Source organism: Balaenoptera musculus, chromosome 12 (genome assembly GCF_009873245.2).
Source record: "Balaenoptera musculus isolate JJ_BM4_2016_0621 chromosome 12, mBalMus1.pri.v3, whole genome shotgun sequence".
Taxonomy (NCBI): Eukaryota; Metazoa; Chordata; class Mammalia; order Artiodactyla; family Balaenopteridae; genus Balaenoptera; species Balaenoptera musculus.
This window is the reverse complement of record NC_045796.1, coordinates 9,175,089-9,288,362: the sequence shown is the minus strand read 5'-3', so window position 1 is coordinate 9,288,362 and position 113,274 is coordinate 9,175,089. Positions and strand designations below refer to the sequence as shown.

Sequence of the window (113,274 nt, the reverse complement as noted above, 5' to 3'; positions counted from 1 at the left end):
ATTTAGTGTTCGTTAATAGCAACTCATGAATATTAAGATACCTCAGTGAATCTCTAAAAACATTAGCCCAGTAAATAGCCAACCACATACAGAATCCACGCCTTTTTGAGGGGAGCAGTATGTTAACAAACATGAGAACCAGTTTTAAATTTGGTTTTACCTCATCCAACCAAAGGCACAGCTTTGAGTATAGCATACCCATTGAATGTATGCATATCCTAAGAAAAACCGGTACCAAGAAAGCAGGAAAATGTCAGAGCTCTCATGGCGGGATAGGTCAGAGGGTTTGCGGTGTTTTCATCCACGGCTGTTGCTTCCTCATCGAGTGCCCCACGAGGGCACGCGAAGACGTGTAATCATAGACGAAAGTCTGGAGACCCCGGGATCAAGCCGGCTCTGCCACAAAGCTGGAGGGTGACTGTGGGCCTCCATTTGTCTGTCTGTAAAAGAAAGGACGGCCTGGACAATTTTCTAAACTCTTGTCGACCAGCTCGAACGGCTTAAGGGCCTGAAATGTAACAGTTTCATCAATTCCATTTTACATACTTGGAAGGAAGGTTTCAAAACATTGCCCTTTGTAGAGAAAAAAATTTTTTTTTCCTGTATTAATGAGCTACCTACTGAATGTAAACCAGTGGCATTTAAAATAATATCTTTGGAAGGTTCACCTCTAGAAACGAATGCATTTGGAATCATGTTTGTTCTCGTAAAATTACACAAAAGCACCGATTCCAGGTAAGACAGAGAAGCCTCCCCATGAGTGTGCCCTGCTTGGTGGACACCTCATGGAACAGCCCTAAAGTAAGTCACCACTTTGCCCTGAAGAGTGAGTTGAAAAAAGAACAAAGGAGTATATGCCTAGGCGGCTTGAGTTCTTGAGTGTGCTGTGCAGTGTTGCACGAGCTTTGTGTTCAGAAGGTTTTTTCGAGAAGGAACCCGTTGTGTCCCCATGTTGGCCATCTATTGTTTGGCGAAGTCAGTGGTTGTGAGCAAAGTTAACGGAAACAAAATGTGTCCAAATGTTGTTTGAGCTCCTGGAATTTTGTCACAGCACACAACTCAAAACTCTTCACCTTTTGTGTATTTCCTTGTCTCTGGCTGATGGAGCTCTGAAGGGTTGTGGTTTTCATTTCTTTGGCTTTGTGCAATTTTCTTGTAACTTTACTTGTACCTCTATTTTCTGTTTATATGTTCTTTTAAAGGGGAGGGGGAGGGTTCTAAGATCTCGTTGTTTATTGTAGATAAAATTTTTTTCGTGTTGTAGAAAAGCATGGGTTATGCGTTTGACTGAAAAAGGCACTGTATTATTTACCAAAGGGGTATTGTTTTTGCATTTGTTTATAAATGCATTATTTTGGTACTGTAAATTTGGATATAATTTCTGAGTTTATTACTACTGGCATTTTCTTTTTCCTTTCTTCCCCCCCCCCAACTGTAAGTGTGCGATGCAGGTGCACAGGTCCCAGACCAAACCAGACCACCAGCATGTTCTTGTCCCCGCCTTGGGAGGGGCGCGCTGCCGTGTGTGCCTGATCCCTCTCACGTTGGTTTGTTTGTTTTTTAACTCAGCATCCTGCTTTGTTTTACTTTCCAAGCAAGATCTGTTGAGATTTCTGATTTGCATTCTAATGAGCTCACCCTTATTTCCTCTCTTCTTATGTATGTTGTGTATTAGATTGTGCAGGAGGTATTCTAGAAGGCATTAATGGTTTGCATTCAGAATGGCGTGGTTTGTCCAAAGTATTTTCTGTCTTTATTACTGAGATGGATTAATCTCCTTATTTTTTCCTGATGATTTGAAGTTGTAAGAATTGTCAGCTATTGCTTAATAAAATTTTACAGATCAAAAAAAAATCAGTTACTTGTGTGCAGAATTCAGATGCAGTCTTGAGTCCTTTGAGAAGAAATCACCGCTCTCCATTGGCATGACCCACCCTCTAGCTGCTTCTCCGATCCCTGGGTTACTGCCAGGGGTTGCTTTGACCCCTGAGATCTTTATCATCATTGCTCTTGCTGAGAGGTCAGAGGTTGTGCTGTTTTCCTGGTGAGTTGGTTTGAGTTTGTGTTTGTTTTTGTTTTATTTTTCCTTGCTTTTTCAAAGAGGACCCATCTGTGTCTCTATTTCTGCTAAGATCATCTATACCATTTTTTTAGATTCCACATATATGCGTTAATATACGGTATTTGTTTTTCTCTTTCTGACTTACTTCACTCTGTATGACAGTCTCTAGGTCCAGCCACGTCTCTCCAAATGACCCAATTTCGTTCCTTTTTATGGCTGAATGATATTCCATTATATATATGTACCACATCTTTTTTTCTTTCTTTTTTTGTTCCCTGCCTGTTGCATCTCCCTCCCTCCCTGCCTCCCTATCCCACCCCTCTAGGTGGTCACAAAGCACCCAGCTGATCTCCCTGTGTGTACCACATCTTCTTTATCCATTCATCTGGCGATGGACATTTAGGTTGCTTCCATGTCCTGGCTATTGTAAATAGTGCTGCAGCGAACACTGTCATGGTAGAAACATTAAACTTTGGTCCATATCATTCAGTGTATTCGGATTATGTAAATGTTCATGATCCATCCAAAAAAAAAAGAGGATCCGATTCACGGTGCTTCTGTCATAGCACCTACAAGATCTGAGGTGCTAGATACATTGACACCTTCTTTTTTAATTTGTAGCAAACATAATAAAACCGGGTTTTGAGCAATTCCACTACAAGTGCTAATATAACTGTTAATTGTTGTTGTTACTAATGAGTCTTAGTGCACCTCCTTGCTCCGCCCTAGAATTCCCTCTGACCGTGGGAGGGAGGCAGGGACTGGGGGTCATAGGAGGCGCATCTGTAAACACCGTAGTTCCCATGTGCATTTACAGAACCACCCATTTGTTTTTTTCAGAGATAAAAAATAGACATGTAGTCACTCAGGCTTTGGGAGAAAGAGAACCAAAAACTACTGTCATCTCTAACAAATTCTAATCATTAAGTTTTAATATAATCATAGGACTATAAATCTGTGCTTTAAATAGTAATAACCATACGAAGCTAACCCGAATTTTGTATGAGAATCAAAATATATCTCGTTTTATTGTGGACGTCTGTGAACTTCAAGTTAATATTCCTTGTATCTTCATCACTTAAATCAGGATCAGGAACAAGCCCCCTCCTCCCCTCCCCCCAAAATCAAGGGACCAAGACCCTAACAGCCAGGCTGTGTTGGTTGATGCTAAGGACCATGTATAGGAGTGGGGTTACCTTCTCCACCAGCCCAGACCCAAGGTCAGCTTTGGGGCCGTTCAGTGTGAGTTGGTGTCTCCAGAAGTGACTTATTTTTTAAGTAAGAAAACTTGGCAAATCCCTTTCCTTCTACAGACTTATTTTGAAAAGGATGTATTCTATTTTTATTCTGATGTTCAGTATTCTTTTCCTGGTAGTGTTAAGAGAAGAGGGAATCAATTTAGCTCTCACACCCTGGTCCCCAAAACTCACTGTAGAAGAGAAATGACTGCCTCGTGGAGATTGCATTGCAGTTTTTCAAGAATGCACAGGTAAATCTCCAAACTCCACTATAAAATGGTTACCTTTTGCCTTCCTTTCCTTTCCTTTCAGAAGAAAATTGAAGCATTGAGAGGTTGAAATGATTCCTGGATTCCATAGACAAAAAAATGATCCTGAAATAGAATTGAAGATTTCTAGGTCACATTAATGAATAGGCCTAGTTTATTCCCAGCTTCTCACTCTGGTGTTTCGTAATGATTTGCCTGTAATGAGCTCTGAGCCACTTACACTTAGTCATCTCCCTTGAAAAGAGGCAATGTAGGTGGGCCACCCTCGCCCATCAGCAGGTGAGCTCTCCCTGTCGACAGCTCGTTCCTGAGTTGTCAGAAGGTAGAACAGTTAACTCACCCAGGCATCCCAAAGGAGCAGGTCTGTGTGGATTTGTTTCTTTGCGTATCTTAGAAAGAGTTGCTCAATCCACTAAAGAAGGTGAAACCATCCACGTGAAGAATGGGCTCATTTCTTAAATCTGCTTGAAGTTCCTGTTAGAACGATAGCTTCAGATGATAACAGGTACATCAGCACAGAAGCAGGACCCCGGCAGGAAACTGAGTCAGGTGTGAAAATAGTTATACCTCATCCCTTCTGCCTTCCCTTTTCTTAGTTTCCTGCTTTCCACATCGCTTCCCTCTATAGGGAGTGTGTTCTCTGTGCTGTAGGTGACCTTAAAGCCACTCTCTTGAAGCTTCCCTTGCACAGGGATGGGAGCTTTCAGTGCAGTTTCAAGCCTTGTTCCTTGAAACCTTGCTGTTGAGGCAAAGTAAAAGCTCTGTGGGAAATTATAAAACTATAGCAGAGAACTTTATTGAGTTTATCTTAAGGACAAATAAGCCTGAGGAATTTCTTAAACCTCAGTCACCTTCAGGACAGCGTGCACACAATTTGCATACCATTTTTATCTTTGCTATGTGAAATATCTGTGCCTTTGGTTGATTAATCCGAAATTCCGGTAGCCCATGTGCTATTTAGCTCTTGCTCTGTTCCAGGCACTTTCTAAGTCCCATGATTATGCAGCATTTTCACTGCATGTGCTCCTTCCCTCCGCTGCCCGCCCCCCACCAAAAAAATGGGGGGAGCTTGGATATTAAAGGCTGGCCGCATAGCAGTATCTCAAGCTACTGATCAAGTTGCCTTCTCTTAGTCAAGCCGGTTACCTTAGTCGTTTACCCCATCTTCAGCCGTCAGGGTGCAGAGAGAACCTCATGAGTTCTCTTCCCCTCTTCTTCAAAGTAGGAAGAAGTGGCCAGTCCTGACACCATTCCCCGCTGTGTGTGCGGGGAACCAGGGGTCGCTGCGCGTTTTTTTAGCTGGGCCTCCAGCTTGTCCAGACGGTCTTGTGGTTTCTCCTTTCACGTGGATTAATTCGGTGTCGCCTGCCTCCCTCCCTAGGTGTCATCTTGAGGGCCCGCCATGAACTGCCTGTCACAGTGTTGCATCGACCCAGTAGTGGTGCAGTCCCTGCTGCAAGAGGAGAAATCCTTGCATCCTTGAATCCCGTTCTTTTCACGTCTGGTATCATGGAAACCTGGGCTTTACCAGTGTTACTTTTTCTTTCTCTCCTGGTAAGGTGAGTGACCCAGACACCACAGTGCTTGAGACACAAACGTGTGATGGATTCCCGCTGTAAGGAGCGGGATTGTCCTCGAGGGACTCATTTCTCTCTGTGCTGGAGCCCCACGGGGTCCTGTGGGTCCCGGTCACACGTTCCTCAAGAGCCTGCACTCACTACAGGAGGCTCTTAAGTCCCAGGATTATGGTTTCTTGCCAGTACTGAAGCTTGACTCCTTTGTTTTAAATCATAAGAGAAAACATTTCTCTGACAGGAAGAGATTGTCTCCACTCATTGCGTTAGAATAACCAGCCCCAGCCGAGGCTTGGTGTCCAGCAGTGTGGGAGAAGGTCCCGTCAACGCCAAAGGGTTCATTTGTTGACGCGGATCCCAAGCCACTGGGGGAGGCTAGTTGCTCTAAAAACTGCAGAACGTTGGATTTACTGAACCCTCAGGATTTCTGCCCCACCTTAGCCACGTGGAGTTGGCCTCCTTTCTGCTAGCCCTTCTGTTTCCTTCTGTTCCCACGAGCTCCACCCCAGTGGGTCTCACCCTTGCTTCAGGGCTCCCCTCCCATGGGATGAGTTCATAAGCATCCTCTTTTCCAACACCCATACCTCCTGGCAGGTGCTGAACTCCTGGGAGGCTGAGAGAGTGAGTGCGACCGACTTTGAGGGGATCAGCCAGGTGTCTCCGCCAGCGTCCCCAGGAAGCCCTGAGACTAGATCACACCCACCTCTTGAGAACGTCACAGTCCCCAGACCTGCTCGGTTCCTGGCGTGTAACTCACTGGGTGGATTCTGCCCGCCAGCGGCTAGAAGCAGTGACGGTGACACTCCTCCTTCTGATGGGGTCCCTGCAGCGACCTGCCCTACAGGGGGATTGCAGCACGGGGCACGCCAGCCTGTCTCTTAATGTTGTGTTTTCATGATGTTGGTCTCTCAAGTTCGTGCTTGAAAAATGTGATCTGTGTGGAAAGAAGAACTGGTAAACTTGTATTTGAAAACATAATAATTTTTTAAAACTAGCCAGATACAAGTGCATCCGTACCAAGAGACTTTTATTTGGAGCCTGGTACTTTTTTTTTTACCCTCAGTACACTATAGAGACTCAGCTAACTTTAAGTAGCTAAAGGTCTTCTGTCTAACTGGTACAACACAAGGCTGTCTGGCTGTATATTAGTATCCAAAACCAAAGCAAAGGTAAAAATGACACCAACAGGGCTTCCCTGGTGGTGCAGTGGTTGAGAATCTGCCTGCTAATGCAGGGGACACGGGTTCGAGCCCTGGTCTGGGAGAATCCCACATGCTGCGGAGCAACTAGGCCCGTGAGCCACAAATACTGAGCCTGCGCGTCTGGAGCCTGTGCTCCGCAACAAGAGAGCCCACGATAGTGAGAGGCCCGTGCACCACGATGAAGAGTGGCCCCCGCTTGCCGCAACTAGAGGAAGCCCTCGCACAGAAACGAAGACCCAACACAGCCAAATAAATAAATAAATTAATTAATTAATAATAATGTTAAAAAAATGACACCAACAATGCAACCCCATAAAAACAGCAAGTTTTGCAAACCACAGTGGGAAAGTATGCCCTTGTGGCATCATAAGTCCCTCTTCACAAGCCCTTTGTGGGGGGGGTTTGGTCCCAGTTTAGAGATGGGGAAATCAGGTAGAAATTCCTAAGTGACTTTGCTCCAAGCCAGGCAATGTTGAGAGAAAGCCAGGAGCAAATCTCAGAGCAGCCAAATCACCGCTCCTCTTTGAAAAGGGCTCCTGTGAAGCTTCGTAAATGACAGAGAACCACAGCACTGACACCTCCCCACCTCCCGCCACCGCCGCAAGCCCTGGCGAGTGGAAAGCCGCCCTCCCCGGGGAAGTGATGCCTGGACCCAGAGCCCAGGGCGAGGCTGAGAGCTGTACTCAACACTTGCCCTTCACTTACTTTCTCCTTGATGGTCAGCTTCCCAAGAGGGATGTGATGCTCCAAAGAGCCAGGTTCATCTTGTCCAGACCCCTGACCAGGACGTCTCAGAAGCGACAAGAAACTCTGAGTTAAAATTCAGAGAGAAGCCACTCTGCAGGACAGCTGGCTTTTCATCAGAGAGCCTGAGCTGCTAGCAGAAAGACCTGCCTGGGGGTGGGAGAAAGGGACGCTGCCCAAAGGGAAGAACCCGAAAGGACAGTGCGCCCAGAATTTTCCACACCAGCCACCCTCCGAAGGGGAGAAAAGAGTTGATCTTCAAACCTCTCACGTGGGCCAAAGAGCTGCATGAGGTACAAGAGGCAGGGGCCTGACCCAAACCTTCCTGCACAGAGGTCTCCTTTAGGCTGCTTTGTGCTATGAAGTGTTCCAGGCTTTGTTCCCTCTTGTCGCAGAAGCAGTGAAGTGCTCTCCCAGGGGCCTGGGCTCCTAAACGCTTCGGCCCTGCCCAGACCTGGTGCCTGGCCGGCTCCACTGGGAGAGGCTCCACGCTGTGCATCTTTGGAGCTCCAAGGTTACAGGTAAGGGATGGGGCAAATCAGCAGGATTCCAGCATTAAAACCCAGGCATTTTTCTTGGAAACAGTTCAGATTTCATTTACAACTTATAAAGTATTCATGTCCTTAACAAATGCCTATGTGCACCCTTGGATGGCAGAGTTATAATTGAGACCAGACTTGAATGGAAAGTCCTTGGTAAAGACTGGGTCACAGCACTCTTTCAATGAGTAGTGACAAGACTATTAACTGTGAACGGGTTCTAGATCAGTGAGAATACCAGGTTGGGTGTGTCACTGTCCCGGGCCTCGTGGAGAGGCAGCGTGGTGTAGGATGAGGAGCAAGCTGGGAGATGAAGGAGCTTATCCTGGATCTGTCACCAAAATTGTGTAACCTAACTAATAGATGAGGAGACAGGACTAAGTCAGTGTTCCCCAGGCGTGGGCCATACTTTCCCAGTAATTGTGCACACTGATGAAAGGAAAACACGTTCCTTTTCTGTAGGATTTTCTAGAAACATCAGTATGCTAATGTATTGTGCGTGGTGGGCCACCAAGAGGAGGAAACACCAAACTTTTTTGCCCTCAGAATCCTATTTTAAGGGAGCTTCTTGTAGGACCAATGGCCCAAGGAGTAGATAGGATTAGGGAAATTGGACTGGATGCTCTCCAAATTCTTCCCGAGTTCAGAATTCTGTGCTTTTGTGAATTTTACTGAAAACTTAAGGCAGGTTTCTTTTCTTCCTCTTCTGCTAGAATAAAAGATCTACTTTGCTTCTGCTCAAGTAGGCAAGAGACCCTTGTTCAAGTCTGAAGTGTGTTTGCTGAGCTGCACAGGTGTAGAGTGTTGTTTTGTTTCTACAGGGTACTTAACAAAGCAGAGCTGTTGGAAACAGAAATGAGCTCTTGCCCATTACAGCCCACCAAGATGTAAATATTTAGCTTGTTGAGTTTGCAGTTCTAACTCAGACAAATACAGTCTTTCCTAAGGTAACTGAGATTGAGGACGTCAGACTCATTCTGACCTACCTCATCTTCTGTTCCTAATTGGTATTTCCAGATTTCTGTTCTGCAGTTTCACTGGGGGCCCTAGACATCATCTTTCACTCAGTTTAGAGAAGAGAACCACTTAGGGTCAACCGAGCATTCATCTGGGTTGAAGCCAGTACATTACACCCTAAGGTCTGTGCTCTCCAGGGGTTGGGAGTTCATATCCAGAAATGCGGTCATAAATAGAACTTCAGCTGGCTGGGTAGGTGATTTACAAAAGTAAACGTCTCTTCTGAACTCTTGCAAAAAGACTTCTTGTCATTTCAATTGCCAAAAACAAGCCAAGGGCTGAGAATATTCATCTGATCTGAAAGTCAGAGGAAATCATGTCCCCTAGGGGCCCCTGAAGGCTGGCATCCACCTGGGCCCTGCCTAAATGGGAGGGGGACAGCTGGTGGCCACCTGGGGATGGCCTAAGTGGGAGGGGGTCTGGGCCTCACTGTGTGTTCCTGGGAGGGTCCCAAGCCCCTGGTGAGGACCTCCCTAGGGGAGGCCTGGTGCTGAGGGCCCCGAAAGGGCCACTAGAGAGATACTGAATTGTGCCCCTTGATTTCAGGGAGACAGCCCAGGAGTCAGGGTTGCCTCAAGATGATCTGGAAGTTCCTTGTTGTCTTACTTTTATGGAAGTAAAGACCGACCAAATGGTGACAAGCAAAGCCTACTTATTCAGAGCTTGCTGGAGCGAGGGAGCCAGCCACCATCGCGGAGATTGGCGGGGACGCAAAGGCAGGCAGAGGAGTGGGAAAGCTTCTTAGTGAAGAAAGGGACAGCTTCAAGTGCGTCCTGGTGGAGGCGGCTGACTAGAAGCCTGGGATCCGAGATTGGTTAGGGGTGCGTACTGGCTTTCTCTGGGTGCTCCTAAATTAGCAGCAGGGACAAAAATTAGGGGAACTGTCAGTTATTAACCAAGTTCTGACTGTTTGGGGCCAGTTGTCACAGGGGTTATGGTTGGGCTTCCGGGATTGTTGCTGGAGAGGGCAGTGTGACTTCCCGTAAGTCTGACTTCGGGCAGACAGGCTTCTGGGGTGGTTACTGCAGGTTGCAGGCAGGGCAGAGTGTTTGTATATGGTCTGGCCACTGTTGATTTGTCTATTCAGTCTCTCAGTTTAAGAAAGCAAATTTCCAATTTTCCTGAATTTTATCATAAGAATGAAATCAACCTACCCCCAATGGACAGTAAACTAACTGACATTAATAAAAATACCTTACAATTGCACAATTATATTTTTAAATACGTAAGAAATGCTGTCCAGAAAACACGCAAGATGCATCTTGCGCAGTTTCTAATTTGATCATGCAAGCATGGAAATGGCATGCTGACTATAGGCACATTCGGAAATAATCATAAGGGGATAAACGTCTTAGGAGCCACTGGAAGCTATGTGAGAAAGATAATTAGGAAATACTCTGCAGATCATAACCTAGTTACAGTCACATTTTATCACAAACCTCATTTTTATTTTATTGGCTTGATTCGCCCCCAAGGAACACAAAAACAGTCCCTGCGGTGCTCACGGTGAGTTCTTGAAAGCTTCGTGTTTTCTGTGGCAGAGGTGGGGCAGTGATTCTCTTCACTGATAGAGATTAGTTCAGGGGGACCGTGCTCTCCCGCAGCAGGGCTGTGCTGCTCATTACCAGGTCACCTAATTCTGAAATGTTTGACTAAGAATTCTCCCACCTCTAAATAGTAATACCACCCTGGGGAGGAAAATAGATTCTGAATCCCATGGGGGTGGCGGGGTGGGGGGGCGGTTGGAGAGGGGGGAGGCGTAGCAACTTCGAGAGAGCTCAGCAGCGCGTGAATATTAAAGCCAGCATGTTCTCAGAAATTCTTGGAGAATTTCACTACTGATTGACTCACTATCCCGGCAAGCCTCTCAGTAGAAGGGGTGGTACGTATCAACTGTCACTGACAGCTTTATCAGAACTCCGACTTTTCCATACTCCTTTTTAAATCATCCAGCCTGCCCGTGTCCTGCTGCTGGACGAACACGGTTATCTGCCCCTCTGCCCCTGCAGGTCCTCTGGTGCTTGGGCCTTGTCTCCTTCCAGATACCCTCTCTCAGAGAAGAGTACTTTCAGCTCAGGGTTGAGTGCCGTGACCTGCTGGCAAAGGTTTAACACAACAGGCACAACTCAGACACAAACAAAATCCTGAATGCATAAATATACCTACATAAGCATTATAAATTGCCATGATATAAAGAATGCATAGCACACAATTACAAATAATAAAATGTACAATGCTGTATTATAATTCCGTATAGCCATTTGGGTCTCATGGAATGCTTCTGTTGATTTTTGCCAAACACTTGTATCCATAGCCAACCTATGATTACAGCTGACAAACGAGTGTAGTTCTGACATGAATGTTGGTTGACACCTTCACTTACATTTATGAGCAAGACAAATGTGAAACAACAAAGATGTGTGTTCAGTGCATCGCCAGAACTTTACCGGGACATTAATGATGTGAGCAATTTCTGTGATAAATCAGATCATAATTTCTGAATACTGGAAGAAAATTTCCTCAATTTTTTGGTGCTACTCACAGTGTAATGGCTACTGACATGATACATTTTTCAAGTTAAACTGCATTATCAACATTGTCTCTATGACTTTCTTAAGTCTAGAGCTTACACTTGAAGCAATAAACAAAACCAAGTTAATTCCTGATTTATGGCTTTTTGCTGATTTTCATGATGTAAATATTCCCACCAGAGCCAATTTCAAGCAACCAACGTGTCATCGAATGTGGAGTTAGAAAGAAATGCGCAGTAAGTAGCAACTTAATGTTTAATAAGTGACTGGGTTTAACAATAAGGTCTCAAGATTCCTGAAAATAGAACCATCATGAGCCAGTACGAGCCGACTCCAGTATGTCACTTGTGTGCGTTGTTTTTCAGAATACAGAGCAAACCCGGCCTCAGATCGCATGGCAATGTAGGGGTTGTTGGATCTAAGGAGGCTAAGTGCTTCACCAGAAGTTATTCAGCTGGTGGGTTCAAGACATAGATTTTTTTTATTCTTCCATTAATTCAGCAAATATTAATGAAGTGCCTACTACATGCCAGTCACCATGATTCCTGTTGAGACAGGAAATCCCAGGGTGAATAAAATAAGCCCAGCCCTGCCTCACAGCGTGTATGGTCCCAGCGAGACTCTGCTGAATCCCTCCTCTCCCAGCTCAGCTCATCCTGTACGCTCAAGGCCTTAGTGTTCTGGAACCCAGTAGAAGGGCTCCCAGCTGTGCAGCCAGCCTGGTGCGCTCCTCTCCTCCTCCTCCCACGATGATACACCTCCAGGTCCCATCCACCTCTCCTTCCAGGGCTCTGGAGCCCTCCCACTACTCCACCTCTGCAACCTCGACCCTGTGGAAGCCCTCGTGACCTTCCACCTAGACTTCTGGAGCCTCCTAAATGGTCTTCTGGCTTCTTCCCCTGGACCACTCTCAACTCAGTAACCAGGGTGATTTTTTTTTTTTTAATCCGTGTTGTTATATCATTTCTCAGCTTAAGATCCCCTAACAGTGGTCAGGCGTGGTGGTGAGAGGCGTCACCTCTAGATCCAGCCTGCTTGGGTGTGTTGCCCACTAGCTGGATAACTTAGGGCAAGATTACACAGCAGCTCGGGATCTGTTTCCCCGCCTGCAGAAAGAGGATACTACAGTGCCCACTGGATAGGGTAGTTTTCAGGATTAAATGAGTTAGCAACGTGAAGTGCTTGGAACGCTGCGTCACCATCCTTATCATTAGGATGAAAACCAAACCCCTTACCTGCTTCTGACTACTCTTCCAGCCTCAGCTCTCAACACTCACCCCCCCCTGCTCTGTGTTCCAGAACCCAGTGCCTCTCCGCACGCTTCTTACCACGCTGGCCCTTGCCCAAGCTCATCTCACTGCCTGCCACACCTTCCCTTATCCGCCCAGCTTCATGTTTAACTCAGCTCACCCTTCAGAGCTCTTTCAAGACCATGTTTGCAGTGAAGCCTTCCCTTGCCCCATTCTAGATCAAGTATTTTGTTAAGTTCCTTCAGAGCACATGTCCCATTGTACTCACACGTGGGTTAGGATGAATATATAACAGTTCATGTCCTGTCTACACTGCGGACCCCATGAGAGTGCCCAGTGCCTTGTAAAGTACCTGGAACAGGGTGGGTGTTCAGTATACATAAAATCTCTATAATAAACAGGACTTAATCTGAGACCCATCTGTGAGACCACTCATCATAAGCAAAATTCTCATCCAGCAAAATTCCAGTGTAAATTGAAAAGTTTGGCTGCAAGCCTGATTTGCCTAAAGGTGGCATTTGAAAGAGTCAGCTCTTTCACCCTAATAATCCCGTTTCCCAAAACTGCCAAGAGCCCCGCTTAGCCTCTACCAAGTGCTCAGCATGACAGGAAAAGGACAAGGATAATATCAAGACTTTGGGGCCTTTCCAAAGTATGTTACCCTTGAGGATTGCTAGCTGTTGAGCAAGCCAGACTTCCCAAGACCATTCCTAAAGGTCTCAGTGGGTAGGTAGTTGCCACAAACACTTACTGAGCACCCACTGAATACAGGACATCACTGCAGCTCCCTCACCTTGACTCTGTTTACCGGGAAAGACTGAACTAGAGAAGGGGTCAGCTTCCCAAACGAAAACCTGAAAACCATGGAGGTTCAGCTCACTAAGGTCAAGCAGTTCTTTCCTTGTAGGTGCAACACACTTTGTTTATATGTTGTAAGTCCTTATGAGAGAAAAATACTGAAGTAAAAACGTATCAGGGATTTGCTTTAATATATCCCAACAGCAAAAATGGTAGGGAGATCAGATGAAACAAGAATGGCACTGGTAACTCAGGCTGGGCGAGAGATGATGGATACGTGGATGAGGAGTGAGTAAGGGAATTCATTAAACTAGACTCTTTTTGAGTATGTGTGAAAATTTCCATAATGAAGGTTTTTAAATAGCCTCAAAAATATATATAAAGCAAAAACTGATGGAACTACAGGGATTCATTGACAAATCCACCATTGTGGTGGGAGCTTACAACATAGTTCTTTTCATTGTAGATGGATCTAACACTCAAAAGCCTAAGCTCATGGACATAAGTAAAACTTGGCACCCAACAACTAGAGCATACAAAATCTTTTGAAACAGAAGTGGAACATTTATAAAAATTGATCACATAGGAGACCATAAAGCAAGTATCAACAAAATTCAAAGAATCAGTACCATATAGACTATGTTTCTGGAACACAATGCACTTAAGGTATAAATCAATATAAAGAGACAAAATGGTCCAGATATTTGAAATTTTGAAATGCATTCTAAGTAATCCAGAGACTAGAGAAGAACTGTATGGTAATGAATCGAAATAAAATGCCATGAAAACTGTACTTGGAGTTACATTTGTAGCCTTAAATGCTTATTTTTACATAAGAACAAAAACTGGAAATTAGCAAAATATACATCTTCAGACATTGGAAAAATTAAAAAAAAGAATACAAAGATAAGAACAGATTTTAATTAACATAAAAACCAAAAACATTCAAGAAATGTAACAACCGCTGTCCCTGTGACCTCTCAGTGCTGTCCTGGCTCAGCTACTGACCTTCCCTCTGAGCCAAAGCTAGTCCTGGGGCTGGATTTTATTCTTGTAAGTCATATTTACTCTCTACCATCAAGCATTCACTGACCTCAGAGGAAAAGTCTATGAGCAGTGTGTGCTGATGACTCTCTCTTTGCTCTCCTCCCCAGATCCTGTGCTTTCTCTGTCTAGTTCTGAGTCCCAGGAGACTGACACCGATGGACTGCATCACTCAGCAACCTTGATCCCGGGCTTCCTATCAGGTTTGTTTGGTCAGTGGGAGGCACTGGCATGAGATTGGCAGAGGAATATGCATGCATGATTATTACTATCACAACTGTAACAGGACTCTAAACATTTTAGCCTCACTTGTCCTTAAATATAGGGTGTATTTTCAGTGGGTTGTGTGATGATGCTATATGAAATCAGGGAAACAGAGCTGTTTCTTAATGGAGCTGTAGTAGCTCATTCTCCAAATACAACTGGTCTTCAGTGGGGTGCCTCAGTAGAGGCTGTACCACGTATTGAGTAAAAGTGAAGTCTCTGCAGTCAGATGCATCTGGGATCAAATACAGCTCCTGTTACTTGCTGTGGAATTAGGAGCAGATACTCAGTCCCTCTAAGCTTCGGTGACTTCAAAATGTCAATAATAATAGTAGCCACCTATGACGGTTAATTTTATGTGTCAAGTCGACTGGCCATCGGGTGCCCAGATCAAACATTATTTCTGAATGTGTCTATGAGAATGTTTCTGGATGAGATTAGCCCTTGAATTGGTGGACTCAGTAAAGTAAATTGCCCCCTTCCCAACGTGGGTGGGTATCATCCAACCCACTGAGGGCCTGAATAGGACAAAAGTCAGAGAAAGAAGGAATTGACCCACTTTTTATCTGCCTCACTGTTTGAGCTGGGACCTCTCATCTTTTGTGGTCCTCAGACTGGGACTTACACCATAGGCTTTCCTGGTTCTTAGGCCTTTGGACTTGGACTGGAATTACACCAGCAGCTTTCCCAGGTCTCCAGCTTGCAGAAGGCCATCGTGGGAGTTCTCAGCCTCCGTAATCACATGAGCCAATTCCTCATAATAAATACATATATTCTGTTGGTTCCTGTTGTTTCTATTTCTTTGGAGAACCTAATGCACCACCTCATAAAACTGTTGAGATAACTGAGTGAGACAGTGCCGTCACGTGCTTATCACAGTGTCTAGCACACAATATGAAATGGGTCTATTATGATAGTTGTTGGTAATAAAACTACCATTGGGGCTTCCCTGGTGGCGCAGTGGTTAAGAATCTACCTGCCAATGCAGGGGACACGGGTTTGAGCCCTGGTCCAGGAAGATCCCACATGCCGCGGAGCAACTAGGCCCGTGCACCACAACTACTGAGCCTGCGCTCTAGAGCCCGCGAGCCACAACTACTGAAGCCCACGTGCCACAACTACTGAGCCCGTGTGCCTAGAGCCCGTGCTCCGCAACAAGAGAAGCCACCGCAGTGAGAAGCCCGTGCACCGCGACAAAAAGTAGCCCCCGCTTACCGCAACTAGAGAAAGCCCACGCGCAGCAACGAAGACCCAACGCAGCCAAAAATAAATAATTCAAAAAAAAAAAAAAACTACCATTAACAGTGTATCCAGGGAATATCTCAACTCAGAGCCAGAAAAACAAGAAACTTACTGTGTGGTTTCTTTGAGGAGCAGAGAAAGAATTGCGTGTTGCTGTTTGTGACTGAGCAATAATAAATTACACCGGCCACATTTATAGTCCTCTGCATCGCATCTTCCAGTTAGATTTTCTTATGGCTCTCCTATTGTATTTCACTCAGAGGATGAAAATGATCTGAAGAGTAGTTTTGATTTGATGATTCTTTGCAGAGTCTCTTTATGTTCTCAGAAGAAACAATGCCCTTTAAAATCGAATCCACAAATAAACAAGCCAGTAACCATAAGGAACCCTGTATAAAATGCAGTTCACTCTGAGGTCTCATGATTTCATATTTCAAAAGACAGGGCTGCAAAGGATTAACTTTAAGGGGTATTTCTCCTCTTTTGCTACCAACACCTTTTAAAGAGGCATCAAAAACAGATTTACAAACTGTATATTCAGTCAAATTTCGTGTAAATGAACAATGTATTTCACTTAGAAAAGGTATAAAAAGTTGCTGGCTTCAAATCTTTTCAAAATGTCATTAACATCTTGATCTTTAAAAATTGAACATTGGGGGCCTTCCCTGGTGTCGCAGTGGTTGAGAATCTGCCTGCCAATGCAGGGGACACGGGTTCGAGCCCTGGTCTGGGAAGATCCCACATGCCGCGGAGCGACTAGGCCCGTGAGCCACAACTACTGAGCCTGCGCGTCTGGAGCCTGTGCTCCGCAACAAGAGAGGCCGCGACGGTGAGAGGCCCGCGCACCGCGATGAAGAGTGGCCCCCACTTGCCGCAACTAGAGAAAGCCCTCGCACAGAAACAATGACCCAACACAGCCATAAATAAATAAATAAATAAACCCAAAAAAAGTTAAACAACAACAACAAAATAATAATAATTGAACATTGGGGGAGTTCCCTGGTGGTCCAGTGGTGAGGACTCTGTGCTTTCACCGAGGGCCCAGGTCCGGGAACCAAGATCCCGCAAGCCGCATGGCTTGGCCAAAAAAAAAAAATTGAACATTGGGGCAATCACTAAAGGGACTTGGGCAGTAATTTAATGTATTACATGTATTGTAAGAGAAGTATTTTAAAATGTTTACAGTGATTGTCAGTGGTGAATATATGGATGATTTTCATTTTCTTAGCTAAGCTTCTGTGTGTTATATAAGTTTCTATAATGAGAAAGAATGGATATCAGTACTCTTGAGGGGAGGAAATATGTAAATGCTCCAGGGGAGTTAACCCATTAATGAGAATTTACTGTGGACCAGGCGTGTATTAAGTGCTCTACATAATCTTTCCCACAAACTCATGAGGCAGCCTGCATTATCATTCTTTTTGTACACATGAAAGGGACCAAAACTTAGAGATATTAAGTATTCAGCCCAAACTCACATTGCTAAAAAAGTGGTAGAGTCACTCATCTTTCTGATTAGAACCTGTGCTCTTAGCCGCCATTGAATGAACATTCTAGCTTTTTTGCAGTTGCATAAGAGCATCACAATAAGATAATGGTCCTTTTAACAAGTGAAAGTGTAGAAGGGATAATTTGAGGGCATTCAACAAACATGTATTAAGTACCTATCTGAGCTGAGCACCAGCATAATATCGTTAATAAGACATGGTCCAAAACATGAAGGTGGAGGACTGAACATACATTACTTTTGCTAAAAACCTCACAAAACCCCTGAAACTCCACTAAAACAACAGTAAAGGGATTTAAAAAAAAATTAATACACCCTCAAGGACAGGAAGAATGGGGGAGAAGATAATAACAACAAAATTTTGCAAATCATAAAGCAAATGAGCAGATATGGAAAGCCTTATATCCTTAGCCTGCAATGAGGAAAGCCAGAAAACAACACAATCTGCACCATAGATTCCTCAAGCATTTTGGGAACTAGCAGCAGAATCACCTTCTTTAGAAGTGAGAGTGAAGGGGCTTCCCTGGTGGCACAGTTGTTAAGAATCCGCCTGCCAATGCAGGGGACATGGGTTCGAGCCCTGGTCCAGGAAGATCCCACATGCCACGGAGCAACTAAGCCCTTGCGCCACAACTACTGAGCCTGCGCTCTAGAGCCCGTGAGCCACAACTGCTGAGCCTGCGCACCTAGAGCCCGTGCTCCGCAACAAGAGAAGCCACCGCAATGAGAAGCCCACGCACCGCAACGAAGAGTAGCCCCCTCTCGCGGCAACTAGAGAAAGCCCGCGCGCAGCAACGAAGACCCAACGCAGCCAAAAAAAAAAAAAGTGAGAGTGAAGATGGGGCAAAAATCATGATGGATCACTGCAGACCACTAGAATAGCTACAAGTAAAAATCTCGATGAAATCGAGAGTAGTAAGGACATGGTGCAACTGGAGCTCCTGCACCTTGTTGGTGGGAATGTAAAATGTCACAGTCACTTTGGAAAACAGTTTGACCATGTCTACTAAAGCCAAATATATGTGTAATCTATAACCCAGTGATTTCACTAGGTATAAACCCAAGTAAAATGAGTGCTTACGCCCCTCCCAAAAAGTGTACAAGAAAGTTCATAATCAGAATAACCAAAAACGGATAAATTATGCTGTATCTATATACTGGCATGCTATATAGCAAAAACAAAGAAACCAAAACCACAAAACACTGCATGAAACAACATTTAAAAATACAACATAATATTCAGCTTACAAAAGTCAAGCAGAAGAATGCATACTGTATGATTCTATATAATATTCAAAAATAGGCAAAATATATTTATAATGATAGAAGCCAGAATAGTGGTTACCACTGGAAGAAGAAGTGGCAGGGAAAAGACAAGACAGAGCCTTCTGGAGGGTTGGAAATGTCCTGTATCTTCATGTTCGTAGTGGTTACATGGATGAATATATATGTAAAAGTTGGATAATGTATACACTTAAAATTGCATAATGTTATGTATGTTATGCCTCACTTAAAAAAAACAACAACAGGAAGATAGATTGAATGTCTGATAAGCAGTTAAATTCCCAAATCTATCTCCACTCTGTGCCAGTAGGCAACTTCCATTCCCCGACATTGGTGGGAAACTAGAGGTTGATTCCCTAGAGACTATGAAATTGAGGGTATCTGGACTGGGACATACTGGGCAAAATCACAGGCAGGGAAACTGTGCTGAAAACAGGGGTATAGAAGCTAACCTTCAAAGATAGCCCCAAACAGTTCCCCTCCTCCCTATATGGGCATGAAGCAGCTCCCATCAAGAGGTTGAGTCCTGTTAATTCCATTAATCTGGGCTGGGTCTCTACTGCTTCAACCTGTAGGATACAGAGAAAGTGCTGTCCTGGGACTTACAAGCACTGGCATTAAGAAGGCCTGTCTGCCTACACTATCTCCTTCTGAGAACCTACTGCCATACTGTGAGGAAGCCCAAGCAGCTTCATGGAGAGGCCTATGTGGAAGAGAGTCAGGCCCTTTGCCAGCAGCTCAGCTGAGCTCCCAGCATCAGATGGCCAGCCATGTGAGTGAACCATCATGGAACTGGATCCTCCAGCTGGAGGAGCCACCCTGGCTGATGTCATATGGAACAAGCACAAACTGTCTTTGCTAAGCTTTGCTCAAATTGCAATATTGTGAGTAAATATATGACTTATTTTAAGCCACTAATTTTGCAGCACAGCAATTGATTGCCAAAACAAGGAGGATGAAGTAAATATGAACATTAAATGCATAAGGACCCTCCCCATCCTTCCTCCTCCATTCTGCTCCCAGAATACTGGCACCCAGACCTTCACCTTCCAGTAAGAAATGAAAGAATCCTTCTCTACAAGACGGGATTGATTGTGTTAGTTTTCTGTTGTGGCAAAATGAACTATCTCAAAACATCAACATATCATGATTTTGTCATGATTCTCTCTGGGCTTAGGTGGGCATTTCTTCTCCATATGTTGAGCATTGGTGTTACTCACGTGGCTGCCTTGAGTTGAGAGCTGGGCTGGGGCTGGAACGTTCAAGACGGCCTTGCTCACACGTCTGGCAGCTGGTGCTGGCTGTTAGCAGGAGCATCTCAGGTCTTCTCTCTGTAGTTCACATCTTCTAGGTCTCTCTCCACAGGTTCTCTCCAGCAGGAAAGCTCAGACTGGCGTACACAGGCTGGCTTTCAAGAGGCTGAAAACAGAAGGTACAACACTTCTTGAGCCTACAGCCAGAAGACATTCAGTGTAACTCCCAACTCATTTTACTTGTCCAAGCAAATTACAGAACCAGCCCAGATTCAAGGTGAGAGGAAATGGATTCTGTTCCTTGGTGGGAGAAGTTGTGCAGTCACAGTACAAAAGGGTGCCCTTCGGATTCCAATCTCAGAGGAAACCTAACCATATTGACATCAGGAGTGCGTCAAGGAAATACCTCAGCCATATTATGTACAGCAAAGCCCCCTCCCTCCATAAATACACACACACAGCTTCCAAACATGTTAGTGTTCCACTCTTAAATGGGAGCCTTAAACCAAATCACTGGACATCTGAAGAAAACTTCTAATATGAAAGATAGAGACACAACCAAGGAGTAAAGAGCAACTTGGAGAAAGTGGATTATAAAAGGGGAAGGACATATTTTTAAACTATCGTTAATATTGAGAGAGAATGAGGGAGAGAGAGAAAGATAAGGAGGAGAAGGAGAAGGAAGAAGAAGAAGGGGGAGGAGGAGGAGGGAGGAGAGTAGAGGAGGGAGGGAAAACATTACATCCGTGAAACAAGAATAGGATGTTCTTTAAGAAGTAATATTCAGTGAACTAATCAAAGCTCTTAGAAATTAAAAGAATCATAGTATTGATAGAAACAAAAATCTTAACAGAAAGATTGGAATACAATGTTGAATAAAAGCAGAATAAATAGAAAAAGAAATGAAAACTGGTAAAGAAATTAGAGGAACAGTTCGGCATGACCACTTCCAACTAATGGGAGTTCAGAAAGAAAGAATAAATAAAACAGAGGGAAGAACATTATCAAGGAAACAATCAAGAAAATTTCCCCAAACTGAAGTACTTGGATTGCTAGCGGAAAAAATTGCTCTAAAAGTCCAGTCCAATGGATAAGAACAGCCCCACATAATCTTGAAATGTCAACATACTATGAACAAAATGAAGCTTCTATATGCTTTCAGAGAGAAAAAAAATTATATAAAAAGGATCAGGATTGCTCATGGCTTCAGACTTCTCAGTAGAAACATTGGAATCTGAAAGACAATGGAGAAATGCCTTCAAAATTTAGAGGGAAAATTATTTCCAACCTAGAGTTCTGTCCCTAGCTACACTATCAAGAAAGTGTAAGGGTAAACGAATGACATTTTTCTACATTTAAGACCTCAAAAAATTGCATTCCATGGCTCCTTTCTCAGATGTCTTCTAGAAGATATGTTCCTCCAATAAAGAGAGAGACATTGGATCCAAAGAACAGAGGGGAGAGAATTCCCAGGTTGATGGTAAAGAGATGGCTTAGATGACAGCTATGCACCAGGCATAGGACAACCAGTTCACAGCTGGTCAGAAGGCCAAGATGAGATTTCGCAAAGATGAAACTGATAGAATGCATCTTGTGCCTGAATAGCTTAAGAGGGGAATTAATTAGACAATTGGTGGGGGACCTGAGGTTGAAATAAAAATCAGTACATAGAAAACTAGGCAGTAAAATATAATTATTAATTCTAGAGGAAATGTACAGAAGAGGAAAAGTAATTACAGTATACTACCTGGCTCAAGTGTGTGTAACATTTACGCAGTTGTTACATATGTATACGCACCGGTGTATGTGTGCTATTTTATCTAGCATTTCCAGCTCTTTGTGGGAAAAGAAGTAACGAGGTAGATGAGTACCCCACGGTGCTAGAGCCAGAAGACTTGCATTGTCCTCTAGGGGCTACAGTAGTTCAAAGTTGGGGCAGTGGGGGGGGAAGCTTAGGCTGGAGAAGCTAGAGGAGGATTCCTGGAGAATTTTTAAGTGCTCTGGGGTATCTCTGAGGTTAGTTAATATTTCCCCTAGTGATAAGCTCTCTGTAGCCAGTCATAAAATAATTGAAATATGGCATATGCTGGTCTCATAATCTCTACCGCATTACAGAAAACAAATCTGCATGTGTTTTTCCTGAAAGATCTCGTCTTAGCTCCATTCTTTGTCCTCCTGAGATGGTTAAATACGATGCTCACATTATTGAATTAGGACTAAAGCCTAACTGTGCACAGTGCAGGATGATCAGAAATTACGGCAATATTTGCAAGACCTGAGTGGACAGCTTGGCCAGCCGACAAAAAAGTTGTTCCAAAATGCAAGGGGAGGGAGGAAATAAAACATGATGATAAAAACAAAGAGCAAGGAAGAGTGGGTGAAATTAGAACATAGGTAAAAGTAGCAGGAAATACAGGAATTCTGAGACTATCTAAAGTGAGTGATCATTAGACTCACCTGAGGAGCTTTGAAAAATACAGATTCCTGGGAACCATATTCTATAATTTAGATTCAATAGGGTAAGTTGGACCCCCGAAACGTATATTTGTAAAGGCTCCTCTACTGTGCACACAACCAACCTCACATGGAAACCTGTCCTGAATTCATGTGGAAGCACACTGACATCATCTGGAACAACCGTTTCTCCACCTGTTATTGGGGAAATTCACAAGAGGAGATGACACCATCTTTGGGTAAGTAGTCTCATGGAAGACGTGTTGATTTGTGAGTTTCACTTGACACACTAGTGTTGAGCTTTGTAGAGGATGAAACTCCTTTGCCCAGACTTTATTTTTTATTTTTGGTGGCTATAGAACGTATGGGAAAAGGCATCTCATTTGGACACATTCCTTTATCATTAAAAGATACTCATTAAAACATAACCATAATGGGTTTCGTTTAAAATGTTTTTGCATCAGGTCAAGGGGAACCCAGGAAGAAGGAAAAGCATTCCGGGAGCTGTCCGTGGTGCTGAACGCGAGACCCCGCGCCAGCCTTTGACCTTCCCAGCGAGAAAGGGCTCTCGGTCCGTCCCCAAGCCCCATTTTCCTTTCTCTTCCCCTGTCCGGTTTCTTCCCTTTCCCAACAGGAGCAGTAGCAAGGGCGGCCCTTTGCATTTTTGTCCTGGGCTGCAGACGACCTTGTGCTGGGCTCCGCCACCCCCAGCCCGCCCTCTCCTTCTCCCCCCTCGCTGGGCGGCGGCTGATGGGCGCGGCGCCCTCCCCTCCTCAGGCCCCCCTCGGCGGGGCGGGGACCTCCATCCCCACCCTCCCTGGGGCCGCCTCCCAGCGTCGTAGCGCTGGCGCCCTGAGCGCGCCGGGCGCCCCCTTCCTCCGCGCCCCCTCCCACCTCCCCCTCGGTCCCACCCCGCCGGCGGCCCCGATCCCCGCAGCTGGGAAGAGAGAGGGGGCGAAGGAAGCGATACAAAGGGCGGAGCGGCGGGAGGAGGGGACGCCGGGGCTCGCGAGGACGGCGGCGTCCGGCTCCGGCGGGCGCGGCGCGGGCATGGACGCCGAGTACCCTGCCTTCGAGCCCCCGCTCTGCAGCGAGCTCAAGCACCTGTGCAAGCGGCTCCAGGAGGCGTACCGGGAGCTGAAGGAGGACCTCACACCTTTCAGAGATGACCGCTACTACAGGTAGGGGCGGGCCGGACTGCGGGGCGGGGGGCGGCAGAGCCCGGCTTTGGAAAGCAGCCCCGCCCACGCCGCGCTCGCCCGGGCCCGGCCTGCGCTCCCGGCCTGGCCTGCGCTCCCGGGCTGGGCGGGGTCCTGCCCTCGGCCGCCCTCTCCTCCGGGAGGGCGCCGAGCCCCGGGGAGGGGCGCGGAGGGGGCGGCAGGCCGGCGGGGCTTGGCTGCTTCGCTCTGGCTCGCACGCCGGGGGGTCAAGGACAGACCCGGGGAGCCGAGGCGAAGAGCTGTTTTCCATTCCCTGGAAAGCTGAGCCGAGGTTCTCAAATCCTGAGACAGGGACCCGCGGGGCTTCAGTCCCTGCTTTGCTCCTCCCTCTCTCCCTTCCCTTCCTGTCATCCCCTCCACCCTCACCCCCCATGCCTACCGCGCCGCTCTTCGCTCAGGCCTTGCTGAGACCTGGTTTGGGGAGACACCACTCGCCCTCGAGCGTGGGCAGCGAGGGCCTTGGCCTCTCCCCTGGGGTACTCAGGCCCCTGGGCTTCGGTGGGGATCTCTGAGGCTGGGCTGGTGCTGAGGACTGGGGGCAGCTGGCCTCAGGGCTGAGCGGCACCAAGGTGAAGATGCTGGCGGAAGCCGTGTGTCAGCACCCCAAGCAGCTGTTGGTTTGGACTTGTCTTCGTTCCTCTCTGTCTCCCTCTCCTGCAGCCAGAGGGAGAGCTGCGAGGACCTGCAGTCCCTTGCCTGCGAGCAGGGCACCCGCAGCTTCCCCCCTGCGCTTTGCTGTTCTGATAGGAAAGTGTATCCATTGCCAGTGGCTGGACTTACCTGCTGTGTTGCGGTGTGATGAAAGGACCCTGCAGGGGTCTGGAGGCTGGAGCCTAGACTGACTTTGTTACTAACTAGCTCTGTGACCCGGAGAAACTTAGTTGCTAACTCTGCACTTCAAGCTTCCTCATCAGTAAAATGGGAAGCTTGAACCAGAAGGTTTGTTTCAGGTGAGGGTTCTAGTGACGATTCACTCACCCCGTGCTTAAGGATGGCAGGTGTATTGCACAGCTATCTTTGAAGTGGTAGTAGTCATTTTTGTACAATCCACCCTGGACTAAAAGTCCTATGTGTGTACGTACTCAGAAGAACATGTATCACACTTATCATCAGATTTTTTTCAAAAGCCTAATGGCTTCCCAGGGGCTAATCAGCAATGTATTGCTGACCAATATATTTGTCATAAAATTACTGAGTGGGAAAGCCCATTTTAAAGCATGTAATCTCAAGATCATATGGAGTAGCTTTTAGATGAGCCTCACAATCTATCTAATTCAGCCCCCTAGGAGACCTGACAGTACGGGTCCCTGATGTCATGGGGCTTATAGGTAATTAACAAGCGAGTACATACTGCAATGAGTGCTAGCAAGATAATAAACCAGGTGACATGATAGAGTGGTGGGGCGCTACTTCAGAGAAGGTGGTCAAGGAAGGCCTTTTGAGAAGGTCATATTTGAGAGGGGAAGAATGAGTTGCCCACTAGACAATGATCTGGGCAGGAAAGTTCCAGAAGAGGAAGAGGAAGTGCAAAGCCCCTAGAGGCCACAATAACATGGTATGTTCAAGGAACAGGCAGAAGACCAGCATGTTTGGAGCACAATGGTCAGAGAGAGGCAGGGCCAAGTCACATAGCACCTTGAAGACTAAGGAATATGGGTTTCATTAGAATTCTAAAGTGAAGCCATCAGAGGGTTTAAGTGGGGAAGTGACACGAGCAGTTTGGTTGCCTGTCCTACTCAAGCATTTGAATCTTTGCTCCAGGAGCAACTTCATTCGTTGAGTTGGATCTTGAAGACCGTGAATTCACTATGGATGGAAGGGGACAGTGATGATTTCTGCCCCCTCCCCCTGGCCTGAGAATAAGTTAACTGCAGAGTGCTTTACAATCTTGTGTGTCGGTCGGCAGAGCGGCTAGGCTGAATCACAAAGACTGTTTTATAGTGAGGAGATGTTTCAGGTCACTGAACTATCTTCCACCGCTCCACTGAATTTTTATATCAGTGGATTGTACCTTTACAGACCTAGGTGAAATACGCTTGGGTTTCTAAGTTGGGAAGCTGAGAGTTACAGCTCCTTCGTCTGTCTAGCTGGAAGGTGAACTTGCTACTGTAATTTTTTCTCCTGCTCTTCTCACCATATTCATTTCCTCATTAGTGATTTATGACTAAAAGTCACCAGTCCATTCTTCCCTGGAAGACCAGGGATTCACTTCGTGTAGCTGACAGTTTCCTCATAACAGGGCGTAGAAAGGAGACAGCTGCTAATGCTCTGTTTTCAAAAGATGGTTGGCCCCTCCGTTAGGTGGTCTGTCTATCTGCATCTTAGCTACATAACTTGGTATCACTGAAAAACGGCAGCCCTGTCGTCAAAGGACTCACAGTCATTTTCACAAAATGGGAGATGACAGTTGTCCTGCCTGCTAGGAGAGGGGGCAATGCACGGTGTGGGTGATAAAACAGGAAGCTGGGCATCTGAAATCCCAACACTATTGACTTTCACTGAGGATTGGTTCATCAGAAAAATGAAGCAAGGATGTTGTGAGGCTCAAGTGCTTTTTGAAGGTAACACTAAAGATGCTTTCCAATACAGATAATGGAAAAACCAAATTAACCGGCCTAAACAATAAGGGAAAGGATTGAGTTGTTGATCCAGCAGCTTAATGATGTCACCAAGTCCTTTCTTTTTTTACTTGGTAGCAATTGGATGTACTTGGCCCCTAGTAATCCTTTGGGCTATTGCTTCTCGTTCATATTCATGGGGAGAACTGGCTGGCTTTCTACAGCTCTCTAAAAGAGGAGGATCAACTTGAAGCCCACAGCAAAACTCCTAGAATCTCTTCTATATCCCCACCAAATGGTACCAATGAAGACAGACATGTGTTAACAAGGACATGGAACTTTCCCGCATTGCAGACGGGGGGTAAATTAGTACAACCACTGTGGAAAATAGTTTGCAGTATCTACTAACATTGAGCATACACATATCTTTTGGCCCAGCAACTCCTCTTAGATATGTACCCTACAGACATGCGTACACATGTCTGTCAACGGACATGCACTAAAATGTTCATAGCAGTGCAATTTGTAATACTCCTGAACTGGAAGGCAGCCAAATACTCATCAACAGTAGAATGGATAAATTTGGCTTGTTCCATAATGGAGTAGGATACAACAATAAAAGTAAACAGCTAACAACTACACATAAGAGTGAATCTCACACACACCTAATGCAAGCAAAAGAGGCCAGAAACAAAGAATACACACTGTTTGATTCCATTTATATAAAAAGTATGAAACGGGTGAAACGACTCTACACTGTTGGGAATCAGGATAGTGGTTATCCTTGAGGGGGCAGGGACTGGACGGGGGCAGAAGAGGGTTTTCTGGTGGTGGTTACACGGGGATTCTCAGTCTGTGAACAGTTATCAGGCTGTACACATGACATGTGTACTTTGCTGTGTGTGTGTTATGCTTCAGTAGAAAGCTTTAAACAACACCAGCTCCTGTGTCTCATTGACTAGATCGGGCCACTTGTCCTTTCTTGAACACAGGCTGGCAAAGGGGACGGCATTAGACTTAAGCAAATCACAGTGCCCCAGGACCTGAGGGGAGCCAGTGCGCCTAAGGCATACGTCTTCAAGGGAGGAGGGGTAAATAGCCAGACCAAACTGGGGTTCTGTTCGGAAGAAGATGTGGGCAATGGATGCCGGGTAGGCAATCAACTATGTCCATGGCATAAAGGATAAAGGGCTAAAGAAACATGAAGGATAATAGATGTGATCCTTTAGAGCTCAGCTCTCAGAGAATTTGTGTTTGGCCATTTTGAGGATCCATCCTTTGTTTCTTGGGTTATTACTTTATCTGTGTAAAATATAGGAGCGAGCAAGTTGGACTTGAGTTTTCTTGGCCAGTGAGGTGATACCCCAGGGTGTCCTCACCCACGAGGCTTCTGGAAGCAACATTTCATCACGTCGGTGGATTCATCAGGGCTCTGGGGCTGACCCTCAGTCCTGCTGGCTTAATTTCGCCAGCACATTGAGAGAAAACCAGCTTTCAGTGAAGCCTTCACATTAACCAAGCTCTGGATTAATGTGCAGAATCAGAATGCCAGTTTAACTGGCCGATGCAGACCCATGAGAACACAGGCAGTGGTGGGCATGGAGTCAGAGCCAGGGCAGCTAGTCAGATCAGGGCTTCTCAATGCTGGCCGCACATCAGAATCATCTGGGGGAGCTTTTAAAGATACAGAGGCCCAGACCCCACCATCGAGGATTCTGACTTAATTGGCCTGGGCTGATTCTCAGCTGGGATGGAGAACCCATGTGCGTGAGGGGAAGGTTTACGAGCATCAGGCTGAGAGAGCCTGGTGTACCCATCTCCTCAATGGGACGGACTTGCCATTGGACAGGAGTATTGGGAGTTGTTAGTCAAGGCTCTCTCTCCCCTACACAAACTCAGTGGCCGCTGTCAACCATTACCTCGGCTGATTCTCCCTTTACCATGCTCCTAGGCTGACCAACCTTCCTTGTTGAATTAATACATCTGGGCAGGTTGCAGTCAGGTTTAAAGGTCTGAGAGCCATTGTTTTTCTATTTAAGGCAAACTTGCGTGTCTATACCCTGTCCCATTGGTACTGACGTGAATGTTAATGTTTCAGCGGGCTGACTTTCTCCTTGTTTTCAACTTCCTGGAGCAACTCTGACTATTGAGCATTGATGTCTCTCTCTGTCTTTTGTTTCTTTTTTGATGGGAGGAAATAATAAGTGTCCCTGAACCAGCTTCTCTGGGGAATTCCCCAGCGGTCCAGTGGTTAAGACTTCGTGCTTTCATTGCCAAGGGCATGGGTTCAGTCCCTGGTTGGGGAACTAAGATCCCACAAGCAACACAGTGCTTTGGCAAAAAAAAACACAACAAAAAAACCTTCTCTGTCTCCATCATTTCAAAGATAGAAAAATCATTTCATTAAGCTTACATGCTTGAGAACTTAGAATTGGGTACAAATCTGGCTCAGTGGCAGAGGCTGGCACTGTTGTTTTCTCTCTGGGACAAGATGCAGGCCCCAGGTGGGCCACGGGCCACAGACCTGAGCAAACACATGTGTGAGGAGCCAGCGGCGGATGCCAGGGCAGGTCAGCTACCCCCGGGCACCCCCCGCATGTCTCCATGCAACCCCCTAACCAGCACTCCATCCCCACGACTCCCGCTCTTCCCCAGGCTCTCCTCTCCCTGCTCTAGGGTCTTCCTCCGTCCCTTATCCCCCATCGTGCTCAGGTCTGCCTTCCCCTCCGCTCTGACTCCTTCCCATCTGCTTAAACAAACAGACTTCCCTCAGCCCAGCCTCCTTTGGAAGCAACCATGTCTTCTTCTCCAACATATGTTGGTCTGGCTTCTGCCCCCACCCACCATGTTTTTCTATAAATGGGTTAAAGATGGTCCCAGCACGTTGGCTCCCATGTTGTTTGTTTTTTCACTTATTTCATAGAAGATGCCTAACTCCCTCCCACTGGCACCCAACTCAAATTCTCACAATTACTTTAAATATAGCCCAAAGAAGCATATTTTTAGCCATTCAGAGTCCCTGCTTTGCACACCTGTGAAACTGCACCCAAAATCTGCTAGCCATCGATATAGCCATTGATATGACAAACCCTGTGGCTATAAAAAGACCCTGAATCATGGTTCCCCTTGGGAGCCGTCTGACCCCGTCTCCCCACCCTGCTGCCAAGCGACACCACCCGGGCCCACAATCCCCCTCTCTGACCCCCTCTCCTCCGGGAGTTCCCTGCCCTCTCCTCCCCTGAGTAGTGGCCCTGACTGCTGTCTGGGCGAGGAGGGTCCTCCTGCTGAGAGGGACCGCCCTGCGTTCACCCTGTCCACGTGTCACCGGACAAAGCTTGTTGTGCACCACTGCCACCTTGTGGTCCTGTCTCTTCCTGGATCTGCCTGGAAACCCTGGAACGCGCCACACCCGTCCTGGCGCTGCTCTTGCCCAGGTCCCTGGTGACCTCGAAGCATCAAATCCAGTGGCCCCTTTCAGGCCCTCACTGTGTGATCCTGAAGGATTTGCCCCCTGGAGCTGGGACTGTCTTTTAGAGCTCTTTGTCCCTCCAGGGGCTCCAGAGATGCCCTTCTCTCATGTTCGCCTCTTGCACCTTGTCCTCTACACGGTCTCAAAGCTTCTTTTTTTTTAATTTTATTTTTTATAAATTTATTTATTTTATTTATTTATTTTTGGCTGTGTTGGGTCTTCATTGCTGCCCACGGGCTTTTCTCTAGCTGCGACGAGCGGGGGCTAATCTTTGTTGTGGGGCGCGGGCTTCTCATTGTGGTGGCTTCTCTTGTTGTGGCTCACGGGCTCTAGAGCGCAGGCTCAGTAGTTGTGGTGCACGGGCTTAGTTGCTCCGTGGCATGTGGGATCTTCCCGGACCAGGGCTTGAACCCGTGTCCCCTGCATTGGCAGGCGGACTCCCAACTACTGCGCCACCAGAGAAGCCCCTCAAAGCTTCTTAGGCAGAGTCTCTGTTTACTGTTTGAGCTCAGAATGGACCCTACTTTCCCCCAAGGCCATGGCACTATGATTAACAGCACTAAACGGGACTTCCCTGGTGGTGCAGTGGTTAAGAATCCGCCTGCCAATGCAGGGGACACGTGTTTGAGCCCTGGTCCGGGAAGATCCCACATGCCGCGGAGCAAAACCCGTGCGCCACAACTACTGAGCCTGCGTGCCACAACTACTGAAGCTTGTGTGCCTAGAGCCCGTGCTCCGCAACAAGAGAAGCCACCGCAATGAGAAGCCCGTGCGCCGCAACGAAGAGTAGCCCCCATTCGCCTCAGCTAGAGAAAGCCCGCATGCAGCAACGAAGACCCAGTGCAGCCAAAAATAAATAAATAAATAAATAAATATTTTAAAAAGGAGATGATGTTACCGTAAGAAAGGGATTGTGGACTGGGAGGGGGAAGTAATATCCTGGTTTGTCACAGCCCCACATAATGCATGGCATCCAGAACCGATCCCTCTGAGTGATGGTCTGCCCTGCACAGAAATGGGAGTATCGCGCCTCGCTTGATCCAGACATGGTGTTTCTATTCACATGGCCCAAGACTGCATTCACCGTTTTTTCCCGCCTTCAGCCTTTGGACATTATTTCTAATCTTGAGTCTGTCATCATCTCATTAGCTATTCCTCTAATCCCACAACCAGAGGATGATATATTTTGAGGCTGTATTGTTGGGTACGTATATGTTTATAATGGACGTCTCTTCTTGCCCTGTTGTCCCTTTTGCTAGTCTACAATGTCCTTCTTTGTCCCTTGAACTATATATTGTCAGATATTAAAATTGCTACCCTGCTACTGTAGACTCACTATGTATCAAGCCCTGGGCTAAGAGGTTATATGTATCATCTTATATAATTTTCCCAACAACCCGGTTAGGTCTAGAAGATCAAGTAACTTGTCCAAGGTTACTTTTTTTTTTTTTTTTTTAAGATTTATTGATTTATTGATTGATTGAGTGATTGCTATGTTGGGTCTTCGTTTCTGTGCTAGGGCTTTCTCTAGTTGCGGCAAGTGGGGGCCACTCTTCATCGCGGTGCGCGGGTCTCTCACCATCGCGGCCTCTCTTGTTGCGGAGCAGAGGCTCCAGACGCGCAGGCTCAGTAATTGTGGCTCACGGGCCTGGTTGCTCCGCGGCATGTGGGATCTCCCCAGACCAGGGCTCGAACCCGTGTGCCCTGCATTGGCAGGCAGACTCTCAACCGCTGCGCCACCAGGGAAGCCCCCAAGGTTACTTTTTATGGCCAGAATTCAAACTCAAGTCTGTATGCCCTCACAGTCCTTGTCTCTAACCACTGCGGGAGACGATTTCAGATTTCAAATTACTCAGAAAAAAAGATCTATACAGCCCCCAACAGAGCACTGATTCTTAGGATGGAACATTCAGTTGTGGTCAGCTTGGGTATGCTGGGGGAGTGGGGGGGACTGGGGTGTGGAATTAGAACTGCTGGGTGCTGATAGAAAGTCCAATCCAGTGGTTAGAGGGCAGCTTCTGTGGAGCATGGGAGAGACCACAGGCTGACGACCAGGAAAAGGTTGGGTTTGGAGGCCCCATGGTGTGTCTGGCAGCAGGAAAGGTAGGAGGCCTGTGTCCCTGATGGTTCTCACCCTCCTGGGCTGAGTCTCAAAGAAAGGACTCCAGTCTTCATAGAAGAGAGGGCTGACATGAACAAAGCCTGTATTATCTTCTTTCATTCTTCCAACTAGGACATACCCAGGGGCCTTGTTCAGTGCAGATTCTGATTCAGGCTCTGGGCTGAGATTCTGCATTTCCAGCAAGCTCTCAGGTGATGCCAATGCTGCCTGTCTGTGGACCACATTTTGAGTTGCAAAGCTTTTGACATTTCTACCTCCATTTACAAAGGCCTGGGGCTACTAGAAGGTTTCCAAGTCAGGGTCTCAAACAAAGAGAATAAAACAAAATTCCAGTTATTAGAGCTGGATCCAAAGGTGGGAAAGAAAAAGGAATAAGGTAGAGGCCCCATTTTGAGAACTTGGTCTGAAAAAAAAATGTATGAGGAGTTTTATTAGGGCAACCCAGGGTCAGTATAACAGCAAAGGCAGCATGAAGCTGAATTCTAAGGTGCTGGGTTGGGTCAGGGGCTCTCAAACTTTAATGTGTATAAGAGCTACCATGGAACTTGTTTAATAAATGAGGATTCCTAGGTCCTACCCCCCAGGGATTCTGAATTAGTCAGTAAAAATATGTGTCCTAGGAATCTGCATTTTAACAGATGCCCCGATGTCTGATGGTACTGAATCACAGGCTTTCCAAATCCCTCCCATTTAAATTGGGAGGCTTGTGTTCTACCTTAGTTCTTTCTTCTCACTCTGCCCTTCTTCTCCTATGGTTGGGTCACTTCTACTTATCCCTTAAGGCCAAACTCAGGGGCAATCTCCTTCCTAAAGCCTCTCATTATGACTCTTACACTGCAGGCTGACACGGTCTCAAGTCCATCTTGGTTGTATAAGCTGGGTTTCACCTGGCCCCTTGGCTGGTGTCTTTGAGCAGTAGACAACCTGCACCTCCTTTCATTGTGGCCCTGGTCTCTCCCTACCCCATTGCCCGGTCCAGTCTGGGTAGTTCCCGCTTCTTATACTCTTCCAGCATTTCTGTAACAGCTTATACCCACCATGTTGGGATCACCTCTCATCATCTACCTCTCCCAGGGCCTTGCAAACGCCATGAAGGCAGGACCACATCTTACCCATCTCTATGTTATGAGCACCTGATACAAAGTCCATCTCATAATAGGTGCTCAACTGATAACTGCTGCATGAAAAACATGAATGAGCAAACAGAAGAGGTTCCACTAATTACAAGCAGCCATACTTTGCCCTAGCTTTTTTTTTTTAAATCACTCCCTATTTTATCAAATTTATTTATTTATTTATTTTTGGCTGTGTTGGGTCTTCGTTTCTGTGCGAGGGCTTTCTCTAGTTGTGGCAAGTGGGGGCCACTCTTCATCGCGGTGCGCGGGCCTCTCACCGTCGCGGCCTCTCTTGTTGCGGAGCACAGGCTCCAGACGCGCAGGCTCAGTAGTTGTGGCTCACGGGCTTAGTTGCTCCGCGGCATGTGGGATCTTCCCGGACCCGGGCTCGAACCCGTGTCCCCTGCATTAGCAGGCGGATTCTCAACCACTGTGCCACCAGGGAAACCCTTTGCCCTAGTTTTTAAAGGTAGAAATTATTAACTGAAGAGTCCCATGTGAGCTCCCAGTAAAACTGAGAAGAACCTGCTGGGCATTGGTTGCCCTAGAGCAACCACTCAATATAACATAGGAAATTAACTAAAAATATATAGTGGAAAATTATTAAACTACATTAGAAAATATTTAGTTAATGCAGTCAAGGAGCCTGATTCCTCCAGCTCCGTTTTTCTTTCTCAAGATCGCTTTGGCTATTCGGGGTCTTTTGTGTCTCCATGCAAATTTTAAGATTTTTTGTTCTAGTTCTGTGAAAAATGCCACTGGTAATTTGATAGGGTTTGCATTGAATCTGTAGGTTGCCTTGGGTAATTTAGTCATTTTGACAATATTGATTCTTCCAATCCAAGAGCATGGTATATCTCTCCATCTGTTTGTGTCATCTTCGATTTCTTTCATCAGTGTCTTATAGTTTTCAGAGTACAGGTCTTTTGCCTTCTTAGAACGGTTTATTCCTAGGTATTTTATTCTTTCTGATGCAATAATAAATGGGATTGTTTTTTTAATTTCTCTTTCTCAAGATCTATTCTTTATATGGAGCCACTATTTATTTAGTTTGTTAGTTATTTATAAAATTATTTATTTATTTATTTGGCTGCGCCAGGTCTTAGTTGTGGCATGTGGAATCTCTAGTTGCGGCATGCGGGATCTTTAGTTGCAGCACACGGGCTCTTTTAGTTGCAGCATGTGGGCTCTTAGTTGTGGCATGAGGGATCTAGTTCCCTGACCAGGGATTGAACCCGGGCCCCCTGCATTAGGAGCATGGAGTCTTAACCACTGACCACCAGGGAAGTCCCTGGAGCTCCTATTTAGAATATATGAAGAAATCCTACACCACCACCACCACGACATGGCAAAATATCCAAAAATGGGCAAAACATCAGAACAGAGAGTGTACGGAGTAGGAAACCCAAAAGGCATATGAAGAAATGCTCCAACTCTGGAAACAGGGAAATGCCAATTAAAACATTAAAACTAAGAGATGGGTCGGGCAGTTCGTCTGGTAAACACTGCACTGATGCTCTGCTTTTCAGCGTCACCAGGATCCCGGCTGACACCTGATGCATGAAGGCCCTGGGGCTGTGTCCCAGCGAGGGGATCCCGACACAGCTGCACCAACCCGTCTCTCCCTAGCCAGCCCTGGGCGACGTCTCCCACTGTCATATCAGTGCCATTTTGTCCCTCACCCTTAGGCTCTGCACCTTGGTTATGGCTTTCCAAACTCATAAGGGTACCTTCTTAGCTGCAGGGCTAAGCACCCTTTTCTTTAACACTGGAAAAATGATTCCTTTCTACAGAGTACAGGTTCCCATCAGGTGCTTTGAGTACAACCCCAGGAGGCCTGAGAGAGGGGCCGCTTGCTGGCCGGCGTGCAGCCTTTTCCCTGTGCTGTGTGTGCACCGTGTCCCCTACTTCTCACTTTCCAGCTGGCACTTCTCTGCTGGACATCTGTCTACTGAGTCCCCATCACTGAGGCATGATGAAGGTATAATTAGGCCCAGGCTTGAAGCACACTCCCCAGGGGAGTGGTAGCCTCCTTGGACCCACAATACCCACCAGTCCCATTTCATGGTGCTTTGTTCATTCATCACTTGGTGTGTCCAGGTGGCACAACTCTGTGCTTAAGGCAAGTCCAGAATGCCTTGAACTGGCTGCTTGTATTTGTACTGCACCTGGAATTCAACAACGGAGGTGCTGTATGCTTATCAGAGCTCTTCCTGGTGGTTCACCCCAGCTTCATTATTTTTATGTGTATCTTAATGTGAGCCGAGCTACGGCCCACGCAACAGAGCTGTTTTGTTCTTTTTTTCTTTAATGCTACATCTTGCTCTGAACCAAGAAGAAAAGAGAAAGATATTCATCTCCTGGGGAGCAGAGCAGGTGTAAGCACCCCAGCTATTCTCTGGGGCCCCAGTCTTTCTTCGGCTGCAGTGATGACTCAGCTCTTACAGCAGAAAGAGCGTCATTTGCCAGATGAGAACAGGCCTCCAAGCTGGGGCAGGACATCCAAAGCGTGAAGCATGCCTTGTCCCTGAAATACGAAAGCTGGGGCTCTGGATTAGTTTCCAGGGCCACCGTGACAAAATACCACAAACTGGGGGGCTTAAACAACAGGCATTTATGGTCTCACAGTTCTGGAGGCCAGAATTCTGATATCAAGATGCCGGCAGGTTTGTTTCTTCTGAGGGCTGTGAGGGAGGACCTGCTCCAGGCCTTTCTCCTAGATTCTGGTGGCCCCGCATGTCCCTTGGCTCATAGATGGCTGTCTGTCTTCACATCGTCTTCCTTCTATGCATGTCTGTCTCGCATCCAAATTTCCCTTCATTATAAGGACACCAGCCATGTTGGACCAGGGCCCACTCTGACCTCATCTTAACTTGATCATCTGCAAAGACCCTATTTCCAGAAAAGGCCACCTTCACAGGCACCTGGGGTTAGGACTTCTGAGTCTTTTGCGAGGGGCACGATTGATAGAGGGCTGTGGATTTAGGTGCCTCTCTGCAAATACTTTCTAAACTAGCAGCGGAGTGTTTGATGAACAACAGTCAGGAGGACTGAATCCTGACTTGGATCCATTGCTGCCGTCTTGGAATCAGGTCTGTGCATCTTGTGGAATCATCTCAGATTCCTCCCAGCTCTAAAACCAAGACAGCTGTGGGTCTGAAGGGGGTGGCCCAGTGACAGTCTCCCCAGCAGGGGTGTCTACAGTCTTCTCTGTGTCACCTGAACTGCCTGAGGTTTATCAGGTTCAGGTTGGGAAAGGTGTGTGTGTGTGTGTGTGTGTGTGTGTGTGTGTGTGTGTGGTGTGTGGTATGTGTACGTGTGTGCGCTGGGGCAGAGGAGGCTGTGGATGTGGGCAGAGGACACAGCTCTGGCCCGGGCCTCTAGTATGGGAGGAACCCAGCCAGCCCAGGAGCTGTTGTGTTAGAGGTAGGGAGACCAAATTGTCCTGGCTTTAGCACTGAAAGTCCAGTGTCCTGGGAAACCCCTCAGTCCCAGGAAAATCAAGCCAGCTCGTCGCCCTAGAAGTGAGAGACGGCCTGCAAGTGACCAGTCTGCCAGGAGAGACTCCAGGTAGAGCCAGAGAAGGCAGGGCCCCAGGCTCTGTAGGTGCGCTGTCCACTGGGAGTCACGTGTGCGTGAGCTGGGGTGTCACGGCCGGGGTCAGCAGCAGAGGTGACTGGGGCACACACACGCTTGCGCCTCTCCACTCTGGAATGCTTCTCCCTCCTTCTTCCAGAGCGCTCATTCTCTTTCCCTAGTCCTGTCCCCACTCTGCATTCAGTAAAGACAGCCCCGTGGCCTTTGGGCCGTGGTTCTCAAGGGAGAATCCCCACAAGGCAAAAACGCTTAAGGCCCTTTCTTTAATAGCAACTATTTTGTAGCACTTCCTTCCCTATCCTGAAATGAAATCTCTTGTTAATACCTTACCTGCTCCCGTAAATTAAGAAAAAATAACTAAATGGAATCTAAACAGCAATGAAAGAAATGTGTGAATGGTCTGCCTTCCACCTGAGGATGCTCTTCTCTCTGGCACGTCTCTTAAGGGAAACGCACCAGGAGGCGGGATTTTCGGAAGCCACTGCTTTAGGCTTGGGGTTGCCCAGGCGGGACTGCAGGGCACTGCCACGCCTACTTGGACTTTTCCATACCAGCGTTCCTGCCGCATCCCTCTCCCTCGACTTGAGCTGTGTGGTTTAGGCCACACCTAGGAAGTCAGGATAAATCCCCTTGTTCTGTATATTCAAAGGCAAAGCAGAGGATTTCTGCAGCCCGGTGACCCCCGACCTGCATCTGGATGGCCCCATGTGTGCCTGGGACTGCTCACTCAGCCTTTACCCTACCTTGCAATCGTGGCCCTTATTTGAGCAGCTTGGTTTGGTGTGTAGGACATGGCTTGGGTGGTGGGTGGTTGCCTGCTGGAAGCCTGGCTCTCTGGGGTGAGCCAGGCCCCCCAAGTGTGCTGCACACAGGATGGGGGGAACGTGGGCAGGTGGAGCACTGCCCGCCCGCTCTGTCTCCTAGGGAATGACGGGACCAAAGCAAACCTGGAAACAATGTTGCTGTAACCCGGGACCGCTGTGCACTTTCAGTTCTTCTTAATTCACCCACGTAGCTGGCAGAGCGCCCAGTAGCTGTATTTGTTTGTGGGGCAGTGCAGCTAACAGTCATGTTGAAATCTAACCATCAGGTCCCCGAGGACCTGAAAATGGGATTATGTTTCTACATGAAGATGATTAGTCTCCCCGGGTTGATCTATCCAGCATGATGACGGCAGTGTTTCTGAGGTGTAACCCCATGCTCTTGAGTGAAGAGAGCCCCCAATTTCAGATTCAGGCCAACAAAGATTACTTAAAAGTCAATTTGGAAAGGACAAGCATGGCTGTTGCCCAGTGGTGAATGGTCCAGGAGCTCCAGACCGGGCATTCTCCCAAGAGTGGGCCGTCTTCAGCTTGTGCAGGGCGACGTGCACACTCAAGTGCCATTCCTTGCTGAAATAAGAATGGTAACTTGGCTGCAGTCCTCCTTGTTGAGAGCAATGTCAGGGACACTGAGAGGCATTAACTGTCACTTTATAGAGATATGGTACTGTAGCGTTTAATATTATTGGTTACAAGTATTAATTTCAGCCAAAAGGAAGGAATTTATTACAAAGATACAGAGATAATTTACAAAACCAAAGAGCAAAAATGCAACTGGACCTCAAGAAGGAGTTGAAACCGATTCAGCATAGATCCATCTTTTTAATCTCTCTTCCCAATGCCCCAAACCCCTGGTTATCAAATTTGCTGTACATCGGAATCCTTTAGAGAGCCTTAAAAATGACTGATGCCTGGGCACTAGGACTTTTTAAAGCTCCCCCAAGTGATTTTGACTTCAGCAAATTTTGAGGCCCATTGTCCTAAACTACTTTGCTTCTCTGTCCTTTTGTCTCAGCTGCCTGGGAGCCGCCAGCCTTTGATCAATACCAAAATCTCTTCTCTGTGCTTACATGGCTCAGTTGCAGGAGGAAACCGCTACCGGGCAGGCATTAAGGGAAGTCACCGTTAACATGAGATCACAGGGGACTGCCCTGGCAGTCCAGTGGTTAAGGCTCCGCGCTTCCACTGCAGAGGGCACGGGTTCAATCCCTGGTCGGGGAACTAAGATTCCGCATGCATCTTGGAGTGGCCAAAAAAAAAAAAAAAAAAAAAAATGAGGTCGTGGGCCTTAGCTGGGGCCTCAACAAAGCCCCCCAATCCTGCTAGGTTTTCCCAGGCTGCTCATTTCCCCGATATCTGCAACAACGACTTCAGCCTTCGCCACCTCTTCGTACTGGATCCCGTTGACAGGTCCCCAGATCTGCCGGGCCCTGCCCAATATCCACCCATCCCACCCCCACTGCGGCCCCGTACCTTGCTTCCTCACCTGAGCCATCCTGTGAACGTTCACGTGGTTCCCAGCCCTTGCCTCCTGCGCCCCACAGACTAAGCAGCCCTGGGAGCTGACTGGCAGGGAGGCTGGTTCATCCCACACTGACTGGACTGGTGCCCACAGGCCCTGGCTCCCCGGTGGCCACTTGCGGGGGCCCAGAACATAACCCGGGTGTGTAGGTCAGACTCTGACCCGTGGGAGGCAGATGGCAGGACAGAGCCAACAGATTCCTTCCCGACATGGTAGTTTCTGTCTGCCTTTCCGGAGCTACCCTGGTAGCGTCTGTCTGTCCCTCTCGAGCTATCCTGGAAGACCGAGCAACCAGCTGTGTTGGTCGGGAAGCTGTGGGCAGCTTGCGCTTCCTTGAATTTACCCTCCCGTGTCCCTGCTGCCCTTCATTCTCTCCCCTCCTTGTTTCGCAGAGATTGAACCTGCTCCCCATAAAGTTAACATGGAAACTTTGGCCTCAGGGTCTGTTTTTGAGGGATCCAAGCTAAGACATTCTTTAAACCTTAAGACAATTGCCCAGTAATTCAGAAAAAAAATACGGGCCAGAAGTAGGGTGACCAACTGTCCTGGGTTGCCTGGGACTCAGGGGTCCCCAGACAGGCGACTTTCAGTACTAAACCCAGGAAAGTCTCAGGAAAACCAGGACCAGCAATTTGTTCAAGCTGGAAGACATCCTGCCTCCAAGGGATACATTCACTGCCCTGTAACCCCCTTTCCTTTCCTTCCATGGGAAGGTGTACCCCATTCTCTTAAACTATTAGAAAACACACTGGTGTATTACCAGTCATATAACAAATCCAGTGGGGTCATTTGTTCAGTACATGTGTCGGTTTTCTTTCTGTACCAGGCTGGGTGCCAGGCCCTGGAAAGCTGAGGACAAATAAAGGTCAGCAGAGTGAAGTCACAGGAGATGGTGGTGGGATGGCACTGCTCAGAGGTCGAGAATAAAAGACATGTTTTAGTTTGACAAATTGGGACTGATACTTGAAACTCTCAAACTACCAAAGGCAGAGAAGGGTGTGGTATACGGACGCTAATTCCTGGTGAATAGGAGCACCTGGGGGCCCTGAGTAAGGGTTGTGCTGAGCTGTGTGTGAGACAGCAGGGCTGGGCACCGGCAGACTCACTAGTCTTCATTATTGCACGTACCAACAGGTACCGAGGCAAAAGAACGTATTTGTGTGGTTTTTTAAAAAATTTATTTAGTTTATTTTTTATTTTTGGCTGCGTTGGGTCTTCGTTGCTTTCTCTGGTTGCAGCGAGCGAGGGCTACTCCTCACTGCAGTGCACGGGCCTCTCATTGCGGTGGCTTCTCTTGTTGCGGAGCACGAGCTCCAGGTGCGCGGGCTTCAGTAGTTGTGGCACACGGGCTCAGTAGTTGTGGCTCGCGGGCTCTAGAGCGCAGGCTCAGTAGCTGTGGCGCACGGGCTTAGTTGCTCCACGGCACATGAGATCCTCCCAGACCAGGGCTCGAACCTGCGTCCCCTGCACTGGCAGGCGGATTCTTAACCACTGCGCCACCAGGGAAGTCCCGAGCGTGTTTGTTTTAATGGTTGCTTAGAGGATAGAATGAGATAATATAAATGTAAACTCTTTAGCACAGTAGGAAACTTAAAAGTGACTCCAAAAGTTCTGTGCATAGTTATCTTACGTTTGGAGTTGAAGAAAAGAGATGAAGCAAACATGTTCGTTTGTGGACTTCAGGACTATTGTAGCGAGTCTCCAAAGATGGTACCCCAAAAAGCCTCTCCTCCCAGGATTCATGCTCTTTTGTTGTCCTTTCCTCTTGGATCTGGGCTGGCTCTGGCTCCCTTTTAACCAATAGAATGTGGTGGTAGAGATGCTGAATGACACCTGAGGGTAGATCATTGCAGCCCTGCAGCTTCTGCTTAGGTGTCTTAGAGCATCTGTCCCAGGAGAAACCAGCTACCGTGTGTGAAGTCCCACTTCCCTGAAACTGTGAGGAAGCCCAAACTAGCCATGTGGAGAAGCCACATGGAGGGAAGACTGCCTGGCCAGCCCCCAGCTTTCCAGCCATCCCAGCTCAAGCACCAGACATGCCTCCACCAGAGTAGAGACGCCATTCTGGATGTCCCACACAGTTGAGCCTTCACGTGACTGCAGCCCCAGATGTCATCTGACTGCATTCTCGAGAGAGACCCCCAGCAAGAACTGCCCAGCTGAGCTCAGTCAACACACAGACCATGAGAGATAATCAACTGCTGTTTCAAGCCATCTACAATGGCTCCCACTGACCCCCACGTCCTGGTATTCACACCCTTGCATGATCCCCACCCCTTGAGTGTGGGGCGGACCTGTGATCTGCTTCCAAAGGAAAGGATAGAGCAAAAGTGAGGGGATCTTGCTTGTGAGATTAGGTGACAAAGGACTGACTTCCATTGAGCTCTCACTCTCTCTGGTTCTTCTCACATGCTCACTCAGAGGAAGCAAAGCTACCGTGTTGTACGCTGCCTCACGTGGCAAGGAACTGCGTGTGACCTCCAGATGCTGCCAACAACCATAATGTGAGCCTGGAGGCAGATCCTTCCCCACTTGAGCCTTGAGGATACTTCAGCCCTGGCTGACACCTTGACTTCAGCCTGTGAGTGAGCCTGAGCCAACGGACCCAGTAAAGCTGCACCCAGATTCCCGACCCCCAGAAACTGAGAGATAATAAGTGCTGTTTCAAGCCACAAAGTCCTGGCGTAACTTGTTGTGTGGCAATAGATAACTACAACAGTTACTACATGTCAGGGCAGTTTGTCATGCAACAATAAATAATGGGAACAAGTACAATGATAAGAAAGCAAAAGCAATAGCCTTATATTGTCAATAAGTGCTGGGCAGAACTTCTGTGCTCCTGGTGTTACTGAACTTGATAAGCAAGAGAAAGCATTTGAACCAATAAGAGTTAGACCCTTGCTTCTTTTTTTTTTTGCCATTTATTTATTTTTTGAATTTTATTTTATTTATTTTTTTATACAGCAGGTTCTCATTAGTTATCCATTTTATACATATTAGTGTATATATGTCAATCCCAATCTCCCAATTCATCCCACCACCACCCCCGCCACGGCCCCGCTGCTTTCCCCCCTTGGTGTCCATACGTTTGTTCTCCACATCTGTGTCTCAATTTCTGCCCTGCAGACCGGTTCATCTGTACCATTTTTCTAGGTTCCACATATATGTGTTAATATACAATATTTGTTTTTCTCTTTCTGACTTACTTCACTCGGAATGACAGTCTCTAGATTCATCCACGGCTCTACAAATGACCCAGTTCCGTTCCTTTTTATGGCTGAGTAATATTCCATTGTATATATGTACCACATCTTCTTTATCTATTTGTCTGTCGATGGGCATTTAGGTTGCTTCCATGACCTGGCTATTGTAAATAGTGCTGCAATGACCTTTGGGGTGCATGTGTCTTTTTGAATTATGGTTTTCTCTGGGTATATGCCCAGTGGTGGGATTGCTGTGGACCCTTGCTTCTAATGATCAGTTCTTAGGAGCAGATAAGACAATGAGAAGTAAGTTCCCACGTGTGATGCAACAAGTGGGCTGGGAAGGCGCGAGCCCTCCTTCAAATGATGGGGGTGGGGCGGTCCTGGGAAGGCACCATGGGGAGAGAACTGAGCCGCTCATGGAAGTACCTCTGCTTATTGCAGGGAAGATGAGTCAGCAGCACATGACTGTCCAGGAGCTGTCAAAACCACAGGCCAAGAGATGTTGCTAACATGAACCGTCATCAACTGTCATCATGCTTAAGGGAAAGTCAAGACTGAGATTTTCCTGCCTTGGAAGAAAGAGTAGGCAATTAGAGTTGTTGACACTGAATTCTTCCATATTCAGTGTACTATGTACGTCAGTTTTTCTTTTCAAGAAATCTTCCACTTAGGAGGGTTATGGAACAAATGTTTGTATCCCCTCAAAGTTCATACGTTGAAGTTGTAACCCCCAGCGTGGCTGTATTAGGAGCAAGGAAGTAATTACGGTTCAGTGAGATCGTAAGTGTGGGCCCTGATCTGACAGGGTTATGTCCTTGTGAGAAGAGACAGGAGAGAGCTCGTGCTCTTTCTCTTCCCTCTAGCACACACCAGGGCAAGGCCAGGTGAGGACACAGCAGGAGGGTGGCTGTCTGCAAGCCAGGAAGAGAGCCCTCACCAGAAACTAAATTGGCCAGAACCTGCATCTTGGACTTTTAGCCTCTAGAACTGTGAGGAAATGGACTTCTATTGCGTAAGCCTCTCGCGCTGCATTTTGTTGTGGCAGCCCCAGGTAAGACAGTAGGCTGGGGGAACTGGAATAAGTTGTTTCTGTTTCTTAACTCAGTGCTCAGCTGGAGCATGAGTCCTCAGTGTTAGCCATTACTGATTATTATTAATAAGATAGGCAAGGAAATCACGAGAGTGTATCTACAAAATGCTAGATGAATGTCAGTTGCTGAAGTGGGAAGTGAGTTCACGTCTCTTGGAACAGACAGCTGATTTCCTAGGGTATCACAGCATTTGCAGATGGGCCTCTTGAGTTGTTGCGGTCAACTCTGAAAAACAGCTGTGAGTGGGAGTCAGCAAGCTGCAGACTGGTGGGCTTGACTTTGGTCCTGTTCTAGAAGGAAATTATTTAAAAGGATGGTTTGTTGGCCCTTAGAAAATGAAGTGAACATTAGATATGAGCAGCGTTTTTCTAAGAATAAGTGGTGTCAGGCCAATCTTATTTCTAACATCTTGATCCTTTTTGAAGCAAGGCAGGGTTTCAAATACATATATCCTCATTTACCCATGGGTCAAATTTCCTAATTAAATGAAATTACTGGGGAATACTGTGGACATAGTATAACTGGATTTTAGAAGGTTTTAAAATAAGAACAAAGTTGATAAATGTGGGCTGAGTGTCTCTCTGGTTAGAGACTACAGATGGTGGTCTATTAGCATCTGAGTATCTCTGTGGTTAGAGAGACTACAGCTGGCGGCCCATTTGCGTCCGACCTCAGCTGGTTACTGTATCCCTCTCACATTCATCAGTGCATGATACACCAACATTGGAGGTCCCACATTGGGGTCAGGTCATGCTGGGTTCTTATCAGTAGTTCCTGAGAGAATCAGGTAACGTCTTTAGGCCTCAGTTTCCTAGCTCTAAATGAGGACAGTGACCACTGATAACTCATCAAGTTGTTAAGAGGATTCACTGGCTCTGGCCTTAGGCTTTGCAGGTGCTCAGCAATTGCCTGTTATCCTCACTGGAGAGCATGAACCTGAGTGGACAGCTGAGGGGATGACCTGAAAATGGAATAATGGGCCCAATGGGTTGAAGCTGCCAAAGGATGAACTCACTCTCAGGCTGATACAGGCCTCACCTGATACATGTTCCCTTCTGAGCTTAGCGAGGGAGCTTGCCAAACAGCAGCACGCTCAGAGGAGGGGAGCCTGGAGGTGGACGTGGAGGAGTGTCCTGTGAGGCATGGCTGATGATCAGACAGCTTCCTCCGAGCCCCAGAATACATGGGTCCCCTGCCTTGGTCACAGACACCTCACAGCACCCATCCGTTTCCTTTCCCATCACAGTGATGACTGTGGAATTATTTGGTTATTCTTCGTTCACTGGCTGTGTCCTCCACTAGAAGGTTAGTCCCAGGAGGAGAGGGACTTGCCCATGTATTCACCTTGTGTTTCTAGAGCTGAGAGGCGTGCCCGGCCCACACTGAGAGCTCAATTAATGTTGGAAGAACAAATAACTGAGGATAAGAGTGATTGAAGTGATGCTGGGCCGCAGCTCAAGGGAGGACCAGCTTCCTGGAGAAGTTACCGGGAGGCAGTTTGGGCCTCAAAGATGTCACCTCTTTTAAAACCTGGAGTCATCGGAAAACAGCAAGGGATCTGCGGGGATGTCTCAGGGAGGTGAGGTGGCTGGCACAGTCCTCAGAGCAGGCATTTCTATATCAGATAATCCTGCTTCAGTTGGGTGGTAAAAACCGGCTGCCTCTGGGCAAATGCCGCCGGCAAACGTGTTTGCTTTCATCCTCAGAGTTTAAAATCTTTTTTGAATTAGTTTCGAACATTTTAGAATCGGAAGGATATCACACGAGAAGTCATATTTGAAGTCAGGCACTCTCATAGCGCTGAGTGGCAGCTGCCCCTTTAGACACTGCTGCCCCCTGTCCGCAGAGCTACTGGCGTTTGTGTTCCCTGGTCTTGTCAGGAAGCACCCTCTCCTCCCCACTCCAGAGTGTGTGAAAAAAACTCGAGAAATAGTCTTTTGTCATTCCTAGGATTCTGGCTGTTGCTTTGCCCTGCCTCCACCCCACATCCTTCCTGAGGGACAGCGCTTGCACGGCGGACGGAAAATCTGCACGCTATGGTAGCTGTAATTCAGAAAAGGTTTGCGGGAGAAGCTACCGGAAAGAGCTGGGAAGGCTCTCCTGTCGTCATCACTTGGGGGTGTCAGAGGTTTGCCCTGGCTTTTAACATCTTTGGGGTCACAAACCTCTTTGGGAATATGAAAACTTATAGATACTCCCCCCAGAAAAATGCAGACACCAAGGGGCCTTTCAGACACCGGCAGGGCATTCGTGGACTCCCACGGCCTTGCTCATGCCCTGATGCAGGAGGGGGATTGAATTAACGTGCTGTCCCCTCGGCTAGGGACAAGGAGTGAGAGGCCCTTCATTCATTCTCTTGTGAACCCTAGTCTGGCCCCCGCCCCCCCCACCCCCGTCCCAGGGCGGCCTCTGGGCTCCCGGGGCGCAGGGGAGGTGGCCGCGCCGCTGGGCCCCTGCCCGCGGCCTCGAAGCCCCGCCAGCCCCGCCGGCGCCCCCTGCCCCGGCCCCTCCCCCCGCAGCGCGAGCCGCTTCCGTGCACGTGACCGCGGCCGAGCGTCGGGCTCTGACGAGTTGCGGGGAGCCGGCTGCTCCCGGCCCGCCGTCGCTCCGGCTCCAGCTCCGGCTCCGGCTGCGGCTGCGGCTGCGGCTGCGGCTGCCGCGGCTGCTGTGCCCCGAGCCCGCCCGGCGCAGAGGACCGGGGCCCCGCGATGGAACCGTGAGTGCAGGCCCGGGCGGCGCGTAGCGGGGTGCGGGGCGGGGGTCCCCCGGGGGGCCCGGGCCCGGACTTGGGGCTCCCGCGTCCCGCTCCCGGGAGCCCTGCCGCGGCCCCCCCCCACGTGGAGCTCGGGGCGCAGCCGGGGCTTCGTGGGGGTGACTCGGCTCAGGGGCCCCTCCACGGGCCTGCCGGCCCGGCCGGAGTTAGCAGCGGAGACGGGGTCAGGGATCCAGGGCGGGCCTTGGCCCGAGCGCATCTCAGGAAGGCCCTGCGAGGCCAGCACTGGCCCTGCTCGTTCCCGGAGAACCGGGTGACCCCCGTCCTTCCCCAGGGCAGCTCCAAGGAGATGGCTGAGGAGTGGCTTGTCCCTCCCGGAGCCCCCGCCCGGCCTCCCCGCTGGAAAGGTGGTGACACCCTGCCCCGGGCAGTGGCCCTGTTCGTCACCTCTTATGAAAAGCGCCCTGGGCGCCCTACTGCTCTTTGTGATGGAGCCCAGCGCCAGGTAGAGAGAGGCGCTCTCCGCTGGCTTTTTGATGATTTTGCCACGTTGGGGCCTGCTGCAGCCTCTTTAGATCTCGGGGATACCGAGGTTTATGAGTTTTACAATATGCTGACTTCAGCCCTATTATTTCTGTGAAGTTCAGGGGTTTTAATGAGGAAAAACCCGTCCAGGGCCCCAATGACGCCATCCCTAAAGCTTGCTTTTGATGCAACAGAGTCACCTGGGTGCCCCTCGGGACATCCGGAAAAGGAGGAGAGAGAATTAAAAAGAAGTTTAGCACTTGAGTTGCAAAAGGTGGCGAGAAGGGTTGCCGGGAGTCTCTGCAGCGTGTAGCAGCGTCTGTGACCAGAGGTTTGGCGGGCAGGTTCCCACAACTGAAGGCGGCCTTAAGACGGGACTGTGTGAGTTTCTCTGTGCATTTGAGGTTTTAGAGGTTTGCAGTGGACCCCTGCTGATTTCTCTGACTGTGGACATAGAGACGCAAGATCTGGGCGTGTTGCCTGAATGCAAACACGTGTGGTGGAAGGAAAGGTTTTTCCTCCTGCTTCTGTAGAAGTTTCGGACTTGATCACTTTAACACAACATAGGAAAGCTGACTTGCACAAAATGTCAGTCCCAGATGGGTGTTACAGAGGTCTTTCTTTTAATTAAACCCTAGACAGAGATAGGGTAGCAGTACTGCCTCTGTCCAGCTCCGGCGGCGCCATTCATTTGTGGTAGATGTGAATAGCACCGCTGGGAATGCTGAGTGGAATTGTGACCTTGTGGCGGAGTGACACGTAGCATGTTTAGGAGGTCCTCGCATTCCGAGTCTCCTTGGGCCCGCACTGCAGGGCAGCCGGGGTGGCGTGTGGTGGCGTGATCTCCCCAGGACGTGGAGAGGCAGAGAGTTTGAAGCCGTGTGGGTGGTAGCTGACGGCAATCCGTGTCTCCTGCGGGAGTCCTGTGCTCTGTTACTTGACAGCCAAGTAGACCAGGCTGAGCCAGTAACTAACGGAGGAGCTATAAAACCACAGTTTGAATGAAGGACTTGAGTGGAGGCTTCGAGTTGCTCCCCCCGCGGAGGGTAGGCCATGCAGATGCCCTCCTGTTGAGCAAGGGGCCAGGGCTGTGCTTATCTGGAGGTCAGCCAGCAACCGTCGTCCAGCGCTCAGAACAGCATGGACCTGCAAATCACAAAAAGTCCTTGGCAGCCAATAAACATCCTACCAAAACAAAAAAAAAAAGCCTGAAAACCTGAAGCATGTACGGGACTTCAGTGCCTGGTAGGGTCAAAGTGCTCTTGTTGGCAGATGTGACACGGAGTCCCGTGGCGACAAAGGTGAGAAGTGACAGGAGCGGGAAGAGAAGCCAGGAGAAAGAACGGGCTGGGGGAGGCTGGAAGAGAACAGAGTGGCCTGCAGGAGCGTGCTTAGGGGCTGGGGGATTCACGCAGGTCCGTTGCACTGACGTCCCTGTTCAGGTGCAGCCCAGCCTGTTCTTTTCAAGAGGGCAGGAGAGATTGCCACCAAAACCAGTCAGAAAAAAAGAGTTCCCAGTTCTAAAAACTTTATGCTTAAGTTTCCTGCAAACTCCATTCCTCTTCTGATGATGCCAGGGAAGCAAGAGACGCTGAGAGTTCGGGGGGGCGGGGAGGATGGGGTAGGGCGTGTCTCAATCAGTTGCTAAATGTGACTAACAGAACACCTGTTTGAGCTGTTCCTGCGTGGGCCCTGCTTGGCCGAGATTTCTCAGGTTCATTTGTTTCTTTGCTCTCAACTAACATTTCTCTGCAAACTTCAGTCAGGTTGCCTCTTGTGTGTGTCTTGATTGGTATTTACAGCCAGTTTTTAAAGAGTGTGTTTTACATGTCTCCTTCATCCTGGGTGCATTTAAGTGCAGAAATGTGTTGTTTAGACTTCTTTTCTGCAGCAGCGAAGGGGTGGCACAAATGAGCACAGTGGAGTCCTGCTGTGGTTGTTGTGGCCCAGGCCTTCTGAGTGTCCTGGTGCTTGAGGAGACAGCAGACCTGGGTCAGAATCCTGGTCCTGCAGCCGTAGAGTTGTTTAGGATTGCATCCCTTAGGATAATTTTTCTTCTGAGCCGGAAGGATCTCTAAAGCTAATGAAAGATGACGTAGCGTTTACCGTGTACCAGGTACTGCGGCGGCACTTCATGTACGTCATTTCACGTAAGCCTCATAACCACCCTTCCCATGAAGAAGTTTCTCTTATCCCAGTGTTACAGATGAGAAAACGGGGGTGCAGAGAAGTCAAGTGCGTTTCTCCAGGTAATGGCTAGTAAGTCACAGAAGATGGAAGCCCGGGAGTGGGCTCCAGGGCCCACAGTCTTGAGGTCGATGTACTCCCCTGCCTCAGTAACAGCTGGCCCTGACTGAGTGTTAGCAAGGCTCCCGTGTCATAAACCCGCTTCATTGTCACAGCAGCCCTCGGCGGTGGGGTTCCTCAGTTCCCTGAATTTTACAGTTCAGGAACCAGAGGCCCCGGGAGGTGACGTTGTTCCCCCCAGGTCACCCTGCTGGTCAGTGGCGCAGGGGCCTTCCAGCACAGGCAGTCGGCCTCCAGAGCCCGGGTTCTTAACCACCGGGCCGCGCTGCCCAGCATGTGGCCGGCTTCTTTGTTCTGTTTGCCATGGGAAGGGTATTCGATGACCTGACCAGCGCGCTCCTGGCTGTGAGTCACTGGGCTTGCGGCCTGGCAAGGATACACATGAGTTCGTGGTTCCTTGAGGGGCTTAGAACATCGTTCATTAAAATACTTTTTGAGGTCGTCGGGCCTTGAATGTTTGTATAATGGCTTTTTTGAATAACTAAAGATAATTTTTCTGTGATATATTCAAGTGGGTTGATTGAAATTTCAGAATTCCCATTCTGTTCTTCTTCTCAGAGTTTCTCCCTCTCAAACCCCATTAAATGGTGGGTTATTTAAAAAGGAAAGTTTGGTGAGGGGACCAAAGAGTGAGAGAGTGGTGAGCCTCCTTTCCACCCCTGACCTTGTGGATTCAAATCCCACCTCTGTCTCCTGCTGACCGTGACCTCAGCGGGTGTATACTTTCCCCAGCCTCTATTTTCCCATATATAAAATGGGCTGATGATACCTGCCTCACAGGGAAGCACCTGGCTGGGTACCAAGTAGGTGCATAGGGAACACTGACCCCTCCTGCCCTTTCCTGCAGCTGGTTGGGTTCTGAACCAGAGGAGGGGACATTTTACACAGTGGATCATCAGGGATATCGATTGGATGAAAACTGAGATTAAAAAAAAAGGGGGACAGGGGAAAAGCACAACCATTACTATTAATAACTGACACGATTGAGTTCTTCCTCTGTGCTTACTACACTGTTCTAAGTGTTTCATTTTTCATCTGTGCTCCCACTGGTCCTGTGGGTGTCATTCTGCCTGTCTCTGGTTTGCAGACGAGGATGCTGACATCATGAGAAGTTACCTGGTTGCCCAGGGAAGTGGGGGAGCCAGGATTTGAACCCAGCCTGACGGGCACCAGGCCAGTGCTCTGGGCCCCGGGAGACAAATGATTTTTATACAGATTGTGAGAAAAATAAAATCCTAACTAAAACTTGAGAACAGACTGAGAGATCAAAAATCCCTTTCCACTGCCCAGACTCTAATTTTTTTTTTTTAAAGGAAGCAAGTTTTTTGTTTTTTTTTTTAAATTAATTTATTTTTTTAATTTATTTTTATGGCTGTGTTGGGTCTTCATTTCTGTGTGAGGGCTTTCTCTAGTTGTGGCAAGCGGGGGCCACTCTTCATCGCGGTGCGCGGGCCTCTCACTATCGCGGCCTCTCTTGTTGCGGAGCACAGGCTCCAGACGCGCAGGCTCAGTAATTGTGGCTCACGGGCCCAGTTGCTCCGCGGCATGTGGGATCTTCCCAGACCAGGGCTCGAACCCATGTCCCCTGCATTGGCAGGCAGATTCTCAACCACTGCGCCACCAGGGAAGCCCAAGACTCTAATTTTTTAATTCTAAAGTGGGAAATATGGGTATGAGGTGAGCAAACAGCAAAATTTGTAATCCCGAAACTGTTTCAGTCTTACCTGCCTGCTGTACCGTGACTTGATGAGCTGAGACAAAATATGTAATTCTGTGGTGTCATAAAGATGCTTCAAAATTGGACAAGATCCATGATGGCATTTTTCTGGGAAAGAAGTCTTCAGATTGAATATCTGTCAGTGCTTGCTTTGGTTTTCAAAAAAAAAAAAAACACACACAACGTGATTCTGAGACCCGTGCAGCCCCTGGTGCTGTTTTCTCCTGCCCGGCTGCATGCTGGTCGTCCCTGGGGCTCCGTCAAAGGCAGAGGTTGTGGTGCCGGTTTCCTCCCATCCCGCTCTCTGCATCGCTTAGAGACGCACCTCGAGGCGTTTTCTCGCCTTCTCTGCTCACCCGAGTTCTGTCCATTTCATGGTCATTCTGCTCCAGGCCCATAAAGAGGCTCATCGAGTGCTCGCCTCCCCTACAGTTTCTTTCTAGTGCTGCTTTATTAACTCCTGTGAGACCTGCGTGGGAGGGAGAAGTGCTTAGTGGGAAAAGCAGTGTTGGCTGCGGCCTGTCAGGAGCGCTCGATGGCCCTAATGGGGACACGGGCTTTCCCGCTGGCCGGTGAAGGAAGGGGCGTCTGACCAAGGGTGTGACCTCAGTGGGAGGTCAGGGGTCTGGCTTTTGATGCGTCACACTTGAGATGCCTACCAGATATCCAAGTGGAGATGTCAAGTAGGCTTTTCATGTAAGTCCAGAGTCCAGCTGGGCTGAGATACGAATGTGGAATTGCTCGCACGTGCATTGTCTCTAAAGCCTGAAACAGGATGAGATCACCTGGGGAGTGAGAGTAGAGAAGAGAGGCCTAGAGCAGCATCATGCCAAGGAGCCCCAGTAAGGTGAAGATGGTGCTCGCCTGTGGAGAGCCCTACAGAATAGTTTTCCAGCCATTCTCTCATGGGAATGGATGGCTCCAAAGATTCACCTTCCTTGGAAGCGGTCTCTTGGAAGTGGTTATGAATATGCATCATGGGGGGGAGGGCAGGGCTTACAGTGATTTGGATTAAAGCTGCAATTTTGGGCGTTGGCTTTCCAAGAAAAGTGTTTTTAGTTTCTCTAGGAAATGTGTCTGTGATATTATAAATTACCCATGAAAACTGAGATTAATTTAGAAGGAACCTAAAGAGTACAAGCTGGTGCCAAGGCGACAGTCTGTTCCATTGCATTTGAAGGGTCTTCCAAGGGCATGGGGGCTCCAAAGAGACCAGAATTTTCGAGTGTGTGTTTTAGATGCCTGAGTGTGGAAAGATCCGTGGACCCGGAGAGGAAGACTGATGTGTGGGACCCATCAAGAGAAGAAAGAGAGAGACACCGATCATGAGCTGGCAGGGTTTTGTAGGAAGTCTTCCTGCCGTGGTTATCTAGGTAGACGATTGCGTCGGCAGCTGTGCTTGACCTGGCCAGGTTGCATGGGGAGATGGGGAGCCCTTTCCCCGTTCCCAAGCATCTCACCACCAGTTTGAGGGAACTACATGAACACTTCGGAGAAAACCAATAAAAGTTGAGTGGAATAGATGTTTTCTGAATGCGCACCACGTGTCTGTCTGGTGTCCACATGGGTAGATTGACGCTTTATTTTCAAGCGCTCAGCTATGTTGTGCAGGCCACACATGTTGTAGTGGTTTAAAGGCCTGGGCAGCCATGAGAGGTGGAGAAGCGAGGGAAAGCTTCATGGAGAAGGTGGGACACAGAGGTGAGCCATGAATGCTGGGTCTGATTTGGGTAGTTTGGTAGGGAGAAGAGAGAGCATTTCAGATCAGGAGAGCAGTACCTGAACGGGCTAGTCTGGACTCAGGCTTGACCACGGTGGGAAGCTTTATAGAATTTAAGCCCTAAGCCCTGGAGTCTGACGCTTGTGTTTGAATGCAGCCTCTGCTTTGAGATCTAGGGCAGGTCACCTACCTCGCTGAGCCTGAGCTTTCTCATCTGTGAGATGGGGCTGTTAGCAGTCCCTACCTGAGAAGGCAGCTGCGGCGACTCAGGAGGTAGTGATTCTCGCAGGGTACATGCAGGACGGTGGGAATTTAGGGGCGGATTTGGGGGCCTCGAAGGCCACAGGTAGGCATTTAAACTCAGTCGAGTTGCTCCCTGTGTCGGGGTAGCACGTTAACAGTGCCGTAGTACCCGCACAGGAAGGCACACGTGGAAGGGTGCTGCAGGGGCTGAGTGGGGGGTGATGAGGGCCTGGACTGCGGGACTGGTGTGCTGGGGGTGGAGAGAAGAGAGGCGTCACCTCTTCCGGGCTGGCTGTGTGGGATGAATGAGAGGCGGACGTCGGAGGTGACTCCAGGGTTTCCGGATGTGGGGATGGAGGAAGGGGAGAGGCCGGAAATGGGCAGTGGAAGCAGGTTTTCCGTTTATGTTATTTTGTTTTTTAACGGGTTCAGTCTTAAAACCTATTGACCATGATGGAATGTAGGACTCCTAAGGGAAAGTGTCCTGGGAGCCACGAGTTTTGAGTGGGGTCGGGGCAGGCAGGACGCTGGGGATGGCCCTGGAGGCGGAAGGACCATTAACGAGGAAGCAGGAGATCCACGGGTGTTGGAGAGTCTGCAGTGTGGGGTCCTGACTCTGGGCTGGAGAGTTCCCAGAAGGGGATGGGCGACTGTAGAGGAGGAGATGAGGGTGCCTGGGAGCCCCCTGGGTGGTCGCCCGCGTCTGTTTTCTGCATCGCAGTCTGGCCTCTGAGCAGAGGCGCTCCTCCCGCTGGTGGCCCGATCACAGGGCGTGAGGGCTGTCTGCTCACGGGGACACGCCCGGCTGTGGGCTGCTGTAGGTTGGCTGGACTGTTCAGCAGGGAGGTGGGATGGGCCGCAGGCAGAGGAGTCGCTGGGTGCCGCGTCGGGGCAGGAAGCCGGGAGGCGGCGAGCGTGAGACGCTGGGCAAAGCCCGCGGGGGTGGCCGGGCTGGTCTCCGTGACTCCTCGCCGCCTCGGCTTCTCCAGCCGTCCCGGCGGCGCCCGGGAGTTTTGTGACTGTGGTCAGCCGTGTGGGCCTGTGATTTGTCGGGAATCAGGTGCGGTGCCCGAGGTGCCGGGCGTCTCTGGGTTCTCGGCGAACCGCTTCAGAGCTCTCGGTGACGCGTCGTGAGCAGGCCGGTGGAGAGGGCGGCGTCGCCAGCTGGGTCCTGCAGTCTGGGCGCTGGCCCCTGGGACACCGGGGCTGCAGCGTGCCCCCGGCGTGAGGCTGCCTGAGGAGGTGTCCTGCCGCTCGGGAGACGGGGACAGAGGAAACGAGGCCCGTGGCCCACCATGTCCCCAGCGAGCCCTGGTCAGCGGGGCTGGTTGTGCGGTGACATCTGCTCAGGCGGGGGCTTGTTTTGCCGCCTCCGTGTCTTTTTTTGTCCAGTTGGGTGAGGCTTGATTACCGAAGCAGGAACGGATCTCATAAATTGGATTGAAGTGGAAGTTGTTTTTTTTTTTTTTTTAACAACAAGTAGGGTATATATAAAGAGGACACAAGTGGAAGCAGTTAATTTTTGTTTAATTTATTTATTTATGGCTGTGTTGGGTCTTCGCCTCCGCGCGAGGGCTTCCTCCAGTTGCGGCAAGCGGGGGCCACTCCTCATCGCGGTGCGCGGGCCTCTCATTATCGCGGCCTCTCTTGTTGCGGAGCACAGGCTCCAGACGCGCAGGCTCAGTAGTTGTGGCCCACGGGCCCAGTCGCTCCGCGGCATGTGGGATCTTCCCAGACCAGGGCTCGAACCCGTGTCCCCTGCACTGGCAGGCAGACTCTCAACCACTGCGCCACCAGGGAAGCCCTGAAGTGGAAGTTTTAAGGAAGGGGAAACGACAGATCTTTATTGAGTTCCCGAGGAGAAAATTGGAAAAATACCCTGGGTGGTTCGTGTGCTGCAGGCATTTGATCTTGTGCTGTCGTCTTCCTGAAACCTCTTTCTTCAGCGTTCCTTCTCACCTGCTGAGTAGCTGTGCTTTTATAGTAAATCATTGATAATGCGTTTTGTTGATAATGTTTTAAAAATCAAATTTTAGATATAACTTTTCTTATTCTGTTTTCCTCTGATTCCAAGCCCTCTGTTCTGTGCTTTCACCTCTGCTGGGGAGCCCTTGGTGCCCCTCAGAGCCCCAGGGTCACCCCGGGAGCAGCCCAGGGGGAGGGGGGGGCCATGAATGACTTTGTGTAATTTTTTAAAACAACTGTCGATTTACAGAAGAGTGGCAAAGACAGTACCGAGTGTTTCTGCACACCCTTCACGGGGCTTCCCTCGTGTCGGTGTGCAGAACCCGTGGCACGTTTGTCAGCGCTCAGGTCGACATCGGGGCAGTGCCGTCCACACCTGACCGTGTTTGCACGTCCCCAGCATCTCGTCCGTTTAGCTTCATGCGCTGTTGCCTCACTTGGAGATGCGCAGCTACGAGAAGTCTTCCCTCCGCAGGGTGTGCTGAGGCCTCTCATGGGAGGGGGAGGAGGGGACAGGGAAGCGACACAGGAGCCCTTCCTCGTGCCAGCCCTGCACTCCACCCGGCTTCCACAGAGGCCCTCCTGGGGTGGGGGTGGGGGGTCCGCTCGCTTCCGTCCTGCTTCCCAGAGCCTCCTTCCGGCAGCGCCGGGACCGCCGAGGGCAGAGCTGTGGCATCTAGGGCAAGAGTCCTGCCGTCTCTAGACCTCGGGCTCCCCGTGTGCAAATCCAAGGAGCTGGACTTCCTCCCTGACGTGGTTTCTGGGCTCTAATAGTGTAAGGCTTCGGGCCTCTTAGGATCTTCAGGGTCCAAAACCTGAGTTGGGATCAGGCCACTTAATTCATGAGCTCTCGCTCCCCACGCACAGCGGGGTCATTGGTGGTCCAGCCTTCAGACCTGAGTCCCAGAGGGAAAGACACTGGTTGCTTTATTTCTTCGCTGGTCCCGTCACCCAGTGAAGCACGGGGGTGCCGATCTGAAAGTTCACTCACCCAGGCCTGGCAGGAGAGCGCTGACTCAGTGTCAGCAAAGCCACGTCAGAGAGACTCAGGGCCACCTTTGCCCTGAGATGCCGCCCAGCTGGTTTCCAGCTCGGGAAGGGCTGCCTTGGCCGTGTAAGGGCGAGGGTGTGCGTGTGCACACGGCCGTGAACTTGATACCGCAAGAGCAAACGGCCTTCCCTCCCTTTCCGGTTCAGAGCCCGATTCTCCCCCTCCCGGTGGGGGGCTGTTGTCACCTTCCCGAGAGGCAGGCACGAGAAATTCCTCCTGCCCGCTCAGCTCCCCAGACCAGGAAGTGCTGGGCACAGAAAAGGACGTCAGGAGCAAAGCAAGACAGAAACCCCCCTGGCTCTCATCTCTCGGGGTTCTGGGTCTCCTCGGCGGGCTACAGGGTGGGGGGCCGGCCTCCCCTTGGTCTCGGGGGAATCGGAGCTGGGCCTGCGCCTGCGTTCCAGCCTGTCTGGGGCTGCCTTTGGGGGCAGCGTTGAGGACCTGCCGCTCTCCAGCGTTTATGTCTGTCCTTCACAGACTTCCCTTTTGTTTCCCGGCTCCTGGTGTAGGGAGTTCTAAAAGAGAGGTGAGACCTACCCCACCACCATTTTTTTCTGACCGAAGAATGAAGTGGGGATGAATAGGAGGGAGCTGATGCTAGGGTGTTAGGACGGACCCTCTGAATCGCTTTCCTATCGGTGTCACTCGCAGAAAACCGCGGCAGCTTGCGGAGTTGCATCAAAAGCAGACCCCAGGTGAAGGCCAGGCTGAGCTTCACCACGACGGGTGAGGCCAGTGAGGGGTCTTAGGTTGTGAGGAGCCCTGGGCAGGAAACACAAAGCTGGGGGCTGGCGGGAAGATCGGCTAGGACACACGATTCCGGGGCGCCTGGAACCCCCAGTCCGGACTTGACTGTGGCATCTGCATGTGAGGAAGTTAGGGCCCTCCCTGCGCCTGGACTCTGCTCTAGCTGCTGAAAATGGGGGTGAGGAGGGGTTCAGCCCCGCTCTGTGGCCTGGCGAACGTGCCCCGAGTGGGCTTTGAAGCGCCTTCTCCTGCCACGAGGGTGGGGTTTGCCTGGCCCCCTGCGGCACGGGGTGGCAGGGCTCTCCCCGTGGAGTGCCAGGCCCAGAACATACCGGAATGGCCCCCACCCCAGCAGTGGTCACTGAGGTTATTTAGGTGCTTTTGTCAGCCGAGTCACCTGGTTTGAGAATAGGTCCTCCTCTGAGGCGAGGGCTCGCAGGTGGGGGAGGCCCTCGCCCTGCCGCCCCTCACCCCGGCTTCTCCCCGCAGGCTGGCGCCCATGAGGCTGTACACGCTCTCCAAGCGCCACTTCGTCCTCGTGTTCGTCGTCTTCTTCATCTGTTTCGGCCTGACCGTCTTCGTCGGGATCAGAGGTGAGCAGTTTTCCGTTTGTTTTTTTAATTGAAATGTAGTTGGTTTACAATGTTGTGTTAGTTTCCGCTGTACATCAAAGTGATTCAGTTATACATATATATATTCTTTTTCATATTCTTCTCCTTTATGGTTTATTACAGGATATCGCATATAGTTCCCTGTGCTGTATAGTAGGACTTTGTTGTTTATCCATTTTATATGTAATAGTTTGCATCTGCTAATCCCAAACTCCCAATCCAACCCTCTCACGCCTCCTCTCCACCTTGGCAACCACAAGTCTGTTCTCTATGTCTGTGACTGTTTCTGTTTTGTAAGTTAAGTTCATTTGTGTTATATGTTAGATTCCACATATAAGAGATAGCATATGGTCGTTGTCTTTCTCTTTCTGACTTCATTTAGTATGATAATCTCTAGGTCCATCCATGTAGCTGCAAATGGCATTATTTCATTCTTTTTTGTGGCTGAGTAGTATTCCATTGTGTGTATGTTCCACATCTTCTTTATCCATTCATCTGTCATTGGACATTTAGGTTGTTTCCAGGTCCTGGCTATTGTAAATAGTGCTGCTATGAACATAGGGGTGCATATATCTTTTTGAATTATAGTGTTGTCCGGATATAAGCATAGGAGTGGGATTGCTGGATCATAGGAGAACTCTGTTTTTAGTTTTTGAGAAACCTCCGTACTGTTCTCCATAGTGGCTGCACCAATTTACATTCCCACCAACAGTGTAGGTTCCCTTTTCTCCACACCCTCTCCAGCATTTGTTATTTGTAGATTTTTTAAATGATGGCCATTCTGACTGGTATGAAGTGGTACATCATTGTAGTTTTGATGTTCATTTCTCTAATAATTAGCAATGTTGAGCATCTTTTCATGTGCCTATTGGCCATCTGTATGTCTTCTTTGGAGAAATGTCTATTTAAGTCTTGTGCCCATTTATTGATTGGGCTTTTTTTGTTGTTATTGAGTTGTATGAACTGTTTGTATATTTTGGAAATTAAGACCTTGTCAGTCACATCATTTGCAAATATTTTCTCCTAGTTCATAGGTTGTCTTTTCATCTTGTTTATGGTTTCCTTTGCTGTGCAAAAGCTTATAAGTTTAATTAGGTCCCATTTGTTTATTTTTGATTTTATTTCTATTGCCTTGGAAGACTGACCTAAGAAAACATTGCTACAATTTATGTCAGAGAATGTTTTGCCTATATTCTCTTCTAGGAGTTTTATAGTGTCATGTCTTATATTTAAGTCTTTAAGGCATTTTGAGTTTATTTTTGTGTATGGTTTGAGGGTGTGTTCTAACTTTATTGATTTACATGCAGCTGTCCAACTTTCCCAGCACCACTTGCTGAATAGGCTGTCTTTTCTCCATTGTATGTACCTGCCTCCCTTGTCAAAGATCAATTGACCATAGGTGTATGGGTTTATTTTTGGGCTCTTTATTCTGTCCCATTGATCCATATGTCTGTTTTTGTGCCAATACCATGCTATTTTGATTACTGTAGCTTTATAGTATTGTCTGAAGTCTAGGAGGGTTATGCCACCAGCTTTCTTCTTTTTTCTCAGGATTGCTTTGGCAATTCTGGGTCTTTTATGGTTCCATATAAATTTTAGGATTATTTGTCCTAGTTCTGTGAAAAATGTTATGGGTAATTTGATAGGGATAGCATTAAATCAGTAGATTGCTTTGAGTAGTATGGCCATGTTAACAATATTAATTCTCCTAATCCAAGAACATGGGATATTTTTCCATTTCTTTAAATCATCTTCAGTTGCCTTTATCAGTGTTTATAGCTCTCAGGGTACAAGTCTTTTACCTCCTTGGTCAGGTTTATTCCTGAGTATTTTTTTAAATTAATTAATTAATTAATTGATTTCTATTTTATTTTTGGCTGCATTGGGTCTTCGTTGCTGTGCATGGGCTTTCTCTAGTTGTGGCGAGCGGGGGCTACTCTTTGTTGTGGTGTGCGGGCTTCTCATGGGGGTGGCTCCTCTTGTTGCGGAGCACGGGCTCTAGGCATGTGGACTTCAGTAGTTGTGGCACGCGGGCTCAGTAGTTGTGGCTCGAGGGCTCTAGAGTGCAGGCTCTGTAGTTGTGGCGCATAGGCTTAGTTGCTCCGTGGCATGTGGGATCTTCCTGGAGCAGGGATCTAACCCGTGTCCCCTGCATTGGCAGGCAGATTGTTAACCGCTGCACCACCAGGGAAGTCCTGTATTTTATTTTTTTGATGTGATTTTAAAAGGGATTTTTTTTTTTACTTTCCCTTTCTGATATTTTATTGTTAGTGTAAATAAATGCAACCAATTTCTGTATGTTAATCTTGTATCCTGCTACCTTGCTGAATTCGTTAATCAGTTCTAATAGTTTTTGCGTGGAATCTTTGGGGTTTTCTATAAATAACATTATGTCATCTGCATATAATGACAGTTTTACCTCTTCCCTTCCAATTTGGATACGCTTTATTTCTTTTTCTTGTCCAGTTGCTGTGGCTAGGACTTCCAGTACTCTGTTGAATAGAGGTGGTGAGAGTGGGCATCCTTGTCTTGCTCCAGATTTTAGCGGGAAGGCTTTCAGCTTTTCACTGTTGAGTATTATATTGGCTGTGGGTTTGTCATAAATAGCTTTTATTATGTTGAGATAGGTTCCCTCTTTACCCACTTTGGTAAGAGTTTTTATCATGAATCGATGTTGAATTTTATCAAATGCTTTTTCTGCATCTGTTGAGATGATCATGTGGTTTTTCTCTTTTGTTGATGTGGAGTATCACATTGATTTGTGTATGTTGAACCATACTTGTTACCCTGGGATGAATCTCACTTGGTCATGGTGTATGATCTTTTTTATATGTTGCTGGATTTGGTTTGCTAATATTTTGTTGAGAATTTTTGCATCTATATTCATCAAAGGTATTGGCCTGTAATTTTATTTTTTGGTGGTGTCTTTGTCCGGTTTTGGTGTCATGGTGGTGGTGTCTTCATAGAATGACTTTGGGACTGTTCCCTGAGGTGAGGAACAGTTTTTGACCATCTTATCATTTATGGTTACCTTGGTGCAGTGCCATTCAGCCTGGTCCAGCGGTACCCACTTGCTCTCACCCCCTAACGGCCCCATCATGGAGGATGGCACACGGAGGGTTGACCCTGGTCCTGCCCTGCACAGCAGCCAGGGCCTACACCCAGCTTGGCAGCGCCAGGCGGCCTTGACCATGTACCCTGTGTTGAAAGAGTTGTGTTCCAGGACCTGCCTGGGTGCTGGGGAATCCAGAACATGCTGGCTGATTGGGGAGCCGGGCCGTATAAATGGTTCCAGTGCAGCAGATTCTGGGGAGGGGGTGAGATAGCGGTGAGCACGGGCGGGGATGGCTGCTGTGGCGACGCCCGGAGCAGGAGGGAGCCTGCAGGTGCTGTTTGAGGGGAAGAGCCACCCATCACCATCTGAGCTTCGAAAATGCCTCTGAAATCATCCAGTCCAGCCCCCTTTCACACAGATGGGAAACGGAGAACCAAAGTCAGGTTTCCAGAAACCCAGGTCTCTTCAGTCCAGGGGTAGGAGATCAGGATCAGGAGCCTGCTTAGGCTGTTCCTCCTGCCCTCCTAAATACCTTTTCCAGTGAGGGTAGTTTATTTAACTACAGCACTTAACATTAAAGTGTGAATGACAGTTGGGCTTAACCTGTCCCAGAGGCAGTTGTGCCTCAAAAGGCTGGTTTCTTGACCTGAACTGAAGCTTAGGTAGTGAATGGGCTGAGGAAGTTGGGGGAGAGGGTGGTTATTTAGGTGCCATTTGCCTCCTGCTGATGAAGATGAGGATGGTGACCACAGCAGTTGTGTCCAGCCTCTTCTTTTTCTCCCCGTGAATTCACCAAGGAATCCCAATTACATGAGTCACAGCACACCTCGGTTATCTTACTTGATTTTCACAACTGTCCTTTAAGATTGGTAGAGGAGGCATTAGTATTCTCCTGGGTCTCCAGTCTCACAGCACTTCAGCCCACTCTTGTTTCCTTAAGCACCAACATCCATGATTATATGAAACCTTCTCCACTCTTGCAGAAATGAAAAGTGTTGCACCAAGGCTGAGATGAAAAAGACCATGTCAGGATTCCCATATCCATTTCCTTCTGTAGAGCACTAGCGTTAGCAGGTTCTCCAGAGAAACAGACCAATATGTATATATGGAACAGAACCAAATCTGTTTATGTAGATTCAGGTACATAGTTTTATTGTAAGGAATTGGCTCACGTGATTATGGACGCTGAGAAGTCCCCAGATCTGCATTCAGCAAGCTGGAGACTCAGGATTGCCAGTGGTGTAAGTTCCAGTTTGAGCCCAAGTCCATCCAAATGCAGGAGAAGACTGATGTCTCAGCTTGAAGACAGTCAGGGAAGGAGAGCAAATTCTTCCTCGCTCACTCAGCCTTTTTGCTGTATTCAGGCCTTCAGTGAATTGACTGAGGCCTACCCACACTGGGGAGGGAAGCCCGCTTTACTCAGCTACCCATTCAAATGTTCATCTCATCCAGAAACCCTCAGTGCACAATTAGAATAATGTTTAACCAGATATCTGGGCACACCATGGCGCATAAACCTCACAAGTCCACCCCCTGTCAACTTGGCATCCATGCACGTCTCCTTAAACCATACCTGATCTCCAAATAAAGACAGTAACAAGGTCATTGTTCCTTCTGACATGATAACAACTACCCTGCATATAACCCGAAACTCACTACCCCTTCCGCAGGAGAGCAGGTAGGGTCCTTGCGTGATGTTTACTCTTCTTCGTATCCTGTAACTTAAATACTGTGATATAAAGGCAATAATACAGCTTGTGTTACTTGATAAGGGAATAAGAGAGGGAAGAAAAAAAGGTATTTGCTTAGTATATGTATTTATGCACGCAGACATACTCATGACAGAGTAAGGAGGAAATATTCATGACAGTTAAAAAGTCCTTGTGTCTGTAACTAGTCAGGTGGTCATAGCTGCTATTTATAACTACCTTATTCCATGATCTGTTCCACATTTCATTTGCCTTCAGTAAGCACCTCAGTTGGTCGTGGTTCTTTACCTGGTGGGATGACCCAAACCTTCACTCCTGAAGAGTCTGGGCCATTAGTATTCCTGCCTGAATTGGGTTGTTGTAGTTCTCCATTGACCTTAATCCCAGGGCCTGGTAATACTGAGAGATGCCCTAAGCGATCTCCTTAGATGTCCTCCTCCCTGCCTCCAGTGTGGAGTAGGGGTGCACTTCCCCCTTGGTGGTCAGGGTCAGTCACCCCGGCCTGCACAGGAACTCCCTGCTTTGCCTGTCGATTCCGAGGCATGAGGAGCCCACGGTAGCCGGGTGGCAGCGTTAATTCCAGTTCAGTGTCTCCAGGTCGAAGCATTTCTCCCTATGGAACTAAGACCTTTAGAGCATCAGCCTGTGGGAAGAGCAAGCAAAAATTTTGCCAGTGGGTCGCCTGGGTAATGGTAGTGCCATGCCCATTTCCACCCCTTGATTCCTGGACCTGTGTATACCTGCCGGCTGTGGGAGAATTGGCTCCATGTGACTGGACACCAAATCCACACCCAGAGTGTCTGTTGCAGTCAGGACAGGACAGTGCCCCTTCCACGATGGAAGTGGTCCAGTGTCATCAACCCGCCGCCAGGTCTCTGGCTGATGGCTGCGGGGAAGGGTGTGATGTCGGGCTCAGTGCTGATCTCTGCTGCTGGCAGGTTGGGCCCTCAGCGGTGGCCGTAGCCAGTCAGCCTTGGTGAGTGACGTCCACGTTGCCCATCCTACGTGTCACCTCTGTCCCTGCTGCCGTGGCCCCTTTGTTCACGAGCCCATTGGGCGATGACGGGGTGGATACCGATCCACAGAGTGGTTCATTCTCTCCACGTGATGACTCAGGTCCTCTTCTGCTGAGGTCACCCTTTGGCGAGGTCACCCTTTGGCGAGGTCACCCTTTGCTGAGGTCACCCTTTGCTGAGGTCACCCTTTGGCGAGCATTCACGTGGGACACAAACATCTTCACGTTTTTGCCCATTCATAGAGGTCGAGCCACATACCTCTTCCCCAGATTTCTTTGTCACCAGTTTTCCAATCACGTTCCTTCCGAGTATCTGACCATCCAGCAAGCCAGTGGCCACAGCCCAAGAACTGGTAAACAGTTGCACATCAGGCCATTTCTCCCTCCAGGCAACCTGAACAGCCAGGTGCAGTGCTTCAGGTTCTGCCCACTGCGAGGATTTCCGTCAGCTTGTCCTTCAGGGGTGTCCAGGGAGGGGCTGTGGCTCTGCAGCTGTCCACTGGGGGGCGGCGTCCGCACATCGGGCCGAACCCAGGCCCCATCTTCTCTTCCCCGGCCGCTCGTGGCGGGGAGCTCCCCGTGAGGCCATAGGTGCGGGCTGGGAGGAGGAGGCAGTGTCGCGGGGTTGGGGGCCGCGGCATTGGGGCCACTTGTTCATGCGACTTGAGCCTTCCAAGGGCCTGCTCGGGCGGATCACGTATGTACCGCTTCCACTCGATGGTGGAGTGCTGCTGTGCACGCCCGGCGTTACGGCTGATGGATCAGGTAACACCCAGGTCCTGATGGGCAGCTCAGGTCACGTGGTGACTTGTTGGTCCGTGGTTAAGCATTGAGTCTGTTTCGGGCCGAGAGCTGTTTCTCAAAAGGAGAGTGGTTGTCTGTGGAGGATGGCAGGGCTTTGCTCCAGAACCCGAAGAGCGTGCACTGAGGTTCATCCACCAGAGGCTCCAGACAGCATCCCTGTGTGCCGTTGGTGCTTCAGGCACCGCTGGATCTGCCGGATCACGTGACCCGAGCGGAGACCAGCTCCCGTGGGGGCCTGACCCGTGAGGAGCCTCCTCTTGTCCTGGGCCCCACTCCAACCCGGCAGCTTTTCGGGTCACTAGGTAGATAGGCCAGAGTGTCACACCCAGATTAGGAGCACGTCGCCTCCGAAATCCAAAAGGGGCCCACTAGGCATTGTATCTCCATTTTGGTTGTAGGAGGGACCAGTTACGGCAACTTATCTCTCACCTCAGAAGGGATCTCTCGACATGGCTCTCACCACTGGACCCCTAGCAATTTCACTGAGGAAGAAGGCACATGAATCTTAATTGGATTTATTTCCCACCCCCTGACGCCAAATGTTTTACCAGTAAGTGCAGAGTAGCTGCTACTTTTTGCTCAGTAGGTCCAGTCAGCATGATCTCATCAATGTAATGGGCCAGTGTGATGGCGTGTGGAAGGGAAAGATGATCGAGATCTCTGTGAGCTAAGTCGTGACATGGGGCTGGAGAGTTGATACAGCTTGAGGTAGGGCAGCGAAGGTGTAGTGCTGGCCTTGCCAGCGGGAAGCAAACTGCTTCTGGTGGACCTTACTGTCAGGGATGGAGAGAGGGGCGTTTGCCTGACCAGTAGCTGCATCTCAGGCACCAGAGGATGTGTGGATTTGCTCAAGCAGTGGAACCCCATCTGGTACAGCAGCCTCAATTGGAATCACCACCTGCTTAAGCTTCTGCACAGGCCAAATAGGTGAGTTGAATGGGGATGTGGTGGGCATCTTTCAAGCCCTTGATGGTAGCACTAATGTCTGCAATCCCTCCAGGAATGCGATATTGTTTTGGTTTAGTATTTTCATAGGTAGAGGCAGTTCTAGTGCTTTTTCCACCATAATAGCCCTCACTCCACAAGTCAGGGAACCAATGTGGCGGTCTGACAGCTGCTGAGTATTTCGATTCAAATTACACATTCTGGAACTGGGGAATTAACCATAGGATGGGTTTGGGGACCCACTGCGCCCATTGTGACACATACCTGAGCTAAAACCCCGCTGATCACCTGGGCTCCATGGGTCCCTCCTCCGGTAGACCCCACTGATCACCTGGGCTCCATAGGTCCCTCCTCCGGTAGACCCCACTGATCACCTGGGCTCCATAGGTCCCTCCTCCCGTGGAGCCCAGTGACGTTTCGGATCTCCTGAAATTAGTGTCAGCTCAGAGCCAGTGTCCAGTCGTTCCGAAAACGTCTGATTTTTTTTCCCTTGATGCATTTGTCCTGGTAAAAGGCTGTAGGTTTCTTTGGGCGAATGATTAACAGTATAAATGCTCGGCAGTGTACTGGGGTGCTTTCTTAAGGGGACCCAACCTTCCCTTTGTTCAAGGACCTTTGGGTCTGTAAACTGGCTCAAATCTGGAAACTACTGATGAGTTGTCATTCTCTGTTTTTATGATACAGGTTAGGCTGTTGTTCACTTGACCTAGAACTTTCCTGCTTATGCAGATCAAGTAATGATTTGGTAGGCTTCCTATGTCTTTCACTTCTAGGAACGCCATGATCAGTTAGCTAACGCCGTAGGTCTGCAGGAATCGGGCTATTCTGACTGCTGCTGTGCCTCTGCTGTCCATTATGTGAGCTCACCCACCTCATCTCACACGGCCCCGCCACTGCTGGGATCCACTTATTCCTACTGCATGTTGTTTTCCCAACTCAGGGACTGCAGTTCCCATGGTAAGGCCTGGCCTGCAGAGAAGGGCAGTCGTAGAGCTCTTTAAGGATGCTCGGGTCTCCCCTCACAAATTTATTTCTCACAGTAGTGGTGAAAGGTATGTCTTCTGGAATCTCCCAGTAGGTCTTAAATGACAGAGCCACCCTAGCAATCCAACTCCCTAAGCCTCTGATTCCCTTCCTCTGCATTGAACCTGGGCAGGTGCAGCGTTTCTAATTCACTCGCTGGGAACCACCTTTTGGTCCACGTTTTAGCCAACCACCCAATCAACCACCCAATCAGACCCAATCCTTTCCGACTACCTGAGCTACAACTTTCAGTGCAGAATCTCTTTTTAGTGAGCCCACATCCGTTAAGTTTGGCCTGAGACAACTTTATGTTCCTTCCACCATTATCCCATACGTGTTTCCTGGGCTTCTGTCTGTATAAATCGGAAAACTCAAGTAGTTCTTCTGGAGTGCAGCACATGTCCTCATGGGTCACGTGCCTCACCTCTGGGCCTGCTGGGTGTGAGTCTAGTTGTAGGTCTAGAGGTGAAGAGGGGTGGGGGGTGGGTCCCGAGGAGGACCAGCGTCGTCCTGCCTGGCAGCTGCCTCAGTGGAGGCCACGACTGATTCCTTAGGCGATGCAGGGCTAATCCCACAGGAGGAGGTGGGAAGGCCACTTCCACCGGGAATGGGGAGAACTTCCACTGGGAAAGGACTCATGAGAATTGAGCAGCTCCATGTCCCCAGCTTCATCAGGATCTTCCTGCACGTCCCCGGAACAGGATCCCGTTCTCTCCCAGTCAATGCAGTCACTTTAGCATCGAGACACCCTGCGAGGCTGGGAGTTCAGTGGTGTAATTCAGCCAGTCGCTGGATGAGATTCCGGTTTGATTTTCAGCAGTCTCAGCACTGTGGCCGTAGGAAATAAGGGTCTCCTTCAGGGCACACGTAGAAGCTTTCAGATCGTGGGTGTGGCACTTGAGCTGGGAATTCAAATCCCTGAGCTCATCCTTTTCTTTCACCACTTTGTCCAGTGACGTTAGGAGCAACCAGCGAGCCTCATTACGTTTGTTAGTTTTCCAAGAATGTTCTAAAGTATCGTAAACAGAGTCACTTACCTCCTTGCTTCTCATAGTAAATGGTTGATTAGGAGTGTCTAATGGAAATATTTTGCATATGTTCATGAGCTCTCAGTGCTCTCCTTACTACTGAACATACAGTCATTAGCATCTTTAATCAGGTTAGAGAACCAATTCCAGAAACCCCAGAACCAGGATAGAATACTCACCCTTAACATGCTGTTCCTCTAGAACCACTCTTGGTACCAAAATCTGTGTTAGTCTGGGTTCTCCAGAGAAACTGAACCGATAAGAGATACAGAGAGAGAGAGATGGCGGTGGGGGGCGGGGGCGGATGAGAGAGAGAGATTTTATTATAAGGAAGTGTCTCACATGATTATGGAGGCCAAGAAGCTGCACGGTTTGCAGTCGGCAAGCTGGAGACCCAGGAAAGCCGATGGTGTAAGTGTTCCTGCGTCTGAAGACAGGTGAAGACTCATGTACCAGCTTGAAGACAGAGAGCCTCGAGGAAGAGAGCAAATTCTCCCTTACTCAGCCTTTTGCTCTGTTCAAGCCTTCAGTGATTTGGGTGAGGCCCACCCACATTGGGAGGGCAGTCTGCTTTACTTAGTCTACTGATTCAAGAGGTACTCTCATCCAGAAACACCCTCACAGACGCACCCAGAGTAATGTTTAGCCAGTTATCTGGGCACCGTGTGGCCCAGTCGATTAGACACACAAGTCCTCTGCTCCTAGTTAACTTTCTGTAGTCAGGTTATTAGGATTTCAGAGTTCAGAGTGCCCAAGGGACCACTGGGTCAGTCACCTCGTTTTGCAGATGAGGAAATGAGATCCAGAAAGCCTGTTAGCTGAGACTCGAGTCTAGACTTTCCTGACTCCCAGTTCTCAGTTCTTCCTGAGAAGCCAGGCTGCCTTACTTCCTGGGACAGGAGTGCAGTCCGATTGTGAATCCGTTGGAAATAAGCCTTTCTGGGACTTCCCTGGTGGCGCAGTGGTTAAGAATCTACCTGCCAATGCAGGGGACATGGGTTTGAGCCCTGGTCCAGGAAGTTCCCACATGCCGCAGAGCAACTAAGCCCGTGAGCTGCAACTACTGAGCCTGCGCTCTAGAGCCCGCGAGCCACAACTGCTGAGCCTGCGTGCCACAACTACTGAAGCCCATGTGCCTAGAGCCTGTGCTCCACAGCATGAGAAGCCCGTGCACCGCAGCGAGGAGTAGCCCCCTCTCGCCGAAACTAGAGAAAGCCCGCGCGCAGCAACGAAGACCCAATGCAGCCAAAAATAAATAAATTTATTTTAAAAAAAAAAGAAATAAGCCTCTCTGTGTGTGCACGCCTCCTTCCTACGCAGAGACATCTCTGCTCAGCCTGCAAGAATGTGCCCCAGAGACATGCTCCTGCACTGGTTGAGGTTTGTACTCAGGTATCTCCTCCAAGTGGAGGGTGGTTGGCAACAGGCTGGGCGTGGCCTCGGAGGCAGCCGGAACACTGGCGTCACAAGCTGCGAGGGTTTGCTTCAGAACAAACCCGGTTGTAAATAAAATCAGGTTCATAGTGTTTCCTTTGACTACTTCTTTTAAGGCCAAAGCTCTGAAATATTACAGTGTAAGATTCTATGAAGCTTGTTTATGTTATTTTGGGAAAAGCCTTGAGTATATTGTTAGTATATATACTTTTTTTTTTAATATCCTCAACTTAATAATTTGGAAGATTGGATTAATTGGATGAATGGATAAATGTCTTAATTTTTTAGCAGGAATCTTTATACAAAATATATAGATAGTGTCTGTGTCGTTAATGCTTTCTTGGATCCACGCCCTCCAGAGAGAGCCTTCCCAGAGAGCAAGGGAGGGGGTCTGCACACACAGAGCCCCATGGACATCGTGTGCGTTGCATGGGGTCGTGTTGTGTTCACCTGCGTTGGGCGGTTAGCACGTGCAGCAGAGTGGGTACTGTGTGCCTGTGTTCCCATGTTTGTATGTTTTACACGTATATATGTGTGTGTGTGTGTGTGTGTGTGTATATATATATATATATATATATATATATAAAACCTTCAAAGATAGACCAGGAAAAAGACTACCTCTGTATAATATATGAGTCTTTCTTGGCATTTGAAAAAAATCAACATTAATTATCAATATAGTTATAACCTGCTTTTTTCTTTCTCTGTTACATTTTAGGACCCAAAGTGATCCAGACTTCTGCAGCTAATTTTTCACTAAATAATAGCAAAGAGGTAAGACTGGGTCTAAGGGTCACTAAGAAATGGTCCTGCTTAAAGTGTCATTAAGGTCAAACCCACCCCCCTTGCCCGGCAGCTTGCTTCTCGGGCAACACACATTTCTCACTCTACCGTCAGCTGCTGGCCTCTGGGTCCTCGTTTGCTAAAATTACCTTTTCTGCTGTAATAGTAACCTGAGTGCTGAGAAAGGATGGTGATGTTACCTCTTAGGGAGCAGCAATTCATTTCCAAAGGCTGCTTAACTCCTCCTGATTCCTCCCGTGTGCAAGACTTATTAGATTATAAATTCTAACGATGCTCACTTAGGTTTCTGACTCTTTTTTATTATATTTGCCTCAGTTAAGAAGTGGTCTTTATGTCAGGTTTCTAACAGTAACAGTTTTTTTCTAATGATTGTTTGGTATTTCTTGCATGAACTCAGTTTAAATGAAAAATCCTGTTTCTTTTCTTTTTTAAAAAATAAAATGTGCCTTGATTCTTCACCATCTTTAGAGAAAAACAGAGGTCCTTCCACTTGGAAAATTTTGGTTTTCTTTAATAAATGCTAACTTTTGTGAGAGCCCAAACAACTAAGCCTTTTCTTTTTCTGATATCGAAGTATCTTCATCTATAAACTGAAAGCAGTCGTCCCACATTCTCACTGCCTTGTAAGGTGTGTGGCTTAAATCTGATTATTTGACCCCAATACCCCGCCACCACCCCACCCCCGTCTTCGTTCTCCCAGCTCCCTGCTAGGTTTCCACCTCCAATTCTCAAAAAAGCAAAAGGAGAAAAATGTCCGAAAACTTACCTTTTGGGCCCTCGTTTGGCCTATCATCACTTTTTCTTTTTTTTGGCATTTCTTTATTTTCCTTAACTCTCAGATTGAGGATCTATTTGAAGAGGTGCTGCCATAGGGTTTCCTGACTATAGTTGGTCTTTTTAAAATTTCCGTCTCAGGATGTAAGTCCTTTTTTGACACTGAAAATAGCAGCCGTCCCCCGGAACTGACTCGCTTCCAAAGATGGTCCGCACTTCTGAAAGGTTATAGATCATCCTCCAGTTGGTTTCATTGTCTTGGTGGCTTTGGGGCAAGTCTCTGGGCACAGGGAGTTTCCCTGAGGTCTGCCAGAAGCATTAAAACACAAAAACTACCCATTTACGTTCAAATAATGCTTGTCTTTGGAGCTAGGATCGGGCTCCTCAGGCAACTCCTTCTGTGTCCCTTGCTGTTAGACACCAGTATTGTGTTTTTCAGCAGACACTGCAGAAACGTCACTGGCAATGTGGTCCCCTCTAATTTCTCTCTCTAGGGCTGTTAAAGCTGAAAATGACAGATGTCAGTGACATGTCTGGCATATTGGTACTAAAAAAAAAAAGATTCTTGTGAATATGAAAATATTTGTTGGTGTCCTTTATTATCTTATTATGTGTATCATCTTACGCACTTTAATTTTCTTCTCCAAGATGGCCTTTTCTTGGTATTTAAGTAGGTATATTGTCCCAAGGCTATAGGTAGTGGAGACTGCCTGCTTTAGAAGTTTTCATGAGAGACAAGTGAATTGCAGCAGAAAGTTAGTCCTTTATTTTTTTGAAAGGCAGAATTTTACTTATATTGACTAAAGGAAAACTACATGTTTCTGTTTCAGAGCTACCACTCCAACCTTTTTTGTAAATGTAGATTTTGTATGTTAAGGCAAGACATTGGGTAGGCGCAACTGAAGAGATCACATGGATTTTTTAACTTCTTTTTCTTTTTGCCTCAGCTAAAGCCAGTTCAAATACTTTCAAACCCGCTGTCTACATATAATCAGCAACTATGGCTGACATGTGTTGTCGAGTTGGATCATTCAAAAGGTATGAAGCCTGACATTGTAGAATGACTTTTTTTTTTGTACAGAGCACCATATTTGAAAGGTTTAAAGAGCTTTAAAATCTTTCAGCAAGTGCTCAAAGATGGATTATAAGGTGGTGATTATTCTTTTTAATACCAGCAAGTTGGGAGCCCCTTAAATGTCCTCCAAGGAAAGTTATGTTGCAGCACTCGGGGAGTACCCGTAGGCCCTCAGGGATACTGGTCATCCTTCGGGATAGCGGTGAAGCCTAGCTCCGTGGCTGCACGGTGTAGGTGCTGCGGCTGCAGCCTTTTCCAGGGGGCTTCTGGGAGAGAGTTAAGTCCTGGTGTCCTAAGCCAATGGTTCTGTCCCGCAGGGACACTTGGCAGTGTCTGGAGACCTTGTGACATGGCTGTCACAGCTGGGGAGCAGGGAGTGCTGTCAGTATCCAGTGGGTGGAGGCCACGGATGCTGGTAAACATGCTACAGTGACAGGACGAGTTCCTCACAGGAGAGAATTATCTGACCTCAAAACAGCCATGGTGCTGAGGCTGAGAACGCCTGCCCAAAGCACTCACAGTTTATAACAGCCTCGCTCTGTCCACCTAGGGCGACCCGGTCAAGCACCCTCCCTGAGAACCGAGAAGATGCTCCACATCGTTTTCTATGTACTGTGATTTAGAGGAAGCACTTTGGTTGAAAGAATTTGAAAAGATAACCCAATGACTGCAGTAAATTAAGTGAAAAAAACGCATATTACAAAAAAATTAACCTCTTTTTATAACATTTTAAAAAGCATAAATAAATTTGATATCACTATATATTTGTGTGTCTAGAAAACAGTCTGGAAGGATGGACACAAACATGAAATTATAGTTTCTCTGGTTGTGGCATTATACGTGTTTAATACCATCTTTATATTTTTGGTCTTTGATATATTTAAACAATGAGCATATAATCAGAAAAATAATGAATTATATAATCAGAAAAAATAAGAAACCTGTTTTTATTTTGGTATGCAGTTAAATTAAAATTTATATGGGAAATTAAAAAATAAAGCTTTATTAGCCATGAAATATTTGCCCTTTTGTGAAATGAAACTTAGGGGTGGGTGAGAAACAAGTTCACGGAAGGGCTGGACTTGGCTGGCAGGTGTGAGCTTGGCAGATATGGGGAGGCTGGTGCGTCCCAGAACCTTCCCGGGCCGACGCGCAGCCAGGCAGGCACTTCTGCAGGTGTGACGGCCTCTCGTGGTCTCTTAACACTGGATTTCTTTCTTTTGTAGAAACAGCTATTCAGACCAACTTCACCATGACTGTTAAGGTCGATGGTGTAGGGCAGGACGGGACCACCATGTTCGTTCATAATAAAGTTCACAATCGGACAAGGACCCTCACATGTGCAGGGGTGAGTGCATTTGACTGGTCCGTGGTGAGTCATCTTGCTGCGCTCTTACGGAGCTGCTCTCTTAGGTAAAAAAACTGAGTCATACCAATGATGGCATGGAAAACCCATCTGACTGTATACACTGATACCTTGTAAATTCTTATACGCGTACACACACACATGCACACATATACACATACACACACCCTGGTGCCTGTGTTTACTGCCAGTGTAGCCCCCTGCCTGGTGCATCCACAGATGACTTGACTGGCTGCCAGTCTCACAGGAGGGTGGCCTGCCACCGTCCTGTGGTCTTCCTGATTGCTGGGGCCTGTGGTTTATTTCCAGCTGTGGGATGAACTACTCACTGATCCATTCGGGACGCTGGGACCCAGGCCTCTGGGGAAGAGTGGCGTCCTCTTTTGAGCGTCTACTCCAGGGTGCAGCACGTGGCTCTGGGCTAGGAGACCGATGGTCCACAGTGGGAAAGGAGCCCTCGCTCTAGGTTTTGTTGATGCCGTATTCCGTCAGAACCCCAAGAGTCGGAACCAGATCCTGCTGTAGCAAGGAGGCCCCGCTGGGACCTAACGGGTCGTGGGACAGCATGCGTGGGAGCATCCAAAGGGATTGCGTTTGGTTATAGGGTTAGGAAGTGGCCTCGTGGCGGGTACTGTCCATACATGGTCTCATTCCGTCCCCAGAGCAGGCCCACGAGCAGGAACTGTTGTTAGAGCCCCACTTCATAGACGAAGACACTGAGGCTTAGAGAGGTCAAAGCACTTGCCCAAGATGACACGGATAGTGAGGGACGGGACCAGGCCCCCTCCGCCCAGGCTCTTTTATTCCGAAGCCTGTGCCCTTAACACCCGCGCACAGCGCCTGGTTACTAACAGGTACTGGACAGTTTTTCCCGGCGAGAAAGAATTCGGAGCGGGAGGCTTCCCGTTCAGAGGCTGGCCGCTGGCTCTGGCCCCTCTGTGTCGACGTCTGCTAGGAGATCCTGAGATGGGTCCGAACCGTCGCCCGAGGGGCCTGGGCTGCAGGAAGGCCGAGCTGACGGTGCGCTCTGCCCAGCACAGTCGCGGCAGCGTCTGCTTGCGCCCTGCGCCGCGGCTCTGCCCTGGCTCGTTGGGTGGACCTGGGCAGCGGAGCCCGGGGAAGCAGCAGAAGTGCCCCGACTCTCCCGCGTCCTCCGTTCATCGCCCGTGTGCGCGGGGCTGTGCCAGTTTCTAAACTGTATTTTCCTCGTCTGTAAAGCAGGAGGTCACGCCTCCCCTGGGGTTGGCGGCGAGTGGTGCGGACGGAGGTGGGTTAGGAAGGTGAGAGCTCGCGCTGCTCCCGCCGGCGTGAGGGTCCAGGCACCCCCACCGCACTGAATAGACAGGAGGGACGACAGGTGTGCGGTCTGAAGGGACCACTGCACCAGCAGTGGTTCTCCGTCCCGCGCAGACTGGGCCAGGAGGCCCACCAGTCCCCGCGCCGTGCTCTTGCCTCTCCTCTGCCTTCTTCCCCGTCCCTTGCATCAGCTCCCTCTCCCCGCCCACTGCCTTCCTATCTTCTTAAGCCTTCTTATGTGACGCTCAGGTCTGTTTTCCTACCCGACCTCGGGCAGTCCTGGCTTGGAAAGCCTTTGCTCAACGGCAGGGTGACTGCCCAGTTCAGACCCCAGGCTCCAACAAGTGCCACAGGACGGCCTGCTTGTTCTGGGCTGTGGCCAGATTCCTCGTGGCACAGGAGGGGCCTTCTGTCGGGGCCGAGGGGCATTGCTGGCCCGGCCACTGAGTCCACACCTACATTCGCACCTGGAGGGTGGGTTTCCTTCCCCTCACCTCTCTGAAATAGAGGAGACCTGAGCAGACCCAATTCTTAATTCTGAAGGGACGAAAGCAAGGGGCTCAGCCGGCCAGTGGGCACACACACCACACACTTCAAGAGATCGCAGGGGACTCTGCGTGGGAATGACAGGCTAGTGGAGGAAAAAAAATACATAATCCACTCTGTGCATCATTACAGCAGTTGCAGAAGTGGGCCAAGGAGGAAAGTTAGGCTGAGGGGTCTGATCTGTTGTGTCTTAGCTGACGTGCCTCCTGCACTAGTGTATTTGTGGAAGCGTCAGGTTTGTGTTGCATTAACTTACTTTTTTATGCAGGTGACATTATTAGTTTTAAAATTTATTTTATTGAAATATAGTTGATTTACGATATCGTGTTAATTTCTGCTGTACAGCAAAGTGATTCAGTTATACATATATACATTCTTTTTTATATTCTTTTCCAGTATGGTTTGTCACACGATATTGAGTATAGTTCCCTGTGCTATACAGGAAGACCTTGTTGTTTATCCATTCTATATGTAATAGTTTGCATCTGCTAATCCCAATCCATCCCTCCCCCATTTCCCCGCCCCCTTGGCAACCACAAGTCTGTTCTCTAGGTAACATATTATTTTGAATTGTATGAAGTAGAAAGGTTCTAATGACTGTAAACCATGTATTATTTGTTTCTAAATATATCCATTTGGTTCTTTCTTTCTAAGAGCTGGTTTTGGCTGGCATCTGAATTTTTCTGAGCTTCTGGCAAGTTCCCTGGAGATGATCTCTTGGATCATCTGTTGTTGGAATGTGTTACTTCGTGGGTCAGTTGGTTCAAGAGTGAGTCTTGCTTGCTTTAAAGACACAGATCTTCCTTGTGCATTTGCAGAAATGTGCAGAAATTATTGTGGCTCACCTCAGCTACTTGAATTACACTCAATATACAGTGACTGTGGGATTCAAACACCTGAAGGAACGCATCAAGGAAATGAACTTCACCGTAAGTATACCAGCTGACCACAGCGTTTCCGTGGCTCATTTGTTTAGCTTCCATTCTTTGTGGAATGACTGAAATAAATCACAGCATCGAAATCATGTTATTTTGGACAGGGGAAGACATGTACAGTTCTAAAAACTGTAGAAAAACCAGTTTCTTACATACATGGGACCACAATTGCTTAAAGAAACAACATGGAATTGGAAAACCATGGTGTTCTAAGATTTAGGAGAGAGAGTAGCCTTCCAGTTGGGAGGTAATGGAGAAGTTGCCAGGTGTACCCTCCAAGGAAGGCAGGACCCCCTTCTCCAGGCCTGTGAGTGGTCTTCAGACCCTGCCAGACCTCTTGGTGAAGGGTCCCTGCTCTCACGTGCCTGTCTGCCCCGAATCATGCAGCTCTGATGGTTAGACATTCCTGTCTCGTGTCCGGCTGAAATCAGCCTCCTTGTTCCTGCCGCTTGTTGGGAGTCAGAATAATCATCAGGGTGACTAGGGACACGGGTGTTAGGTCAGCCAGAAGAGCTGGGTTCAGGTCCCAGCACCACCATTTACAGTTTGACACTGTTGTGCCTCTGTTTCCTTATCATAAAATAGCTACCTCATACAGCTGTGACTATTAAAGGAAGGTGCCAGGGGGTTCCTTTTTTAAATTATGCTCTTTTGGGATGTAATTCACACGCCATGAAAGAAGTCTATTAGTAGTCGCTTCTCATTTCTCCCTCCCCCAGCCCCTGGCAATCACTAATCTGCTTTCTCTCTGTATGGATTTGCCTGTAGTGGACATTTCATATGAATGGAATCATATACTTTGTGCTCTTTTGTGAATGACTTCTTTCACTAAACAGTGTTTTCAAAGTTCATCTGTGCTCTTCTGGTAACAGCACTTCATTCCTCTTTTGCCAAATAATATTTCATTGTACGTGTGTGCTACCTTTTGTGTATCCATTCATCGGTGGATGGGCTTTTGGGTTGTTTCCATTTCTTGGCTATTGTGAATAGCGCTGCTATGAACGTTTATACACAGGTTTTTATTTGGACAAAGGGGCCCCCTTTGCTGAGAGGTTGTGGTGTGTGGGAGCCCTCCTGCACCCTTCGGGCCCTCCCACCTCTGCGATTCTCTCTGTTTCCCGGGAGGCCTCTGGAGGTCGGCTGGGCTTGGGGTCATGCCCACCGCCTGCTCGTTGTGAGCTTGACAAATGGTAGCCGTTGTTTCGGCCTCGCTACTTTTCTTCATGTCCTGTCTCTAGACTACCCAAAGCGAGTTTGTTTATTCTTCATCTGCCTGATCGCTCCGCAGGTGTTTGAAGAAGGCTGTCTCTGAGGTTTTTCCTTTCCTTCACAAAGCCCCGGGGGTGTGACTTCTGGACCCCTCAGACTCCAGGTTTCCTCCCCATGGCCCCGAATCAGCCTGGCCGAGAGGGGTGCCCCCCTGGGGAGGGAGCAGGTGGCCCCCCAGGTGCCGGCTCCTCTAGAAGCTGCATCACCTGTCGGACCCCGCGGACTTACTCTGCTGTTCAACCTAGTCTCGTTCATCCCGGGCTCCTGCGGTGGGTTTCTCACGGTTCAGACGCTACTCAGACGCCCCACTCTGCTCCTGAATTTCTTCCCAGTGCTTTCAGCTTCCTCCCCAGTCTCTCCCGATCTTTGAGTTTGAATGTGGATTCTGTTCCTTGTTGCGCGAATGATTTCCTCAAACTCTGTCTTCAGAAGATCTGATTAGCATTCTGCCTGTGTCCTCAGGTTCACGATGCAGAGGTTGAACCCAGATGGGGCCTCAGACAGATGCCGTGAGCTCAGGCACTCTTTGGACTCATCTTGTGATAACATCTGTGCTTTAGACTTTGCTGTTTCGCATCCTTCTGATTGGAGAATGCGGAAAGAAAAGAGCACCGTGTTTTCCCAGCGAGGGATCGCTCCTTTCTGCCGTCTTTATAGGGACGTCATCCCCTACAAGCCCTTTATCAAAGTGCTCAGCAGTTTTCCCCACAGGGTTTACCTCACCCCGGCCCTATTATGTGGGCTTGGGCCACTGTTTTGTTTGTTTTTGATTATGGTTCTCTCCTTCCCGTCTTTTGTATCTGTTTACATTTCCTCTTAAACTTATTCCTAAATAATTTGATACATGTTTCAGATAAACCTGGTTCATGTCATTCCGCCCTTGCTGGTCGAAGGCAGCCCATGTGATCTCATCTTAGGGCTCAATAAGGAAGTTGCAGTCAGAGCAGCTCTCCTTGAATGATGCCAACAGCCAGAGCTTTGTTTTGATAGCTCTCCTCGGCATCCAGAAAGCTGAGACGTAGGACCCTCGGGTTTGTGAGGGATGTCACCTAAGATTTTTCTCCATTTTTGGTACATTTCTGTATTCCCAGTAACCGCAGAGGGTCTGGCAACAGTTAGGTTTGTAATTGAAGAATAACAGCGTAGCACTTCACCAAATAAGAAATTCAAATGGCCGGACAAACCTTTGAAATGCAAACCAAAACATTAGAGAATACAAGAAGGAATGTCTTTTTTTTAAAGCCTATCAAACTGGCAAATAGTCAAAACACCAACAAGAAAAATCACATCTAGCGTTGGTGAAATGTAAGGACACAAGTTCTCATACAGGTTAATGGGGTGTAAATTGGTTGAACTTTGGGGGCCAGTTTGGCAATGTATCAAAGCCTATATGTGTATGTTCTTTTTGACCTAGTAGTTCTACTTCTAGGAGTTTATTCTAAAGAAATAATGAAAAAATGTCCACAAAGATTTATGTTCAAACATGTTCCTCATAGCAGGAAGTTGGGAGAAATCTCTATTTCAGCAGGAATGTTCTGGTTAAATAAATAAATTAGTTCTTCTGTACCTGTTAAAATAATAAACTGGTCACAAAGTAGGATAGATAGCACAAACCACATACTGATTTTTTTTTAAAAAAGAAAAGTACATGAATTAAAATTGTTAATTAAAATTTTGTATGTTAGAAAACTGAAGACCATCTCTGGGTGGTGGGGTTAATGTTTATTTTCTTTTTTTCCCCTCTATTTTTAATAATGAGCTTTTATTAATTATATTTATAATCAGGAGGGAAAATTATTTGTTTTTAAAAAAAGCAACTGGTATTTGAAAGAGGAAGTCTAAGATACAGTCCAGCCGTTCACTCCGAGAAGTTCAGAGCTACCTGAGAGAGTCACAAGTTCACATTATGCCTACAGCTTGTCTAGAGATGCATTAAGAAATTAGAGAATCTTATACAAAGTGTTTCTATATCTTTTGTAAAATTGCTGTTGAAGGCAATATCCATTATGCTGTGAGCTCTCATCTAAACTTTCAAACAGAATTCCTTTGACCATTTGTTTTAACTCCTTTTATTAGAGAATGAAAGCTGTGTAGCTCCTCACATTTCTCTTTTGGTATTAGCTGCTACAAATCTCCGAAAGGTGTTTTATGCTGAATTGTAGTAATTACTAACATCCTGGCATGGGTTGCTGGTATAATTACCATCTTTCTTTACTGTTTTACCTTTGAAAACTCCTTTAAAATGGTTCCTGTCTAGTCTGGATTTTTATTATAAACTACCTTCATTCCTTTTTGGAAGCAAACGAAGTATAATGAATACAATACATCTTTAGAGTATCTTAGTGATGCTATTACACACCCACCAGAATGGCTAAAACGAAAAAGGCAAAAAAATGTCAAAGTTGACAAGGATGTGGAGCTGCCAGAGCTCTCATACTGTGCTAGTGAAAGTGTAAATTGGTGCAACGGAAATGCATAATATATTGACTAAAGGACTTATATTTAAACCCATAGACTTGGGTCCATTCAGTGACCACTCTCCTGTTAGGGCGCAGGCACTCACCACTGCTTGACAAGATCCCTGTGGACCGTTGCCCTCCTGGCCCCAGCATCACTGGGCCCGCGGCTGCTGGAGGGCCGCTGTCTATGCTGTCTGTAGCGGAGGGGCTGGGGCCCTGTCCTCTGAGCTTCACGCCTTCTCAGGCTCACTCTAGGGAAAAGGAACACTTTTCAAACCCTTGGCACCAGTGAACGCCAGGTGGAGCTGTGAGGCCGCTCTGGCCTCGGCGGGACACAGAGGCACTTCTGCTCAGCAGCTGCTGACAAGGGCGGCCTCCTGGAGGGAGCTCCTGGGTGGCAGTGGTTTCCCTGCAGCAGGAAGGGCAGGGGAAGGGCCCCAGGAGCAAGTAAGACTGACCCCACCATCGCAAGGTATTGAGCACCCACCGTGCGGCAGATTCCAGCCCAGGATCCAGTCGCGGAAGCCAGGGTTTAACGTTGTCTTTCTTCTTCACCCCAACTCCTCATCTTTCTCCTCCTTTCCCCTATGAACTCACATTTTAGAACTATTGGGTTGGCCAAAGAGTTCGTTCGGGTTTTTCCGTAGGATGTTACGGAAAAACCCGAACGAACTCTTTGGCCAACCCTATAAAATGCGTATTTTAGGTTTAGCTATTTATGTATTGAGTAAAGCATTGTTTTCTAGTGCTAATTTTTGAAGTGTGCGAGTTGATTATTTTGTGCTCCTCTGACAGAATCCTAAGACTGAATCCCCCCTCCTTCTGGGGAGTCCATGGTTATTTTCTTTCTTAAGAGTTACAGTAAAAAAAATAAATAAATAAATAAATAAAAAAGAGTTACAGTCTCTTGAGGGTAAAAAGATACGTACTTTCTTTGCTGTTACTTTAAACGTATTTTGTGAGTCTTTTCTTGATGGTAACACTTCTTTTTTCTTTTCTTGATCATGCCTTAAAATCTATAACTAAGATATGTATTATACTTTTTTCTTTTTGAATATTATGTTCACATCAACACTCCCCCCATCATTTGCTCATAATCACTACTGTGATTGTTTTGTAAATGATACTGTTGTAAAATGTAAACAGTATAGCAATAATCATAATAGCTGTAGTGTTTTGGATTTATAATAGCAGCTATTATTTACTGAATATTTGCTCTTTGCCAGGCACTGCACTAAACTTTTTATATGCATCCTCTTATTTAAATGTTATGATTGTTATGATAATTCTTCAAAGTAGCTATTTTATGGAGGAGAAATCTGAGGTTTAATGAGATTAAGTAAATACGAATCTCTGACTTCACAATTCATATGATCTTAATTACTATGATTTCCACTTTCCCATTCACATCAATTGTTAATAGTTCTGCTTGCATTACAAATTCGTTTGTATGTTTTAGAATTTTATGTAAATGGAATCATACAGTATGTTTGGGTTCTTGCACTCAGTATAATTACTTTGAGACTGATTAGTGATGTTGGGTGTATCAGTAGTTCATTCCTTTGTGTTGCTGCGTGACGCTCCCTGTGTGGATATAGCACAGTTAGTTTATCCACTCACCTGCTCATGGATATTTGGATTGTTTCCAGTTTGGGGCTGTTATAAATAAAACTGCTGTGAACGTCTGTGTACAAACCTTTCTATGGACATGTGCTTTCACTTCCCTTGGGTAAATACCTAGGAATGGGGTGCTGAGTCATGTGTCAGGGGTCTGGTTAACTGTTTGGGACGTTGACAGACTGGGTTCAGAGTGGCTGTATTGTCTCACATTCCCATCAGCGGTGTGTGAGGGTCCCAGTTGCTTCACATCCTCATCTCGTCAGCACTCGGTAGGGCAGTCTACTTAGTTTTGGCCGTTCTAATAGGTATGTAGTGGTATTGCATTGTGGTTTTGATTTACAGTACTTTGAAAATATTGGTCTTCTGGTTTGCCCTTTTTGACAAGAAATCTATCATCCTGTCTTTGTCCTCTGTAACAGTTCTCCGCCCCTCCATCCCCCTCCCGCCACTTTTTAGGATTTTTCTCTTTTACTTATTTAAGCAGTTTGATTATGGTGTTCCTTGGTATACTTTTCTTCGTATTTCTTGTACTTAGGGTACATTGAACTTCTTGGATTTGTGAGTTTATAATTTTCAACAAATTTGGGAAAAATTTGGCCAATATTTCTACAAATATTTTTTCTATCCTCCTGCCTTCTTCCCGCCAATAGAAATTTGAGGACTCCAAGTATACATCTACTAGGCCACCTGAAGTTGTCTCACAGCTTACTGATGCTCTGTTCGTTTTTCTCTCTGTCTCATTTTACGTGGATCCTTTTGCCGTCTTCACATCTGTGCCCTCTGTGACGTCTTTTCTCTCTGTCTCATTTTACGCGGATCCTTTTGCCGTCTTCACGTCTGTGCCCTCTGTGACGTCTTTTCTCTCTGTCGCATTTTACGCGGATCCTTTTGCCGTCTTCACGTCTGTGACATCTTTTCTCTCTGTCGCATTTTACGCGGATCCTTTTGCCGTCTTCACGTCTGTGCCCTCTGTGACGTCTTTTCTCTCTGTCGCATTTTACGTGGATCCTTTTGCCGTCTTCACGTCTGTGCCCTCTGTGACGTCTTTTCTCTCTGTCGCATTTTACGTGGATCCTTTTGCTGTCTTCACGTCTGTGCCCTCTGTGACGTCTAATCTGCTGCTGACCACCCTCCAGGTCTCTGCTCCACGTGTGCAAACTCTCCTCTAGCTTCTTCACGTCCTTATCTACTAATTCTGTCGTCTGCGATTTCTGGGTCAGTTTTGATTGATTAGTTTTTTCTCATCATGTTTCATATTTTCTTGCTTTTTTTACACGTCTGGTATTTTTGATTCAATGTCAGACGTTATTGATTGCTAGAGTTTTGTGTTCTGATAAATATCCTTGAGCTCTGTTCTAGGATGTGGTAATGTTACTTGGAAACAGTGTTTGCTTTTCAGGCCTTGATTTTAAACTTTGCTAGGTGGGACCAAAGCAGCATTGAGTCTAAGGCTAATTTTTCCCCACCACTGAGGTAAGAGTGCTTGGAGTACGCGCTACAATATCCCTCTGACGGTGCATTTTTCTTACTGTTACTGGCCTTCTGTGAGTGCCAGTGATCCTTTCAGGGATTTTCCCCTGGCCTCGGGTGGTTTACTCACTCTCATGCGCGGATCAGGATTCAGGGGAAGACGTGGGGAGGGCGACCTTAGGCAGGTGGCTGGAGCTTGCTCTGTACCTCTGTTAGTACTCCGTCCTGTGAGTCACAGCCGGTGAGCTGTGTTCCTGCACTCACAGTGGTGTGTTTGCGACTCAGAGACCACTGGGCTCTGCTCGGGTTCCCCCAGGGCTTGGGGTGACCAGGGGGTGCACCTGTCCCCCATCAGCTAGAGATTATGGCCCTTCATTCCCTCGTGTCCAGTGTCTTTGTGTGTGTGTGTGTGTGTGTGTGTGTGTATACATTTAATGTTTGAGGCAAATAAGGTGAATCTGGTGTCTTTAACTCTATCTGTTGCTCTATCTGTTACAATTTTTAAATTGCTCAGATGATTTTAATTCAGTGCATTAAAATGGTGGGGCTCCCTAGCCCAGTGCAGTGCCGTGTCCTGGGCTCTGGTGAAGAATCTGGCTGGTAACCGAGGTGGGAAGGACTGCCTTCCACCTGCTGTCAGCACGTGGGGCCTCATCCTTGCTCTGTTAGCCATGCACTTGATATGAGTGAGACTACTCAGCATGAGAACTGACAACCGTCATTCCACAGTATTTTTTTTTTGTCTCAGATTCATATCTATAAGTTTCACTCAGTCTTTTTTAGAACATCATACTTACATTTTTGCATCATTTAAAAATCTGTGTCTTTTAATGGAAAGCATGGCTTTTTCTAATAAAGAGATTGACAGCGTTGATCTTTGATATGAGATTTAAAAGCCAAATGCTATTACTATTATTATAGAATAATTTATCTGCCAGATTCATCATTAGTATGCCACCATTTAAAGCTATTTTCAACTCTTGGTACAAGGTGTGTGTTCTTTAATATAAAAATAAAATGTACTAAGTATTAAAGTCTTAGAACATGTAAGAAAGTGTAAGAGAACATTTTAAACTACCTGTAGTCTCACATTTAGAGATAACTATTATTAATAATGTGGTGGGGACTTCCCTGGTGGCACAGTGGTTAAGAATCCGCCTGCCAATGCAGGGGACATGGGTTCGAGCCCTGGTCCGGGAAGATCCCACATGCCGCGGAGCAACTAAGCCCGTGTGCCACAACTACTGAGCCTGTGCTCTAGAGCCCGCGCACCACAACTACAGAAGCCCGCGCGCCTAGAGCCCGTGCTCCGCAACAAGAGAAGCCACCGCAATGAGAAGCCCGCACACCGCAACAAAGAGTAGCCCTGCTCGCTGCAACTAGAGGAAGCCCTCGTGCAGCAGTGAAGACCCAGCACAGCCAAAAATAAATAAATAAATAGAAGACATTAAAAAAAAAAAATTATTCCATTGTATGGGCACACCATATAAAAAATAAATAAATAATGTGGTGTACTTCCTTTTAGATGAATTTTTTTTCAAGTTGTTTTCCTGCTTTCCATTTTAGTGGAAGACTTACGACCCTGCATTTTCCCACTTGGAAATTTGGTTCCGATTCGTCTTTGTGGTGCTTACCTTCGTTGTCACTGTAAGTACCATTCACCTAACAGATTATGTCAGAATCCAAACAAGGGCAAAGTTAGTTCATAAATTATGGTTATTAGAGTGCGGGAGATTTACCTGAACTCTGAGACTCTCCATCCAGTGGGCCGACTTGATGGTACTAATATTCTGTATTTCTGCTGGGGTGCTGTGCTGCAAGAATGCTGTGGTATCTTTAGTAAGTAAGCACTGGGTAGTGTCACAGTAATTACAGGTCACTGACTTGTAAGTGAATTCTCATCGGTGTGCAGTGAGAAGTGCCATTTAACCTGTGTGGAAGGGATTCTGCCTTGTTTGAATGACCTTGTCTGAGTGCAGATACAGCACGTTCTTGGGTTTTTACATTTGGAAAAGTGGACCAGACCTTTCAGTCTTTGGGCTTTTTCAGGAGACTTCAGATGAGGGGCTTTGGACGTGCAGGCTCTCGGCTCATTTGGGATCCGAGGTCTCTGTCCACTGGTGCACCGTGTCTTTGCGGGGTGATAACCCACAGAGTACAGGCAGTCCCCACAGAGGCCCAGCCAGTGAAGGTGGGAAGTTATAAACTGGAGGAAAAGGAAGTGTGCCTGAAGGGTGGTATCCTGCCCCCGTCAGCTGCCTGCCCTCTGCTGGCGCAGAAGGTGTGACGTTCAGGACGTCCGCTCTTAGCGGTGCTGGCCGCTCCACTTGCCACCCAAGGAACTTGTGGCTTCGCAGACTAACTGTGTACAGAAGGACACAGGCTCACGGGGGACATGTGAGGAAAGTGCCAGACGGTGGTGATCTGGGTGTGGCTGGAAGGCAGGACACGGCCACAGAGTACCCTGAGAGCTGGGATGGCCAGGGCCCCCCCGGTGAACTCACTAAAGGAAAGCGGAAAACTGCTGTTTATATTTGGTCAGAAATCCTTGCTGTTCCTTGAAGGATTTCTGTTGCCTGGGATTCTGCTGCCGTACTCTGGGGCCCAGAGAGCTGGTACCCAGGGCCCCATGTTCTCAAACAAGAGAAATGGGCCTGATTCTGACAGATAGACTGGGGGAAATGGTCCACAAGCCCAGGAAGTCCAAATTGCTTAGGAAATTATTGGCTTACGTTAGACTGCAGAAAAAAACAAAAAACGAAACAACTCCAGGCGTAAAAATCACAAATTATATGATGTTTTAGAGTTTAAAGAAACCTCTCCCATGGGCCACTGCCCCTTCAGGGAGGTGTTTGAAAAGAAGCACATCGTCTGACCGTGGTTATATATAAGCCTCATTCCTCGGCTTTTCCTCTGGGAGTCCTGGTGCCTCCCTAGAAGCTGGTGTCATCTGTGAAAATCGCACCTCTGGGAGCACGTGGCCTGTGCCCGGGGAGGTCCTTCCCTGCGGCTCAGTGGGAGCCAGCCTGGTAGAAACAGCCTGCCCAGGAGGAGGCTGGGGGGCCAGGGGGGTTATGGCCATTATATTCCTCGTCACTTCCTGCCCCTGTGAGAACAGCCGTGACCGTCTTATCGAGGCTCCTTTGCAGCCATTCACCGTCTTCTCCCAGTTGTCACTGATGGTCTCAGGGTCGGTTCAGCAAGGGGTTGGCTCAGCAGGTCTTGGCTGGCACTGAGACCTGTGATTCAGGAAGGCAGACGTAAGGTGATGCTCGGCGGGGTGGGCAGAGACGGTGACTGGGGGCCTGGTCTGGTTCGCAGTGCCTGTTCGCTCACTCCCTCCGCAAGTTTTCCATGCGAGACTGGAGCATCGAGCAGAAGTGGATGTCCGTTCTCCTGCCTCTGCTGCTGCTTTACAACGGTAGGTGCCATGTTTACTTTGGCGCTTTCCCCTTTAACGTTGAAAGCTGGAAGGCATCCTGGAGGTGGCCTGGGGGCCCCTGAAGGAACAGGTGGTAGCGCCCCGTGCGGCCCGAGGGACATTGCTCCAGGACGCGGCGGGCGCCTGCAGCTTTCCCCCTGCCTGGAGGTTAAAACCCGGAAGGGCCGCAGACACCGTCTTGGGACTTGGCTGAGGGTGGCAGCAGCGCTGTCTGCTCCTCGTGCCCTGCTCCAGAAAGCATCTGCTTCCAGAGCTGCGGCGCCGGGACTCCCAGGCCGCGGGGAGGAGCGGCTGGCAGGGGCAGACGGCACTCGGTACTCATTCCTGGAGCAATCTGTTCACTGGCTTTTCGGTTTTTTGAAAAACAAGACAGCCTTTAGTTCACCGCCTTCCCCGTGGCTCTGGCCGGGGGGAAAGCGATCATGAGTTCTGCCCTCACACGGGGACGGGGTGCCCTGCCGGGTGCTGGCAAGTCTGCCTTCCCCAGGCCTGTCTGCCTTTTGCCTTCCAGACCCGTTCTTGCCCCTCTCCTTCCTGGTGAACAGCTGGTTCCCGGGAATGCTGGATGACCTCTTCCAGTCTGTGTTCCTGTGTGCCCTGCTGCTCTTCTGGCTGTGCGTGTACCACGGGATCCGGCTGCAGGTGAGCCGTCAGCACTTCCGGAGGGAGTGGGGGACTCAGTCCTTCTGTGCCAGGCTCTGGTGATAATCCTTAGGGTGAACTCGCCCTTGGGAACCTGTCTTCAGCCTCATAGTCAACAGGAGAGTGTGTGCTGTGTGGAAATGATTGGAGTATCTATGATCCGTTGTGGTCTGTGAGGGGGTAATAGTTTGCTAGAATTACTAACTTCTCTATTTCTTTTTTTTTTTTTTTAAGGGGGAAAGGAAGTGCTTGACTTTCTATTTGCCTAAATTCTTCATTGTTGGACTATTGTGGTTGGCCTGTGTTACCCTCGGAATATGGCAGACGTGAGTAATTTTATTATGTGTGAAACTTCAGTCTTGGAAAGCATTTAACAAGGTGGACAGACCCATAGTCGACTGTGTTTTGTGAACTCATCCAGAAGGGAATCTGTCACCCAGTGTTTCACGACTTGGTAGTGTGACTTAAACTGAGGGTTCATTTCTGCTTGAATGGCATGTAGAGATGTACACGACTCTTCTAGTCTAAGGTGGAAAACAAAGGAGACCACATCTTTTCAGATTTCTCCTTACGAGAGGCAGAGACTCCATTTGTAGGAATGACTCTCAGGTCGGCTCCTGGTTCACCACTGTCCCCAGATGTTTTACGTTTCTCCTTTGGCTTGTGTCTTTAAACCTTCCCATCCTTATACCAGCTCCCAGGGTTGATCTTTAGTATTTTTGTCCGTCTGTCAAATGGCACCACCGCAGAAGCCTAACATAGTAACAACCTGATTCGCCCAAGTAGGATTTTCTGCAGAAACTAGTCCCATCTCAGGGGTATGATGTTGGCACCTGGCACAGTAACGATAGGACTCAGGTCGCGTCTCCGCTTCCCTCTTCCCACCCGCCTGTCGTCTCAGCCCAGTGTCATTTTGAAATGCGCTTCATAGAAGTTTATATTTACTTTTATTGCTTTCTTTGTGTGCTCATCTATTTCCTGGTGCCCATATATGCCGTTGAAAAGGTGCCTGGAAAACAGCTCTTAAAATGGAAAGAGAGCTAGTATAGGGATTTTCGTGATGATGAATACTGTACTTCACCATACTGATGACTGTGGACAGTAAGTTAGTAGTGTGTGTGCATTTCAGTAGGTAATTTGGAATTTCTCATAAATTGAGGATTACTTTTTAAAAATCTTTTACTGTTGGTCAGCAAGTAGTTTATGTTAGTAAGTTTTTTAGAAAGCCAAGTGAGAGAAAGTATAAAATAAAAAGTAAACTAGTTATTAATCTATGTTGTTTTTTTTTTTTATAACATCGTATTTCTAGAATTAATGAATTACATGATCCAATGTACCAGTATCGAGTTGACACAGGAAATTTTCAGGTAAGGATCGTTAATGAAGCCAGAGGAATTTTTTTTTAACTGCTGTCTTAAAAAGTCGCTGAATTTTGTAACTTAAATTGTGCTGTTGATACAAGCTTGCCAACTGGTTATTTGGGAAGGTCCATAGAAAGTTCATGTGTGGTTTAGACCCATCGTCTTCTAGGTGATCTAGTTCAGCCCCTCATTTCACAGAAAAGAAAACCAAGGTCCAGAAAAACTGAGCTCCAGGCCTGGATGCTTTCTGGGACACATAGCGCTGTCTTCCTAAGCAGGGCGGGGAGGCAGGCCCTCATCCCGGGGAGAGACAAGTAGGCGCCACTGCCGTTTATTGAGCACCTCCTACGTTCCAGGCCCCATGCTCGGAGCTTTCTGTGTGTCGTGGGGGCGTTCGCTCGTCTGATGAGCAGGGGCCGGGCTGTCCTCCTGGGGTGAGCTGGCCGCCTGTGCTCGCAGAGGGGTTGAGCCGGGATGAGGAGAGTCAGAGCGGCCGGAGCGTGTTCTCGTGCTGCTCCGGGCGGTGACCTTCAGGGCTCCGGGTCCCTCTTAGAAAGCTCTGGCTTTCCTGCTTACGTCGTCGGAGGGAGAAGCAACACTGAGACCGTGTTGTCATTCAAGTGCCCATCTGGTTTCGGTCCAGGGAATGAAGGTTTTCTTCATGGTGGTGGCCGCCATGTACATCTTATACCTTTTGTTCCTGATCGTGCGGGCCTGCTCCGAGCTGCGGCACATGCCTTATGTAGGTAAGCGCTGGTCTCAGACCCCTCTGGTGCAGGGCCGCCCGCGTGGGCGCGGGCTGGGGGGGACGACGGCCTGACCCGGAGGGCAGACCCAGGGGCTGGAGCAGCGCCTTCAGCCCCAGGGAGCCCAGGGCTGCAGGGGTGACTCTGGGCCATTTGGACAGTGCTTCGGGCCAACGCTGGAGGGAGGCCTGTGGGGTGGAAGCCAGCTGGGGCCCCAGGTGCCAGTGTGGCTGTTGGAGCTGCCTGGATCCTTCTGGAATCGCACCTTACAAAGCGGCAGGGGTGGTTTTCCTCGTCCTTGAATCGGGACAAGTCACCTGATGTCATAGGATCCTCTCCCCCAATCTGTCACAAGCAAAATAATAGTGGCCACGGCCTCGCTGGAGACCCTCCTGGCCTCGGGGGAGGTGAGACAGCATTTCTCCTGGGCTTCAGGTGCTAACAGGTTTAAAGTCCAGAGGGAAGAAGGGTTTTGTTCAGAAGGTTTGGCTTTTGTTTGGCTTTATTTTTGTCTTTAAAGATCTCTGGGATTAGTGGAATTTAATTCCAATTTGGTGATTTAATGGGAGTATTTACTTCTTTTTCAGATCTCAGGTTGAAATTTTTGACAGCATTGACTTTTGTAGTGCTTATCATTAGGTAAGAAGACTTTATTTCTTAAAAGAAGCAAAATGTGAGTTTTAATTTTACTGTCCTGAATGTCTTTTCTCCCGTTCTATGGGGTTAATTTTAGGGTGCTTCTAGCCAGCTGTATCCACTGGTCTGAGGCCTCCTCCCCCGGCAGGGCCCTGAGCGTGTGGTGGCTGAGGGAGCATGTCTGTTGTTCGCGCCCAGGGGAGAGAAGAGCTTGGCGAAGGCCCGCGGCCCAGCGCTGCCCGAGTTCCCCCCTTGCTCTGACATGTGCCCTGTAAGGCAGCAGATGCAGTAGAGACAAGTCGGAGAGTTAGGATCCTGGGTGACGTGCTTGGCACCTGGGCTCCTTTTGCTGCCCCAAGGACGGGACGGTAAGCGGGCATCATTGAAGCACACACGCTGCTGCCCGAGGGAAGCGGGCAGGAGATGCCACGCAGCAGAGCAGGTGCCGAGGACTCTCCCGGGTCCGTGGGCCGGCCTGAGGGAGCGCAGAAAGCCGGGTCTTTGAATGAATTCCAGATAATTGCTTGCTTCTTTTTGGTTTGTCGCTTTCTCCTAAAATCAAAATCCCGAAGGGGAACGACATCTAGTTATCTGCATTTCTTTCTCCGTCGTTTGGATGGCAAATAAGCGGCTGTCAGCCCTTTCCCTGGTGGGAGCCATGCCGGGCTCCGAGTGGCTGGCTTTCCACCCCTGCGCTGGGGTCCCAGCCTTGTTGGATGGGGGGTCCCGGAGGCATCTGGGTTCATTCACCCGCCCCTGCAGGAGCTGTGTGCATCCCTCGCCAAAGCATGTGAACTTGGCCTGGTCTTCAAAATGAGCTTGGTTTTATTCAGCATCTAAATTCACCTGAAAACAGAGGTTCATGGGTTGTTACTCAGTCTCTCTTCAGCCCTTGGTACAGCCTCACATGCACACCCTCACCTCCTTCTACACATAAACACCCCTCCCACCCCCTCACACAGCCTCGCCCTCAGGCTGCCCCAGTCCACGGGCTGGGAGCTACTGTCTCCTTGTAGTGACCTCTGTACGTCTGTCTAGAAGTTGTTACGCTTTTGTGATCTTTCTTCGTCTGAGTTTCGAGGGGATTCATTCGTGCAGCAGGTACCCAGGAAATGCCCCCACTGGTAACTGGGCAGACGGGTTCCTCGCTGTCGTGGCGTTTGTAGTCCAGGGGAGGAGGGCAGTGATAAAAGATTAAAAAATAGCCTAAACGCCGTAATGAAAGCAGAGGGATGGGCGATGGCAGGAGGGCCGTGGCTGCTCTAATGGGGCTCGTGGGCGACGCCTCTCCGAGCAGGGCGCCTGGGGCCTGAAGTAGGGCCCTGAAGCCTGGGCTCAGGGACAGCGGCGTCGCAGGGCGTGAGGGTGTGAGGGAGGGTGGCCGCCGGGAGGTCAGGGCGCCCCGCAGGCCATGGTGAGGAGTCTGGGTTCTGTTCTCAGTGGCGGGAACCCTTCGCAAGGTTTTAAGCCAGGAGGTGAAGGGACCTGGTTCACATTTTATTAAACAGTCTGTCTGGCTGGAGTGGAGATTGGACCCCAGGGAGGGGAAGTGGGCTCCCCAGTACCAGAACCCTCTGTCGGCACGTGCGTTGGTGGGCAGGTGTCAGACAGGTATGTGAACCACTGCCCAGCGGGGGAAGAGGACAAGGAGAGGCAGACTGTCCCCCGGGTCTGTTGGAGGAGATGGTCCAAAAGGCACAGACTGAGTAAGAGAAGAGGAGGAGCACGTGCCCGGGGACCTGGGTTCGAGGCTGTAACAAGGTCTGCGTCGGCATCGGCTGACCTTGTCCCTGGATCTGAGACCAGGAGCCCAGTGGAGGGGCTGTGTGCGCGTGTACGAGTCTCCATGCAGATGAAATCATGACTAGCCAGTGAATGTAGCAAGTTATGTGCAGCTAGTGCTGTCTCTTGGTATGTTTTTATGTATCGTCCACCCCCCTTCTTTTTCAGCATCGTCATCCTTTATTTAAGGTTCGGAGCACAAGTATTACAAGACAATTTTGTAGCTGAACTGTCAACTCACTACCAGAATTATATCCTTTCGTGGAAAGACGTCAGGTGTCAGGCACACACCCCGGTGGAGTGGGTAGCGTTGCAGGCCTGTGAAAGTCAGGAAGAGGCATGCCCTGGGGGCCTCACCCCTGTCCGTGTGAATGAGAGGCCCAGGGGCCCCAGCGCCTGCCCCCGCCCTCCACGCCCCACTCTCCTCTCTGTGGGGCAGGGCCTGGAACGGGTCCACTCACCATCCGAGCCTCGGGTCCGGCCAGGGCTGCCCGCCTCTCCCTGCAGGGCACCGGGGAGAGGCCGAGGCCTGATTTGAGGGTCCTGTCTCCCCAGATGGCATCCCTTACCAACTCCCAGATGTGTCCAGCCGCAGTTGACACCTGTGTCTCTGGGGAGGGCTTGTGAACAGCGGGACCTCCTTCAATTCCCTGGGGCCCCGTTGCCTTGGCAGTAAGCTCCTCTTCTGGATGCATAATCGGGTCAAGTGTGTGCTTCCCACTCCCGCTTTCAGTGATGCCATCCATCAGGGGAAACCTTGGGGCTCATCCCTCACGTCTTGGGTCCTTTCCGTGGGGCCTCTTCTCTTAACTTACATCCTTAGAATCGACACATGATTTTTCACAATTTTGTGACTGAATTTCACACAAAGCTTTTATCAGATTCTCAAAGGGGTATGTAATCCAGAAAAGATTAAGAAGGACTAGTTTGAGAGTCTGTTTCCAGTTCTTCCTTTTATTCTTGACTCACCCGTATTTATGTGGCCTTCCTGCCCTTTGCGTGTGACTTGCTCTCTTCAGGTCCTGCCACCTCCAGAGGCTTCCATGGATAGGAGAGGGCGCGGCTCACCTGTGGTTTTCAGGTGCCCTTGGAAAGTCATTGTAACCTCCGGCCGTGGGCCTGCCCTGTGGTGCCCCGATGTCTGGGTGTGGCCCCCGGGGTCCCGGCTGCTGCTTAGCAGTCCCTGACGGTTGCGGGAGGGCCCGGCTGACGTGTCCAAATAGACGGTGTCCCAGCTCTGCTGCTTCCCTTGACCAGTGTCACCAGCTGAATTCTTATCTTTCTACGGCTTGTTGAACTTTTACCTCTACACTTTGGCCTTTGTGTATTCGCCCTCGAAGAACGCCCTGTACGGTAAGCCACCGGCCAAGGTCGCTGACCAGGGAGCTTGGGCAGCAGCTCCGGCCCCGCCTCCCCGGCGCCCTCTTAGCGGGGAGACCCGGCGGGCTCGGCTAGTGAGCCCTGAGCCGCACGTGGAGCCCAGCGGGTGCCGTGTCCTTACAGCCCAAGATGCACGAACGGAGTGTGTCCGTGGGTCCTGACACGAGCGTGTCCGTCAGCCCCGCGAAATAAAGTCTGTTGGAAATGAGTGCCGTGACCATCAAAAGAAAGCCAGACGTACACCCCGCCCCACCTCCCAAAAGAACCAAACCAAAACAGCCCTCTTGCCCCGGGGTGAGAAGGGTGAGAACTCCCTGGAGCCGGGGCGGCGTGTGGCCCGGCAGGGCCACCTGGCTGTCCGTGGAGGGGGCGCTCAGCACGTGCGCAGAGGGTCCGGGCGGAGGCGACGGGTGACGGGCTGTGGACCGGCAGCCTTGCTCAGGCCCGGGGCGCGGCGGGCGCGGCGGGCAGACCAGGTCTCCCGGCCCTGCTCCCAGTGAGGACCTGCGGGACCCTGGGCTGCGGGGAGCCCGCCCGCCGGCTGCTCCGGGCGGCGCTTCCCCCCAGGCTCCCGCTCAGTCTTCCCGCGGCGCCCCCCGGGGACAGAACGACCTGTCCACCTGTCCGGCTCACGCAGGCGGTAAACGGGGAAGCGGGGATTGGAATCCAGCTCTTTCTGACTCCCACCCTTCTAGAACAGCATCCTGCCTCTCTGGGCTGGTGACGTTAAAATGCTTGTTGGTTTTCAGAGTCCCAGCTGAAGGACAATCCCGCCTTCTCCATGCTCAACGACTCGGACGACGACGTGATATACGGGTAAGTCCCCACCTCCGCCGAAGGCTGCCCCGGGGCCAGCGCTCGGCCTGCTTTCGCATGTTTACCGGAGAGGCTGGTGATCATTCTCAGACGATTTCAAAGGTATCGTCCCGTTTCTTTCACCTGGGAGAGTCATGCGATCCCCTGGTTTTCTGTTGTCATGTCACTCAGGCTTAGGTGGGTAGTGTCCCTTCCTGTTGGACACCTGTGAGTGGTGACCACAGGAAGAGCAGTTCTTTCTGGAAGAACAGACACCCTGGTGATGGGTGGGGCGGGAGGAGTGGGAGGAATCAATTGGTGACAGAAGTGGAGAGAGCGAGGCTAGGAAACGGGCTCTTGTTAGGACGGCGGGTCAGTGTGAAGAGGAGAATAAATCCAGTGCTGTCAAAAGCCGAATGGTATCAGAGGTCTCTTTTGTAACAGGAGTGACTATGAAGAGATGCCCCTGCAGAATGGCCAGGCCATCCGGGCCCAGTACAAGGAGGGGTCTGAGAGTGACTGAGCCCCCCCGTGCCTGCTTCCTGGCCTGCCCTGTACCTGCCTGAACGCAGACCTCTCTTACAAGCAGAGATTTCCTCATCCTTATTTGTTTACATATTTTTGAAAGGAAAACCAAAATTGAGGACAAATTTAAACAATGGGCCAAATTTACTGTTAGACTGACTGCATTTATTTGGGAAGAGAAGCACTGACAAAAAGTTTAAACAGCCAAATCATTTTTCAAAGATTTCATATGAGAGATAGCTGTTTTCAGTGGTGAGAAAGAAATTACTGCTGTTTTTAGTAGAGAGAATTATGTACTTAAAAAAGCAATTTACTAATTTCAAGTTTCTGGAAAGCCCTTGTGAATAAGGCCCACAGCATGGTGGTGGTCCTCTGCTCCCTTCCTTTCTTCCCTGCCCCGTGGTACCAATTTTTGACCCTTTAAACTCAAAGGGAAGCCTGTTTCTGTGGCTGCCCCACGAGGGCAGTCCTTCCCCATTGAGTGGCCTGTGCTCTGGGTGATCACGCCTCTCAAGTGATGGGTAACTTGTGTCGGTTGCTGTGTGAAATGTGTACGTACGTAATGGCTCTTTAGGGAAAGGGAGGCGGGTGGGCAGGTTCTAGCCCTTCACTGCCACCAAAGCAGAGCTGGTGTCTTGGAGTTCTGAGGAGCGTTTGATAAGGCTCGTAAGGAAAGGGTAAGATGATTGACAGGTTGTCAGCTCCCATGGGAAGGGTCTCGTTGCCAGGGTTTTCTAAGGGCCTGTGTGCACACGTGAGTAATGCGTGTGAGCGTTACATCATGAATATGAATGATGTCCCTGTGCATGGAGACATCATTCATATTCATGGGGAGGAGGGTATCCATTACAATTCCAGTAAGCAGGAGTTTCTGCAACTCTGTTAAAGATGATACCTTGTAGAGCTCTATTTGTTTTGTTTTTTAAATAAAAGTTAAACAAGTGATTGGTATACTACTACAGATTCGTTATTGCCAAAAAGTTCTTCAGCTTCACATTTGGAAACTAGATGAAAGAAGGTAAAACATTTTAGATGGCTTACGGAGGAACATCTTTGGGGAGAAGGTAACTTGTTGGGAATTATTCCGGCCCTGTGTGTCTCACATGGTCGTCAGCTAAACAGATAAATTGCTCTGTGTAAGAGCCGTCTGGAGCTGCTGAATCTGTGGCATCGTAGAAGGCCCTGGAGATTTCCAGTTCCTTTTTGTCAAAGGCTAACTATAGGAGGTAGAGATATCTCCTTTGCTTTTCATTTGGCATGCATACTAATCTCTCGCTTGAATGGTTTACCTGTGATCATTGCAGACATCCTGATTGATGCCATCTCGGCAGATGCAGAGGTATGGGACGTGATTGTTCTGCTGTGCAAACAGCCCCTGCACTTTCTTCATGTATACATTACCTCTCCAATTACCATTCAGAGCTAAAAGTTACATTCCACTTTAGGTAGTGCTGGGACCTTAGAGAGGTTCATGAGAGACTATTCATTATGACTTCATATCTTTCTTTTTAATTTAAACTTTAATGATAATGCACCTTTAATATGGATTCCATTTATATTTGTTTTTAAAACCTTGTAAATAAGAAAGTCTGAATTAAAACAGTTGTATTATTGCAAGGGTAATTCAAGTTTACATGATTTTTACATTTGCTGCAATGACGTGATTACTTTTTTTGATTCTGTGTATTCAGAGGAAGAAATTTTCTGTTACCAAATTTTACAACTTCTATTAAGACTAAGTAATTTTATGTAAATTGATGAAAACTTACTTGTGCTGATTAATGTATCCTAGTATGATATAGTTTACAAGTTTTAATCATTATAAAATAATTGTCCATAATTTGGAATGCTGTTATTTATCAGTAAATGTAAAGTATTTGAAGCATTTAGCTGTACACATTAGGTACATTTTAAAACTTATCCTCATCCTATAGTGTAGTTGTTAACTGAGGACTGATATCTTCATCCTTTGATTCTTATTGGCATCAAATCAGTGAAATGAAAAATATGGGAGCATTTATTTACTTTTTGTAACTAAGTTGGAAACGAGGAAAAGTTACAAAAGAAAGTACTTAAGTGGGAAATGGTTCTTTATTAAGTCATGCATTTTCAGTTTCTCTTCTCTAGTATATGTCAACATATTACATCTTACATGTAAAAATTTGCTTAAAATGTATAGCATTTAGCGTGTATTATATGAGCCATAGGTATTAGGTTAAAACACTAAAGTCTGCCAGAAACTTTAGACAGTAGCAAGAAAATGACTATGATTATTTTTTGGTCTTGGAGGGTATCAAAGTTTTGCAAACTTAAATTATAAAGGGCTGACTTTAGTTCTTCCATGGTAACAGCTTGAATAACATCATCTTTGGGATAATTTTTTATACTGGTCCAGTCTAGGGGAACCTGGAAAATGACCGTAGGCATTTCACAGTTTCCCTAGGGAGAGCTTCATTATCCGTGTGGATAAAGGTCTGCTTGATTTATTATTAAATCATTAAAGCAGTGCAGTGATGCAGTTTTCTCTCTCTTAAGCCCCATTTGAAAGGCTAAAGAAGAGGATATATAAAATATATTCAAGGTTTGTAAGATTGTTCCTGTACATAATTACAGATTGCAATAAAAGTTTAGATACATTATGTAAACCCAACCCATTAAATGGTCGGGTTACAAGACAGACATCACCAGCCTCAAGAATTCCATGAGCTACTTACTGAAGGTACAGTTACGTTCAGTAGATTATAATGTGGTCAGTAACTTATTTCCTGGAATCCTTTTCACAGGGAAAAACACAGAGGCTCATAGAAGGGATGATTAAAAGGGACATCTAGTGAAGACTAGACTTAGAACACTTAAGTACATTTATGTATTTTGAGGGTTTTAAAAACCAGTTGCCTTAGAGGTTAGACTTTTGAAAAACAAAGGTACAAATCTTTTCCGCAGGCCAAAGGGAAGTTGCTTTAGTCTGTGACATCTTGTTACCCTGTTTATCTTGATTTGACATGTTTTAGGTATACTGGGAACTATAATACCAGACTATGAAACACAGGATTTTCTGCTACTGAAAACTGCCTTTTTACAAAGAGACTGTAAATATTTGTAAAATAAAACAACTCTAAACCTTAAGCTCAAAAGGAAAGATAAAGCTATGTATTAGACCTTGGAACTGTGTCAGTGAGCACAGTAGTACTTGATCACAGAATGATCATTGTAGTCAATCAAAGTGAATAAATGTTTATCTATGGCAAATTTACACTTTGGGAATGGCTTAAGAGACTACCTTTCTATACTCTGGTTTCTCTTCAGGTCGTATAAATCTTTCACCTTTTACTAAGAGACTACCTTTCTGGTAGATGTTAATAAATTTTTAATATTTGATCCTTATTTACGTACATTGATTTGTTTGCTCTTTGCATGTGGAGTTAACTTGATCATTCAGGCATTGGTGCTTTAGGGACAAGAGCAGGGTTTTTTCATTTCAGCAGGTAGGTGGACGCGGAGGTGTGTCTGTCTTTATTGCCATGTTAACGTGGCCCAGGCACGAGCCCTGAAGGTGAGGTTCACCGGGTTTGGGGCCCACCTCCCCACTTACTTGGATACGACTTTAAATCAGTCAGAAAACCTCCAGACACCTTTTCTGATTCATAAATAATGGTCTAACTGTTGTGGACACAAAATGAATAATTGTGAAAGCATTGTGTAAGCCATAAGGTACTAAAACATTTCTGTTGTGATTGCTACTGAAAAATAAGAGAACACAGGAGTAGAAGCTGTAGTGTTGCAGATTTGGGCCGACAGTGTGAGTCAGAGCTCTCCAGCTATCAGAAAAGACCAGCTTGCCCACTTGCCACCCCTGAAGCTCCAGAAGAGAAGACCTGGAGGGAAGGATGTGATGCCCAAGGGTAGAATTCCAACCAGAACACAGCAAAGCAGTCAAGATCTTGGTCCCACGGGTGACTCAGCAAATCGCTGTACTGGAGAGGACCAAAGCTGAACTGCAACTTCTGTTTTTTACAGTTTTATAGATTCTAAAGCCACTAACTAAATATGGAGAATTCATTTGTGATACTATTTAGACTATGAAGAAAACACACACTTTAAATTGGAATAATTTATTATTCTAACAAAAGTACAAAGTATGGAAAATTAGTGTATTTGAATCATTTCAGAGAGTAGAGAAAGTTTCACACTAGCAGATTTCGGCTTTTAGCACCTTTGAAAAGAAACATTCAAAGTTAAGACAAGTGGCAGGACAGGCTCCTGACTACCTTCGGTGATGATTCCTCTGACTTAGGGTGTGCAGGTCACAGAACAGTGTGGTTATTTGGTTTTTTCCTCTACATTTTGAGAGCGCCACAAAAACACACTTAAAGAGAGTGAGACAGGTGATCACTGAGTAGATGGCTGGTGGTTAGAAGATGGAAGAGAAATGTTGGGACAAAAGGAGAAAGATCACAGGCTGGACGAGGAGGTCAAATGGACAGTCCGAAGGCGCTGACAATGCAGTACATGGTCTTGTTCTCCCATCGCACAGTGCAGCTCCCTGCGGGAGGAAGGAGGCGGGTTAGGACAGAAAACTGGGAAGAACGGGGGTCTTCCGAGTTCTCACGATCATGTACTTAACTCTTGGTGGCCAAAAAAGAAGGTTGGCCAGTCTCTTTTCTATAAAGTGTTTTAAAAGGTGACTCTAATAAACATGCATTCAAAGACAGGAAACATCCAAGCACATATTTCATAAAACAACGCTTTGAATTATCTAGATCTCAGCAGGGTCCAGGCACCACAGAGCCTTCAGGGAAGTGCCCGTGACAAGCCTTCACGAAAGGAATGAAAACCGTACCGTCAGTAGAGCTGTCCCAGAAGCAGGAACTTGCCGTGTGCAATCCCGCTCCGTTCTTCTGCATGATTACACAGGTCACTTCGATAAAAACAGACTTTTATTAGAGAAATATACTTGGCAACACAAATTCCTTTCTGTCCACTTTCAGCATGTATATGTAGATCACGTGGCTGATGTTCATGATAACAATTCTAGGGGTAGAGTGCCTGGTCCTAGGACATCAACAGATCACCACAGGCTTGTCCTGAGAGCATCAGATCTGAAATGCTGGTACATCCCTGCGTTCCCGCAGCCCCACAGGCCAGGTGGGCGGTAACGTGCACAAGCCGAGTGACCTGCTCCTACCAGGAACCTCCTCTGAGCTCAGGCCACGCTGCTCTCCTGACACAGACTCGCCTCTGATCAGTATTTAAAGAACCACCACCAATACAAACAAGAGGCAAAAATTCATTACCAATGTATTTAAATGGTTTCCCCAGCTTGGTGAGTTGGCTTAAGGTCTGCTCCACTACGTTTGTGGTCCACTGATTCACTTTGCTGTGCTGATAGGCGTTGCCACCGATGGCACTTTCTATGGCCTGGAAGACAGAGCACGCTGGTCACTGTTAGCAGAACACACCAAACACCTTCCAGCCACTCCTGAGGTTAGCACAGTTAGTACCGCACCCTAAGAACTGCTGAAATACAATTTGCATAAAGTGTAAATAAGCTTATTTGTAACCACGAGGACTCCTTTGCAAATGTACCTTTTGTTCTAACCGTGTTATATTTCATTTGAATGCTTTATATTCATTTTTTAAAATATGTAATTATATGGGACTTCCCTGGTGGTCCAGTGGCTAACACTCCGCGTTCCCAACGCAGGGGGCCCGGGTTCGATCCCTGCTCGGGGAACTAGATCCCGCATGCCGCCAACTAAAGAGTCCGCATGCCACAACGAAGATCCTGCATGCTGGAACTAAGACCCAGTGCAGCCAAATAAAAAAAAGTAATTAGCATCTGATCTGTCAAGTTTTTTAAACATTTTGACTGAATTTAATGTTTGCTGTTGTGATTACTGTCTGGAGATAAGCAATGCATTTTCTTCCTACTGAGGCTAGAAAATATCTTCCTTTGCCTATTTCTTTCTTAAAAGTACACTAGAGATAGAGGAATCTTTTGTCGGTTGTACAACTGACAATGTACAAACCTATCCAAATAATCATGTATTGATATTTACAAATACTTCCTTTACCCAGCATCTTCTGGGAATATGTTACCACAGAAGTACATTTTTCAGAAAACTAAAGAACCCTTCTATCTATTCCAAAACTTAGTTTGTGATGAATTTTTTCTTTATTATGAAATTCCTTGTCTCCTTTTCTGTGCTCTATTCTGGGTGGGTTCACCCTGTGTGCTTCAGAGGGTATTCAGGAATACACGCGGTCCCTGGCCCCAACTCTTGGTCCAGCTGGTAATGAGGACAGCCCCATTTTATGGTTTTCTGGGCCTTTTATGCTGGTGCCTGTGTGCCTGCTTCTAAGCAGCTTTCTTTTCTACTCCTTTTCTAACTTGTGCTGGAAACCAGAAAACTGAGTTTTTATGACACTTATGACCTAAAATAATAACATTCAGTGAGGCCTAAGTTCTGTCCTCAGACGTGGAGGGAAAAAGTCCCTGAGTTGTATACAACGGTGACAGACTGGGGTCTACTGCCGGCGGCCTAGCCCAGAGACCTTGGTTTTGAGGAACAGAAGCTACCTACAGTCACGCCGTGAGAGCGGCCTGCTCCCCTCACAAACCGTCACAGCTCTTCCGCACCCTCGGCCGTGTCCTGCTCCCTCGCCAGCTCAGAGCTGAACCTGGGACCAGGGTATTAATAGCTCTGGGCGTCCTCAAAGAAGTAGGGGCTGCACTCAAGCTAAACCTCTCACTCTGGCAAGCCTCTCCACACATGCTTCGGAATTCACTGTTTTTCAGGGAGGGAGGAAAACCCTCTGCTAATTTTGGACCCATCCAAATTTACTGCTACCCAATGCTTAAAATAGCTCGAGTACAGAATTAACCTATTGCCTAGAGGCAAAAAAAAGCTGTAGAGGCCCATGTGAAAGTAACACCACACTGTAACTTTATGCTTCCACGAGACTGGGAAGGTCTACTTGCAATGGTACTTGCTGCCTGGGAACCAAGTCAAAGACAGTGAAGAAAACAAGCGAGGCCCAAGGAGGCTTCATGACAAGCCAACTCCATTTCTCAGAGTTCTAGTGAAATTCACCCATCTTCCTGCTCCCTACCATGTTCCTAAGAAACACTGTATTTTGAAAAACGACAAGGGCTTCCCTGGTGGCACAGTGGTTAAGAATCCGCCTGCCAATGCAGGGGACGCGGGTTCGAGCCCCAGTCTGGGAAGATCCCACACGCCGTGGAGCGACTAACCCCGTGCACCACAACTACTGAGCCTGCGCTCTAGAGCCCACGAGCCACAACTACTGAAGTCTGTGCGTCTACTGAACCCGCGTGCCACAACTACTGAAGTCCGTGTGTCTAGAGACCGTGCTCCGCAACAAAGAGAAGCCACCGCGATGAAAAGCCCGCGCACCCCAACGAAGAGTAGCCCCTGCTCGCTGCAACTAGAGAAAGCCCGCGCGCAGCAATGAAGACCCAACGCAGCCAAACAAAAAAATTTAAAAAATAAGTAAATTTTAAAAAAAGAAAAACAATGACAAGCAAACTGTTATACATCCTGAAAGCAAGCAGAAAATCATGCCTGATGTGGAATAATACATACGGCAGAACAAAATCATTTTGCTTTCTGATGATGTTCACGAAAATAGGTTGTGGTTCTTTATCACTCTGGCATTAGTCAATAACTTGCACTGATAATAATTTGCATTGGAGTAAATTCCAAATCACATATATAACCTCAAATGGTATTGGTAAACTTAGATCATCTAATAACCGTCTTTTAGCCACTGGCTTCATTTTGTGCTCAGTGTACCCAGGGAGGGAAACTGACTAGGAAAACGTTTCTGGCCTCCTTCCTGCCCCAGGCTGCCCCCCTGCTCAGCACTAGTCCAGCCACAGCCACCTCCCTCCAATCCCTCAAACATACCACGCACACTCCTTACCACAGGGCCTTTGCACTTGTCCACTGCCTGGAATATTTGTCCCCCTCTTTTCACTGAGTTAACACTCCCATTTTCTCAGATTCCAGCTCTGAACTCACTAGGTGGGTTAATCCCTCAAAGCACCACCTACTGTGGCAGTTACCACACAGGGAATGCACGTTTACATTTTCCAGTGTGATTATTACCATGAGTCTTTGATGCTAAAAGGTTATAGAATCAAGCCTTAGTAACATTCAATAATAATGCTAGTATATAAAATGTTCTGTCTCATTTAAAATATATAATTAACATAATATGGGAGTAATTCTTATCTAGATAATTCATTGAAGTAAAAACTGTTATTTGAAATGCCAAAACACACAGGCTCAGTTGAAACAATTCCAAGACAGTATTTAAAACATTATTTTCACTCATACAAGCCATTAATCAAACACTGAAGAAGGGAGCATTTCTCCTCTTACCTCTTTTACAATGTTGCTCACTTCATCAACAACAAAAGCAGTCTGTAAGGAAGACAATTAGTTAAGTTTGATTGATTTAAAAGATCCTTTTCCACTGCACTGATTAATGCAAATTTAGGTAATGAACATGATTTAGAAATGAAGATCTTAGAAATAATCTAACCAGGCTGTTCATTTCACTGAGGAAAACATTAAGGAGCTCCCTGAGGATCCCAGAGCTAATGAGAGGCAGTCAGGAGACTTAGGACACAGGTACACAATTTAAAGGTTTTCTGGTTTGTTTTTGTTTTAATCATGCCATGATCCAAAAGACTGACTTCACCCTAAACTAGAATTCAATCTCTCCATCCGTTTCAGCTGGCTGCTAGGATCATTACTATAGATGTTTAATGAGTTACTTGACTTTTATATAAATTAACTGACTCTTTCCCTGATTGTAAACTTGTCAGGAGGCTTGCAACTTGAGACATCTTGGTTTTGGCGGTTTGTTTTTAACCACTATTTGTGGTCAGATTTACCATGATTTTACTGTTTTCTTTCTCAGTGCTGTCCTACTTCAGGACTGTACAGCCAGCGGCTGGCACGGCCATTCCCCGCCAGTGTGTCGAGGTGAGCTGGGAGGTGGGCTGTCAGCGGGAATCCAGTGCCAGGAGTTTATATAAATGGTTTTCTTTTTTCTTTCTTTTTACATATGGTACATCTGAACGGGTACAAGGTTCCCTCTGAATCCTGGGAACCTTATTTCCTGAGCTTTGCAGATGCTTTCCAGAGGGCAGCCCCAGGCCCTCAGTCCACGTGCATCCCGGTGGAATAAAGGCAGAGAGTCTGGCAGGGTGTTTTCCTCCCTGTGGGATTGCTGACCACTGTGGCCCTGTGCTAGCAATGCCCCTTTCTTCCCAGGACTCAAGAGCTGACTGCCTGAAGCCCACCTGCTCTACTCAGAAGTCATACTGGGAGACAAAGCCAACTCACCAAGTTAATGAACATCTGCAGTATCCTAGATTAAATTATTTCTCTAAGTTTAAAGGATCCTTCCAAGAGACTTCAGTGATCCTAAACCATACAGGAAGGTCCCTGTATAACCTTCCATGTGGTTAAAATATGAAAAAGGGTGAGGGGCATTTCAGTGGACTTTTCGTGGAAAGTACAGCAGTTGTACAGAATCCACTGGGCAGTTTCAGTTTCTACAGGAAAGATGAACAATGAACGGAGAGTAGAGTTATTAATACAAAGATCCAGGTATCTACATGAAGTTAGGGGATATGCAGAGGCTGTTAGGAGGAGTGGGGTGGATTAGTAAACGCCCACAGCAGGCCTGCTAGAAAGAAGAGAGTCATGGTCTCAGCCTCCCAGGGCTTTATCTTGTGTAAAACACAGATCAACTCTGTTGAGCCCTTTCATTTCTCGGATATGCAGTTGAGATCTGAAATAATGAAGTCACTTAGCCACCTCATTGGTGAGCGCCAGAATTAGAGTGCAGAGTATTAAAATGCCAGTATTAAGGACTTCCTCTATATTGCCATTTCCTTTCTTAAAAGTTACTCAATATGCCTATAATACAAGCCATTTTCCAATATTATATTAGTGCACAGTTTACAGGGAAACGTTTTTCCTTGGCTCCCTGCTCCTCAACTATGACTTCTCCTAATTATTCACTTGATTGCTGCCAGCATTCAGACACTGATGATGACACGACCATAGACAGTTTGTGCTAGTTTGGAAATTAGATAAAAACTGAAACTCTGAAGATCAGTCCTTAAGCCTTATATATATATTTCCCTCAAAACATTCCTGCTTAGACTAAATTTCAAAAATGGTAAAATAACCTGTTATTTTTGACAGGCTGCATAATAAATAGGGCTCCATTTATTTGTATTTCAACAAGAATTATTTAGCGAGAAGAAAAATGGGCAGCTATTCTATAAGAGGCGCATCCATCAGCTATATTCCCTGAATGCTCGTAAGCTTGAAGGAGAGCCATGAAACGGCACACGTCATTACAGTGAATGTCTTCTGCTTGGTAAATAACTGTATGCGCTACCCTGCTTCTTCGTTGGGGCAGTAAGAGATGACTCTTCTCCCACCACAAATAGGAGCTATTTTACTGTCGTCTCAAACTCAAATGAAATGGGAGTGACGGTGGCCTCGGTGGGCGTTGCGCGCAGCACCGAAGAACAGGTGTGGAAACGGAGACAAAAGCAGGTTCTCCTATTGGGCACGTCTGCTTTTTGCCCACAGCCAGAGGATCCAATCCTTGACTGAAGGGACTTGAGAGATGTGACTGTACGTGCGGCTCACTCTGGAGTCTTGCGTGCATCAGCGACACACAAGCGGCGGCCTTCAGTCTTCCCCACCCGCGGGCGGTGTCTGCATCACGGAATAAACGCAGCGAGTGGCGGCGCTCTCTCGGGGTCGGGGGCGCGGCGGGCCGGGGGCGCCGGGGAGGCGAGCGGCGCGGCGGGTAGGCTCCCGGGGGCGCCGCCGGCGGAAGGCGTCCCGGGGCTGCGGAGCCCCCTCCACGCCCCGCCCCGCCCCACGAGCCCCGCCCCGGGCAGGGCGACGACGCCCTGAGCCGGCCCGGCGGTGGGTCACCGCGAAGCGCTCGGCAGGGCGCCGGTGCCGACAGCCTGAGCCGGGGACGGCCGCTGCCCACGTCTAGACGCGGCCCGGGTGCCCGCACAAGCCCCTGGCTGCCGCCGCCCACCCGCACCCGGAACTCCCGGCCTCCACCCGTCCCGTCGCCGCCCCAGCGGTTACCTCCTCGGTAGCCTGGTAGTCTTCCATCTTTCCTTCGGCGCCTCGCCTCCGCCTCCCTGAGTAGAGCGCACTGCGCAGGCGCACTCAGGCCCCGCCCCCGCGCCTGGCCCCGCCCTCCTCTAGGGCCCCCGCCCACTCCCTCCCTGACCCAGTTGCCAGTGCCGCTCCGACCAGCCCGGCGGTCGTTCGGCGTTAGCTCCTTCTGCCGTGCTCCCGGGGCCGACGGTTTCCGCGGGAACCCGCCAGGGAATCCCGGCAGCTCCCTACACCTCAGCAACGAAAACAAAACAAATGGACAAAGCCAGTCCGGGAGGGGAAGAGTCGTCCTGGCCCCTCCCTCCGGTTCGTACTGTGTGGGTTAATTTGAACGTTCAAGCGAGTTTGGACACCTGGTAACAAACTGTAAAGTGATTTCTGAACGTGATGGGCTGTCAGATATTGTTTGCAGTCCACTTAAGGATCCAAGGTTAGGAAACTTCAGCTGTGAACGAAACCTTCCTTTGGGGAGGTAAGTTTTCCATATAAATGAGATTTTTTTTTTTTTTTCCTACAGTCACCATTAAAAAAAAAAATTGGGGGGTGGGAAACATTGTAAAATGCTTCACACTTCCTGGCTGCCTTAAGCAGAATGACCTAGACATACACTTAACTTGTCTACAAGGGTCTTTATAAAAATTAGTAATGGCGCTGGGCACTGGTCTAGCGCCCTCCAAGAAGGGCTGGGCTATATGTACCTGCTTGCTTGCGTGTGATCTGAGGCTAAAACCTTTGACTTTGGGGGCTACTTTTTCTGTTGTTTTTACCACACCCTCAAAGTCAATCTGTCACTTCTTACCTCTCCAGAGACCAGTAGCTAAAACCCACTTCCCATCCTCCCAGGAAGGGCTGACCACGGGACCCTGAGACTTGGTAGAATTAAGCTGCAGAGACCACATTCAGTTCATCTGCAACCCTTGTTTCTGTGCTATAGAATCTGAGTTCCATGCTGGCAGAATCCGTTTTATTCACTAATGTGTCCCCTGCCCCTTCCATTGTACCTGGCACATGGTAGGTGCGCAATTAAAATTTATTGAATGAATGATTTCCCTACACATTAGTTCTGCCTCATACCCAGTTGCAGAGAACTGGGAGTGGAGGAAGAGGCAATCGCCTGCCTCCTGGGAAAGGGGGAGGGGGAGAGGGTGAAAGACACAAGGCTGCCCTGCCCTGGACACCTGGCTTGAGCAAGGGGACCTGCTGGGTGGGAACCGGCTGCCCTCTCACACCTGGTTTCTGATTCTCAGATTCTGAACTCTACGCTTTGAGTTTTGTTCCCTTCCTGTTATCTGGCTTCAACTCACCTGTTCCAGTGTTTCAGCCTGAAGCCTCAGTCTACATGGGATTCTAAGTCTGGCATTTCTTTGTTTTGTCTTCCTCACATTCCCAGCTTCACCTAAGATCCCAAGATCCCTTATCAGGTGTCCTTCTCCATCACTTGACCCCAGTTCCAGCCCCTCAGCAACACCACACTCCTGAGCCAATCAGGGGCCTTTTCACCCTCTTCTAATTTTCTTCTGCTCTCCTGCGGTGGCCCTGGAGGCCCACTAGCTACGTGTGTTAGAATTATGTGCAAAGCAAGAGGGAACAATTCTGAGTGAGGTTTGGGACATCTTTTCTAAATTGTTCCATAGCCTTTTAAGAATTTCCTAATTCAAATGAGTGTCCTGAATGGCTGCTGGGATAGTGCATTAGTAATGCTTAGATCTTAAGTTATACTGTGACTGAAAATCACCAGCATGTGCATAAATCAACAGAAAACATGTAAATGTGAATTTTAAAAAATTTTACATGCCTTTAGCTTATCTGCATTGGGTACCCCTCTCCAATTTTAACTATCAAAGAACATTCATTAAATGATCATAATACATGCTATAGTTATATTGAGTCTGCCCCAGAAATGGATAAGTTAGTCTGTGTATCTTCAGAACTATTTGTTCACTTATTCAACACACATGACAGTGAGCACTCACTTTGCTGCAGCCTCTGAGCTGGAGTGGAAGCTCCAGAGTTGACTAGGATACGGCCTTGATGGAAAAACTTGAAAAACTTATTTCTGTCAATGGGAGGATTTGAATTCTCTAGGCTCAGTGATGTTGTAGTGCTTGGAAAAATGCAGTGCAGGGGTTGTATTCTGCCCAGTTGATGTACACTCTGCAGGGCTAAAGAATTTAAAATCACTATGGCATTTGGCAGTTGACTAGCTGCCATTCCAGCACCCCGACTCTGCCAAGAATGAATGTCCATTAGAAGTCCTGCAGTATAAACACACTGACTCAGAGCTGCTCATGAATCTCCAGTATTTAGCCGTATTTTAGAATAACGTTTAGGTTTCTGTGCAGCGAGTCAGTGGAGTGGATCTTGGATTTGCTTTTCAATTTGGGGCTTAGCCATAAGTTGGCAGATGTTGTGTGCTTTGTTGCTTTGAGTCGAGCCTCTTAAATACACTCTAGAAATAAGGATTGTTGTTGTCAATGCCTTATTTAGCAAGTGTGGGCCAAATAATCATAGCCCTGTCACCTCAACAGATAATATCCACAGCCACAGTTGGGTCTCCCAGTGCTGTCTATGCTCTGCAGCCGTTTGCCATCCAAATCCAATCCTGGGGATGCTCGAGTTTTCCTTCCTTTCCCTGTGCTTAGGAGTGTGTTACTGAGATGTACCGTGGAGTCATGCTAAGTCACTAATGATGAGGAGGAGGAGGAGGAAGGTGCTGATGATGATGATGGCAATTGCAAAACACTCAAGTGTGAGGAATGTAACGTTGTAATGGAGAAGAAAATAAACTTGTGGCTGACACAGATCTAAAGTGAGAATCCTGTGCTGAGAAGTTACATGCTAACGAGATTGGCTAAGAAATGCCTATATTTAGGTCTGCTGTCCGCTGGGAAGCACGGGCACAGTGGGACTGAAATACCTCTGTACCAACTGGAAATGGCCGTTGCTCTGAACCCCTTGGCTCCCTCTTCCTTCCAATCCTGCCCACCCCTGCCCCTTCCCTGGGACCTCATCCCAAGATCCAACAACTAAAGGATAATTCGGGGCATAGCAGGGCCACCAGCAGGCATTTCTTCTGACCAATCATTTCATGCTGTGGTAGTTATTAACTAGTTTATCAGTTCTGTGTATATGAAAAAAACACACACACTACATCAGTCAGCATAGGCTAGGTTAGCTGAAGAAACAAATGACCCTAGACTCTTGGTGGCTGACAACAACAAATGTGTATTTGTCGCTCACGCTACATGACCATCAAGGGTCTGCTGTGGCTCTGCCCGGTGTGTTCTCCACGCATCGGCTGGGACCAGGCTGACGGAGCAGGCTGACTCCAAAGTCAGTGAGGGAGAGGGAAGGGGGAGGGGACAGTGGCCCCAGTGCTGCCTGGAAGGCGCTGCTCATAAATGCGCACACTTCGCCGTCCAGAGCGTGTCTCTCGGCTGACCTGGGTTTATAGGGCAGGCACGCTTATGGGAGAAGAATGCTACAAGCTGCCACACACAGCATTCTGAAGGCTTCCCTTGGTGATTTATTGATACCATGTTCACGCTCTCTTTGCCTGACCCCTGCCCATTCATCAACCTGACCACTCTCCCCTTCCACTGCTACTCTGGTCTAATCCCCAGGCCAGCCCTGTGTCACCTCGCTTCAGTTTCAGATGTGATCTATTTCTACCCATTCAGTTTCAACACCCAGGTACATTCTATCTTTACCAGCTCTCCCCTGCTGTCCACTGTAGCCTGAGGCCTTAGGTCGGTGGTCTCCAAACTTCTGTAATCGTGCCCATCTAGCACGAATAATTTTTGAGCGGGTATCCCAAAAGTATGTTTATTTCAACTGTGATATGTTAAGCTACGAATCCATTTATTTAATATTAATAAAGTTTAAGTTTTATCTTTTTGAAAAATAAATATAAAAAGAAGTTCTAATGTTTTCTTAGTATATCCTACTGTTATGGGCTGAATCGTGTCTCTCCCCAGATTCATATGTTGAAGCCCTAACCCCTAGTGCTTTGAATGTGACCTTCTATATTTGGAAATAGGTGTATTTAGAGACCTATTTAGGGTCTTAAAATAGGTAATTAGGTTAAAGTGAGGTCCTTAGGGTGGATCTAATCCAATACGACTGATGTCCTTATAAGAAGGGAATGGGACACAGAAAGGCACAGAGAAATCAAGTGAAGACATAGAGATAAGATAGCCGTCAACAGGCCAAGGAGCAAGGCCTCCAGAGAAAACCAATCCTGGAAATACCTTGATCTTGAACTTCTAGACTCCAGAACTGTGAGAAAGTAAATTTCTGTTGTTTAAGCCACACAGTCTGTGGTATTTGTTGCAGCAGCCTTAACAAAGTAATACACCTACTTTGGAAATAATTAGTCTAGGATACCCTCATTCTAAAAACATTTTCTTCCAAATACTCCTAAATGGATTCACTTACTATCTTATGCTACAAAATAGTAATACTACTACTAAAGAAACAGCAGTTATTATTTGTTAAGGATCTTCTTAGGCCATGGGTCCTAGACCATGATCACAGTGACAGTGCCTGACGTAGTAGGTGCACAATAAATATTTATGAATGAGTTGAATGAACTGTAATCTAAGAGAGAAGCCTTGTGACCCTCCCCAGGAAACAAGCTCAGAGAGGCCAAGTGGTTTGCTCAAGGTGACTCAGGTCTGTCTCACCCCAAAGCCGGCCCTCTTAATTCACTCTTCCCTCTTGTCATGTTAATCCTCCCGCCCACCCCTGATCATCACTTGATGGAATTTCCCCATCTCAGGTCATCATCCTCAGGCCACAGAAGAATGAGATCTCAGAACCGAAGAGCCGAAGGGATGAACAAAGTGAATCTCACAGCTGAGGAAGCCGAGGCCCAGGAGTATTTGGAGAGATCTAGTGATTCCCAAGGCCACACAGCATACCTTAATCTTGGTCATCAGCTGACTCGCCTGAACCATAGTCTCTCAATTAGAGTTCATACTAGTTCAGCCTCGAGAGCGAGTCTGAGGTCCTCAAAAGAGACCGTTAAGGGGGAAAAAAAGACAAGTCCACAGAGAGGGAGAAGATATCTGTGATATAAATATCTGACAAAGGACTCATATCCTGAATATATAAAGAACTTCTACAAATCAATAACAGAAAGATAACCCAATAGCAAAACAGGCAAAAGACATGAACAGGTCCTACATCAAAGCAGATATCCAAATGACCAATAAACATATAAAAAGATGTCAAATTGCTCAGCTACTCTATACATCAGGGAAATGAAAATTGAAACCATAATGTGATACCACTATACACCCACCAGAATGGATAAAATAAGAAAGGCAGACAATATTAAGTGTTTGGGAGGATGTGGAGCCCCCGGAACTTGTTGCCGATAGAGGATATAAACTAGTTCGACAACTTTGGAAGACTGGGTGGCTGGGTGGCAGCATTTGCTAAGGTTGAACGTACACCTAACCTGTGACTAGCAATTCCACTCCCGGACACATAACCAGCAGACACGTATGCAAATATTCATCCAAGCGTTTGTAGCAACACTATTCATAACAGCCCAAAATTATAAATAGCACAAATGTCCATCAACAGTACAATAAACAAATGTTTTAATCTGTTCATACAATGAAATACAACACCGCAATGAGAATGAACAAACTATAACGACATGCAATAGTATGAATCTCATAAACACGCTGAACAACAGAAGCCAGGCAAAAAAATTGTTAATATCGTATGATTCCATTTACACAAAGTGCAAAATCGGGAGGACTAATGAATGATGTTAAAGGTCAGGATAATCGTTACCTTTCGGGGGGGAAGATGTAACCGGAAGGCCTATGAGGGGCTCCCGAGATGCTGTTTAAGTTTTGTTTCTTGATAGGGATGCGTTCACTTTGGGAGAATTTATCAAGCTGTGCTTATGATTTGTATCTTATTCCATACGTACGCTATACTTCAGTGAAATTTACCCCCCAAAGTCCGTGCCAGTCTTGTTATAAATGAACTCTTGAGTTAACAGCTGTTCTTTGAGATGTCATTACATTAGTCATTTACACTTGAGGTCAATGGAGAAACCCCTTGCAAACGTGGGAACGTTTGACTAATTGAAGCCTCTAGTCTCTTTGGGGGTTTCTTTGGTCGGGATGAAACACTGCAGTAGCATCAGCGTGGTCTTTCCTCCAACAAAAAACATACCCTGTTGGCATACAAGAGCGCCTGGGTGTGGTTTCAGGCGGCTTTGCTGTGGGGTCCTTGGCGAAAGGCGGTTAGTAGCCACAGAGGCACTCAGGGCCCGCCTGCCCGACAGGAAGGAAAGAGAAATACGTCAGTTGTTCTAGCACGAAGAAAAAGTGACTTCCTTCTCCAGAACGAGCTCCCCTGGTCTCCTCTCTTGAAGCTGAGGCAAAGGTAGGCTGAGCACCTGCGTCCAGCCCTTCGGGCAGATTGTTTTAAGGGTGGGGTGGATAGAGCTTACAGTTTATATAACTTCTCTTAAACTAATGGCTTCGAAAATGTAGGAAATAAAAGCAATGATATATCAGACAAAGGATAACTTGTAATTTTATTGAATAGCATATATTTTAAATGTAGGATAAGAATGATTTAAATGGAAAGGAGGGATACTTTAGAGTTAGTTAAAAAACTAAACCAAACTAAACCAAAAAATACTATCCAAAAGCTATACGGTGTGAATTTTTTCTAAGGTGGTAGAGAGTGTTGTTTGATTTCCTTTTTGGTTTGTAAATTCTTATACATACAGTTTATTATTGTTTGTCTCTGAATCTACTTCACAGATTCCAATTTTTTGATCCCCCATAATTTTTAGTTTGGAGGTGGAACATAAATGTAATTTTAAAATTAAGAAAATTAAGTTAGCTGGGGTCTAATTTAAATGTCTTGCAATTCAGCCTCCTTAACCCCCAAACAGAATTTCTTGACAAAAGGAGAGATTATGAGAAGAAAATGCATGTTAGATATTAAGTATCTACTAAGAAGTTAGAATTGGTATAGAAAAAGATTATTTAGCCAAGATAGTAGAAGATTCTAAGTTCTTAATTTTCCTGTCTAAACAAAGCATAAGACTTTGGAGTTAAACAGACCCAGATTAGAGTGTGACTTTAGGTAAATTACTTAATTGCTGCAAGCGTCACTCTCCTCGTCTGTAAAATGGGTGTCCTTACATCATAAGGTTGCAATGAGGACTGAGATTGTGTGTGTAGAGAACTTGTCAAACTGTCTGGTCCAGAGTAAGTGCCGAATGTCAATAAACAGTACCGGTTGATACAAAAAAAGTATAGTGACAATTATGAGTAGTACCTCCTGTATATAACAATATGATAATATTAATTCTCATCTTTTTACTTTTCCATGAGAAAAGGTCAAGTTTAAGCCTGAAATATCATGGATTTCTATTTCAATGTTTAACTTTGATTCTAAAAAGGCATTTGGGGGGTTGTTTTTGGTGGCAAGATGTCTATGTGAATGAGAAAGAATAGACTCCACAGTGAAGGGCAGGAGCCTTCCAGAAGGGGCACCCTTTCTGCCTTCTCCTGTCTCTTGGAGGTGTCAAGTTTTCTAGACTTAAACCCACAAACACACAACGTCATATATTAAGGACAGAGTTTTGAGGGACCTGAAGCTTATACGATGTCTGGAGACTTTAAGAAAACAAATACAAGATCAGGAATTGCAAATGAAGGGGCCAGAAGCCCAAGGTCACTGGCTTCCCGGAAAATCCACCTCTGTTTCAGTGACCAGAGAGACAAAGAATTTGAAAAGGCTTGTCTCTATTTCCATGTCACACTTCCTGAGGGACACACAAGCAAATTGTCTCTCCTTTGCAAAAAGGAATCCATCAAGCCTGTGAGTATGAGGCCAGCTTGAGCTGGAACCACAGACACAAGAGCCGCCTTGCGTTCAGCTCCTTCCTTAGGAGGACGGACTAGTGGTCCTTGCGGCTGTTCCAGGCGTCCATAAGGAAAGGCCATGTGCAAAAAAGGGATGACATTTTCAGGTGAAGCTGCAAGGTCTGCGTAGTCACTCAACTTTTCCCCCTGCATTCGAGGCAGAAAGTATTGTGGCTGCCTTCGGAAAAAACTGCAGCTTCTCAAGGAAACAGCTGTGGTAAAACACAGCCGCGGAGGGTGCAGTCTCTGAAGCGACGGGGGCTGTGAGCCTTGCTCGGCTGTGGCTTTCAGCCTTGGGCACGGTCTCTAGTTTGCCTTGAAAGTCTGGGTGGCGATGACAGTCGTGTTCACACGCAGGCATGTCAGGCATGTCGCCCAATCTGCCGCATTTCCCTCCATCACAGGCAGGGGGTGGTGCTTTCGTTCCTTTGATGTGATGACCAGCTGCTCAGAGATGATAGATATTTAGATGAAAGGACATGGGGACGGCCTGCAGATAAAGAGCGTTTCCTTTCCTGTCCTCCTCTTCTCTTCTCGCCCTCAGTTTCACGTTTCTTGTACTTTTCCCCCTCGTCAGATCTAAAAAGCCGAAGTCAATCTTGGCTGTTAGGCTGAGGAAAGAAAGCAAGCATGGCTTCAAAAGTCACACGTGTTTAGCGACTTCCCTGGAGGTCCAGTGGTTAAGACTCCGCGCTTCCACTGCAGGGGACGAGGGTTCGATTCCTGGTCGGGGAACTGAGATCCCGCAAGCCGCTCGGCCAAAAATATTTTAAAAACACACACGTTTGGATGTTCCGTTCCCCTGGCAAAAGGGGTCCCACCCGTTTCTCCCCTGGGACTCTTTCCGCGCACCCCCCGCCCCCCAGCCATCTCTGCTCTCTCCATACGCGGTGAATCACGCCTTCCTCTGAGCATTCTCTTCTGCAGATCCTTACGTGCTTATACTCATCCTACCGTGTCAGAACTTATTTGTTCGCATGTCCATTTTCTGGCTGGAGTGTGGGCTTTTTGAACGCAGAGACTGGCTCCTACTTATTTTATATCCTCAATCCCTGGCACATGCCTGGTACACACAAGGCCCAATGAAATCAGCGCTGTGAATCAATGCACTGATCACCACAACCAAACTGCGTTTGTCTGGATGCAAATTTCCACTGGGACACAGCATGACTGGCTACCGACAAGATGGAAATACGCGGACTGAAGGACTGTGCTGGGTTTAGGAGGGGCCCCTGCTGTCTCAGTCCCTATCGGTCCCAGAGAAATGGCTTGAGTCCTGCTTTGGGGCCTTCTTGAAGGGGAAGATGGGGAGCAGAGAGGACTAGTTCTGGCCGCTCCAGCTTCCAGCTGTTGCTCTAGGGCTGTACCCAGATGATTCCAGAATTGGGGTTTGATGCCAGGTTGTCCGACACCCAAACCCATGCTGAGATGGGATGGTTTGCTGTGCAGTGCTTCTCCAAGTGGCTCTGGGAGACTTTTTCCTTCCAAGTGGTGCTTTGGTGTAGGTTTTATTTTTTAATGGTTAGATAAAATTAGACTGGTAGATGGGATACTGTAAAACAAAGGCAGTCACCATTACAAATTTACAAAAATGCAATTGAGAAAGGAGGTTGGGGGCTAGTCTCAGCTCCATGT

At 47.8% G+C, this 113,274-nt stretch overlaps 2 protein-coding genes across 8 annotated transcripts; one reads left to right on the top strand and one right to left on the bottom strand.

The window, feature by feature from the left end:
* The first annotated feature begins 23,322 nt into the window (after window positions 1-23,322).
* On the top strand, window positions 23,323-95,781 carry TMEM181 (transmembrane protein 181). 6 transcript variants are annotated; one of them, XM_036871002.1, is made up of 18 exons: window positions 48,300-48,367; window positions 55,886-55,960; window positions 56,471-56,574; window positions 68,324-68,379; window positions 70,131-70,221; window positions 71,485-71,606; window positions 74,285-74,395; window positions 82,786-82,866; window positions 84,541-84,640; window positions 85,173-85,303; window positions 85,538-85,629; window positions 86,613-86,670; window positions 87,308-87,410; window positions 87,998-88,049; window positions 89,997-90,079; window positions 91,092-91,181; window positions 91,958-92,024; window positions 92,448-95,781. In XM_036871002.1, the coding sequence occupies exons 1-18, from the start codon at window positions 48,315-48,317 to the stop codon at window positions 92,524-92,526; spliced, it is 1,548 nt and encodes a 515-aa protein (XP_036726897.1). In that variant the 5' UTR covers window positions 48,300-48,314; the 3' UTR covers window positions 92,527-95,781. The 6 variants fall into 6 exon arrangements, with proteins under 6 accessions (XP_036726896.1, XP_036726898.1, XP_036726901.1 ...); XM_036871005.1 differs by lacking the exon at window positions 48,300-48,367 and adding an exon at window positions 55,410-55,760; XM_036871001.1 differs by lacking the exons at window positions 48,300-48,367; window positions 55,886-55,960 and adding an exon at window positions 23,323-23,453.
* An 843-nt stretch (window positions 95,782-96,624) lies between these two features.
* Window positions 96,625-103,780, bottom strand: DYNLT1 (dynein light chain Tctex-type 1). 2 transcript variants are annotated; one of them, XM_036871007.1, is made up of 5 exons: window positions 103,694-103,780; window positions 100,937-100,978; window positions 97,823-97,946; window positions 97,369-97,446; window positions 96,625-97,071 (listed from the first exon to the last, which is right to left on the bottom strand). In XM_036871007.1, the coding sequence occupies exons 1-5, from the start codon at window positions 103,718-103,720 to the stop codon at window positions 97,001-97,003; spliced, it is 342 nt and encodes a 113-aa protein (XP_036726902.1). In that variant the 5' UTR covers window positions 103,721-103,780; the 3' UTR covers window positions 96,625-97,000. The 2 variants fall into 2 exon arrangements, with proteins under 2 accessions (XP_036726902.1, XP_036726903.1); XM_036871008.1 differs by lacking the exon at window positions 96,625-97,071 and having other exon boundaries at window positions 97,371-97,426.
* Between the last annotated feature and the right edge of the window lie 9,494 nt (window positions 103,781-113,274).

Coding starts and splice junctions, on each gene's coding strand:
- DYNLT1 (XM_036871007.1), bottom strand. CDS start 103,720: ATGGAAGACTACCAGGCTACCGAGGAG. Junction 100,979..103,693: donor ACTACCAGGCTACCGAGGAG/GTAACCGCTGGG, acceptor TCTTCCTTACAG/ACTGCTTTTGTTGTTGATGA. Junction 97,447..97,822: donor GAAACCATTTAAATACATTG/GTAATGAATTTT, acceptor TTTTTATCGAAG/TGACCTGTGTAATCATGCAG.
- TMEM181 (XM_036871001.1), top strand. CDS start 23,323: ATGGACGCCGAGTACCCTGCCTTCGAGCCCCCGCTCTGCAGCGAGCTC. Junction 85,304..85,537: donor ACCACGGGATCCGGCTGCAG/GTGAGCCGTCAG, acceptor TTTTTTTTTAAG/GGGGAAAGGAAGTGCTTGAC. Junction 87,411..87,997: donor GCGGCACATGCCTTATGTAG/GTAAGCGCTGGT, acceptor CTTCTTTTTCAG/ATCTCAGGTTGAAATTTTTG.